Source organism: Melospiza georgiana, chromosome 26 (assembly GCF_028018845.1).
Source record: "Melospiza georgiana isolate bMelGeo1 chromosome 26, bMelGeo1.pri, whole genome shotgun sequence".
NCBI classification, from domain to species: Eukaryota; Metazoa; Chordata; class Aves; order Passeriformes; family Passerellidae; genus Melospiza; species Melospiza georgiana.
This window is the reverse complement of record NC_080455.1, coordinates 7,341,722-7,471,556: the sequence shown is the minus strand read 5'-3', so window position 1 is coordinate 7,471,556 and position 129,835 is coordinate 7,341,722. Positions and strand designations below refer to the sequence as shown.

General features: G+C 60.8%; 14 protein-coding genes across 24 annotated transcripts in view; 5 read left to right on the top strand and 9 right to left on the bottom strand.

The window, feature by feature from the left end:
- Positions 1-1,171, bottom strand: part of GTPBP3 (GTP binding protein 3, mitochondrial) — a 3,741-nt gene extending 2,570 nt beyond the window's left edge. For both annotated transcript variants that reach the window (XM_058040909.1, XM_058040910.1), the window contains exons 1-3: positions 1,128-1,171; positions 471-772; positions 194-280 (exon numbers count right to left, since the gene is read on the bottom strand). In XM_058040909.1, coding sequence (XP_057896892.1) covers positions 194-280; positions 471-772; positions 1,128-1,165 — 427 coding nt within the window. In that variant the 5' untranslated portion in view covers positions 1,166-1,171. The remainder of the gene's footprint in view (positions 1-193; positions 281-470; positions 773-1,127) is intronic.
- A 2,010-nt stretch (positions 1,172-3,181) lies between these two features.
- On the top strand, positions 3,182-14,873 carry ANO8 (anoctamin 8). 2 transcript variants are annotated; one of them, XM_058040805.1, is made up of 17 exons: positions 3,182-3,259; positions 6,058-6,168; positions 6,727-6,859; positions 6,934-7,072; positions 7,298-7,394; positions 7,798-7,914; positions 8,063-8,190; positions 8,556-8,717; positions 9,442-9,594; positions 9,741-9,867; positions 9,946-10,001; positions 10,512-10,586; positions 11,617-12,270; positions 12,506-12,697; positions 13,012-13,143; positions 13,590-13,700; positions 14,009-14,873. In XM_058040805.1, exons 2-17 carry the CDS (start codon positions 6,102-6,104, stop codon positions 14,669-14,671), a joined length of 3,006 nt encoding a protein of 1,001 aa, XP_057896788.1. In that variant the 5' UTR covers positions 3,182-3,259; positions 6,058-6,101; the 3' UTR covers positions 14,672-14,873. The 2 variants fall into 2 exon arrangements, with proteins under 2 accessions (XP_057896788.1, XP_057896787.1); XM_058040804.1 differs by lacking the exon at positions 3,182-3,259 and adding an exon at positions 3,818-3,884 and having other exon boundaries at positions 8,535-8,717.
- Positions 14,874-17,661: 2,788 nt separating this feature from the next.
- Positions 17,662-21,838, bottom strand: DDA1 (DET1 and DDB1 associated 1). The gene is made up of 5 exons (XM_058040835.1): positions 21,784-21,838; positions 20,971-21,051; positions 20,587-20,638; positions 20,187-20,248; positions 17,662-19,657 (listed from the first exon to the last, which is right to left on the bottom strand). The coding sequence occupies exons 1-5, from the start codon at positions 21,784-21,786 to the stop codon at positions 19,547-19,549; spliced, it is 309 nt and encodes a 102-aa protein (XP_057896818.1). The 5' UTR covers positions 21,787-21,838; the 3' UTR covers positions 17,662-19,546.
- A 512-nt stretch (positions 21,839-22,350) lies between these two features.
- On the bottom strand, positions 22,351-22,959 carry MRPL34 (mitochondrial ribosomal protein L34). Its single transcript, XM_058040926.1, has 2 exons — positions 22,883-22,959; positions 22,351-22,791 (listed from the first exon to the last, which is right to left on the bottom strand). Exons 1-2 carry the CDS (start codon positions 22,957-22,959, stop codon positions 22,521-22,523), a joined length of 348 nt encoding a protein of 115 aa, XP_057896909.1. The 3' UTR covers positions 22,351-22,520.
- Positions 22,960-23,892: 933 nt separating this feature from the next.
- Positions 23,893-29,432, top strand: ABHD8 (abhydrolase domain containing 8). Its single transcript, XM_058040821.1, has 5 exons — positions 23,893-24,364; positions 26,711-27,413; positions 28,037-28,207; positions 28,552-28,768; positions 29,174-29,432. Exons 2-5 carry the CDS (start codon positions 26,719-26,721, stop codon positions 29,321-29,323), a joined length of 1,233 nt encoding a protein of 410 aa, XP_057896804.1. The 5' UTR covers positions 23,893-24,364; positions 26,711-26,718; the 3' UTR covers positions 29,324-29,432.
- Positions 29,433-35,944: 6,512 nt separating this feature from the next.
- CILP2 (cartilage intermediate layer protein 2) lies at positions 35,945-42,220 on the bottom strand. Its single transcript, XM_058040930.1, has 9 exons — positions 42,115-42,220; positions 41,160-41,258; positions 40,472-40,744; positions 39,758-39,940; positions 39,258-39,416; positions 38,931-39,206; positions 38,737-38,845; positions 38,494-38,651; positions 35,945-38,413 (listed from the first exon to the last, which is right to left on the bottom strand). The coding sequence occupies exons 1-9, from the start codon at positions 42,218-42,220 to the stop codon at positions 36,021-36,023; spliced, it is 3,756 nt and encodes a 1,251-aa protein (XP_057896913.1). The 3' UTR covers positions 35,945-36,020.
- A 1,746-nt stretch (positions 42,221-43,966) lies between these two features.
- On the bottom strand, positions 43,967-50,360 carry YJEFN3 (YjeF N-terminal domain containing 3). Of its 2 annotated transcripts, none has more exons than XM_058040901.1 (6): positions 50,044-50,360; positions 48,136-48,244; positions 45,848-45,958; positions 45,647-45,760; positions 44,976-45,129; positions 43,967-44,314 (listed from the first exon to the last, which is right to left on the bottom strand). In XM_058040901.1, exons 1-6 carry the CDS (start codon positions 50,088-50,090, stop codon positions 44,112-44,114), a joined length of 738 nt encoding a protein of 245 aa, XP_057896884.1. In that variant the 5' UTR covers positions 50,091-50,360; the 3' UTR covers positions 43,967-44,111. The 2 variants fall into 2 exon arrangements, with proteins under 2 accessions (XP_057896884.1, XP_057896885.1); XM_058040902.1 differs by having other exon boundaries at positions 48,136-48,248; positions 50,044-50,089.
- A 600-nt stretch (positions 50,361-50,960) lies between these two features.
- Positions 50,961-52,757, bottom strand: NDUFA13 (NADH:ubiquinone oxidoreductase subunit A13). Its single transcript, XM_058040922.1, has 5 exons — positions 52,627-52,757; positions 52,439-52,517; positions 52,191-52,262; positions 51,818-51,887; positions 50,961-51,250 (listed from the first exon to the last, which is right to left on the bottom strand). The coding sequence occupies exons 1-5, from the start codon at positions 52,718-52,720 to the stop codon at positions 51,131-51,133; spliced, it is 435 nt and encodes a 144-aa protein (XP_057896905.1). The 5' UTR covers positions 52,721-52,757; the 3' UTR covers positions 50,961-51,130.
- A 1,834-nt stretch (positions 52,758-54,591) lies between these two features.
- On the bottom strand, positions 54,592-77,744 carry GATAD2A (GATA zinc finger domain containing 2A). 5 transcript variants are annotated; one of them, XM_058040945.1, is made up of 12 exons: positions 77,658-77,744; positions 68,892-68,942; positions 64,132-64,424; positions 63,194-63,323; positions 62,515-62,643; positions 61,871-61,963; positions 60,228-60,347; positions 59,714-59,881; positions 59,263-59,542; positions 58,219-58,508; positions 57,646-57,820; positions 54,592-57,257 (listed from the first exon to the last, which is right to left on the bottom strand). In XM_058040945.1, the coding sequence occupies exons 3-12, from the start codon at positions 64,413-64,415 to the stop codon at positions 57,127-57,129; spliced, it is 1,800 nt and encodes a 599-aa protein (XP_057896928.1). In that variant the 5' UTR covers positions 64,416-64,424; positions 68,892-68,942; positions 77,658-77,744; the 3' UTR covers positions 54,592-57,126. The 5 variants fall into 5 exon arrangements, with proteins under 5 accessions (XP_057896928.1, XP_057896926.1, XP_057896927.1 ...); XM_058040943.1 differs by having other exon boundaries at positions 58,219-58,503; XM_058040944.1 differs by lacking the exon at positions 77,658-77,744 and adding an exon at positions 71,907-71,991 and having other exon boundaries at positions 58,219-58,503.
- A 3,559-nt stretch (positions 77,745-81,303) lies between these two features.
- On the bottom strand, positions 81,304-92,402 carry MAU2 (MAU2 sister chromatid cohesion factor). Its single transcript, XM_058040970.1, has 19 exons — positions 91,983-92,402; positions 91,715-91,732; positions 91,436-91,501; positions 91,009-91,104; positions 89,925-90,019; positions 89,315-89,342; positions 88,704-88,859; positions 88,139-88,285; positions 87,285-87,375; positions 86,942-87,045; positions 86,029-86,106; positions 85,353-85,418; positions 85,043-85,126; positions 84,371-84,420; positions 84,112-84,189; positions 83,383-83,494; positions 82,736-82,826; positions 81,996-82,123; positions 81,304-81,386 (listed from the first exon to the last, which is right to left on the bottom strand). The coding sequence occupies exons 1-19, from the start codon at positions 92,400-92,402 to the stop codon at positions 81,312-81,314; spliced, it is 1,983 nt and encodes a 660-aa protein (XP_057896953.1). The 3' UTR covers positions 81,304-81,311.
- A 296-nt stretch (positions 92,403-92,698) lies between these two features.
- Positions 92,699-104,770, top strand: SUGP1 (SURP and G-patch domain containing 1). Of its 3 annotated transcripts, none has more exons than XM_058041007.1 (14): positions 92,699-92,754; positions 94,149-94,320; positions 94,556-94,659; positions 95,335-95,562; positions 96,454-96,565; positions 97,253-97,356; positions 98,451-98,574; positions 99,703-100,280; positions 100,542-100,648; positions 100,870-101,047; positions 101,533-101,639; positions 102,310-102,455; positions 103,155-103,284; positions 104,203-104,770. In XM_058041007.1, exons 1-14 carry the CDS (start codon positions 92,730-92,732, stop codon positions 104,227-104,229), a joined length of 2,142 nt encoding a protein of 713 aa, XP_057896990.1. In that variant the 5' UTR covers positions 92,699-92,729; the 3' UTR covers positions 104,230-104,770. The 3 variants fall into 3 exon arrangements, with proteins under 3 accessions (XP_057896990.1, XP_057896988.1, XP_057896987.1); XM_058041005.1 differs by having other exon boundaries at positions 96,442-96,565; positions 98,463-98,574; XM_058041004.1 differs by having other exon boundaries at positions 96,442-96,565.
- Positions 104,771-104,976: 206 nt separating this feature from the next.
- TM6SF2 (transmembrane 6 superfamily member 2) lies at positions 104,977-109,584 on the top strand. The gene is made up of 10 exons (XM_058040934.1): positions 104,977-105,065; positions 106,397-106,503; positions 106,967-107,064; positions 107,193-107,296; positions 107,453-107,535; positions 107,636-107,760; positions 107,847-107,948; positions 108,377-108,469; positions 108,552-108,671; positions 109,378-109,584. The coding sequence occupies exons 1-10, from the start codon at positions 104,977-104,979 to the stop codon at positions 109,582-109,584; spliced, it is 1,128 nt and encodes a 375-aa protein (XP_057896917.1).
- Positions 109,585-110,485: 901 nt separating this feature from the next.
- HAPLN4 (hyaluronan and proteoglycan link protein 4) lies at positions 110,486-115,122 on the top strand. Its single transcript, XM_058040903.1, has 5 exons — positions 110,486-110,630; positions 111,772-111,889; positions 112,554-112,916; positions 113,628-113,930; positions 114,705-115,122. Exons 2-5 carry the CDS (start codon positions 111,772-111,774, stop codon positions 115,034-115,036), a joined length of 1,116 nt encoding a protein of 371 aa, XP_057896886.1. The 5' UTR covers positions 110,486-110,630; the 3' UTR covers positions 115,037-115,122.
- A 1,050-nt stretch (positions 115,123-116,172) lies between these two features.
- Positions 116,173-129,056, bottom strand: NCAN (neurocan). 2 transcript variants are annotated; one of them, XM_058040957.1, is made up of 15 exons: positions 128,930-129,056; positions 124,564-124,643; positions 122,991-123,392; positions 122,350-122,524; positions 122,034-122,161; positions 121,255-121,548; positions 120,147-121,022; positions 119,007-120,068; positions 118,684-118,800; positions 118,461-118,574; positions 118,141-118,299; positions 117,970-118,052; positions 117,754-117,898; positions 117,038-117,220; positions 116,173-116,941 (listed from the first exon to the last, which is right to left on the bottom strand). In XM_058040957.1, the coding sequence occupies exons 2-15, from the start codon at positions 124,634-124,636 to the stop codon at positions 116,697-116,699; spliced, it is 4,056 nt and encodes a 1,351-aa protein (XP_057896940.1). In that variant the 5' UTR covers positions 124,637-124,643; positions 128,930-129,056; the 3' UTR covers positions 116,173-116,696. The 2 variants fall into 2 exon arrangements, with proteins under 2 accessions (XP_057896940.1, XP_057896942.1); XM_058040959.1 differs by having other exon boundaries at positions 116,708-116,945; positions 128,930-129,054.
- Positions 129,057-129,835: the final 779 nt, after the last annotated feature.

Below are 129,835 nucleotides of genomic sequence, written 5' to 3'. Positions count from 1 at the left end.
AGGGAGAAATGGGACACGGGATGATCGAGCCGAATCCTTGAGATCCCAGAGCGAAGGGGGAGGAGGGACGGGGAGGATCACCCGGCATCCAAAGGGGAAGAGGGAAAGCACCAGGAGGGCTGGGAAAGGGGCGGGAGAGATGGCATAGGATGGGGAAGGGCTGGAATAGGGTCAGGTTGGGATCAGGGCTCACCCAGGGCCCGCAGCACCCCGCTGACCACGGCGCGCCCCCCGTGCACGTGCAGCTCGGCGCAGTCCTCCCCGGTGAAGCTGTGCGGCCCTGCGGGCACACGGGGCTGGGTGGGCACCCCGGCTGCCAACCCCCGCCCCCAAAACCCCACCCCGTGTCCCCAAACCCCAGTTCATGCCCCCCGACCCCTACCCCGTGTCCCCAACCCCACATCTGTGTCCCCAAACCCCAATTCATACCCCCCGACCTCAGCCCCATGTCCCCAGACCTATGTCCCCACCTGGGAACCACACCACGAGCCCCCTGTCCAGGCTCTCGGCGGTCTGGGGGTCCCGGATGCGCCGCAGGGCCATGACCCGGGGCGGGGGCTCGGGGGTCCCGGTGAGGCTGCGCAGGGCGGCCCCGCTGCCCGGCCCGCTGGCCCGGATCACGGCCACGCCGCAGCGCCCCGGCGCCGAGGACAGCGCGAAGATGGTGTCACCTGTGCCCCGGGTGGCACCTGTGCCTCTGGTGTCACCTGTGCCCCGGGTGGCACCTGTGCCCGCCGCGGGTGGCACCGCCGAGCTCAGTGCCCGCGCACACCTGGGGGATGGGGGGGCATTATGGGCACCCCCGGTGGGCACGGAGGGGGCGCGACCCCCGTGTCCCCAGCCCCGTGGGGATGAGACCCCTCCCCAGGTGTGTGCTGACCTCAGGTGTTCCCTCCCCAGGTGAGACCCCTCCCCATGCACCCCCTTTTCCAGGTGAGACCCCTCCCCACCTGGGACCCTTCTGCACGTGTGCCCCCTCCCCAGGTACGCCCAAACCCCGGCTCACCCACTCCCGTACCCGCGCATCCCACAGGCACCAGCGGTGTCCTCCCTGTCCCCGTGTCCCCTCCGTGTCCCCCTCTGTCTCTCTATCCCCTCTGTCCCTCTGACCCCCCCTGTCCCCTCACCTGCCCCTCGCCGCCCTCATGGCCCCGCTCAGCGCCATCGCTGCCCTCCCCGCGCCCGCCTGGCCCCGCCCACCACCGCACGCCATTGGTCAAACCTACCGAGAGGGCTAGGTCATAACGGTAATTCTGCTTCTGATTGGCTAATAACTTGCAAAGCCGCCGCACCGGCCTCAGCGCCCCCGCCCATTAACGCGCGCTATTGGTCAAGACACGTTGAGGGGCGGGGCTAACGGTGAAACACGGTTTCTGATTGGTTAGTACGCGAAGATCACGGCACCCTGGTGAAGCCGCGCGAACCCCGCGGTTCCGCCTGGTCCCAGTGAGAAACATTATTTAAATTATTATAAGATTTGATATCTATTTATATTGAAAGAAAATCTAAAAATTTATAAATTTTATTAAGAGATAAAATCCGGCGCTGGGGTGCTTGGCTATTTGCTTGATATTTCTATTTTTATATTTTTAATTAATTAATTTTTATTTCTATTTATTGATATGAATTTGCAGGTACGCCCTGTAAAGGATCAGTCTGTAGAGAACATGTTTTAAGTTAAATTAACATAAATACAAATATAAATATAAATATAAATATAAATATAAATATAAATATAAATATAAATATAAATATAAATATAAATATAAATATATTGAATATATTGAATATATAGTTTTGTGCAAATAAATAATATGTATTTAATATATTCTATGTATATAAATAATATATAATTAATATAGTATAGTAGTGGTTTTGTATTAAATATATATAATTTTTATATAAATATAAAAATATATAAAATATATGTATATTTATTTAACTTAAACCGTATTTTCTATAGACTCCATTACAGAGGCTCATGCAGATTTATAAGAGTTTAGCTTAAAATATTTCTTTGCATTTAGACATTTTTTTGCTTGGTTTTAACCTTTGACTTGTCTTCTCGCCATCTTGTAGATTAAACCAATATATTTTACTTCTTCTTGTAGTTAAATAATGATAACGATAATGATAATGGTAATGATAATGATAATGGTAATGATAATAATAATTTAGATAGTGTATATTTTATTATTTATATTATTATTAATTAGATATTATTGTTACTGTTGTTAATTAGATATCATCATCATCACCATCATTATTATTATTATTATTATTATTATTAGTCCTGTCGCTGTTCCAATTCCCAAAATCTGGGCTTGTCTTCCAGGGGGGATACAGGCACGGATGGACTGGGATGGACTGGGATGGACTGGGATGGACTGGGACAGCCCGCACGGCCCCGGTGACCCCGTGTCCCCCCCGTGCCCCCCCAGTCCCGGGCCTGGCAGCGGCTCCCGCCCCCCCCGTGCCAGCCGAGGTGACAGCTCGGGGACATCTCCCGGTGGCACCGGGCAGCCGGGCTGGCACCGGGCCCAAGTCCCGCATCCCGGGGGGCTCCGAGCGGCCGGGCTGGGCGGGAGCCCCGGTTTGGAGTGGCTTTGGGGGGGCTCTGGGGGGCTTTGTGGGACTTTGGGGGGATCCCCCGCGCTGGGGCGGCCGCTCTGGGGGGGGGTTGGGGTCACCCCAAATGTCACCAGGCAGCGCTCGCCCCGCTCGAGTTACCGGGAGCCGCCTCACCGGGCGGGGGGGGCACTGATGGGGCACGGGGGGGCACCGGGGGCACGGGGCGGTGGCACCTGGGGACACCGCTGGGGACAGGCCGAGCACGGCGAGGGGGGCGATGTGGGGAGGTGACGGGGGGACACCTCGGGGCACACCGGGGACACCGCGGGGGCGCCACCGGTGCCACCCCCGTTCCGAGCCGCCCCCCGCGCTCCCCCCGGGACCCCCCCGCGGGGCGCGGCCGGACACGCGTGGCCGTGAGCCGCGGCCAACCGGAGCGTACCGGGAGCGGCGGCGGCTCCGCGCTCCGCTCCGCCGCGGCCGCCTTTGTCCCTCCTCCCGGCCGCAGCGGCGGCGGCAGCGGCGGCCCCGGCGGCCCCGGCGGCCCCATGCACCGGCCCCGCCGCCGCCGCCGAGCCCCGCACCATGCCCGAAGCGGCGGCGGCCGCGGCGCAGGACGGAGAGCGGCCCCGGCGGGGCCCGGCCGCGGAGGAGCGAGCGGAACCGGCGGCGCCCACCGGAGTGCTGGGTACGGGGAACCGGGGGCACGGGGGGGGGCCGGGATGCGGCTCGCTGCGGATGCGGGCCGGGAGGCGGTGGGGGGGTCGGGGCTGCCGGTACCGGAGCTCTGAGCATTCCCCCGGTACCGGCACGGCTCCGAGCCCCCCCGCCCGGGCGGGTCCCGCCTCATTGCGGGGGGGTTCTGTGTCTCTCGGAGGGTTTTTTGTCACCTTTCCCCCCATTCCGGACAGCCCCGAGCCCCCCCGGGATGGCGCTGGCAGCCGACGCCGTGTCCCCCCCCCTACCGGTGACACCCCCCGTGTCCCCCCCACCCCGGGAAGGCGTTTTGCCCCCGCCACCCCCCCTTGCCAGGCCCGTGCCCCCCCCAGCACGACAGGGGGGTGGCGCAGCTCGCAGCCTTTGTGTCGCTGTCCCCACGCCGGCCTTGGGGTCCCCTCCCCCGCGTGGCGCGGGGCCAGGTGACATCCCCGGATCGGGGTCCCCGCGGCGGGGGGGGAGCTGGCGGGGCCTGGTGGCAGCTGCGGCACCGAGCGGGGCTCCTGCCGGCGGTGGGTGACCCACTTCGTGCCCCCCGGGACACCGCTCGGTGCCCGCCACGCCGCAGCTCCGGTGACCTTAGCCCGGGAGCCAAGGTGAGCGGCACGGCCGGCGACAAACGGGGACAAGCGGGGGGACCCGGGGGGTGGCACACGGCGCGCCGGCCCCGCCGAGCCCTCGGGGCCACCTCGGTGGTGGCACCGCGTGTCGGGAGGGGCCGCGGGGACAGCGGGGTGAGGGTGGCGGTCACCCCCCAAGCTCAGCCTGCCTGGGGACCCCCCTTTTCCATGAGCTTGGGCACGGAGAGCCCCCCCGGCCTGGGTCTGTGCCCCCGGGGTGGGCACTGCCCCACGCGGGTGGCAGTGGCCCCGCAGCCGCCGCCCGCGCCGGGTGGCACCGCTGCGGGCAGGACATAAATAATGCAGGGTGGGTGAGCTCAGCCTGCCGGCGTCACCCGGCCGCCCGGCCAGGGTGGCACGGCCACCGCCGCCAGTGCCCCGTGCCCACCGGGCACACTGATAGCCCTGCAGCCAGATATCCCCATGGCCTGGCACCCTAAAACACGGGCACCCTAAAACACTGGCACCCTGAGAGTCTGGCACCCCAATACCCCAACACCCAGCTACCTCTGCACCGCACCACCATGCACCTGTACCCCAACACCCTGGTACCCCAACATCCCCAAAGCCTGACGCCCCAACACCCTGGTACCCCAATACCTCAGCCCCCCAGCACCCCTGCATCCTGATACCCCAACACCCAGGCACCCCAACACCCTGGCACCTTGGCATCCTGATACACCAACACCCTGGCACTCGGGCACCCCTGCACCCCAGCACCCTGACACCCTGGCATCCCATCCCTGTCACCCCAAGAGCCCTGCACTGTAACACCCTGGTACCCCTGCACCCAGAAACATCAACCGCCTGGCACCCCAACACCCAGACACCCCAACACCCAGACACCCCAACACCCGAACAGCCTGGCACCTCAAAAATCTGTCACCCCAACACCTCAGCACCCTGGCACCCAATAACTTGATACCCTGGCATCCCAACACCCCAACATCCCAGACCCCTAATACCCACAGCACCCCAATACCCCAACATCCCCACACCCGAGCACCCCAGCCCCCCAACGCCCTGGCACCCCAATACCCGAGCACCCCTAAACCTCAATCGCCCAGCAGCCTGACACCCCATTACCCCCAAACCCTGGCACCCCCTTACCCCCACAGCCTGGCACCCCCGCACCCCAGGGCAGGACACGGCCGTGCCCAGCCTGCCGGACCGGTGCCACAGCGGGGGTGGCATCCTGGCGCCGTCCTCAAGTGCCACCCTCGGCTCGGGGACAGCGGAGCCTTTCAGAGCCCGTCAGGGCGCAGAGTTTGGGGGGTCCCAGCAGAGGTTCCCGGGTTTGGGGGTCCCACAGAGGTGCCCGGGTTTGGGGAGGGGTCCCAGCAGAGATTCCCGGGTTTGGAGAGGTCCCACAGAGGCTCCGGGGTTTGGGGGTCCCACAGAGGTGCCCGGTTTTGGGGTGCCTTCCTGGCATCATCAGCTCTGGCATTTCCTGTTTTCCCGGGCGGTTTCCGGCACCCCGAGCCCTTCCCAGCCCCGGGGCGCCGCCACATCCCGGACCGAGGAGGGGACACTGAGGCGCGAGGGGACACAGGCAGGGAAGCGACAAGCGGGGTCCCCACCGTCTCCCTCCCTCCCTGCCACCGCCGGGTGGATTTTTGGGATCCCTCCCCGTCCCCACCCTCCCCGGGCGGCGCTTTGGGGACACCGGGCACGGGGACAGTGCGTCCCAGCGGCGCGGCCACCCCGGGGCGGGGCTGCGGCCGTGTCCCCTCGGTGCCACCGCACCCGGGGGTGCTTTGGGGACCGTCCCCACCGCAGCCCGGCGCGGCGGCGCGGTTTCCATGGAGACCGGCTGCTTTTCCCCATCCCCGTTTTTCCTGCGCTTTTCCGTGCCCGGGCTCCGGAAGGAGGTGAGAGCCCTTGGGGACGCTCCGAGGGGACGCCCCGCGACATTGGGCACGGCCGGGGGTGGCGGGGCGCGCTGGCGGCTCCTCCCCGCAGCTGTCGGGGCCGATTTGGGGAGCTGCCGCAGGAGAAACCCGATGCCAGGGCGGTGGCACCGCCGTGCCCCGTGCCGCGGCCGGGCTGGGGACAGGCGGGGACGCGTCCTGGTGCCAGCCCGGGGCTCCGGGGCGCTCTGGGATCCGCTGCCCGCGGGGGCTGATCCCTGCCCGGCCTCCCCCCGCAGATAAACTCTTCGGGAAGCGGCTGCTCCAGGCCGGGCGCTACATCATGTCCCACAAGGCCTGGATGAAAACGGTGCCCACGGAGAACTGCGACGTGCTGATGACATTCCCGGGTAGGAACGGGCCGGGAAACCGGGGAAACCGGGATAGGGGCGGGGTGGGACTGGGAAAACTGGGATCGGGATGTGGCCAGGAAAACCGGGATTGGGGCGGGGCCGGGAAAACCGGGATCGAGATGTGATCGGGAAAACCAGGATTGGGATGTGGCCAGGAAAACCGGGATAGCCGGGGCAGGAGCGGGTGGGGATGGTAGGAAGAGCCTGGGAGGGGGCAGAGGGGATGGGGAATTGGGGGATTGGGAGATTGGGGGTGTGGGATTGGGGTGGGACGTGGGATGGGGCAGTATTGGGGATGCAGGGAGGGGTGGGGACGTGGGAAGGGGTAGGGAATGTGTGGATGGATGGGGACCGGGACAGGGACACGTGACAGGATGGGGACAGGGATGAGGGACACCTGGAGGGATGAGGACTGGGATAGGGACACATGGCAGGATCAGGAGTGGGGTGAGGGACACAGGGATGGAGGGGCACCGGAACAGGGATGAGGGACACGTGGCAGGATGGGCACCGGGCCGGTGACACGGGGCAGGACACACAGCGCTGTCCCCGCAGACAGCACGGATGACCACACGCTGCTGTGGCTGCTGAACCACATCCGCCTGGGCATCCCCGAGCTGATCGTGCAGGTGCGGCACCACCGGCACACGCGCGTCTACGCCTTCTTCCTCACCGCCACCTACGAGAGGTGCGTGCCCGTCCCCAGCATGTCTCCAGCATGTCCCCAGCACTGTCCCAACACTGTCCCCACGCTGCCCCCAGCTTGCTGCGCGGGGCGGACGAGCTGGGGCTGCGCAAGCCGGTGAAGGCGGAGTTCGGGGGCGGCACCCGCGGCTTCTCCTGCGAGGAGGATTTCATCTACGAGAACATCGACAACGAGCTCGGCTTCTTCAGCTCCCAGGTGGGGACGGGGTGTGGGGAACGGGGTGTGGGGGTACGGGATGTGGGATAAGGGGATATGGGATACCCGGATGTGGGGCACAGGGATAGTGGGTACAGAACAACGGGAATCCAGGGATATGGGGATACAGGACATGGGGATCTGGGGAGGCTGGGTGAGGATACAGGCACCCCTGGCACTGGGGACAGGGACAGGCCAGGGCCAATGGCAGCGTGTCCCCCGCAGGAGAGGCAGAGCATCATCCGCTATTGGCTGGAGAACCTGCGGGCCAAGCAGGGCGAGTCCCTGCACAACATCCACTTCCTGGAGGGCCAGCCCATCAGTGAGTGTGGCACCTGGTGACACTGCCATGGCACCCGGTGACAGTGCCATGGCAGCCAGTGACGCTGCTGACACTGCCACGTGTGGCACCTGGTGGCACCTGGTGGCACTGGCCCTGTGGCACGGAGCTCCCACGTGCCACCGTCCCCATTGTCCCTGTGCCAGCCCCACCACCCCACACGGAGTGGCAGTGGGGATCCCGGGCCGTGTCCCCACTGTCCATGACCCCCTGTCCCCATTGTCCCCATCCCTGGGCGGGGTCTGTAGGATCCTGGTGGGCACAGAGCTGTCCCCACTGTCCCCATCCCTACTCCCTCCCCCCCAGGGCCCCTCGGGGCGGCAGTGGGGACCCCGGGCCGTGTCCCCGTGTCCCCGCTGTCGCTGACGCCGTGTCCCCGTGGCAGTCCCGGAGCTGGCCGCACGGGGGGTGATCCAGCAGCTGTTCCCGCTGCACGAGCAGAGGATCCTCAAGCGCCTGATGAAGTCCTGGGTGCAGGCGGTGTGCGAGGCGCAGCCCCTCGGTGAGACCGGGGGCGCTTTGTGGGGCTCGGAGGGTTTGGGGTCACCTCAGGAGGGTTTGTAGGGCCCTAGCCCTTCAGTGAGCTTTGGGGTGACTCCAGTGGAGTTTTGGGGTCCCGGCCCCACTGATGTCCCCTGTGTCCTGCCCAGATGACATCTGTGACTATTTTGGGGTGAAGATCGCCATGTACTTCGCCTGGCTGGGCTTCTACACCTCGGCCATGGTGTACCCGGCCGTGTTCGGCTCCATCCTCTACACCTTCACCGACAGCGACCAGGTGGAGCCTCTGGGGCCACTCTGGGGCCACTCTGGGGGCTTCCCAACCTTCCTGGGGGGTTTGCATCCCCACTTGGGGTTCCCATCCTTCTGTGAGGGTTTCCACACTCTTTTAAGGGTTTTCATCCCTCCTTGGGGTTTACCAACTCTTCTTGAGGGTTTCCATCCTTCCTTGAGGTTTTCCATCCCTCCTTGTGGGGTTTTGCCCCCATCCCTGATGGATTCCTTCCTCCTTTTCCCTCAATGCCCCACCCCATCCATTCCCTCGGGGCTGGGGGAACTCCCAACGCCCCAGGGCTGCATTTGGGGGCTGTGGGGGCGGGGAGGGGACCAACCCCGGTGCAGTTGGTGCCGTCTGTCCCCCAGACCAGCCAGGACATCTCCTGCGTGGTCTTTGCCATCTTCAACGTCATCTGGGCCACGCTGTTCCTGGAGGAGTGGAAGCGCCGCGGCGCCGAGTTCGCCTACAAGTGGGGGACGCTGGACACCCCCGCAGAGTCCCTGGAGGAGCCGCGGCCCCAGTTCCGGGTCAGACACCAGCACAGGGTCCCCTCCCTTCTGGGGCCCCATTCCTTGGGGTCCTGTCCCTTCTGGGGGTCCCATTCCTTGGGGGATCCCATCCCTTTTGGGGTATCCCATTCCTCAGGAAGGCCCCCAGATCCCATCCTGAGGGGGGCTCAGCCACCAGCCCCAGGGTCCCATCAGGGGTCTCTGGATCTGTGGGGTGCCAGGAGCTGTGGGGTGCCGGGATCTGTGGGGTCCCTGTCCCTGTGTGTGCCATGGGCTGTGGGTCCCTGGTGCTGTGGGGTCCCTGTCCCTGTGGGTGCCCAGGGGTTCCTGTCCCTGTCCTCGTGGGTGCCCCATGTCTCCCTGTTCCTGTCCCTGTTCCTGTCCCTGTCCCTGTGAGTGCCCCATGGGTCCCTGTCCCTGTCCCCATGGGTGCCCCATGTCTCCCTGTCCCTGTTCCTGTTCCTGTCCCTGTCCCTGTGAGTGCCCCATGGGTTCCTGTCCCTGTGCCCGTGGGTGCCCCATGTCTCCCTGTCCCTGTCCCTGTCCCTGTCCCTGTCCCTGTCCCTGTGGGTGCCCATGGGTTCCTGTCCCTGTCCCCATGGGTGCCCCATGTCTCCCTGTCCCTGTTCCTGTCCCTGTCCCTGTGAGTGCCCTGTGGGTCCCTGTCCCTGTCCCCGTGGGTGTGCCATGGCTCCGTGTCACTGTCCCTGTCCCCTGTGTGTGCCACGGGCCGTGCCCACAGGGCACCAAGCGGATCAGCCCGGTGACCAGCGCTGAGGAGTTCTATTACCCACCCTGGAAGCGCCTCCTGTTCCAGAGCCTCGTCAGCCTCCCCGTCTGCCTGGCCTGCCTCACCGTCGTCTTCCTCCTCATGCTCGGCTGCTTCCAGCTCCAGGTGTGGCACCGGCCCTGGGGACAGTGACAGTGGCACTGCTCCTGCTGCTGGTGCTGCTCCTGCTCCTGGTCCTGCTCCGGTCCTGATCCTGGCCCTGATTGTCTCCCTGTGCCATCCCTGTCCCCACCTTGTCCCTGTCCCCACAGGAGTTGGTGCTCAGCATCCAGGAGCTGCCGCGCGTCCTTCGCTTCCTGCCCAAAATCATCCTGGCTGTCATTGTCACCACCTGTGACGAGCTCTACAAGAAAGTGGCCTTGTGGCTCAATGACATGGGTGCGCTGGGGACCCTGGGGTGGCCCTGGGGTGGCCCTGGGACCCCCGGGCCCCCCTGACTCACCCTGTGCCCTGCAGAGAATTATCGGCTGCAGAGCGCCTACGAGAAACACCTCATCATCAAAATGGTCCTGGTGAGGGGACACGGGGACACAGGGACACTGGGGTGACACTGAGGGGAGACTGGGACACGGGGACATTGGGGACACTGGGGGACGTGGGAACATGAGGGAACATGGGAACATGGGGGGACATGGGGGCACGGGGACATTGGAGACATTGGGGACATGGGGGACATGGGGGCACACAGGGACATGGGGGCACGGAGGAGTCACCGGGGGACTGGAGGGGGCCAGGATCAGGGACACGGGGGAGTGGGAGGGACTGGAGAGGTCCTGGCAGCTCTTGCTGAGGGGACAGAGGGGACAGAGGGCACTGGGGGGTCCCAGTGGCTCTTGGTGAGGGACAGAGGGGACCAGAGAGGTCCAGGAGGGACAGAGGGGACCGGAGGGGTCCTGGCAGCGGCAGAGGTGACAGCTGGGGCTGGAGATGTCACAGAGGGGACACGGAGGGAAGCAAAAGGTCTCAGCCAGCGCTGAGGGGACACCGAGGTGACCGAGGTGCCACCCTGCTGTCACCGCCAGTTCCAGTTCGTCAATTCCTACCTGAGCCTTTTCTACATCGGATTCTACCTCAAGGACATGGAGCGCCTCAAGGAGGTGAGGGGACCCTGCCAGCGGGGCTGATGTCCCCACAGTGTCCCCAACACCCCTCCACCGCCTCTACCACCACCGCATCCCTCCGCTGTCCCCGCCTGTGTCCCCGCCCAGCGCGGCTCACGGCGTGTCTCTGTCCCTGTGTGGTGTCGCCGTGTTGTCCCTTTTGTGTCCCTTTTGTGTCCCTTCCGCAGCTCCTGCTCATCCTGTCCCTGTCGCAGAGCCTCGCGCGGCAGCTCCGGGAGGCTCTGCTCCCCTCCATCCTCCTCCACCTCCACCTGTCCCTCATCTTCCTCAGGCGCCTCCTGCGCTTTTGCTGGACCCTGGGAGTATCCAAAGTAGGAGCGCGGGGACACGCAGGGGACCCAGGGGACACCCAGGGCACACCCAGGGGACACCCAGGGGACACCCAGGGGACACTCAGGGGACACCCAGGGGACATCCAGGGGACACCCAGGGGACACCTAGGCGACACTCAGGGGACATCCAGGGGACATCCAGGGGACACTCAGGGGACATCCAGGGGACATCCAGGGGGCTCCCAGGGGACACCCAGGGGACACTCAGGGGACAGCCAGGGGGCTCCCAGGGGACACTCAGGGGACACAGGTGTCCCCAGCCCACTCAGGGTGGCGGTGGCACTGCTGCGGCCCCGCCCCATGGGGGTGTCAGCGGTGGGCGGGGGTCACAGCAGAGGGGACACTGTGGGGGGTGACACAGAGGGGTGGGGACACCACGGGGACAGCAGAGAGGATCAGGGACAGCGCGAGGAGACCGCAAGAAGAGCAGGGACACTGCGGGGACATCAGGAGCGGGGACAGCACAAGGGAAGCAGAGACACCACAAGGGGAGCAGGGACATTGTAGGGACAACAGGGAGGAGCAGGGACACCACAAGAAGAGCAGGGACACCGTGGGGACATCAGGAGCAGGGACAGCACAGGAGCGCCAGGAGCCCCGCGGGGCCAGGCCGTGGGGACATTCCCCGGCCATTGGCGTGGGGAGGTGACGCCGCGTCCCGCGTGTCCCCGCAGATGCTGGCCACGCTGCTGATCACGCGGCAGTTCCTGCAGAACGTGCGGGAGGTGTCGCAGCCGCACCTGTACCGGCGGCTCCGGCGCGGCGAGCTGAGCGTGCGGAGCCTGCGGGAGCTCGGGCGGGCCCTGCTCCGCCTGCTCGCCCCGCGGCCGCCCCCGCACGGCCCTGCGGAGCGCGGCGAGAAGAAATGCCTGAACGGCGGCTGCGGCGTGCCCGAGGAGGAGGAGGAGGAGGCGGCAGCGGAGGAAGAGCGGCGCGGCTCGGACTCGGAGGAGGAGAGCGCGCTGGACTGCGGGCTGAAGCTGAAGAAGGTGAGCTTCATCGAGCGCGCCGAGCGCCGCGCCGAGCCCGCCGGCACCGAGGACGAGCCCTTCCTGGAGGAGGGCAGCCCCACCATGGTGGAGAAGGGCATGGACCCCGCGGCCGTGTTCGAGCTCTGCGAGGAGGAGGAGGAGGCCGAAGCGCAGCCCGGCAGCCCCGGCAGGGCGGCGGAGCCGGCGGTGCTGGCGAGGAGGAGGAGGAGGGAGGAGGAGGAGGGCGAGGAGGAAGGGAGGAAGCGCAACCGCGCCTCGTGGATCGACCCCCCCGAGGAGGATTACTCCACGCAGCTGACCCAGGCTGAGGTGGAGAGCTGCATGAAGAAGTATGAGGTGGGTGGCTTCTGTCCCCTTTGTCCCCTTGTCCCTGGACCTCTTGGGTTCCCCAAGGTGTTCTGGGGCTCTCTGAGGTGTCCCTGCGGCCATCAGGATTCCCCAGGTGTCCCATGGGGCCCCTGAGGTGTCCTTGTGTCTGGTGGCCTCCCAGAGTGTCCGTTCCTGAGGTGTCCCACCAAGAGCCACCCTGGAGCCCCCGGTGACCTGTGCGGTGTCCCCGCTGTCCCCTCAGGACACCTTCCAGGACTACCAGGAGATGTTCATCCAGTTTGGCTACGTGGTGCTGTTCTCCTCGGCCTTCCCGCTGGCGGCCGCCTGTGCGCTGCTCAACAACGTCCTGGAGATCCGCAGCGACGCCTTCAAGCTCTGCACGGGCCTGCAGAGACCCTTCGGGCAGCGCGTGGCCAGCATCGGCCACTGGCAGGTGGGACGGGGGACAGCGGGGACATGGGGACATGGGGACAGCATCGGCCACTGGCAGGTGGGACGGGGGACAGAGGGGACATTGGGACATGGGGACAGCAAGGACAGCATCAGCCACTGGCAGGTGGGACAGGGGACATGGGGACATTGGAACATGGGGACATGGGGACAGCATTGGCTACTGGCAGGTGGGACAAGGGACACAGCGGGGACAGCAGGGACAGCATCAGCTCAGTGTGATTCCCATTAACCACCACACCAATTAACAAATTAACCAAAACCACCCTTAATTAATGCCTCAACCGTGTCCTGCAGAAGGTGATGGAGGCCATGGGCGTCCTGGCCATCATGGTTAACTGCTACCTGATCGCTCAGTGCGGGCAGCTGCAGCGCCTCTTCCCGGGGCTCAGCCCCCAGGCCGCCATCGTCTGCGTCGTGGTGCTCGAGGTACCGGGGGCAGCGGGGCTGGGGCACCCCGGGGTCACCCCAATGGGGGCTGGGGTCACCCCAATCGGGGCTGGGGTCACCCCAGGGTCACCTCAGTGGGGTTTGGGGTGCCCAGGCTGGGTCACGGCTCAGGGAGGTGATGGCCGAGGGTGGGGATGGCTGGGTGAGTGCTGGGCTGGATGAGCCAGAAATCCCTGGGTACTCAAATCCCTGGGTATTCAAATTCTGGGGTACTCACAGCCTTGGGTACTGACAGCCTTGGGTATTCAGATCCCTGGACAATTAATTAATTAATTCCCTGGACACTGGGCCAGATTTTGGGGTGGAAATTCCGAATTTTGGGATGGAAGGGGTGGATTTTGGGATGGAAGGATGGGATTTCAGGAGTGCCAGGAATACTGAGGTGTGTCCCCGTGTCCCCTGTCCCCCTGTCCCCGTGTCCCCAGCACTTCGCCCTGCTCCTCAAGTACGTGATCCAGGTGGCCATTCCCGACATTCCCGCCTGGGTGGCCGAGGAGATGGCCAAGCTGGAGTACCAGCGCCGTGAGGCCTTCAAGGTGGGTCCTGCTGGGGTGGCATCCCCAAGGTGTCCCCAAGGTGTCCCCAGCACCACTGGGCTCCCAGAGGTGTCCCCATGGCCGATGGCCTCCCCAAAATGCCCCTGTGACCTCCCTGAAGTGTCCCCAAGCCCAGCGTCCCCTGAATGTGCCCCTCAATGTGTCCCTGATGTCCCCTAGATGTGTCCCCTGTTGTGTTCCCATGTCTGGTGTCCTCCTCGATGTCCCCATGCCCAGCGTCCCCTCCATGTCCTGGTGCCCCCTCGCTGTGCCGGTGTCCCCTCGATGTCCCCTGTCGCTGTCCCCAGAAGCACGAGCGGCAGGCCCAGCACCATTTCCAGCAGCAGCAGCGCCGCAAGCGCGAGGAGGAGGAGCGGCAGCGCCACGCCGAGCTCCAGGCGCGCCGCGACCGCGACCCCGCCCGCGACGAGGCCGCCAAGGCCGGGGACACCGGGCAGGACCCGGCGCACGACAAGGGCCAGGCCAAGGGGAAAAGCTCCGGCGGCTCCTCCGCGCACGGCCCCGACAAACCCAAGCGGCCCAGCTCGCTGCTGGCCACCAACAACGTGATGAAGCTGAAGCAGATCATCCCCCTGCAGGGCAAGTTCCTGTCCGGGGGCACCGGCGCGGCCGGCACCGCCACCGCCAGGTCGCCGCAGTCGCCCACGGGCAGCGAGAACAAATTGCCGGGGTTCCTGAGCTTCAAATTCCTCAAATCGCCCGAGACTAAGCGGGACGCGGGCACCGAGAAGGTGCAGTCGCCCACCAAGCCCTTCAACCCCGGCAAGCTCTTTAATTTCGGCAAGTCCGAAGGGCTCGGTGCCAACGGGGGCGCGGCCGGAGCGTCCCCGCAGCCCCGCGCGGGGCCCTCGGCGGACGCGGGGCCCGGGAAGTCGCATCTCAACGAGGAAGGGGCGCGGGAGGAAGCGGAGAACCGGGCGGAGGAGGAGGGCAGCGGTGCCCGGCTCTGACCGGGGGCTCCGGGGGGTCGGGAGGAGCCGGGCGGGGGAGGAGAGCGGCGGTGCCCGGCTCTGAGCGGGGCTCCGAGCGCACGGGGAGCCGGAGAACCGGGCGGAGGAGCAGGAGGGCGGCGGTGCCCGGTTCTGAGCGGGGCTCCGGCGGTTCCGGCGGCTACGGGAGCCGCCCGGTCCCTGCTGCGCGCGGCCGTGGCCGTCGGGAGCCTCTCGCCGCCGCTCGCCCGCGGGGCCGGCCCGGGGGCCGCCAGCGCCGCGCTCCGCTCCGGTGCTCTGTGCTGCGTGTCCCCGCCGTGTCCCCCCGCTCCCCTGGGCTGTGTCCCCCCGTGTCCCCCCGGTCCCCCGGGCCGTGCCCCCCCGGGTCCCCCCGGCCCCGCCGCGCGGAGCCGCCGCCACCGCCCCGGGAGCCGCGGGGGGACGGCGGGGGAGGCCTGAGAGCGGCGGGGCGGCGAATCCCGGTACCGGGGGCACGGCGCGAGTTATCCCGGTGCGGCCGGAACATCCCGGTGCGGCTGGAGCATCCTGAAACTTCCTAGGCTCACCGGGAGCAGTTATCCCCGTTTCCACGGGAACCGGGGGCAGTTATCCCGGTTTTTGGAGCATCCCAAACTCTGCCACACTCCGTTTCCTCCAGAGACGCCGCGCTCCAGCCTTTGGATCCCCGGGAGCCACATCCCGCTCCTGGAATTCCCGGGATCCCCGGGACGAGCCCGATTCAGCCGTGCCTCAACCCTGCTCCGCCCGCTCCCCCCGCCTGGATCCCGGATCCCAATCGCGGATCCCAATCCCAAATCCCGGAGATCCTTCCCGGGAGTTTTCCAGCCGGGAATGGGGCGCATTTCCCGGGAATGCCGTGCATGGGCAGCGTTTCTTGCACTAAATCCCAACCCCGATCCCGCCGCCGGTGCCGCTTCTCCCAAATCCCAAACCCCAGCGGGACATTCCCGGCTCCAGCTCCGAATTCCCTGGAATTCTGTCGCAATAAAGGGCGGGACAAGGAGGGGACGCGGGGAGGGACAATGCGGGAGGGGGTGGGAGCCGCTTCGCTGCTGCCGCGGGAAGGAATTCCTGGATTTCCCAGATTCCCGGGATTCCCTGGATTCCAGCGGGATCCATGCTGGGAATGCGCTCCCTCCTTTCCCTGCTTCGCTTCGCGGGGTTGGTGGCACTTGAGGACATCCATTCCCAAAGGGAAAAATCTGGGAAAAGAGGGAAAAGCTGGGAAAAGGGGGGGAGGGGGGGAAGTGGTCCCAAGCCCCCTCCTGTTCCCTCTTCCCAAAAATCAGGTTGGAATTTTTTTCGGGTTTTTTCCCCCCCTCCTCTTTCGAAGAATCCATGGAATTTTGGGGTTTGGGGTTTTTTTTTGGGATCCCAAATCGAAGCCATTTTCCAGAGCAATAAGGGCAGGAAAATCCGGGATTCCCAAAGGGAAAAGCTCCGTGTTCCCACTCCGGGGTGGGAAAAATCCCGGTGGGATCAGGGATGGAGACTGGGAAAGAAAATTTGGGAATTGGGGATGGAAACTGGGATTAGGGATAGAGTTTGGGAATGGGGGTGGAGATTTGGGAATTGGAGATGGAATTTTGGATTGGGGATGGAGATTTGGGGTTGGGGATTTTGGGATCTGGGAACAGGGAAGGAGATTTGGGAATTTGGGAAGGAGATTTGGGAACGTGGATGCAGGAGGGTCCCAATCCCCCCACCTGCCCTGGCCTGGAATGTCCTGGAGAGATCCTGGGGCAAATCCCAGGAAAAGGGAGCCCTGGGAACGTTGGGAATTCCAGGAAAATGAGACCCCCGAATTCCAGGAGGCTCCGGCTCCTCCTCCCTCCCTCATCCCACGGGATTTTCCCAAAAATCCCCGGGAATGGCTTTGATCTCATTTCCCTCTGGAGTGGAGAATTCCCAGAGGAAAAAGCCCCAAATCTGGGGAATTTTCATCCCTTTCCCAAAAAACCAACAAAAAAACCTCTGGAATTTTGGAGGAGGGAAAAATTCGGGAATGGTTTTTCCTTTGATTTTTTTTCCTTGGAGTGCAAATTCCATGGGAATTCCAGGAAAGGAAGGAAAGGGAGGGGGGAGGGGGGGCTTAATTTATTTATTTTTAATTTATTTTTGTAAAATCCGCAATAAAAAAGAAATTTATTTCGACAGCTCATTTGCATCTCATTTGCATTTTTGAAAATTTGAATTAGGCTCCGGGATCTGGAGCAGCATTTCCAACCTCTGGAAAATGAGATCCAAATATTCCCAGGAGCCAGGAAATGAAAGGATGGAAAAATCCAATTAAATCCTTGAAATCCCATCAATTTCTTGTTGATAAAAATGTGGAATTTTTGGAAATTACTGGAAAAAGAATTCCGGTGGATATCTGGGATTTTAGCAGGAATTTTGGGAAAATCCAGGTTTTTCCAGCTCTGTAATCCCAGATTTTGGGTGGAAATGGAAGGATTTGAAGGGAAAATCCGGGAGCTGAGAATGACAGAACTTCCTAGGGTTTGGGAATGGACAAAATTGGGTGGAAAAATCCCAAAAAATTCAGGATTTGGCTCTGGGAATTCCAGGAATTCCAAGCCCTGGAGGTGTCCGGGGAGGGAATCCTGGGATTTGGGAGCTGCAGGACACAGAAAATCCTGGGATGAGGAGGAAGAGGTGGGAACTGGGCAAAAAATGGCAGAAAAATGGTGGAGTTTGGGAATTCCAGGTGTGAAGGCACCAGGAAGAGGCAGGAGGGGAATTTTCCAGAAGATTTCCTGAATGGGATCAAGGGAAGGGGGAGACAGAGCTGCAGGAATTCCAGGGCAAAGCTGGGAATGAGGTGGAGGAGAGAGGGAAGGGGGACCCCAAATCCCTGCGCAGATCCCAAACCCGCCCCGCTCTGGCCAATCCCGACCCTTCCCCCCAGAATTCCCCACCCATTTTTCCCGGGATAAATCCCCACTCCCCAGGCTCCCATCGCCCTTTCCCAGGGGGAAGAAAATCGGGAATTCCAGCAGGAAGTGCCAACTCTTTAATGGAACAACATTCCCGAGCCTCGGGAACCCCGGGATCCGCCCTCCTCTCCTGGAACCCCCGGAATTCCTCCTGGAGATTCCTCAAATCCGGCTCCTCCCAGAGTTCTCCAGCTGGAAATCCCAAACCAAACCAAAATCCCGGGAATTCCGCTTGTCCTTCCCCTCCCCCCACCCCCCAACACTGCATTCCAGGAATTCCAAAGTCGCTTCCATAAAAAAACCAACCAACCAAAACAAAACAAAACAAAACAAAACAAAAAAATTGGGAAAAATGGAGGCAGAGCCAAAGTTCTGGATTGAATTCCAGTCCCAAATTCCGACCGGAGCCGTGTCCTGCTCCTCCTGAGCTTCTGGAGGAGTTTTGGCCCTTCCCAGCCCGGAATTCCGAGGGTGGATCCGGGATTTTCCGGGAAAAGGGGCGGCAGGAACCCTCCCAGAGTCAGAGCTGGGAATTGATCCTGGAAATCTCCTGGAGAAATCCTGTGGGTTTCCCAGCAAGAGGAGGGAGAAAGGCCCCAAATTCCGGGATTCCTGTGGGAATCAGCTCCTCATGGAAAAGCAGCTGGAATTTTGGGATCATCCAGTCCTTTCCCGAAGTTCTCCATGGATCCTGAGCCTCTGGATGGTCCCGGAAAGGCGGCTGGGAATTGTCTCAATCCTGAGGATTTGGGCAGCATGGGATGGGCTCTGCATTCCCGGAATTCCAGCCTGGATTCTTCCATCCTGGATTCCTGAATTCCATCCTGGATTCTTCCAGCTCAGATCCTGAATTCCACCTTGGATTCCTGAATTCCAGCCCAGATCCCAAATTACATCCTGGATTCCTGGATTTCCTGCCTGGATTCTGGAATTCCAGCCTGGATTCCCAGAATTCCAGCCTGGATTCTTCCAACCCAGATCGCAAATTCCAGCCCAGATCCCAGATTCCATCCTGGATTCCTGGAATTCCAGCCAGGATTCTCCCAGATCTGGGGCCGCTCCCAGTCCTGGGAATTCCGAGTGATCCCTCGGACAGGATCCAGCAATTCCCGGGAGAAAAATCGGGATTTAAGGATCGACGCTCCCGGCTTTTCCAGAAGGTGGGGAAAAAAATTCCGCGGATCCAGCCCCAAAATAATCCCGGGGTTCCAAATTCCCAGGGATCGGCTCCAGCCATGATCGGAGCCTGGGAAGGGGTTGGGAATTTTCTGGAAAAATGGGAAAGGCCTCACAGTTGTGGTTGGGTTGGGAATATCCAAAGGATTCCTGGGAATTTCTCCAGGGGGACGTGAAGGGAAAAAAAATCCTGGAATTTTACAGGGAGGGGATGTGGAGAATCCTGGGAAAAGGGGATTTTTGGGAAGGGAGGAGAGCCCAGAAAAAGTGGGGTTTTGGGAATGAGGAATTCTGGGGTGTCACAGGGAATAGATCCCAAGAATCCCAAAAGAAGTGGAATTTTGGGGGTAAAAAAAAAGGGGGGGAGCTGTCCTGGAATTTCACAAGGAGCAGATCTGAGGAATCCCAGGAAAAAGGGAATTTTGGGAAGGGAATAAATCCCAGGAAAAGGGGATTTTTGGAAATGAGCTCACCTGGGAGATCTCAGGAGCAAATCCCAGGAATCTCAGGAAAAGGGGGAATTTTGGGGAATTAGGAATTCTGGGATACCCCAGAAAAACCAGGAATTTTGGGAATTAGGGCCCCTAAGGACGAACAATTCTCCCTCTCCATAAAAACCCCATAAATACAAACCAAAAACCAGGCACGAGGCAAATCCCAAATAAATAGGGCGGATCCTGGGAATTCCCAGCGGGTCAGGGGAGGGGTGCGGGAGGTGAGGAGAAGCGGGAAGAGCCTTGGGAACTCCCAGCTCCGGGGTGTTTTAAGTGTCCTCGGTCATGTCCTGGCTGCCGGTCCGGGCGATTTTGCGCGGCGGGGCCGAGTTCTCGCCCTCGAGCTCGCCCTGCTCCTGCTCGCGCTTCTTGGCCGCATTCTGCAACAGCGCCGGGCGTCAGCGGGCAATGCCGGGGGCAATGCCGGGGGCAATGCCGGGGGCAATGCCGGGGGCTCGGGGGGTTCCGGGGGGTTCCAAGGGATTTTAGGGGATTCCAGGGGTGTCCAGGGGGGTTCTGGGGAATTCTAGGGGGTTCCAGGGAATTCCAAGGCCAATTCCCAGGGAATTCCAGGGCAGACTCCCAGCATGGGGATCCCCAGTGTTCCCACATGCTGGGATTCCCAAATCCCCATATTCCCAAATGCCAACATTCCCACTCCCGAGTATTCCCATTCTCAACGTTCCCACACCCCAACCATTCCCAATCCCAAATTCCCAAACCCAACCACTCCCAAATTCCCAACCACAACCTCCCTCAATCCCAATTCCCCCTCATTTCCAGGGCCAGAACCACCCCAGGATTTCCTGCCTGGAATTCCCACATTCACCATTCCTACAGGAATGATTCCTGCAATGAATCCATCCCAAATTCCCAGAAAAATTGGGAAATTTGGATCCCAAATGTCACCTTTTTGTCCCACTGCTGGTGGAGGTAGCGCAGGAGGATGTTTGTCTTCTCTGTCACGATAACTGCAAATAATTCCAAGGAAAAACAGAGAAAAAAATGTCAGGTTTTAGGAGGATCTCAATGTGTAAGGAGGGAGGAAAAATTGGGAATTGTTGGAGGGGAAAAATGGGAATAAATAAAGGGGAAAAAAGGAGTAATTAAAGGGGGAATTGGGAATTAAAAGGGGGAATATTGGGAATAAATAAAGAGAAAACCGGGAATTAAAAGGGGGAAAATGGGAATTAAAAGGGGAATACTGGGAATTAAAAGAGGGAATATTGGGAATTAAGAGGGGGATCTGGGACTGTGGGATGTCCCTGGTGGAGCCGATAAACATCGGGATTTTCCCAGCAGGACTCACTCTGTTCCGAGGGGAATTCTCTGGTGGGCAAATACACCGAGGGCCGGCGGTTCTGGAACGGGAACGAGAGAGAGACTCAGGGACGGGATGGGAATGGGGGGGATCTGGGAATTCCGGGATTGGGGAACGCTGGGATGGGGAATTCCAGGATTTGGGAATTCAAGAATGGGAAATACCAGGACTGGGGAACTCTGGGATAGGGGAATTCTGGGATTGGAAAACTCTGGGATATGGGAATGCGGGGATTAGGGAATTCCAGGACCTGGGAATACTGGGCTGGGGAATTCCAGGATTTGGGAATTGTGTGACTGGGGAATTCCGGGATTGGGGAACTGCAGGATTAGGGAATTCCAGGATTAAGGAATGGGGCCCCGGAGCACTCACGGAAGCCTTGCAGACGGAATCCGCATGGAACCTGCTGAAGTTGCTCTTGTTGTACACCGGGAGCCCCTTCAGGAAATCTGCCTGGGGAGCCACAATTCCCAAAAATCCCTCAGGGAACGGGCAAGGACAGCCCAGGGAACCCCAGGGATTGGTATCTGTCCAACCCACCCCAAACTCCAGGGCCTGAGGGGAAATTCCCGGGATTTGGGCAGCTCCAAACTCTCCTTCCCCAGATAAAATTCCCAGGGTGATCCCAAGGCTGTGACGCCTAAGCCCCCCCCACAAAACAAATGGTTCAACCCAACTTTAGGGTGATCCCTAACCCCCCCGATGAAACAAATGGTTCTGCCCAACTTTAAGTTACCCCTCACCCAAAATAAATGGTTCGGCCCTCCCTTAGGGTGCCCCCCACCCATATTGGGGTGCTCCCACCTCACTCCCAGCCCAAATCCCACCCTAGGACTCCCCAAATCCTCCAAACCCCGCCCTGGGGTTCCCCTCACTCCAAACCCCGCCCTGGGGCTCCCCAAATCCCCCAAACCCCGCCCTGGCTCTACCCTCACCCCCAAATCCCCCGCACCCCGCCCGGGGCTCCCCTCAACGCCACCCCTGAGGGCGGGAACCCCTCACACCCCCTCAGCCCCGCCACCTCCGCCCAGGCCGCGGCGGGCGCGGGCCCTACAGGCCGGAAGCGGCGGCGCCGCCGCCGCTGCGGTACCGGGAAGGCCGCGGGCGGCGCGGCGGGGCCAGGGAGCCGCGGCCGGGCCGCCGAGGTCGGCGCGGGGCCGCCATTGCGGCGGGGGGCTCACGTACCATCTTCGCCGCCACCAGCCGGGAGGAGCCGCCCCGGCCCGCCTACTGTCATGGCCGGCCGCCTCGCGCGCGCCGATTGGCCCGCGCCCCGGAACACTGCGTTTCTATTGGGCGCCGCGACTGTCAATCATCGGCGGGAGGGTTGGGTCGAGGAAGGAAGTGCCCGCCCGGAAGGGCGGAGCGGATACAGTGCGGGAGGACCCGGATGGAGAGCGGCGCGGGGCGCGCCGGGAGGTGTAGTTTGAGCGGCGAGTCTGCTCTTCAATTAAGGGGCTGCTCATTAAGTGCCGGCTCATTAGCGGCGCTGGAAAAAGAGAATTCCTTCTCTATATCCTATCCCAGAGGTGATGCTGGAATCAGGAGCCCAGAGGATGGGGCAGAGGCGCTGCTAAGTGAAGAAAACCTGAATTCCACCCCTAATTCCGCACCCCTAACTTTCCCAAATATCTGCCCTGGTACGCGCCAGATTCCCCCTCCTCGTTAAATTCCCCACCATAATTAACGCAGAATTTCAGCACATTCCGCATTCTCACGTCTATAAACAAACAAAATTTTAAAAACTTGGAATAAACACACGCAAAACGTGAGGATAATTTAATAACGGAAGGAACAGCCGCGTCCCAAACCCCTCAGAGGCACGGTGTGACAGGGCCAGCAGGGCTGGACACCTCCTCTAGGGCCCGGCGGGGTCATCCCGAATTCCTGGAGAAGAATTCCCGGAGAATTCCGGGGTTCCCTCAGTGGCTCAGGGACTTCCTGCCCTTCAGCATCCGCCGCAGGATCACGGCGACCCCGCCGGGAGTGCTGATCCGTTTGATCCAGCCATGAGTCTTCTTCCGCTTCCAGTTGTTGGGCTGGTACTCGTTCCCCCGGGATTTTCCACGGATTTGTCGGAAATTCCATGCTGGGACCGGGACGCGGCAGAGAACGGCGGCGTTGGAAGTCCCGGGAAGAGGCTCCGGAGCGTTTGGGAGCAGCGGGAAAGGAAAACCTCGCAGCAGGGAAAAGCTTGGGGGAAATTAAAGCATAAAAAGGAGTGAGGAGAAGGAAATAAAGGATAAATTTAAAATTTTAAAGTTGAGATTTCCCCTCCCAGTACCTGCGGCCCCCTGCCCGCGCCCACACCGGGCCCAGCGCCGCCATTTTGCTCCGCCCGCCAATAACGCCGCTTCTCATTGGCTCCGTCCTCCCAGCCAATCACAGCCGGCGCTGCGCCGCAAGGGCTGATGGTGGTTGTAGTCGTCTCGGGGTCGTGAGGAGTTACCATGGCAACGGCGCCCCTGCGGCCTTGTCGCCTCGGGGGCGGTCGGTTGTCCCCCAGGATGTCGCGATAGGGCCACGAAGCCACTCCCAGTGCCTGGAAGAGCTCCATGAGAGCTGGAGAGGGGCCTGGGACAAGGGATGGAGGGACAGGAGCCAGGGAGTGGATTTGGGATGGAAAAAGGGAGATTTGGGGGATGGGGGGGGGGGGGGGGGGGGGATTTTGGGAAGGAATTCCCCGAGCAGCTGAGCTGCTCCAGCCCTGGAATGTCCAAGGAAAGGTGGAATCAGCCTGGGATGGTCCAAGATGGGATTGGGTGAGATTTCAGGTCCTTCCAAGCCAGATAATTTCAGGATTTTCTTTTTTGTGATCAATCCCAGCCCAAGAGCAGAAGCAGCTCCAGGATTTTTCCCTCCTCGTTTTTGTGGCCCAGTAGGAATGAGGGGATGTGGCTCAACCCTCCCCGAGCCCAAAATCTGGGAAAATAAACCCAAAACTTAGCCCTGGTTTGGTGTTTAGCCTCCTGGGGGTGGCTGATGGGTTTGAGACACTGCCATGTTCATGGCACTACCACACATGTGACACGTTGGTGGCACTGCCATGTTTGTGGCTCTGCCACCCTCATGGCACTGCCACACTCGCCCCCTTTGCCATCCCAAAAAGCACCACAGTGTCACCACCCCATCCCAAATGCCACCTCTGTCCCTGTCCCCTTCTGTCCCTGTGCCCATCCCCGTCCCCGTCCTGTCCCCTCTGTCCCCGTCCCTGTCCCTGTCCATCAGCCGCAGTCCCTGTCGCTGTCCGCATCCCTGTCTCCGCTGTCGCTGTCCCTGTCCCCATCCCAGCCGCTGTCCTCATCCCTGTCCCCATCCCTGTCGCTGTCCCCATCCCGCTCCCCTCTGTCGCTGTCCATCAGCCGCGGTCCCGCCCCTCCGGAGCTCTTCGGGCTTTGCCTTTTCCATGGCGACCGCTCCAAGGACGAGCCCGGAGCGCCCCCGGAGCGGGCACGGGCGGCACTCGGGGCCGTTTGGGCAATTTGGGGCGTTTTGGGGAATTTTCGGGGGGGGCTGAAGGAATTCACTCCCTCTCGCCCCCCCAAAAACGCCGGGAAAAAAAAAAAAAATCGGGATTTTCACCGCCCCGCTTCGCCTCCCCACCGGGAATTCTGCGGAATTCCAGGATTTGCACGGGGAACTCGGCGCAATTCCAAGATTTGCACGGGGAATTTTGCCGAATTCCAGGATTTGCAGCGGGAATCCTGCGCAATTCCAGGATTTTTCCCTCCTCCCGCATCCCCGGAGCCCCTGGGCCATCGATGAGGTGAGCGGCGCTTTTTTCCCCCCGCGGGGCTGCGGGAATGTCCTGGCGCCCGAGGTGCTGCTGGTGGAGGGGGGGGGATGACCCAAAAATGCGGGAATTTTTCCCGTCGGGAAAACCAAAATCTGGGATGCGAGGGGGGTTGGGATGTTGTGGGGCAGAGAGGAGCCAGGAAAAACCCGGATTTGTGCAGGTGCGCCAGGGAGCGGGGGAAGGAGGAAATTATCCTGGAAAACCAACTCGGGGAAAAGCTTCCTTCATTCCTTCCCTCCTTCCTTCATTCCTTCCTTCCTTCATTCCTTCCTTCCTTCATTCATTCCTTCATTCTTTCATTCCTTCTTTCCTCCCCTCGTGATGCAACGGCGGGGATGGATTGCTGGGGGGGAGGGGGGTCCGATCCCGCTGGAATTTCGGCTGGAATTTTGGGAAAACCTGCCCGAGGTGGAGGGAGAGGCTGGGCTGGTTCCAGTGCCTGATCCCAAACCCTGATTCCAGACCCTGATCCCAAATCCTGATCCTAAGCCCTGATCCCAAGCCCTGATCCCAAATCCTGATCCCAAAGGCTCCTGATTCCAAATCCTGATTCCAAATCCTGCTCCCGAGTCCCCCGTGCCATTCCTGTGTTCCCTGTGCCAGCCCCGGTGCCAGGATCCCAAGGCCAGATCCCGAGGCAGGATCCCAACAGCACAATCCCAGTGGCATGATCCCTTTGGCAGGATCCCAAGGATGGATTTCTCTTGCTCCAGGATCCCTCTGCCAGATCCTGCCATTCCTGCCTCATTTCCATTCCCAGTCTTACATAAGAGGCATTGAATTCCCAAAATCCTGAATTCCTGATATCCCAAATTCCCAGATTTTCAATTTCTCAAAATCCTGGATTCCCAATTTCTCAAAATCCTGGATTCCCAAAATCCTGAATTCCCTGATTCCTGATTTCCCAGATTCCAGATTTCCCAGATTCCCATGTCCCCGGATTCCCAGATTCCCACATTTCTGATTTCCCAGATTCCCAGATTCCCAGATTCCCAGATTCCCGGATTCCCAGATTTCCCAGATTCCCGATTTCCCAGATTCCCGGATTCCCACATTTCTGATTTCCCAGATTCCCGGGATCCCTCGGGCAGCCGGAGCGGGGCTGGGAAGGAGCCGGGTCGGGATAATCCCCCCCACCATCCCGTTTCCATGGCAACGGGCGCCATTCCCGCCTTCCTGCATCCATCGGGATCCTGTTCCAGCCTTTCCCCCCTGGATGCTCCGGGCACTGAGCGCGAGGGAGGTGGGAGACAGGAGACGGGGATCCGGGATCAGGGATCCTGGGATCTGCAGATCTGGGATATGGGGATCCAGGAATTTGGGAATCTGGGAATCCGGGAATCTGGGGATTCAGGAGTCTTGGAATGTAGGGAACTGGGATCCCACAGGAATGGGAACTGGGATCCCACTGGAACAGGATCCTGATCCTGCAAGAATGGGAACTGGGATCCTGCAGGAATGAGGTCTGGGATCCCGATCCCACAGGAATGGGAATTGGGATTCTGATCTCACAGGAATGGGAACTGGGATTGTGCAGGAATGGGATCAGGACCCCGCAGGAATGGGATCTGGGATCAGGACCCCGCAGGATCAGCGCTTGTATCCCACTTTCTCCTCCCGCTGCCATCAATAATTCACCGTGTTCATTTTCCCTCCGCCATAATTAACCCATTCCCAACCTCCGTGCCCCCATTCCCTGAATATTCAGCTTTTCCCTGAATATTCCCAAAATCCCAAGATTTCAACTCCAGCAGCAAGCTTTGGGAACAGCCTGGATAATCCCACATTCCTTAGTTTATTTTGTGGAGAGATTTTAATTAAATTTTAATTCCCACCTCGGATGCTGCTTCCGACCACAGCCGTGTTTATATTTAATGGGATAAATATTTCAATTTTATGGGATAAATATTTATCTTTGTGGGATAAATAATGAATTCCCAGGGCTGGAACTTCCCTGTGCTCCACATTTATTGGGAAAAGGGAATTTTCTCTTCCAAATAGGCTTTTTTTCCCCCAGGTTTTTTCTTTCAGCCTGAATAAATCCCTTTTCCAAGGGCTTGATGGGAACTTCAGGGCTTGGGGACAGGGATGTGACCCAGAAAAAAGCAGGATGGGGAATTGACCATGTTTCCATGTTTTTCCCTGGTTTTCCACATTTTTCCATTCTTTCCCATGGTCTTCCTTGTTTTCCCATGTTTTTCCACATTTGCCCAGGCATCACCATGCTGACCAGCATCACCGACGGCTTCCTCTGCTGGAATTAGGACTGAATCCCATTTTTCCCCCATTTTTCCCCAATTTCCCCCATTTTCCCAGGCATCACCATGCTGACCAGCATCACCGACGGCTTCCTCTGCTGCCTGCTGGGCAAGACCCCCAACGCCGTGGGGCCCCTGGACAGCGTTGAGTCCAGTGACGGCTTCACCTTCCTGGAGGTGAAGCCCGGCCGGATCCTGCGCATCCACCACAGCGCTCCCGAGCGCCCGGGACCCCCGGAATTCCCGGGCTCGTCCCCCGAGCGCGGCGCCGTGCGCTGCCAGCGCCGCATCACGCTCTACCGCAACGGGCAGCTGCTGATCGAGAACCTGGGCGAGGCCTCGCGCCCCGAGAGCGCCCGCAGCCCGCGGCGGTGCCCGCCGTGCCCGGTGCCCGAGGCCAACGGCGAGCCGGGAGCACCGGAGCCCGCCGGGGCGGCCGCCAAGCGCCGCAAGCGCAAGCCCAAGAGGGTGGTGACGGTGGACTGCAAGAAGCGCATCACCAGCTGCAAGGGCACGCACGGGGACGTGGTGCTGTTCTTCATCCACGGCGTCGGAGGCTCCTTGGACATCTGGAAGGAGCAGCTGGAGTTCTTCTCCAAGCTGGGCTACGAGGTGGTGGCGCCGGACTTGGCGGGGCACGGCTGCAGCTCGGCGCCGCCCGTGGCCGCCGCCTACACCTTCTATGCGCTGGCCGAGGACATGAGGGCCGTGTTCAAGCGCTACGCCAAGAAAAGGAACATCCTCATCGGGCACTCCTATGGGTAAGGGGCTGGGAGCATCCCGGAAAATGGGAATGGTCACAAACCCCAGGTTTTAGGGGTGTGGGGTTCCCATTTTGGGATTTTACTGGGATTTGGAATTGGGCTGTGTTCAAGTGCTACGCCAAGAAAAGGAACATCCTCATCAGGCACTCCTACGGGTAAGGGGCTGGGATCATCCTGGTAAATGGGAATGGACACAAACCCTGTGTTTTAGGAGTTTGGGGTTCCCATTCTTTTATCCCATTTTTATCCTGTTTAACCCATTTTTATCTCATTTTTATCCTGTTTCTCCTGGGATTCAGAGCTCCAGAGTGCCCTTGGGGCAGGCACCATCTTGGTGTCCAGCTAATCCCAAGAGGGAAGTGCAAGGGCAGGGGCTATAATTAGGATAAACCAGGATTAGGGCTCCTGATTAGGTGCAGACTAACGAAGGAGACAGAGCCCTGCCACGCTGGCACCCTGTCCCAATGTCCCCTCAGGGTGGCCTTCTGCATGTTCCTGGCACACAAGTACCCCGAGCTGGTGCACAAAGTGATCACAATCAATATAATCAATATAATTAGTATAATTAATAATTAAAATAGGGAAAGCCAACACTCTGTGGTTATTTTTAACCCTTTCAGGGTGTCCTTCTGCACGTTCCTGGCTCACGAGTACCCCGAGCTGGTGCACAAGGTGATCATGATCAACGGGGGCGGCCCCACAGCGCTGGAGCCCAGCCTGTGCTCCATCTTCAACCTGCCCCCGTGTGTGCTGCACTGCCTGTCCCCCTGCCTGGCCTGGAGCTTCCTCAAGTGAGTCACCGCTGCCACACACAGGGTCCTGTGCCACCCAGAGGGAGTCCTGTGCCACCCACGGGTCAGCCTGGCACTGCCACTGCTGAGGGAGGGGACACAGTGTGGCTTTTGGGGGTCTGGGGGCTTCTGTGCTGCTCAGGGGGCATCCTGGCACTGCCAATCTGAGAGAGGGGACAGGAGGTGGATTTGGGGGGGGCTGGAATCTCCTGTCACCTCTCAGGGGACTCACGCCAGCAGTGCCACTCTGAGGAAGGGGAGGGAGTGGCTTTTGGGGAGCTGGAGGGCTGGGGCTCACCCTGGCACTGCTGAATTTTGGTCTGAGCCCCCTCCCCCTGTGCCAGGGCCGGCTTTGCCCGCCAAGGTGCCAAGGAGAAGCAGCTGCTGAAGGAGGGCAATGCCTTCAACGTCTCGTCCTTCGTGCTGAGGGCCACCATGAGCGGGCAGTACTGGCCCGAGGGCGACGAGCTGTACCACGCCGAGCTGGCCGTGCCCGTGCTGCTGGTGCACGGCATGCACGACAAGTTCGTGCCCATCGAGGAGGACCAGAGGATGGCAGAGGTACGGGGTGGCACCTCTGAGATGGGTTTGGGGACTCTACCCCCCGAAATGGGGGGGAGGGGGTGGTGCTGTGGAGCCTTGGGGAGGGAGGGGGCAATCCTCTTGTGACCTGAGGGACATGGTCATGGTGGGACAGGGATGGGCAGGGTCAGCTTGGCATGGGCAGGGACATGGGTGGGACATGGGCAGGGACACTTTGTCATGGGTGGGGACACCTCTCACCGTCCCAAGGTGCTCCAAGCCCTGCCAGGGGCACTCCCTGGGAGGGGACAGAGTGGCTTTGGAGGGCTGGGGCAGGGCTGGGGCTCTTCCTGGCCCTGCCACTTGCCAGGGAGGGGACAGAGTCGCTTTTGGGGGCTCGTGCCACCTCGGGAGGGGCCTCACCGTGCCGCTGGCCACCCACAGATCCTGCTGATCGCCTTCCTGAAGGTGATCGACGAGGGCAGCCACATGGTGATGCTGGAGTGCCCCGACACGGTGAACACGCTGCTGCACGAGTTCGTCCTCTGGGAGCCCGACACGCCCGCGGCCCGCGGCGACGGCGACACCAAATGAGGGCCAGCGACACGCGGGGACAGCGGGCTGGCTGCTCCCGCGGCAGCGGCGGAGCGCGGAGCGGGCTCGGCCCAGCCGCCAGCCCGGGTTGTGCCCAGGGCCGAGCGAGGAGGAGCCCCGGGCTGCGATGGCAGCGCCGGGAGAGGAGCGCGGCGAGTGCCCAGGGCCGGGGACAGCGGGGACACGGCACAGCCTGCCCCAGCCCCGACAGGACAGCGGGGACACGGCACAGCCTGCCCCAGCCCCGACAGGACAGCGGGGACACGGCACAGCCTGCCCCAGCCCCGACAGGACAGCGGGGACACGGCTCGGCCGGTCCCCAGCCCCAGATAGGTCACAGTCGGTCCCCAAACCTCGGGGACACGGCACAGCTGGTCCCCGACTCCGGACACGCCACCCCCGGCACTGGAGCAGCTCCGTCCCGGTTTTTTTTGTCGCCGTCGTTGTCATTCCCGCGCACAGCGACACGGGGAGGACGTGGAGAGTCCCGGAGACACCGGGAGGACACGGAAGGACCCGGGGACACCGGGAGGACGTGGAGGGTTCCCGCAGGGACTTTTGGGGCAGTTTTCAGCAGAATCCAGAGGCTCCCCCACGTCGGGATTTGCCTGGATTTTGGGGGTTCCTTGTGGGGTTCGACGGCTCCTGCTGGCATGAGGAGGAGGATGATGCGGATGAAGATTCCCGGAGTGTCCCCAGTGGCACCAGGGCCACGTCCCCGCTGCCAGCAGCGCTTTTAGGGCAGAGCCCCTCGGGGCCAGCCCCGGGCCTTTCCCGCGGCTCCGTCCCCGGGATCCGCCCCTGGAGCAGCGGGGGACAGCGGGACCCCATTCCCGGAGATTCCCGGTGATGATTCCCGGGATTCCTGATAATTCCCGCCCGGTTCCCTGGGATCCCGGACCACCCGATCCCCGCAGATCCCGCCCCTCCTGTACAAACCCGCGACCCCCCCATTCCCGGGAGCCACCCGAGGATGCCCCCGGTGCCACCCGCAATGCCAGGAGCTGCCACCACTCACCACCCCCCCTCCAAAATTCCCGACATTTAAACCAAAGAAGGCGCCGACCCCACCGACACCTCGGCCCTGTCCCTTGTCCCAGCCTGTCCCCTGCCCCACACGGGGCTGGCACCGCACCGAGCGGCTCAGAGGACCCCGCGATGTCCCCGCTGATGTCCCCAGGGTGTCCCCCCTGTGCCAGCCCCGCCCGCTGCTGTCTCATAATGAGAATTTTACCCCAAACCCGCCAGCAACGCCCCCCAAATGCCACGCACCGGCTGTGGGGTCACAGCTCTGTCCCCTCCCCCCGGGAGCCACATTCCTGTCGCGCTGCCACCCCCGCTGCCACCGCCGCGTCCGTGCCAGGACCCAGTAAAGCCGTGCTAAATGCCAGCCGTGCCAGGACCCGTGTCAATCTGTGCTGAATGCCAGCCCGTGCCATGGCACCCAGTAAACCCGTGCTGAATGCCAGCCGTGCCAGGCCACTCAGTAAAGCTGTGCTGAATGCCAGCCGTGCCAGGCCACTCAGTAAAGCTGTGCTGAGTGCCAGCCCGTGCCATGGCACCCAGTAAAGTCGTGCTGAATGCCAGCCCGTGCCAGTGAAGCCGTGCTCCATGCCAGCCCGGCCGGGTCCATGCTGGGAGTGCTGGGGCAGGGACGGGATCCCAGAATTCCCGGGGAAGGATTCGCTGGGAAAATCAGAATGTTCCCCAAAAATGTCACACCCTGGGGTGCTCGGTGTCACCTTTGGGCACTTGGTGTCACCTTGGGGTGTTTGGTGTCACCCTGGGGCACTGAGGGTGTCCACAGACTGCTCATGGCACAGTGCAGGACAAGGACACCGAGGACACCCTGGTGCCACTCGGGCCCAGCCAGCGGCCACAGGCCTGGGGGTGGGCACGGGGACAAGGGTGGCACCCACCGGCATTGGGGACAGCCCCGGGACCCACTGGCTGTGCTGGGAGAGATGGGGGCTGTGGGATTGGGAATGAGGGATTGGGGCTGGGGATTTGGGATTGGAAATGGGGAGTTTGGGGTTGGGGCTGGGGATTTGGGGTTGGAAATGGGGAGTTTGGGGTTGGGGCTGGGGATTTGGGGTTGGAAATGGGGAGTTTGGGGTTGGGGCTGGGGATTTGGGGTTGGGGTGTGGGATTTAGGGTGACGCCAATCACGGCGGATGACGTCACACACAGGGGGCAGGGCCAAGACACTCAGCGCCCTCCAGTGGCCAGAACTGGCACTGCCCAGAGCCCCCAGTGCCACCTGGTGTACCCAAACTGTGGACACTGCCCAGTGACACCCAGTGCCATCAACTGGACCTCGATCCCCATGACCCGGAGGTGACACAGGCCCAGGAGAGGGGACACAGGGCCAGGAGAGACCCCAGCCCCACAAAGCCACCACGACACCACAAATCTGGTATGGGATCAAATCCTGGCTTTAATTCTGACCCAGATTTTCCACTTTTCTCCAAGGAAATATTTCCCCAAACGATTTGGGGAAATTCTCTCCCAGATTTGGCCTTCCAGGCCTGAAGTTTTGTGATTTCCTTGAACTTCATATTCCAACCAATATGGAATGAAGTGGGCGGGGTCACATAATGAATATGCATGAGTCTGTTAAGTGATCCTATTAATATGCAAATTTTGGGAATAAAATCCCCAAATCTGGGGAGAGGAGCTCTGAGAATTTCGCATATTTGGGAGGTTCAATAACCATTCCACTTTCTTTATTTAGTTTAATTTTTCTTTAATTCTTTAAAGAAAAAATTTCTTAAAGTTTAGTTTTTCTTTAATTCTTTAATTCTTTTCTTTCCGTGCCTCAGTTGCCCCCAAACCAGGTGGGACCCTTGGGCACCCCAAGCAGGCATGAAGCCCTGGCACCTTCCTCAAAATATCCCAAAAATATCCCCAAAACATCCCAAAAATATCCCAAAAAAACCTGCTCCACTTTTACGACTTCATGTGACAGAATTAAAAAAAAAAAAAAAAAGCCAAAAAAAAAGAAAAATAAAAAGAGAAAAACACCAAATATTTACCAAAATTTCCAGACCTGTCTTTTTTTTTTTTTTTTTTTTTTTTAAAAAGGGCCTTTTTTTTTCTCCCTTTTTTTATTATTTTGAGGCGGATTTTCGCCATCTGGAGAATGAAAAGGCTCTGGCAGGGCTGGTGAAGTGTCAGCGAAAAGGATTTAAAAATGTTGTTTTTATTATTATTTATGGGCTGGAACCCCAGAGAGGGAAAAGGAGCCAAAGAAATGTTCAAAAATAGATGGAAAAAGCAAAAAAAAAAAAAAATCGGGATGTTTTTTCCAGAGGTGGCTGAAAAATAAAATAAAATACCTTGGAAAAACACAAATAAACTGGGGGTTTTAGAGGTCGGGTTTTTGAGATTGGGAATTTTTGGGATCAGGGATTTTCGGGGTCTGGGATTTTTGGGGATTGTGGTTTCTGGGGATTGGGATTTTAGGATCGGGGATTTTTGGGATTTCTGGGATTGGGGATTTTTGGGATGGAGGTTTTTGGGATCAGGGCATTTTTGGGATCAGGGATTTTGATGATCGGGGGTTTTTGGGGTCTGGGATTTTTGGGATAGGGGGATTTTTGGGATTTCTGGGATTGGGGATTTTGGGATCAGGGCTTTTGGGGATCAGGGATTTTCCCAGCTCCCAGCAGAGGGAATGGTGGGAGCACAGCAGAGTCTCTTGGCTAGGCGGGCTGGAAATCCACAGCTGGAATTCCACAGCTGGATCAGCTGGAATGCTCTGGTTTGGGATTCCCGGGGATTCCAGTGTGGGGTCCCCAAGGATGCTCAGGTCCAGGATTCCCAGGGATTCCCTGATTTGGGGTTCCCTGGAATGCTCCAATTCGGAATTCCCAGGGATTTCTGGATTTGGGGTCCCCAAGGATGCTCCAGTTCAGAATTTTTGATTTGGGGTCCCTGGGAATGCTCTGGATACCTCGAGATGAGCTGGTTTGGGGTGCCCAGGGATCCCCAGAGATGCTCCAGTTTGGGGTCCCCAGAGATGCTTGGGTCCAGGATTCTCTGATTTGGGGTTTCTGAAATGTTCCAGTTCGGGATTCCCAGATTTGGGGTCCCCTGGGATGCTCAGTTTGGGATCCTCTGCTTTGGGGTCCCCGGGGATGCCCCATTTGGGGACAGGGCCTGGAAAGGGGATCCCAAATCCTTCCCTTCCCCTTTTCACCCCCTGTTCCCTCTCGTCCTGTTTTATTTTGGGGTGGATTTTTCTCTATTTAGGGCCTTTCCAGCTGCTTCCTTTTAATCCTTTTCATTCAGAGCCTGTCATTACATTTTCCATTCTTTCAAAGAAATAAAAAAACCAAAACAAAAGCGGCTTCCCAGGGGCCTTTCCAGCTCCTTATTCCCGGAGGTGAGGGGCAGAATATCCCAAAATATCCCCCAAAAATCCCAAAATATAAAAAATAAAATCCCAAATCCTTCCACTCCTGCTTCCCTGTGGAGTTTTTAGGTGTTTTTGGGATGCGTAGGAGGGGGGAATATCCCAAAAAAAGCCTCTCCGAGATCCTGACGTGCTGGCACATCCTTTCCCCGTCTCTTTTTGGGATCTGGCCATCCCAAATTGCTGGGGCGGGCCAGGAGCTGCCGGCTCTGGGCTCCCGTTCCCGCTTGGAATGGGGCCGGGAATGGGGAAAAGAAGCTTTTTCTGAGTTTTTCTCATCCCATTTTTCCTGTCTCCCGGGATATTCCCAGCCCTGCTCCTGCCTCCCGGACCCTCCAGGGTTAAATCCACCTCTGGGGCACCCCAAAATCCAAAATCCATTCCCCAGAATCTGAGGGGCCTTTCAGGGCATCATCCTCGCTCCATCCCCATCCCACATTCCATTAAAAAGTGGGAAAATTGAGGGATTTCAACCCAAAACCTGCAAAAATCCCCCTTGGATCCCCCATCCCACAGATTGGGGTCCCCAGGGTGTCCCTGGGATTGAGGTCACCCCTTCTGTCCCTCGTTTTTTTATTTTTGCCCTTCCCTCCCCCCTTTTTTCCTGGAACCCAGGGAAATCAGGATCCAGGGAAAAACAGGAAAATCCGGGATAAGACGAACCCAGGATAGGGAAAATCCAGGATAAGGAGAACCCAGGACAAGGAAAATCCAGGACAAGGAAAATCCAGGACAGGGAAAATCCAAGATAAGGAGAACCCAGGATAGGGAAAATCCAGGACAAGGAAAATCCAGGATGGGGGAAATCCAGGATAAAGAAAACCCAGGACAGGGAAAATCCAAGATAAGGAGAACCCAGGATAGGGAAAACCCAGGACAAGGAAAATCCAGGATGGGAGAAACCCAGGATAAAGAGAACCCAAGATAAGGAGAACCCAGGACAAGGAAAATCCAGGATGGGGGAAATCCAGGACAAGGAGAACCCAGGGAAAAACAACCCCGAGGACAGGGAGAACCCAGTTCGGGGAGCAGCCAGGTTTTGGGAAGGCGGGGTTGGACCGACACCTCGCCGTGGAATCTCAGCATTCCCGGTGCCTCCTCCCTCCGCCGCCCCCCCGCCGCGCCGGCATCCGCCCGCGCCGGGATCGCGGCCCGGCGGGACCGGGCCGGGACAGCGGGGCCGGGGTTTGGCCGCCGCTCGGGCCAAGGAGCCCCCCCGGGGCCCCCGCGCCCCCCTTTGATGCCGCTTCCAGCAAGAAGGGTGGAAAAAAGGGTGGAAAAATGCCGCGCCGGGGCCAGGGCGGCTTGGAGAAGGGAAATGTTGTCCCGGGTTTGGCCCCGTAAACGCCGCCTGTTCCATTACAGCATCCGCGCCTGGGCCGGCGGGAGGCGGCCAGGGGGGGACACCCAAAAATAACCGCGCTGGGGACACCCAGGTGGCAGCGGGACAGAGCCATCCCCCGCCACACCCTGCGGGGGTCACGGCGGGGGTGCCCGCGCGGTGCCTCGGCACGTCCCGGTGCCAGCGGGGGCTCCGGTGGGTGCCCCCGCCCCGGCTGCCACGTCCCGCTGGCACCGAGCGCCCCTCGCCGCCGCCAGCCCGGCCGAGCCCGGCCCAAGGCAAACAGGAGCGGCCGGGACGGTGCTACCGAGCGGGGGCAGGGGCTGGGGACAACGGGGACACGCGAGGGACACGAGGGGGACACGCGAGGGACACGCGGAGGACACGCGGGGCTGGCCCCCGTCCCGGAGAAGCCCAACAGCCAGACGGGTGTACAAGAATTGTATATTTTGTAATAAATAATGTACAAATCCGCCCGAATCCGGGCCGGCGCGGTGCCCGAGGTGCCGCGGGGGTGGCACGGCAGGGAGGGAGTCTTATCCGCGTTACCCTTGGGGTTTCCTCCCCAAAATATCCCCGTTTTCGGGGATGAAAGCAGCGCCCCCAGCTCCCGGCGCGGGCACACCGGGGCTGCGCCCGCGGCACCGGGCAAAGCACCGGGCGGGGACCCCCTTGCCATGCCCGCCCCTGCCCCGGTTTGCCCCCAGCCCCTCTTTTATTCCTTTTATCTCCATCCCGTCCGGGGGGCCGCCAGCGCGGGGCTGAGCACCAAGAGGAGGCAGCGACAGCACCGGGGGGTGGCGGGACCCCCTCCCCACGTCCCCGCCGTCCCCTGTCCCCCGTCCCCCCAGTCCTCCGGGCGTTATAAATGAGCGCGGCCAAAAGCGACGGGGAAAGGGGGCGACAAAGCAGAGCCGGGGAGGGGACACGGAGGGGCCTCAGGGCTGTCCCCGCGGCCGGCCCGGTCTCCGCTGGCTGCTGGGGGTCCGGCGGGTGCCCGCGGGCCCGGAGGGGGCTCCGGAGGCGAAGTCCATCACCTCGGGGGGAGCGCGGCGCAGCTCGGAGCTCCCCATCTCCCTGCGGATGTCGGCCAGCGCCTCGGCCGGGGAGCTCAGCAGCCGCTGGAAGAGGCTCTCCCTGCCCGCCGGCCGCTCCTGGCACTCGAAGGTGACGGCCGTGCCCTGGCCCGCCCGCATCTCCCTGGAGAAGCCGTCCGAGGTGCCCGCGAAGCAGCGGCCGATGGCGATCTCCTTGGCCAGCCGCGGGTTCTGGTCCGTGACGGTGTAGATGCCGTAGTTGTGGCCCAGCGGGTCCAGCGGGGCCAGCATGGAGAAGGCCCCGGTGTGGTTGTTGTCGGCCAGCGGCGGGTGGCGGCTCAGGTAGTCCCGCAGGAGCCCGTTGATGGCCGTGCGGCGGCAGCTGCCCTGCGGCACGATGGACACCAGGGTCCTGTCGGCCAGGCTCTGGTCGAAGAGCATCCCGCCGCACTTGAACTCCACGCAGGCGCCCGAGATGCCGTCCAGCAGCGGGTCCCGCACGCTCCGGCTGTCCCGCAGCCCGTAGAGCTGGCCCCGCGTGCGGGGGTGGCTGCCCCCGACGTTCCTGGACCTCACCATGTACTCCTGCGGCCCCTGCAGCTGCACCTTGATGTAGCACGCCCGGAACTCCTGCGGGTTGGGCCACCACGCCAGGTAGTCGCCGGTCCAGGAGGTGACGTCGCTCTCCTTGAAGGGCACCACGTTGTACTCGTACTTGTCCACCTCCACGCGGTAGAAGCGCAGGTGGTTGGCGCTGACCGGCGCCTCCTCGCACTCCCGCAGGCTCCGGTAGGAGTACACGGGGCCGTTGTTCTCGTCCACGTTGTTGGGGTCGGGTTTGGCCACGTTGATCTGGAACGCCGTCTTCTTGAGCGCCGGGTCCTCGTGGTCCGAGCGGCGGTAGCCCAGCTTGTTCAGGTAGGGCTGGGCCACCCCCACGGCATTGGGGTTCAGCTTGGGGCTGGAGGCCACGGCTTCCAGCTCCTCCCCGCCCAGCGTGGCCGTCACCAGGGCCGTGTAGGCGTCGGGGCGCCGGGTGTCGCAGAAGGCGGGCAGGCAGGCGCCGTTGGGGCCGGTGACGGCGCTGTCGAAGCGGCCCCAGGCCCGCGGGTTGCTGGGGAAGCCGGGCTGTGGCTCCAGGTTGATGAGGCTCACCACCACCCCTTCCAGCTGCTCGTAGGGGTTGAACTTCTCGTTGCTGTAGGCCCTGACCTTGACGAAGCAGCGGCGATCCTCGGGCACGTCCAGGTTGAAGAGGCGCCGCTCACGGATCTCCAGGTTGCCCACCAGGAATGTCCTCTCCTCCCTCCTCCTCCTCTGCCCGCCCCCGGCCGGCCGCAGCTCCGCCTCCTCCTCCCACAGGCCGCTCTCAGGGTTCAAGGACCACAGCTTCATCTTCTGCAGGTGCTCGGCCATCCACACCTGCCCCGCGTCCATCCTCACCTGCACGGGCCCAGCCTGCAGCGCCGTGCCGCTCTCGCCCTCGCGGAAATCCACTGCAAACATGCCATAGGTGCGCAGGGGCACGATCTCGCCCTCGGCGTTGGCGAAGCTTAGGTCGCTGGAGGCGGCGCTGGCCGTGCCCACGTCCCTGGGGTCCACAAAGGTGACGCTGGCCTTGACGGTGCCGTTGAAAACCTCCCCGGACGGGCGCAGGAAGGCTCCGGCCGGCAGCACCAGCTCCCCGACGGGCTCCCGGCCGCCGGCCTCGCCCAGGGGGATGGCGTTGTTCCGCCCTCCGTCCAGCTCCACCGGCTCCTTCTTGCGCAGCATCTTCACCTCCTGGTACACGGCTCCTCCCCGCGGGTCGAAGGGCAGCACCTTGACGGCGTCCACCAAGCGCTGCTGGCCATCCACGAAGCGAGTGACGAGGCGCTGCGTGTCGGGCGGCACCTCGATGGTGAAGGAGCCCTGGTAGCTGGTGAAGCCCACCTTCCTGCCCCCCAGGAAGATGTGGCCGAAGCGCAGCGGCTCCCCGGTGTCGGCCGCCGTCACCCGGCCCTGCACCAGCACCCGGGGCTGCGCGCAGGGCCCGCAGCCGCACTCGGCCACCACCTTGAGGGGCAGCACGGAGCCGGCGCACGGCACCTGCCGCAGCTCCATCCTGCGCACGCCGCAGCACAGCCCCGACTCTCCCCCGCAGCCCGAGGGCTCGGCGGGGCCGCCCGGGCACGGCGAGGCCGGGCAGCGCCCCACGTTGTAGTAGCGGGAGCCGCTGGCGTCCTGCGGGCACTCGCTGGGCAGCTCCACCAGGCTGGGCTCCGGCTCCGCCCTGCAGCTCTGCTGGCCCGGGGCTGGGGGCACGGAGGGGACGGGGATTAGAGGGGTCAGCGGGGGTCTCGCCACCCCGGAGGGGCCCCCCGTGCTCACTCACCCAGCACGGTGAGCTGCGCGGGCGCCGAGCGGATGGCGCCCGCCTCGGAGCTGGCTTTGCAGTGGTAGGTGCCAGCCTGCTCCGGTGCCAGCCCCCGCAGCGCCAGGCGGCCGCTGCTGCGCTCTGCTGTACCCTCCAGCAGCGTCCCGTTGTGGTACCTGCGGGGACAGGTGACAGGCGACAGGCTCAGTGGTGACACTGCCACCCCTGCCCGTGCCTGCTGTGCCCGCCGTGCCAGCTCACCAGTAGTATTTCTGGGGAGCGGGGGTGCCCGAGGCTTTGCAGCAGAAGGTCACGTCCTGCCCGGCCTCCCGCACCCTGGCCGCGGGCTGCAGCACCATGTGGGGCTTCTCTGCAAAGGGCGAGAGGGGCAGCGAGCCCATGGGCACCCCTGGCTCGCCCCCAGGGGTGCCCCAAAATCCCCCCCACCTTCTCACCGAGCCGGTGCAGCCTCAGGTGCGCCTCGGCCACGCCCGAGCCGTTGGTGACGGTGATGGGGGCCAGCCCCGGGGCGAAGCCGTCGCGGTGGGCGCTGATGTTGGCGGCTGGGCCCGGGCACAGCCCCGAGGCCGAGAAGCGCCCGCGGGCATCGCTGTGGGCCAGCAGCACGGGCGGGCGGCCCTCCAGGTACACGCGGGCACCCGGCAGTGCCACCCCGGCCGCTGTCGCCACCGTGCCCCACAGCGTGTGCCCGGGGCAGCCCGCGGGGGGCTCTGAGCCCGTGGGCAGCGGGGGCACCGCCGAGGGGACACCGGTGGCGTTACCTGGGCACGGGGGCGGGCGGCATTTCTGCACCTCGGTGGCACGGCCGGGACACGGCGGGTTCTTGGCCGTGCGGCAGCTCCGGCGCCGGACACGCGTCCCCGAGCGGCCGCAGCTGCGGGAACACGGACCCCAAGCGCCCCATTCCGTCCAGGTGGGCTCTGAGGGGACATTCCCGGTGGGAACGGTCACCGTGACCCGTGCGGTCACCCCCGGGTCACACCCGTGGCAGAGCAGCCTGAGGTGAGTGGCACCAGGTGGCACCAGGTGGCACCGGGTGGAATTTCACAGCTGCTCCTGCTGCGGGGGCTGAGAGGAGGATTCGGGTCCTTGGAGGGACCCCTGTCCTTGTCACACCCCGGTGCCACCTCCAGCACTCTGTGGCCGCCCCGTGTCCTCTCCCCACAGCACCTGAGGACAGGGAGGGCTCGGGTGGCAGTGCCACCCCGTGTCCCCTCCCGGCAGCCCCCGGGGACGGGCGGTGGCACCGCCAGGTCCGTACCTGGGCAGGGCCCGGCGCTGCAGGGCCGCCGCTCGGTGGCTTTGCCGCGGCACCGGAGCTCCCGGAGCGGGGCTGGGCTGCGGGCGCTGCCGCAGCGCCGGGAGCGGCTCTGCGTGCCCCGGGTGCCGCAGGCGCTGCGCGAGCAGGGGCTCCACGGGGACCAGTGCGACCAGTACACGTGATCTGCGGGATACTGGGCGTGACTGGGGCCCACGGGCTGGGGACGGCAGCCAAGGGGTTAAAGGGGGAAGGGACGCCCCCGCCCCACAGCCCAGGTGGGACACAGGTGAGATATGGGTGGGACACAGGGGAGACAAACATGAAATAGAGGTGGGATAGAGGTGAGGTGAAGGTGAGACGCAGGTGGGATGCAGGTGAGACAAAGGTGAGATACAAGTGGGACACTGGTGTGACACAGGTGGGATACAGGTGAGACAAAGGTGAGATACAGGTGTGCCCCAGATGTGACAGAGGTGGAATACAGGTGTGACAGGTGTGACAGAGGCGACACACAACTGTGTCAGCTACCCCCCAGGTGCCCCCCAGGTACCCCCAGCTCACCCAGCGGGCACAGGAAGCGCACGTGGTAGTTGGCACAGGTGGTGCCTGCGGGCTGCCCCCCAGGTACCCCAGGTGTGCCCCCCAGCTGCCCCCCAGGTACCCCAGGTGTGCCCCCAGCTGCCCCCAGGTACCCCAGGTGTACCCCCAGCTCACCCAGCGGGCACAGGAAGCGCACGTGGTAGTTGGCACAGGCGGTGCCCGCCGGCTGCTCGCGGTGCAGGCAGCGGAAGCCGCGCTCGGGACTGGCATGGACCACCTGTCCCAGGGCCTCAGGCAGGTGCCACTCGGTGCTGCGCGCCTGGATGGCCACGGGCCGGGCACACACGCGGTCCCCGTAGTAGAACCTGATGGCCGCCAGGCTCTCGTGGTCACCGTCACCGCCCGGGTGGTCGATGTTGAACCACGAGGTCCAGGCGGCGCCTTTGCCTGAGGGGGACGCGGGGACAGCTTGGGGACGGGCTGGGGACAATTGGGGACAGCTTGGGATGGTTTGGGACAGCTTGGGGATCATTGGGGATGGGTTGGGAACAGCTTGGGGACACAGAGGGTGTGGGGATGGAGGTCACCACTGAGGGGCTGCTGGGGTGGGGATGGCCAATGGGGCAGAGGGAGGGACACGGGGTGGGGACATGCAGAGGGGACAGGTGACCCCAGGGGACACAGCCCACCCTGTGGGGACACAGACAGGGGACACAGGTGACCCCAGGAGACACAGCAGGGTGGTCACCACCAAGGGTCATGTGGGGGGTGGCATGAGGTCCCCAGACCCATGGGAATGTCAGGGACGGGCAGTGCCCCAGGGGACACTGAGGGGACACGGTGGCCCTCAGGGTGGCCTCACCTGCCGTGCCCAGGTCCAGCTCCTCCAGGTCAAGTGTGGCTTTCCAGGGCTTCCCACCCGTGCCAGCCTTGCCCGGCTCCAACTCGTTCTCCAGCGGCTCTGGGGACACAGGGGTGACACTGCCACATTCTCGGGGTCCCAGGCCCACCCTGTCCCATCCCTGTCCCTGTTCCCATTCCTGTCCCTGTCCCATCCCCGTCCCTGTCCCTGTCCCTGTCCCTGTCCCTGTCCCATCCCTGTCCCTGTCCCTGTCCCTGTCCCTGTCCCTGTCCCATCCCTGTCCCTGTCCCTGTCCCATCCCTGTCCCTGTTCCCATTCCTGTCCCTGTCCCATCCCCGTCCCTGTCCCTGTCCCTGTCCCTGTCCCTGTCCCATCCCTGTCCCTGTCCCTGTCCCATCCCTGTCCCTGTTCCCATTCCTGTCCCTGTCCCATCCCCGTCCCTGTCCCTGTCCCTGTTCCCATTCCTGTCCCTGTCCCTGTCCCTGTTCCCATTCCTGTCTCTGTCCCTGTCCCATCCCCGTCCCTGTCCCTGTCCCTCTAGTGCCAGGATCCCGGGAAGGACACAATTCCCTTATCTCCATCCACCCCTCCCCTTTGGCAGATGCAGCACTCCCTTCCCACCCCTCACCCCCTGCCACCACCCTATGTCACTGTCCCGTGCCACCACCCTGTGCCACCAGCCCATCCCCACCCCTTCCCCCCTACATTCCCACTGGGAACCCCAAAACCCCGGTGGCACAAAAACCCCAAACCCCAACTCCCAAACTCCAAACCCCAGACCCGAAACTGCTGACCCCAAATCTCCAAACCCCAAACCCCCAACCCCAGCTGCCAAACCCAAACCTCAACACCCAAACCCCAGACCCCAGACCCCAACCCCAACTCCCAGCTCCCAAACCCCAGACCCGAAACTGCTGACCCAAATCCCGAAACCCCAAACCCAAACACCCCTTACCTGCCACCCTGGCAGCATACGAGGCTCCCAGCATCGCCAGCACCACCAGCAGCTGTGCCAACCGTGCCATCGGTGCCACGTGCGCCAGCTGTGCCATCCGTGCCATTTGTGCCAGCCGTGCCAGCTGTGCTGGCTGTGCCAGCTGTGCCAGCCGTTCCAACCGTGCCAGCTGTGCCGGCCGTGCCAGCCGTGCCAGCGGTGCCAGCCGTGCCAGCGGTGCCAGCCGTGCCAGGGCCGCTCCGGGCGCGAGTGCGGCCGCGGCGGGGCCGGCCCCGCTTTTATCGGGAGCGGAGCCCGCCCGGGGCAGCGCCGCCGCCGCTCGGGTCCAGCTGCGAAAATTGGCTGAGGGATGAGCCGGGAATGCGGCGGGAGGGAGGGGAGAGGAAACAAAAATACTCGGGAATAAAAAATAAAAACTGCGGGAAAAATAAAACACGGGAAAAATAAATATACGGGGGAAATAAAATACGGGAAAAAAATACGGGGGAAATTAAAATATAGGGGGAAATTAAAATACAGGAAAAATTAAAACTGAAAACTACAAGGAAAATAAAAATACAGGAAAAATAAAAACTAGAAGCTATGGGAAAAATAAAAACTAAGCAGAAAATAAAAATACAGGAAAAATAAAAAACTAGAAAACACAGGAAAAATAAAAACTAAAAAGTATGGGAAAAATATAAGTGCAGGACAAAATAAAAACTAAAAACAACGGGGAAAATAAAAATACGGGGAAAACAAAACTACGGGAAAAGGGAAAAGAAGGAGCCGGTGCCGCTCTGAGGGGTTGGAGGGGACTGGGAGGGCACTGGGAGGGCACTGGGATGGACTGGGAACACTGAGGGGCACAGGGAGGGCACTGGGGGGCATTGAGTGGACTGGGAGGGCACTGGGGGGCACCGGGAGGGCATTGGGTGCACTGGGGGCACTGGGAGGAACTTGGAACACCGGCTGCACTGAGGGGCACCGGGAGGGCACCGGGGGCACCGGGGGGTTTGGGATCAGCGGCCCCGGCAGGCGGAAATCCCGGCGCATTCCCGGCATTCTGGCGGCTCCGGGAGGGGGGCTCTGGGGGCTCTGGGGGCGCTGGGGGCGCTGGGGGCACTGGGGACAGTCAGAGGGGTGGCTCGTCACCCTCAGGGACATCCCCGTGCTCTGGGGGTGGTTCCCGTGTGCTTTTCCTGGGGTTTTTGTGGGTTTTTGGTGGCATTCTGGTGGCATTTTGGTGACATTTTGGTGACATTTTGTGGGATTTTGGTGACATTTTGGTGCCATTTCAGCCCTGTGTGATCCCAGCAAAGCCACTGTCCCCCTGGGTGGGTGGCAGGGGAGGTGACAGCTCTGTGCCCAGCAGCAGGGGTGGCACTGCCAGGGGTCAGGCCAGGCCTTGCAGTGCCAGGACAAGTCCCCAACCCAACCCAACCCAAGGCCACCAAGGTCCCCCTGTCCCCATCTCCGAACAGCCCCCAAACGGCTGAGGGACCCCAGCGCTGCATGTCGGGGTCTCAGGGCCACCCCCAGGGGTTTGGTTTGGGGTCCCAGGGTTTGGTTTGGGGTCCCAGGGCCACCAGCACTTTATTTTAGGAGCCACCACCACTTTATTTTTGAGGTCACAGGGCCACCAGCAGAGCTTTATTTGGGGTCACAGGAGTTAATTTGGGGTCCCAGGGCCCACCAGGGGTTTTTGGGGTCACAGGGCCACTGGCAGGGTTTTTTGGGGTCCCAGGGGGTTTTTGGGGTCTCAGGGGGTTTTTGGGGTCCTGGGGGTTTATTTGGGTTCCCAGAGGTTTATTTGGGGTCCCAGGGGCTTTTTGGGGTCACAGGGCCACCGCCAGGGGTTTTTGGGGTCCCAGGGATTCCTTTGGGGTCCCAGGGATTTCCTTGGGGTCACAGGGGTTTATCTGGGGTCCCAGGGGGTTTTGGGGGTCCCAGGGCCACACCAGAGGTTTCCTTGGGGTCCCAGGGGTTTCCTTGGGGTCACAGGGGTTTCCTTGGGGTCACAGGGCCACCACGCAGTCGCTGCCCGGGTACTCGGGGGGGCTGAGCCCGAATTTCCTGCGCAGCTCCTCGGGCACGAAGCGCCCGGCCAGGAAATGTCGCCGTCCCCGGAAGCGCCGCGCCACCTCCTTGGGGGCCGCCAGCGACACCAGCACGTCCGGGCTGATGTCACCGCTGCCACCCACCGGGCCGGGCAGCCAGCCTGCCCCGGGGAGGGGACAGCGGTCACCGGGACAGCGGGGACAGCCTGGGGACAGTGGGGAGGGGACACCCAGGGACACGGAGAGGGGACACGAGTGACCCCAGGGGACACGGAACGGTCGGTGGGGTCACGGACAGAGGACAGGTGTGACCCCAGGGGACACACGCCACCCTTGGGGACACACGGGGTGGCTCAGGGGTGGCCCGCTGCTGCTGTGGACGGTGACAGAGAGGGCACAGAGAGGGGTCAGGGATGGCAAGGGGGTGGCACGGGCGGAGTTCGTCCCCGCGGGTACCCACCCCGGGGAGGGTGACACGGCCAGGCCGGGGGGGGGACACGGGTGGTGACAATGCCAGGCCTGGCCAGCAGCACGCGGCTGTTCGGGAATGCCAGCTGGGAATGCCAGCGGCCAGTGATGTCATGTCTGGGCCGGGCACTTTGTTATTTCCTGTGGATGTCCCCAACCCTGCCAGGGCCACCGAGGGGGGTCCAGGGATGTCCCCAACCCTGCCAGGGCCCCCACGGGGGCTCCCGGGGTGACACTGCCACGGGTGCGGTGACAGCAGTGCGGGAGGGACCTGGGGGACATGGGGAGCACCTGGGGGGACACGGGGGATACCCAAAGGGACACGAGGGACACCCGAGGGGACACGGGCAGCACCTGAGGGGACATCCAGGCTGACGATGGGGATGCGGACGTGCCTGAGGGTGGCCAGGATAGCCGCGCACGGCTCTGTCCCCTCTGTCCCCTGTGTCCCCTCGGCTCCCAGCACCGCGTCCACCACGGCGTTGTAGGCGTCGTTGATGAGCTGCACCTGCAGGGGACAGCGACAGCGACATCTGCGGTGTCCCCGTGTCACCTCTGACAGCACAAACCCCCGGCCGTGCCAGAAAAATAAAAAATAAAAAAATTCCCCCCCAAGTGGAGCAGCGAGGGAGGGGCCGCGCAGCCGAGACAGCGAATTTTGGGTCAAATTCCTCCGTTCCCAGCGCTGCGAGGTTCCAAAAATAACAGAGCCGGTGGCTGCGGGCAGCGGCTGCTGGATTTTCTGGATTTTCTGGATTTTCTGGCATTCCCGGGATCCCAGCAGCGCCGGGATGGGGAGGGAGAGGGGGAAAAGGATGGGGAAAGAGGGAGAAAAGGAGAGCTGAGGGTTTGGGGGGATTTGGGGTTCGGGGAGGGGAAAGAGAAGGAGAAGAGGGGGATCAGCAGGGGGATTTCAAGGGAAGGATAAAGGGAAGGAGAAGGGGACAACCAGGGGGATTTGGGGTCTCACAGGGGGAACAGGGGAGGAGAAGGGGCCAATCAGGGGGATCTGGGGCTGGCGTCACCTCGGTGGGCAGGTAGGACAGGAAGGGGATGTCCATCTTCTCGCACTGCGTGGTGAAGTCGCGGTGCAGCGGGTCCGGGGAGCGCTTGGGGTAGAAGATGGTGGGCTCGTAATCCTGGGGGAGAAACGGAGCCCTGGAGCCGGGGCACTTGGGAGGAAGGCCGGCAGGAGGAGGAGGAGGGCGGGGGGCTGAGGTACCCACGAAGCTGCGCAGGTGGCGGGCGCACACCAACCCCACGGCCCCGTTCTGCGCCGGCCCGCACGCCACCAACAGCGTGGGCTGCCTGCGCCGCAGAGAGCGCAGCGGGAACGCCTGCGGGGACAGCCGGGGGGACAGCGTCACAGGGGGGGACAGGGACAGCGTCACAGGGGGGGACAGGGACAGTGGGGACAGCGGGGACAGCAGGGACAGTGTCACATGGGGGGACAGGGACAGTGTCACACTGAGGGACAGGGACAGCGGGGACACCGGGGACAGTGTCACAGGGGGGGACAGGGACAGTGTCACACTGAGGGACAGGGACAGCGGGGACAGCAGGGACAGCAGGGACAGCGTCACATGGGGGGACAGGGACAGTGTCACACCGAGGGAAAGGGACAGCGGGGACAGCCGGGGGGACAGCGTCACAAGGGGGGACAGGGACAGTGTCACACCGAGGGACAGGGACAGCGGGGACACCGGGGACAGTGTCACATGGGGGGGACAGGGACAGTGTCACACCGAGGGACAGGGACAGCGGGGACAGTTGGGACAGCGTCACATGGGGGCAGTGGGGACACTGTCACACAGGGACAGGGACAGCGAGGTGGCACTGGCACGTGGCAGGGACAGGGGGACACAGCAGGGACAGGGGGACATGGTGGGGTGGCACTGGCACACAGCACCCAGCATGGGATGGAGGTGGCACAAGGAGCAGGACAGGGATGGGATCCATAGCACGGGATGGATTGGCATGGTCTGGCATGGCACGGTATGGCATGGCAGGGCATGGCTTGGTATCCACAGCAGGACTTGGGTAACACTCGGAGTGAGATGGAACACAGACCGTACTGGGATGAGGATGGTGCCCGTGGTGGGATGAAGATGATGCCCCAGGTGGGATGAGGACAGTGCCTGTGGTGGAATTCCAAGGTGGCCTCAGGGAGATGTCCAGGGTGGGATGGGGAAGGTGTCCCGGGTGGGACCAGGATTGTGCCCCGGGTGGGATCAAGGCAATGCCCATGGCCGGACCAGGGTGATGCCTGTGGTACCCTCAGGATGCTGCCCAGGGTGGGACGAGGATGATGCCCCAGGTGGGATGAGGATGATGCCCCAGGTGGGATGAGGATGATGCCCACGGTGGGACGAGGATGATGCCCCAGGTGGGATGAGGATGATGCCCCAGGTGGGACGAGGATGATGCCCCAGGTGGGACGAGGATGATGCCCCAGGTGGGATGAGGATTTTGCCTCTGCAGGGCCGCGCCCGCAGCCCCCCCGTCCCCATCCCCGTCCTGCCCGCTGCACATTCCAGGATGGCTCGGGCAGGGAGGGACGGAGGGAGGGACGGAGCCTCTGTTTATCCACTGACGGATTTTTTCCTGCTCACGGATCCTGGCTCCGGGACCCGTCCCCAGTGCCCGGAGCGGGACACGGCCCCGGTAGCCTGGGCTGGCCCCGGCCCAGCGCCGGCCACGCCACCGGCGCCTCCTGGCACGGGGGACAGCGCGGGGACACCCTGGGGACAGCGCGGGGACACCCCGGCGGGCTGGGGGAGCCGGAGCTGGGGCGGCCCCGAGGAAGAGGAGGATGCCGAGCGCCAGGTGAGGTCAGGGATGCTGCAACAGCTCCGGCAGCAAAACATTTCTGCTCCTCATCAGCGCTCGGAGCAGGGAAGGGCCGATGGAAAAGCTGAGGCGCCCGGGCCCGGGGCACAAAGCTGCCTGCTCCTCCTGCTCCTCCTGCTCCTCCTCCTCCTCCTCCTGCTCCTCACATCTCGCACGAACCCCGGGCGATCCCCCCAGCAGCGACATCGCCGGGGCTCGGGGACACCCGGGCACCTTTGGGGACCTCCATGGCCCCCGCCCCGATCCCCGGTGGGGACTCCAGCCCCTCTATGTGTCCCCAGCCCCCCTATGTGTCCCCAGCCCCTCTGGGTGTCCCAGCCCCTCTATGTGTCCCCAGCCCCTCGGGGTGTCCCCAGCCCCTCTGGGTGTCCCCAGCCCCTCTGGGTGTCCCCAGCCCCTCTATGTGTTCCCAGCCCCTCTATGTGTCCCCAGCCCCTCGGGGTGTCCCCAGCCCCTCTGGGTGTCCCCAGCCCCTCTGGGTGTCCCCAGCCCCCCTATGTGTTCCCAGCCCCTCTATGTGTCCCCAGCCCCCCTATGTGTCCCAGCCCCTCTGGGTGTCCCAGCCCCTCTGGGTGTCCCCAGCCCCCCTATGTGTCCCCAGCCCCTCTGAGTGTCCCCAGCCCCCCTATGTGTCCCCAGCCCCTCGGGGTGTCCCCAGGCTCACCTTGGTGACAGCCACGGCACAGGCGTGTCCCCAGATCTCGATCAGCTGCTGCCGCCCGAAGCGATAATCCTCCAGCAGCTCCTTCTCCATGGCCTCCGCCTCGGCCTGGCTGCCTTGGGGACAGTCCCCGCTCGGGACAGGGGGACAGAACTGTCCCCACCCCCAGAGGACCCGGGACCCCGCTCCACCCCCGGGACGGGATTCTGGGACACGGGGCGAGCGCGCCGGGGGCTCGGGGTGGGCACCGCGGTGGGGACGGGCACGGAGGTCACAGGGATGTCACATGGGTGTCACACGGATGTCACACGGATGTCGCACCAAGGGGACCGTGCCCGCACGGGCCGCGGCGGGAGCGGCGCTCGGCAGAGCTGGCGGCGGCCCCGGTTCCCCGGTTACATAAAAGCGAACAAAGCCGCGGTTGTTCCGCCGCCGCCGAGCCCGGAGCTGGCAGCGCCCAGCGCGACAGTAATTGCTCACATCTGTTGGCTTCACCTGCGCGGGCGGAGCGGCCTGGGCCGCCTCCAGCGCCCGCCGGGAGGGAACGCGAGCCCCGCCGGGCCGGGATCCCGGCGGTACCGGGGGAACCGAGGGGAGCCGGGGGATCCAGACCCGGCGGTACCGCCGGGATGGAACCTGAGCAGGACGGGATCCAGACCCCGCCGTACCCCGGGCTGGGGGGGAACCGCTCAGAGCCAGCCCCGAGAGGGGACCCGGCAGTGCCGGGGGCAGCTGAGGGGGCCCGGGTTGGGGGCCCGGGTTGGGGTCCTGGCTTGGGGGCCCGGGTTGGGGCCGCAGGCTGCAGGGCCCTCCCACCCCATCCAGGCTGTCCCCACGGACGAACCGTGTTCTGGCAGAACCCCAAAAATCCCTTTTCATTCCAGCAGGGCCCCAGCAAGCTTCGGTTCTCCCATTCCCACATCCCAGTCCTTGGCTGTCCTGATAAAACTGCCAGGAAAACTTCATCCCGTCCCACATTCCCGTCCCACATTCCCATCCCATCCCATCCCATCCCATCCCGGTCCCCGATCCTTTGGTGCCCTCTAGTGAGCCCCAGCCCTGTCCCAGCCCTGTCCCAGCCCCACACGGGGGCTCTGGGGAGAGAACCGGGGCGGAAGGGGCGGGAAGGGAGCGAGCGGTGCCCGGAGCGGCGCCCGGAGCGCTCCCGTGCCGAGCGGGGGTGGCGGGGGTGGCCGGGCCCAGCTGTGTTGTCCCTCGAGCCACGTGTCCGCAGCAATTCCCGGGAACATTGTCCCTAATCGCTGCTGGCAGGGACACCGCGGGCTGGCAGGGACACCCCGGGCTGGCACCGGCCCCGGGCGGGGACACGGCCGGGGCTCCCCGCGAGCTGCGGGCCCGCCCCCGAGCCCATCCCGGTCCCGCGTCCCGGTCCCGCGTCCCCGATCCATATCCCAGCTCCACATCCCGACTCTTTATCCCGGCTGTGTCCCCTCTCTGCGCCCCCGATCCCAGCTTCACACCCCAGTCCCACATCCCGGTCCATTCCCCGTTCCCGTTCCGTTGCTCCCTCCCGGTACAGCCCGTCCCCGCAGCGTGTCCCCGGTGTTCCCGATGTCCCCGGTGCCCCCGGTGCCCCATCCCTGCCCATCCCGGGCCCGCGCTCCGCTCCCGCCGCCTCCCGGAGCATCCCCGCCGCCGCCATGGAGACCCGGGATGCTGCGGTTGCTCCGGCAACGGCGGCTCCGCGGGTACCGATCCCCCCTCCCCGGGCGCAGGGACACCCGTGGGGACCGGGACCCGCTCGGTGTGGCGCGCGGGGCTGGCACCCAGCGGGGGCGGCTCCCGGGACACCGGGGATCTCCCGTCCCACCCCGCGGGGTCCCGGGGCAGCCCCGGCTGAGCGGCACCGCCCGGAGCTGCCGGGGGCTCCTCGGGGTACCCCGGACTCACCTGAGGTACCGGGGCGGCTCCCGGGACGGGCTGGGCGCGGAGCTCATGGCGGGGAGCGGGACCGGAGCGGCGGCGGAGCCGAACCCCGGCGGGAGCGGAGCCTCCGTCCGCGGCTGGAGCGGAGCCGCTGCAATCTCCGCGGAGCCGCCGGTTGGAGGGGAGCCCGCGGGAATGCCGAGGATGCTCCGGTCCCACCGGGAGTGCCGGGGATGCTCCGGTCGGAGCGGTTCCCCCGGGAATGCCGAGGATGCTCCGGTCCCACCGGGAATGCCGAGGATGCTCCGGTCCCACCGGGAGTGTCGGGGATGCTCCGGTCGGAGCGGGGCGCGCTCGGCGGTGCCGCCCGGGGGGAGGCGGCTCCGGTGCCCCCGCCCCGCTCCCGCCCGGCCCCGCTCCGGGAATGCCGCCCGTTGTTCCCACCCGGGAATTTTGGGGTTAAACCTCCCCAGATCGGGGTTTCTCCAGCGGGATCTGCAGCCCCGGGAGCGGGGGGCACGCGGGGAGGGGACGAGGACACGGCCCCTCCATCCATCCCGAATTCCCAGCCCGAAATGCCGGGAAAATCCCCCGGGAGCCGCCGAATTCCAGGGAGAGAGAGAGGGACAGGGAGTGCGGGCTGTGTCCGGGAGCCGCGGGGCTCCCCATCCCAAAGAGGGGCGACCCCAACCCCAAAGGGAGGATCCCAACCCCAAAGGGGGATCCCAACCCCAAAGGGGGATCCCAACCCCAAAGGGGGGATCCCAACCCCAAAGGGGGATCCCAACCCCAAAGGGGGATCCCAACCCCAAAGGGGGATCCCAACCCCAAAGGGGGATCCCAATCCCAAAGGGGGGAAGATCTAAAAGAAGGGGATCCCAATTTCCGGGAGAGGGGGTTTCCCAATTCCCAGGGGCAGTTCCAATCCCCAAAGGACTGACTGATTTATTTATTCGTTATTTACTTATTAATTATTAATGAACAGGCGTCAGAAGAAGCTCGGGATGGGGGGATCAGCCTGGAGAGGGACAGGAAAGGGGAGGAAAGTTCCGGAAGGAGCCGGGAGAGGCGGGGTCCGGGTTTGGGGTGAGCTTTGGGGGGTTTTGGGGTGTCAGACGTAGTTCTGCAGCCCGAACTTCTCCCGGTCCAGCTCGGCCGGGGGCCGCAGGTAGTAGAGCTCCTCCAGGGTGGGGGGCACCCAGCGATCCGTGTGGAACCGGGACTCGCCCACCTGCAACAGCGGGAATGGGCTGGGAATCACCGGGAATTGTGTTGGGAATTGGGCTGGGAATCACCGGGAATCGCCGGGAATTGTGTCGGGAATCACCGGGAATTGGGCTGGGAATTGTCCAGAATTGTGTTGGGAATCACCAGGAATTGTGTTGGGAATTGGGCTGGAATTGTCCAGAATTGTGTCAGGAATCACCAGGAATTGTGTTGCGAATTGTCAAGAATTGTGCTGGGAATCACCGGGAATTCCCGGGATTCTCCACCCCAGGCAGGGCCTGGCAGCCAGGGGTGAGCCCGAGTGCCAGAGGATCCCAAATCCATGGAGATTGAGTTAAATCCCAGGGGATCCCAAATCGTGGGAGGGACCCAAATCCCGTGGGATCCCAAATCCCGTGGGACCCCACAGAGCCAAATCCCCTGGGCTGGCTGCGTCCCATGGGATCCCAGAGGAGCCCCCCTGTTCCGCCCCTTCCCCCCCGGGAATCCCAAACCTTCCTGCCCGGGGTAACCTCAAATCCCACGGGGTCCCAGAGGGGCAGCCCCCCTCATTCCCCCCAGAATCCCGAACCTTCCAGCCCGGCACGTCCCGCATGATCTTGGCCTCCTCCTCCAGGTTCTCCCGTAGCAACCGCAGAGTCCTGGGGGACACAGGGCACGGGAAGGGACCCCGATCCCAAAGGGAGATCCCCATCCCGTACAGGGGACCCGGATCCCATACAAGGAATCCTCATCCCAAAGGGAAGTTCCCAGTCCCAGCGGGGGCATCCCAATCCCACAGAGGGATCACAGTCCCATAAAGGGGGACACCAATCCCATAAATGGAAGTTCCCAGTCCCAAAAGGGGGAGTTCCCAGCGCAAAGGGAAGTTGCCAGTCCCATAAAGGAAGTTCCCAATCCCAAAAAGAAATTCCCAATCCCAAAGAGATTTCCCAGCCCCGTACCTGCGGTCGGACTCCGCCTGCAGCAGCGGCATCAGCGCGATCCGAGCCTCCAGCTCCTCGATCAGCAACCGCCTGCAGGGACAGAACGGGGGAACGGGGAATTGGGGGCACTGGGAGCACGGGGAATGGGGCACTGGGGGTGCCGGGGTGTACCGGGATCCGGGTGTGAACAGCCCATCCCGGGGCTCGCAGCGCAGGGAGGAGCCCCGGGACAGGGCCGGGGTGCCGCGGGGGGCTCGCAGCGTCACCTGCGCTCACGGTTCCACTTGACGAGGCTGTAGTATCCGAGCAGGAGGCTCCCGATGCCGAGCGCGAACAGGCTGTACCCTGAGGGCCGTGAGGAGAGCGGGGCGCGCTCAGCGCGGAGCGGCCGCACGGCCCCGCTCCTGCCCCCGCCGCCCCCCGGCGGCGCCCCCGCGGCCGCCCCCGGGCTCACCTGAGAAGCCGCGGCGCGGGAGGTGCCGCTTGTAGTCGATGGGGCCGTACCCGCCCGGCGGGGCCATGTCCTGCTTCACCTTCGGCGCCGCCATCGCGGCGCGGATCGGTGACGTCACTGCCCCGCGCCGCCGGCCCGCCCAGCTCCCGCGCGCGGGAAACGCACGTGGTGCAGCCACGTGACCGTAGGGACCCCACTTAAAGGGGCAACGCGCGCTTAAAAGGGCAATGGCACATCAATTCCTTGGGATCATCTCCCACCCAATTCCACGGGAATTTGGGACAATCCCATGGGAATTCCCACATGGCCGTGAATTGGGGGAGAAATCCCTCTGGGAATGTCCCTGGCCCGCTCTCCTTCCAGAGGGAAACATCCATGGGCTCCGTGGGCTTTCCTGGAATGTTCAGGTGAGATCCAAGGGTGCTGGAGCAGGAATTCCAGCTGGGAATGGAGAAGGCTCTGGATTTATGGATTTGCTCCATCCATGAAATTCCACAGGAAATCCACAAAAATCCCGGATTTTTGCCACCTCCTTTTCCCCTTCTCCCGATTATTCCCCATTTTTTTTGGGAACAATCCTCAGGGGAGGAAGGAGCAGATCTGGCTCTGTCTGGGTGATCCACGAGATCCATCTCAACCCCCAAAATCCTGGGAATGTGAGGCAGATCCAGGAGCTCCTCTGTTTATTGTCATTCCAATTCCAACCCCCCCAATTAATTATTGATTAATTAACGATTCTGGATCCTTCCACTGGCGGGATTAGTGAGAATTATTAAATTTTTGGGATTTACTCTGGAATATTTTGAGTCCCAACAAATCCAAGGGAAAAAAACCCTGCCCTGTTCTCCTTCCTTCCCAAAGGAGAGGGAATAAGGAGCCAAATTTGAGGTTTTCCCCCCAAATCTCCTGTAATTTCCTCCATTTCACCCCTTCCTGCAGCCTAAATTCCCAGTTTTCCATCTGGGATTCAACTTTGGGAATTCCATTCCAATTCTTCCCCAAAAACAAAGGGGATAACTGGCTGGGAGAATCCAGAGGTACAGGAAGAATTCCCAAAATGAGGATAAAAATAAACACGGAATAAACCCCAATCCCGAATCTGCTGGAATTTTGGGTTTTCTTCAGGAATGGCAGGCGCAGGAATCCCCGGGATATAAAAAATTCGGGAATTCACCTTTTTCCCAAGCTGGGAACGCTGAGGAAGAAGAGCCCAGGACAGAAAAAAAATAATTCCAACCCTTTCTTTTAGCGAAATTCCAAATCCCAACTGTCACGAGGGAAATCCGAGAAGAACCACACGGCTGCCCCGGCTCCACCGCGGGAATCGTCCCATGAAAATCCGGGATCTCTTTATTTCACAAGTCGCTAAAATCTAAATTACAATGGCGCTTCCTCGCTCCCCGCGGTGTCCCAGGAAACCCCAAAACCCCGGCGGGAATCCCGAATTCCCAGCGGGAATTTTATGGCTTTAGGGAGAAGGGATCCAGGATCCCGAGGGAGCGGTGGGAGTGGGAGGGTTGGGTGGGCTTCCCACGGATCCAGGAGATCTCTGGGGTCTGGGAACCCCAAAAGGGATCCAAGAGACCTCTGGGATTCCAGAATTCCAAAAGCCTCAGGGGTCTGGGAATGCCAAAGATCTCGGCATTCAGGAGCCCCAAGGGATCCAAGGGCCTCGGGGAATCGAGAAATCCAAAAACCCTCGGGGGTTTGGGAATCCCCAAATGGATCCAACAGATCTCAGGGATTCTGGAATCCCAAAGGGGATTCAGTCAGAGAATCCCAAATCCCAAAGGGGATCAATAAACTCAGGATTTGTTCCCAAATTCCCCCCTCCTCCACCATTCCCAAACTTTTCCCTTCCAGGGCAGAATTCCACAATGGGAATTTTCTGTTTCTTTATTTTTTTTTTTCCCCCATTTTTCCCATTTTTTGTGGGGCTTTTTCCTGGAAAAAGGAGACTGGGAAGAGGTTTGGAAAATCTGTATTGAAGAGCTGGAACAACTTTGAACCTGAACCATCCCGATCCCAAAAAACCCCCACGGGAACAGGGAACTGGGACTGCGAAGGAAAATCCACCCCGGCCTTCCAACACGGAATCTCCTCCCAGACTGATCCCAAATGTGGCAGGAACGTGGATGGAATCAAACAAACCCTCCAAATTCCCAGCAGCATTCCAAGAACGTTCCGGAAAAAACCACGTCAGAACCAGGCTGGATCCCAGGAGTCGCCTTCCAGGTGGGAATTTGAGTTTCAGCCCCATCCCGTGAAATATTTTGGTTTTCCAGCCTCAATCCGTGCTGGATTTTCCCTTCCAAACAAATGTCCCCCCCATCTCCCAAATAATTTTTCTTTGGGATTTATCCTGAATTATCCATCCAAATAAAATCAGGATGGAATATTTGCAAGTCTGGATGCAGAGACTTGTTTGGATTTTTAATTCCAAATCCTTCAATTCCAACATCCCTGATTATTTTAATGAAACAAAACTGGCTGAAATTCCAATTTCCAAGGGAATTCTGCTGGGATCCAGAAAGTTTTGACATTGTTTTTATCCCATTAAATCCTTCTGTGACTCTTCCATTCCCTGGGGTTTTTTTTTTTCAGGAATCATCCAAACTCTGGGAATAAATGAACCAGGTTTTCCCCCCACCCCAAAAAAAAAAAAAAAAAAATTTAATTGGAGGAATTTTGTTGGGATTTTTTTTTGGGGAATAAATGAACTTTTTCCAAACGTTGGCATCCATGAGGAAAAAAAACAGGAGAGGAAAATTCCCCTGAACCAACCCCAAAAAATTCCATGTGGGAAAGGAACGGCAACTTTTCCATAAAATCCAATGGAACTGAAGGAATTCCACGCTGGTGGCATCTCCCAGCCCAAGCTTGGAATGAAAACAAAACTCCAAATTCCAAAATTCCAACCCAATTCCCACATCTGAGCTCTTCACATCCCTATGGAAAACACCCCAAAATCCACGTCCAGCTGGGAATTCCGGGGGTTTTAATCCAACAAATCCCAGTTTGGAAAACAAGGCTGTTGTTTTTTTTTTTTCCTAAACTAAATCCCTAAACATGGAAACACCAGGAAAAGTGGGAAAAGGGAGGAGGGGGTTTGTCCCTCGGATACGAGGGGTTGATCCCAAAGGAATTCTTGGCTTCAGCGATTCCTAAGAAAATAAATCCCGATTTTCCTGAATTTCCCCCCCCTACACACACTTTTTTTTAAATATATATAGATCTCTAAATTATATATATTTATAATTTCCCCAAGAAAATTGCCCAAATTTCCCGAAGAATTCTCCTCACTGGAATAAGGCCTGGAATTCTGCCCCTTGGATTTGTCTGGAATTCAGGAAGAAGCCCAAGGAAAAAGAGGATGAGAAACCAAAAATTAAACCAAACTGGCCCCCGGATGGAATTTGGGTTGAACCTCTGGAATTCCCAAAAAAACAATGGAAAACTCCATCCCAAATGGATACAGGAGCATGCTTGGGATGCCTGGAAGAACTCGAACCACGGAGGGAAGGATTGGGAATGGCTCCCAACCCTCCCTGCCTGCATCAGCTTCTGGAATTCCTGTAAATTTCGGAACAATATCCCTCAAAACAACAACAGAAAAGGAAGGAAAAAAAACCCAAAGAAACAAAACCAACCCAACCAACCCTCCCAAAGGAAAAAAAATTCCCAAAAAGTTTCGCTTTGGAGTCTCTGGGAACGTCGGGAAGGCCCAAAATTCGCGGGATGAGAAAGAACCAAGGTGGATTTTGTCTCTCAGTAACTGCAAAGTTTGGAAACTACCAACGGTTCCAAAGTCTGATTCCAACCAGAATCCAAGGAAAAAAGTGGGAATTTCCCGCAGCAATTCCCACCTCCCAGCCAAGGTTTGGGCGGCAGCCAATCCCTAAGGGAGAAAACCAAACCAAACTCAACCGGAACCAGAGATTTGCACTTTCCTCCTTCTTCTTCTTGGGATCGTTGGAATTTTGGGAATCTGGGGATGTGCCGCCTGCTTTCCCGGCTGGAGGAGGAGCAGGGATCAGGAGCAGCCATGAACTCGGCTCACTAAACGCAGGATGGGGCTGGAATTCCTCTCTCCACGCCCCAAAATTCCGGAATTCCGGAGTGTTCCCAGCAAAAAGTTCGGCGTCGGCGAAGGCAGAGAGGAGTCGCTGAGTCCTTTCATGGTTCGTTGTTTTTTTTTCTTTTTGTGCTGGTGCCAAAAAAATTTCAAAACTAAATACGGAAAAAAAGCCAAAAAAAAAAAAAAAATTAAGGAATTCTTCCCCCTTTCCCTGCCAGCTTCCATGAAAAATCTGGGAGCCAACGGAGCCGGGCTTCGGCCACCCCGACGCGGTCACTTCTCCCGGCAGGGACGGATGAGGAGTGGTGGTGCTGCATCCTAGAAAGCCTCGGGGCGTTATCCAGCTGGGATTAAAGCAGATTCCACGGAATTGTGGTAGAAAAGAAAGGATGGCAGAGCCTGGAAAAGTCCTCCCTCGGGAATTATTTCCACGTGGCCGACTGTGGGATGGAGCGGGGCGGGATCATGTCCAGGAGATACTCGCGCTGCCGCTCCACGGCCGAGGCCGACTTGTGCACGGCCAGCGCGGGGCTGACGAAGGGCAGGGCCCCGCCTGCAGGAAAAGGGAAATTTGGGTCACGGAATAGCTTGGGAATTAGGGAAAATAATGAAAAATTGCATAGAAAATGCAGCGCAATTATCCCAGTGCAATCTGGCGCCTTCAGGTTCCAAACTCATCCCAAGAAACGCAGAGGTTTTGGATCAAGAATAAGGATTTGAGCCCTCTGGAATTACGGAGTCATGGAATGGCTCAGGAATGAGGGAAAAATAATGAAAATCCACATGGAAAAGTAATTCCCACCCCAATATTGGGAATTTTGGGCAGCGATGACACCAACTTTCACCTCAAACCCTCAGCACCACCCCTCAACAGCTCGCCCCCAAAACCTGGGAATTTTGGCAGCGATCCCAAGGCAGTGTGGGCTCCCGGGGCGCCGCACCTGTGCTGATGGGGTTCTTCTTCCAGGCGGCGCCGCCCTTGCTGCCGGCCCTGTCGGCGTGCTTGCCGGGCCGGGCGCCCAGCGCGGCGCTGCCCGAGGAGCTCTGCAGCTTGGGCGAGGAGCTGAAGGGGTGCAGCACGCCCCGCGAGGCGCCCCGCGACAGCTGGCTGGAGCTCTGCAGGGAGCAAGGACAACGTCACCCGGGCTGCTGCTGGACCGCAGGGTCGTGGGGCTGGATGCTCTTTGGGGCTGGATGGTCTTTGGGACTGGAATTTTTGGGATTGGATGATCTCTGGGAATGGATGCTCTCTGGGCCTGGATGACCTTTGGGACTGGATGATTTTAGGGACTGGATGATCTCCAGGAATAGATCATCTCCTGGAATGGATGATCTCTGGGCCTGGATGATTTCTGGGATTAGATGCTCTCTGGGCCTGGATAATCTTTACAGCCTGGCACAACACCCACCCCCCCCCACCCCAGACCCAACCCGAGGCCCAAACCCCCAGGCCGCCCCCCAGCCCCGGGACCCTTTTCCCTCAGGCAATGGCGGCTCTGGGGCCGCTCCCTCACCTGCTTGAGCGCGTGGTGCTGCCCCACGGGCTCGGCCTTGGGCTGCCCGGGCGGGGCCGTTTGCTGCAGGATCCTCTGCTCGATCTCCTGCTCCTGCTGCAGGGCCTTGACGAAGGCGGCCTTGAGCCGGTTCGTGTGCTCGGCCTTCAGGGCCTTCTTCTGGTTGGAGGCCATGCAGGTCTCGCACATGATGGTGCCGTTCTTCTCCTCCCGCCAGCGGCACGTGAAGTCCGTGTGGCACTGGGCACACAGGTAGGGCTCCCGGCAGGACACGGCCACCGCCACCTTCCCTGGGGGACAAACGTGGCGGGTCAGCACTGCTGCCACCTTCCCTGAGGGACAAACACCAGGGATTGGCCACTGCTACCTTCCCTGAGGGACAAACATGGCGCGTCAGCCCCAGGGTCACCTTCCCTGAGGGACAAACACCTGGGATTGGCCACCGCCACCTTCCCTGAGGGACAAACATGGTGGGTCAGCCCCAGGGTCACCTTCCCTGAGGGACAAACACCAGGGATTGGCCACTGCTACCTTCCCAGAGGGACAAACGTGGCGAGTTAGCCCCAGTGTGGCCCTCCATGAGGGACAAACACCTGGGATTGGCCACCGCCACCTTCCCTGAGGGACAAACATGGTGGGTCAGCCCCAGGGTCACCTTCCCTGAGGGACAAACACCAGGGATTGGCCACTGCTACCTTCCCAGAGGGACAAACGTGGCGAGTTAGCCCCAGTGTGGCCCTCCATGAGGGACAAACACCAGGGATTGGCCACCGCCACCTTCCCTGAGGGACAAACATGGCGGGTCAGCCCCAGGGTCACCTTCCCTGAGGGACAAACATGGCGGGTCAGCTCCAGTGTGGTTTCAGTGACGTTTAAATGATTTCTGGGAGGTTTAAATTATTGAACCACATTTTAACCTTGCATTTCTGGAGATTTAACTGATCACAGCCAGGTTTAACCGATCGCTGTCAGGTTTAAGTGACCCCAGCCAGGTTAAACTGACCCCAGGTGGGTTTGAGCTGGGCTCTGCCCCTCCGGGCTCACCTTGGCTCTCCAGCAGGTTCTGCACCACCTCCTCCAGCCCCACCAGGTAGATGAACTCGTTGTTGGCGGCGCTGGGCAGGAAGTTCATCTCGGGCGCGGGCGGTTTGGGCGGGGGGATCTCCAGCAGGGTCTTCTCCAGCTGCTTGCGCAGCGCCAGCTTGGCCGCGGCCTGGCGGCTGCCCGGGGCCTCGCCCGTGCCCCCCAGCGCCGTGCCACCCGCGGGGGCCGCGCCCGCCTGGCCCGAGGGCACCGCCGAGCCCTTCAGGGACGTGGGGGATGCCTGTGGAGAGAACGGGATCCATGGGATCACTGGGGTCATCGGCAATCAGGGGAGTCCCCAGCGCCACCCACGGGGGCCGTGCCAGTCTGGGGGACATTGACCAGCAGGCTGGCATTGCTCAGTCCCACCATTCCCACGCCATTCCCAGCAGGAATTCCCAGGAACCCTCACCTGGGGGATGTTGACCAGCAGGCTGGCGTTGGGCACGTTGGCCACGCGGATCAGGCCCTGCTGGATGATCCTCTGGCCCTGGATCTGCACCGAGGGCACCGAGGCGCGCGGCGCCAGCAGCAGCGGCGGCGGGCCCGTGCTCGAGTGCTGCCGGATGGTGTGGATTTGCTGGGAAAACACGGAAAACGGGTTGGGAAAATATGGAAAAGGGGTTGGGAAAATGTGGAAAAAGGGGTGAGAAAACACGGAAAAGGGGGTGGGAAAACATGGAAAAGGGGGTTGGGAATCCATGGAATTGGTGAGATAGAAAGGATAATTAGAAGGAAAACCATGGAAAAGCAGAAACTGCCTCCCACCTCCTCTCCCAAAAACCCCCCAGAAGCCAGAACACCCTGAATTAACCCCAAAAATCCCGTTTTTATTGGGAGCACACCCCATGGGATGTTCAAATCAACCAGAGGGGGGAAATCCTGAATTCTTGCATGGAATGGGAAGGGGAGGAGGGGGAGCTCACCTGGGCCCCTCGGACCAGGGGGGGCATCACAATCTGGGGGCTCTGCTTGGAGGCGGCCGCTTGGCCCCCCCGGAGCAGCGGGGGCGGGAGCCCCGAGCCCGGAACGCGGCTGGAGGAGGGCTGGAAAAATGGGAAAGAAACGGGAAAAACCGGTCAGAGCAGGGCTGGGAAATGGGGGGGACATGGGGGAAATAATGGGGGAAAAAAGGGTTGGGAAAGATGGAAATGGGGGAAAAATGGAGGGGGAGTGTTGGGAATTGTGGGAATGGGTTAAAAATGGGGGGGGGGGAAGTGTTGCAAATTGTGGGAATGGGAATACTGGGATTTGTGGGAACGAAGTGCTGGGATTTGTAGGAATGTGGAATGGAAACGCTGGGATTTGTGGAGGGAAGGAAAACCTTGGGAAAAATCAGGTAAGGAGGAAAGGAAGGCAGGAAAAAATGGGGGAAAAAAAGTGTTGGGATTTGTGGGAATGGAGAATGGAAGTGTTGGGATCTATGGAGGGAAAGGAAAAGCAGGGGAAAAAAGGGAGGAAGGAAGAAAAACATTGGGAAAAATCCTGGGAGAGGAATCAGGAGAAAGGAAAAGCTCCAGGAGAAATCATGGAAGAAGAAAAGGAATCACAGAAAGGAAAAGATCTGGGAAAAAGTCCTGGGAGAGGGAAAAGAAAAGCAGGAAAAGAAAAGGAGGAGGGAAGAAAAAGTTCTGGAAAAATCATGGAGGAGAAAAAGGAATGAGGAGAGAGGAGTTTGGAAAAGCTGCTGCCTGAGGATTCTTGGGACTCGAATCCTCAAAATCCCTCCTGGTGCTGGGCTGGGATATTCCCAAAATTCCAAACTTCCCTCTGCATCCCAGTCCTGGCATTTCCTCCTTCTTCCCAGCCCCTGGGATCAGGGATCTCCCCCTTCCCCAGGACGTGGGAATTCCATTCCCAGGGAATCCCTCCCTCTGGAATTCCTGGACACTCCAGCAAAACCCATCCCAGGTTAAATCACCCAAAATTCCAGAGGAATTGTTGGGATAAACTGGATTATTTGGATTAACTCCAAGATTCCCTGAAGGTTTTCCAGTTCCTCTGGAAGTGACTCCAAGGTAAAGATTCCCACACCTCTGAATTTGGGAATGGCTCCTAAAGGAGAGCAAATCCCTCCCTTTCCTGGAATTCTGTGGGTTTTCCAAGGAAAATCCCTCGTGCTGGAGCACTTTGGGAATTTGGTCCCATTATCCCAGGAAAAAACAAAAAAAAAAAAGCAGGAATGTTCTAATCCCAAAGGACTTCAGGGGTGAGTGACAGCTGTCCCTGGATTCCTGGAACTTCCTTCCCTCGGGATTCCAAGGATTTAATTCAGTCTGGAATGGGATTTTTTCCAACCCCAAATCTTGGGATTGCCTCCCAGAAAATCCCGGGATTCCCTCAGCAATTCCAGAGAGAATCACCGGATTCCCTCGGCAATTCCAGAGCGAATTCCCCGTTCCCCACAGGAATTCCCTGGCTCAGCAAGGGGTCCCGCTGCAGACCCCACCCCACCTTTCCCCCGTCCCGTTATCCCTAACCCCGTGGGAGCTGGGCGGTGCTGGCAGCTTTTCCCGGGCGTTCCCGGCTCTTCCCGGGACTGTCCCGGCTTCTCCCGGCTCCCACTGACCTGGAGGGAAGTTTTCCCAGCGGGAACAGCCTGAGGGCCCCGCACCAAGGGCGGGGGCGTGGCCGCAGCGCTTCCAGAGGGGCCCGAGGAAAGCTGGAAAAGGAAAAAGCGGAAAGAGAGCAGCGGGAAAAGGCGGGAAAGCGGGAATGCAGAGAGCAGGGAGCGCACGGCGAGAGCCCGGAGCGTCTGGGGGGAAAATCCTTGGGAATTCACAGGAAAATCCTTGGGAGTGGCACCCACTCCTCCTGCTCCGCTCCAGGGGAAAGAGTTTGGGAATTGGTGGGAAAATCCTTGGGAATTGGCAGGAGAATCGGTGGGAATTAGTGGGAAAATCCTTGGGAACTGGCAGGAGAATCCTTGGGAGTTCACAGGAAAATCCTTGGGCATTGCCCGGAAAGTCCTTGAGGATTGGCAGGAAAAACCCCGGAAAGGGGAGACACCAGGGAGTTAAAAATCCTGGGAAAAAGCTAAAAATGCCAGAAAAAGGTTTAAAAAAATCCAGGAAAAGAGCTTCCAAAAATCCAGGAAAAAGGCCACAGCAGGGGGTTAAAAACACTGGGAAAAGATCTGGGAATTCCTGGGAAAAGAGCTGGGAACTCCTAGGAAAAGGGCTGGGAATTCCTGGGAAAGCAGGATTTTCCTACCTTGGGCGCTGGTGTCTCCTTCTGGCTCTGGCTCTGCCGGAGCTTCTTGAGCAGCACCAGCTTGGCCTCCTCCAGCCTCAGCTCCTCCTGCAGCTGCTTGATCAGGCGCTCCCGCTGCTCCGGGCTCCGCTGGAATGCCAGGAAATCCAGGGAAATCCCAGAGAAAATCCCAGGGAAAATCCCAGGGAAAGGGGGAGAACCCCGGGGGAAGACAGAGACACAGGCACGGTGATAATTCCCAAAATTCCCAACTGGGACTGGGGAGTGGGAGAAGTGAGGGGAGGGAGTTCCAAGGTGAAAATCTGGGATTTTTCCATGAAAAAATTCATGGCAAAGAGTAAATGAGGAGGATTCCCAGCTGGAATTGGTTCCTGGCTTTTGGGATCGTGAATTAATGGGAATGGATGGAGCTTGGAGGGGAAAATGTGGCTGATCCTGGGTTTTTCTGACCCTAGCCCGGTTAAACCTGACCCAATCCCGGTGAATCCTGACCCAATCCCAGTTACCCCAGACCCAATCCCAGTTACCCCAGACCCAATCCCAGTTACCCCAGACCCAATCCCAGCTACCCCAGGCCCAATCCCAGCTACCCCAGGCCCAATCCCAGTTCCTCCCAGTTCATCCTGACCCAATCCCAGTTATTCCCGACCCAATCCCAGCTCCTCCCAGCAGCACTCACCAGCAGGGCCTCGGTGCCGGGCTCGGGCAGGGCCAGCCGGGCCAGCCCGTTGACGCGGGGGCTCGAGGGCTCGTTGTCCGACAGCACGATCACGTCCGGGGAGGGAACGCGCCGCTCCCGCCGGCACTCCCTGGAGCCACGGACGGGAAACAACCCGGGAACGGGTCAGGATTCCCAGGAAATGGGGAGCAAATCCCAGGGGAAATGGGGTCAGTGCAGGGGGAGCAAATCCTGAGAACAGGGTCACTCCAGGAGCAGCCTTTCCAACACTTTTCCAGCCCTTCCCAACCCTTTTCCAGTGCTCTTCCAATCTTTTTCCAATCCTTTCCCAACTCTTTTCTAGCCCCTTTCCCATTCCTTCTCCAGGGTTTCTCCAGTCCTTTCCCAGCCGTTTTTCCAAGGCTTTTGCAGCCCCCCAGGGCTCGGAAAAGGGCCCAGGCTGGGAATTTGAGGAATGGGAGAATTCCAAAGGGTCTGGAACGCCCTCTAGAGGGCACAGCGAGCCCGGGAATCCCCAAATCCAGGGAATCCCCAAATCCAGGCATTTCCCTCTGGAAGTGGCACGGGTGGAGCATTCTCAGCTTTTCCCTGGAGCTGGAAAACTGGGATTGACTGGGTTGGGATAAAGGCTGGGAATGAGAAATTCCCAACTCCCAAACTCCTTTTCCTGCTGGAATTCCAGGAATTCCATTGGCAGCTCCAAGGAAATGGGGCTGGGATGGGGGTCTGGATCAGCAGGAATTGCCCCTGGAATGGGCTGGGATTCTCTTCCCAACTTTTCCACCATTCCAAAGGAAAAACCAGGAATGTGGCACCAGAACCTCCCAAAAACTGAACTCCAACCCCACCCCAGCCACATCCCAATAAAAACCAGAGTGAGAAGGGACCCAAACCCTTCCCCAAGCCCAAGAATTCCCGGAATTCCAAGGCATCCTCACCCTTTGGATGTGCTCATGTCCACGGGCTCATCCCCCGCTGCTGCTGCTGCTGCTGCTGCTGCTGCTGCCGGCAGCTCCACTTTGATGGTGGCTTTGACTTCCCCGCTTTTCAGCGTTCCCGGGACCTTCCCGGCTCCGGGATCCGCTTTGATCTTCATGTCCCCCTCGGAGCCAAGCTCGGACCCCAGAACTCCTTTGTCCATCCTGAGTTTTTTACTGTCGGGCTCCGAGTCCCGCTCCAGGGCGCGCTTCTGGCTCCGGGTGCGGCATGAGTCCTCACTCATGGTGAGGGGCTGCGGGGAAACGGCCAGGAAAGGGTTAAACACGGCGGGAATGGCGGGGGAGAAAAACATCCCGGGAAAGGGTTAAAAACATTGGGAATGGCGGGAAAAATAATGGGGAAAATACCCCGGGAAAGGGTTAAAAACACCGGGAAAAAAAATCCCCGGGGAAGGCGGAGGAAAGATACCCCAGGAAAGGGTTAAAAATAGTGGGAACAGCAGGGGGGAAATACCCCAGGAAAGGGTTAAAAACACCAGGGAAAAAAACCCGGGAAAAACGTAAAAACACCAGGGAACGGCGGGAAAAATCATGAGGAAAATACTCCAGGACTCCAGGAAAGGGTTAAAAACAGCAGGGGAGGAAAAATCCCGGGAAAGGGTTAAAAACACCGGGCACGGGTGTGTGGGGAAATACCCCGGGAAAGGGTCAAAAACATCGGGAATGGTGGGAAAAATCATGGGGAAAGGGTGGGGGGGGAATCCCAGGAAAAGAGAGACATCAAGGGGTTAAAATTCCCAGGAAAAGGGGAAAAATAATCCCAGGAAAAGGGAGGCATAAAAAATCCTGAGAAAGGAGGGGGGAAAACCCTGGAAAAAGGGAGGAAAATATCTCGGGAAAAGGGGAGAGAATGGGGAGTTGAAAGTCCCGGGAAATGTAAAAATTCCCGGGAAAAGATTCCGGGAGGTGAGAGACAACAAGGAGGGGAAAATCTGGGAAAGGCGCTGGAAAATCCCGGGGGAAGGGAGACACGAAGGGGTTATAAATCCCGGGATTTTGGGATGGAATTCCTGCATTTCCAACCAGGACGAAGTCTGGGAAGAGCAACCCAGGAAGGGCTGGGAAAGGGAGGGAAAAACCCTGGAAAATGGGCTGGAAACACCCAGGAAAAGGGAGGGGAAAAGCCTGGAAAAGGGAGGGGAAAAGGGGCTGGAAAATCCCTGGAAATGGGCCTGGGAAAGGGATGGGAAACCCCTGGAAAAGTGAAGGGACAGCCCTGGAAAAGGGAATTCCCGGTGTTTTTCCTGCTGGAAATCTCTCCCAGGAGAATTCCAGCCCATCCCAGTGCCCAGGGCAGGAAAAGGGAGAAATAAAGGAAAAAATTCCACCAAAATCCCAGGGAAATCTTGGAAAAGGAGGATTTGAAGGATTTTTCAGGAATGGGAACAGGGTTGGATTTGGAGGGCAATTCCCAAATAAAATCCTGATGAAAATTCCAATAAAATTCCAAAGAAGGAAAAGGAGAAACTTGGATTGAAAATTCCATCTTTTTCCCACATCCTGGAATTCCTCTCCTCAACAGCCAAAGTTTCGGGAACAGAAAATTCCCAGAGGTGGAAAAGTGGGATTCCAACACTTCCAAATGTTTTCCTTGGATTTGCTGCTCCCGAGGATTCCCAGGAGGAATTCCTGGATACCTCAGCCTTGGATCATCCCAAAATTCCTGAGAATTCCCTTTCCTGGGAATATTTTCCCGAGATTTCCCAGGAAAATCTATGGGAATTCCGGGCTGAACGATTGATGCCAATCCTTGGATGCGGCAACGCCAGGGGAAATTCCCAAACTTTTCTGTGGGGATTCAGCGCCAATCCCACATTTTCCACCCCAAACTTTGGGATCCCAACAGGTGGAAAAGGGGGATCTGTGCCCCGGGAAAGCCCCGCTCCCGCTTTTCCCGGGGTTTTGGGGTGGGGATTCCCGGGAAAGGAGAGGGGCAGGGGAACCCCCGGATCCCGCCGGGATTCCCGAGCCGGCATTCCAAGGGTTAAGCGCTGCCATTTCCGCGCCATTCCCGAGAAATCTCCGGGAACAAAATGGCAGCGCTTAACCCTTGGGATGCCGGCGGGGACCGGGAATTCCCGCCGGGAATCCCGGGCTGGCCCCGCTCCCCGCCGTTCCCCGCGGGAATTCCCGCCCCGATCCCGCCGGGGTTTTTCCCGGTTTTCCCAAACTTCCCGGGAGTCATTCTCGGGCTGGGAATTCCCTGAAATTCCCGGGATTCCCCGCCCTGGGATCCCTCCGATTGCCGGGATTCCCAGCGGGATTTCTCCCGGTTTCCCCAAATTTCCCAGGAGTTATTCCCAGGCTGGGAATTCCCTGGAATTCCCGGGATTCCCTTCATTCCTGCCAGGATTTCTCCTGATTTCCCCAGACTTCCCGGGAGTCTTTCCCGGGCTGGGGATTCCCTGAAATTCCCGGGATTCCCTGCCCTGGGATCGCTTTGATCCCCGGCAATTCCCGGGATTCCCACCGGGATTTATCCCGATTTTCCCACCCTCCCCGCCAGGTCATTCCCAGATTATCCGGCACCGGGAATTCCCGGAGTTTGTCCCAAATCCCTCAGGAATTATCCCGAGGTTCCTCCAGAGCTGGGAAAAAGTTAGGATCCAACCCCTCGAGCAGCTCCAGGAATTTCAGCCGGGGTATTCCGGAGCCTCCCAGATGGAATTTTTATCCAAGGGAATGGAAATCTTTGGGGAAATCTGGGAAATTTTCTGGAATTCCCACACGAATTTGGGGAAAATCACCCTTCAAACTCCTGCTCCTGGAAGTTTGGAGCTCCAAAGGCTCAGGAAAAGCAGGAGAGGAGAATCCCAAAATTCCACTGGAGTGGGAAAATGGGGAATAGAGGCTGCCCAGAAAAAATCCAGAGGGAATTCCTGGAATTTCTGTGGATTTCCTGGAATTTCTGTCAAATTCCGGGTGAATTTTCCCTGGGGGGGAGCTGGAATTCCAGGAGGAATTTGCGGGATTTTATGGGAATTCTGGGAATTCTCTGGTTTCGTTGGATCAAAGCCAGGAAAATTCCTGGAAAATTCTTCTTTTCCCACGGGAATTATTCCCAAATTGTTGCCAGCTACAATATTCAGGACACAAGGACTGAGATTCCCTGGCTGAGATTATTTGGGAATGCAGAGAGGAAATCCAGGAGCAGAATTCCCAACTTCTTCTGGGATTATCCAAGCAAATCCTCCCATTATTAATTAATCATTAATTAATCATTCATTAGTTATTTCTCCATTGTTGACTTTCCATTCCAAATTCCTCCTTTAAGGGGAAATAATTCCAAGATTCATTTGTTGGGAAGTGACTGAAATATTCCTGAGTCAATTTAAATATTCATAAGATTGTTCATATATTCATGAGTTAATTTAAATATTCCTGAATATATTTGAATATTAATGAGGAATTGCAATCTGATCTTTCCCAATTAATTCCTCATTAAGGAGGGAATTTCCATCCTTAAATGTTCCCGTTTTCCAGCCAGGAATGGGGACATTGAGGCTGGGAATTCCTTGGAATTGGGATCCCAGAGATTCCTGCTGGGAATTCCCTCCCTAGCGGGATCATCCCAGAGAAACGTGGGAAAAGCAGCAGGAGAATTGGAATTCCCAAGACGTTTTCTTATTCATCCACCAAAATTCCTCAGTTTTTTAAAAAAATAATTTCCCAGGAATTTTGGAGCCAAAGGATCCCGGGACAATCCCGGCCCTTTCCCAGGACAGTCCCTTCCCTATCCCGGGAATTCCAGAGCCACAGGATCCGGGACAATCCCATTCCTATCCCGGGACAATCCCGGCCCGTTCCCTGTCCCGGGAACTCCGGAGCCACAGGATCCCAGACCCCAGGACAATCCCATTCCCATCCTGGGATTCCCCTTCCCTTTCCCGGGAATTCCAGCCCCGCAGGATTCCCAGGATTCCAGGTGGGATCAGGGCGGATCCACCCCAGGAGAAATCCCGGAATTCCTGCGGGGACAGGGGAGAGAGAGGGAAGCCTGAACAGGTGAGATGGCACAGGACAGGGGAGAGGGGGCCACGCACGGGAGCCCCCTCAGGTGAGACCTGCCCAGGGCACGTGGGACCCGCACAGGTGAGATGGGACAGGTGAGACCCACACAGGTGACAGGTGAGACCCACACAGGTGACATCTCCACCGGGCAGGTGAGAACCCAACAGGTGAGACCTCAGCAGGTGAGACCCTCCCCAGGCAAACAGCTCTGGGGGTAGGGGCGAGAAGCTGCACAGGTGAGCCCAGGACAGGTGAGACCTGCACGGGACAGGTGAGACCTGCACAGGTGGGACCTACTCTGGGGAATCGCTGCCCAGGTGAGCCCAGCCCAGGTGAGAGCTCAGCCACGGCTCCCCTCTGAGCACACCCAGCCCCAAATCCCAAATCCCAAATGCCAAAATCCCCAATCCCATCCCCACTCCAGGCCTGCCCAGTCCTGCAGGACAATCCCGGCAGGAATTCCAGGAGCTCTGGATCCTCTGGAACTCCCCAGTCCCTTGGAAAATCCGGGAGGTTTCCTCAGGAATTGGCTCAAATCCCTCAGGAATTTGGGAATTCCCGGGGATTTTGGGGAAAGCTCCTCTTGGAGCTCCTCTCTGGCTGTTCCCAAAGACAATTCCAGGCCCATGCACAGCAGAGGGTCCCCATCCCATCAAACCCCAGGAATCCCAGGAACTGCCAGCTCCTACCTGTCAGGGAAGGTCATGGGGTCCCGCTGGGGTGAGCCAGAGCCGAGGATCCTGCGGGAACAGAGAGGGGTGAGAACAACGGGAATGCCGGGATTCCCACATTCCCGAGGGAGGCACCCGGGGTTTGCAATGCTGGCATTTGGGAATGCTGCTGGCACAGAGCTGGGCATTGGGAATCTCAGAATGACGGCTCCATTACGAAAATCAGAAATATCAGCACGGCGCAGCCCCGGGATTTGGGAATCCCAAAGTACAACACAGTCCTGGGAACTGGGAGTCCCAAACTGCGACACAATCCTGGCAATCAGGACTTGGGAATTCTGATTCATCCTGCGAATTTTCCAGGCACTGAAATCCATGGAATTCCCAGATTTCCCTTCACTCCCAGTTTCCATCCATGGCATTCCCTGATTTCCCTTCACTCCCAGTGTCCATCCATGGCATTCCCAGATTTCCCTTCACTCCCAGTTTCCATCCATGGCATTCCCTGATTTCCCTTCATTCCCGGTGTCCATCCATGGCATTCCCAAGTTTCCATCCATTCCCAGTCTTTCTGGGCCGGGAGCAGCTCCCGGGGCCTTTGGCCATTCCCGGGTTTCTCCGGCTGCTCTGGCCCCGTGATCCTGGGAATTCCAGGGGGAATTAGCAGAGCTCACTCGGGGCTGTTGGTGGTTAAGAGGATCTGGGAAAATCCCAGGAAATCCTTTGGAATTCGGAGCTGCCCCGGCCGCTTTTCCCAGAGTTTGGGAAGCTCCAAGGATCCAGGAGAGCTGGAAATCCTTGGATTTCTCTGGGAATTCCTGGAATTTTGGAATTCCAGCTGTGCTAAGGCTTGGGATTCGAAGGAAGGAGCCCCCAGTTGGATCAGGAGTGGGAAAATCCTGGAAGAGTTTGGGATTTATGGGAAAAACCTGAAAATGTCCCTGCCTGATCCCCGAGCTCCTTCCCACCCCAAAGCATCCCAGAATTCCACGAATCCATGGGAAAAGAGGGATTTATTCCCTTTCAGGATTCATCTCTGGCTTTGGAATCTCATCAACAACATCCCTGGTTTGGATCAGAATTTTGGGATTTGAAACATTCCCGGAACACCCCAATTTCCATCATTCCCAACTTCCAGCCCCTTTCCCACTGATCCAAGATCACTTCCAACCTCATTCCCAAAATCCCAGGCAGATCCCAGCCCCTCTCCCAAAATCCACAGCTTTCCCAGCAATCCCAGCCCCTTTCCCAAATTCCCAGGCACATTCCAGCCCCTTTCCTGCTCATCCCAAGCAGCTTCCAGCCCCTTTCTCAAAATCCAAGGGATTTTGACACTTCCCTCTCCTCTCCCAAAATCCCTGGCAGATTCCAGCCCCTCTCCTGCTGATCACAGGATGATCCCAGCCCTTTTCCCAAAATCCACAGCAGATCCTACTGCTTTTCCCGCTGATCCCAGGCCAATCCCAGCCCTTTCCTGGTGATCCCAGGTTGATCCCAATCCCTTTTCCAGGATCCCAGGTCGATCCCAGCCCAATGCCAGGCTGATCCAGCCCTTTCCCACTGATCCCAAGCTGATCCCAGTCCCGTCCCGCTGCTCCCAGCCCGATCCCGGCGCTGCCATCCCGGATTCCCCCAGGCCTCCCTCCCTCCGTCTCTCGCTGTCACTTCCTGTGCCTCTCCCAGCTCCGGTTCCCGGCAGCACGGAGCGGTCCCGGAGCCCAGAGCTGGGATTGGAGCATTCCCGGGATTTGGGACAGCTCGGGAATGCCAACCCGAGCAAGGCACCAAATCCCGGGCAAGTCCAAGGAAAACCCAGCAGCGGGCTGGGAAAATCCTGGAAAACCAGCCAGGAAACACTTGGGAAAAGCCGGGATGTGAATCCCAGTTCTGATCCCGGGTGAGGCATTCCCGGCTGGAATTCTCGTGCGGGGCCACTCCCGGGAAAAGTGAGGAGATGCTCGGGAAAAGCTGGGATGTGGATCCCGACCCCGCATCCCGGCAGGATCCAGCCCTGGCAGGATCCCATCCCGGCCCGGGAGCCGCTCCCGGCTGCAATTCCCGGCTGCAATTCTGCAATTCCCTCTGCCCACCGTGTGCTGCGCGGGGCCAGGATCGTCCCGCATCCCGCCGGGATTCCCGAGATCCCCCTTGGGCAGCGCATCGCGGTGCCAATCCCGGTGCCGATGCCCATCCCGGTGTGGATCCCGGTGCGGATCCCGGTGCCGGTGCCGATGCCCATCCCGAGCCCGGGCAGCGCATCCCGGCGCGGATGCCGATCCCGGTGCCGGTGCCATTCCCGGTGCCCCGGGCGCAGGAAGGGCGGCCGGGGACTCTTATTGTGACACGGCCCCGGCCCGGCCCGGCCGCACGGCCCGGCCGCGGCCACCGCGGGGCTCCGGCCCCGGGGGCACCGGGGGGCACCGGCCGCGGGGACAGCGGGGGCATCGCGGCTGCGGACAGCGGGGATTGACCCCCGGGGACACCGGGAGGGTCGCGGTGACCGGGGGGTGCCCGGGGGGGTGGGCGGGGGGTGCCCACGGAGTGACCGGGGGGGTTCCGGGGGGTCCCCGTGTCCCTCCGTGTCCGTCCGTGTCCCCCCCGTGTTCCCGGTGCGGAGCGCGGGGGCGAGCGGGCACGGAGCGCTCAGGGCGGCGGCGGAGGAGGAAGAGGAGGAGGAGGAGAAGGAGGAGGAAGAGGAGGAAGAGGAAGCAGCCCGGCGGAAAGCCCGCAGCAACTTTCCCAAACAAAAGCCGGCGGCGCCCCGGGGCGCTGGGCGGGCGGCGGAGTCGGGGCTCCCGGGGGGACGAGCCCCGGGATCCCGGAGCGGCCCCGGTGCCGCGGGCTCGGGGCTCAGGGGCGGCCGGGGCCGGAGCCGCGGCCAGCGGGACTTTGCACTTTCCGGGCTGCCCGCACGGCCAGGAAATGCCGCAACTTCCCCGGCAGCTCTCCCGCACCCCGGCCTCCGTTCTCCCAAAATCCCGGCGGTGCCGTCGCTCCGGTACCGGAGCCAATAAACGCCGGCAGAACTTTTACCGGGAGAACTCGCAGGGCGCCGCTCCGGTCGCTCCGCGCCGCATCCGCAGCGAGCCCGCCCCGCGCTCCCGGCTCCGCTCCGCTCTCCCCGCGCCGGCGCCGCCGCTCTCCCGCTTGTTGCTGCGCTTTCCCGGGGCTCCCGTGGCCGCCGCGGCTCCCGGTGCCGATAATGCGCTCCTCACACATGGAGTCGCGGCGGCACCGGCAGAGCATGCGCGGGGCGGGGCGGCCGAGCGGCGGGGCCGGCGGAGGGGACGGCGTGGGGACAGCGGTGAGACAGCGTGGGGACAGCGGGGGATAGCGGAGGGGCCGGCAGGGGACGGCGCGGGACGGCGGGGACAGCACCGGGGCCGCACCGGGACAGCACCGGGGCCGCGCCGGGCCGGGCCCCTCACGGCGCTGCGGCCGCCGCCGCTTCCGGGCGCGGGGCGGGGGGAGCCGCGGCTGTGTCGCGGGCCGCCATTGGCCGCGGGGGTCGCGCGGATGATGAGAGGAGGGCCCTGATTGGCTGGAGCGGCGGGCGGGGGGCGCGCGGGCAGCGCCGCGCTGGGAGAGGCCACGTGGAGAGAGGGGACAGCGAGGGGAGACACAGGGGACAGTGGGGACAGAGAGAGGGGACAGTGGGGACAGAGAGAGGGGATAGCGAGGGGACAGTGGGGACAGAGAGAGGGGACAGTGGGGACAGAGAGGGGAGACACAGGGGACAGTGGGGACAGAGAGAGGGGACAGCGAGGGGAGACACAGGGGACAGTGGGGACAGAGAGAGGGGACAGCGAGGGGACAGTGGGGACAGAGAGGGGAGACACAGGGGACAGTGGGGACAGAGAGAGGGGACAGCGAGGGGACAGTGGGGACAGAGAGGGGAGACACAGGGGACAGTGGGGACAGAGAGAGGGGACAGAGAGAGAGGGGACAGTGGGGACAGAGAGAGGGGACAGCGAGGGGAGACACAGGGGACAGTGGGGACAGAGAGAGGGGACAGCGAGGGGAGACACAGGGGACAGTGGGGACAGAGAGAGGGGACAGCGAGGGGAGACACAGGGGACAGTGGGGACAGAGAGAGGGGACAGCGAGGGGAGACACAGGGGACAGTGGGGACAGAGAGAGAGGACAGTGGGGACAGAGAGAGGGGATAGCGAGGGGAGACACAGGGGACAGTGGGGACAGAGAGAGAGGGGACAGTGGGGACAGAGAGGGGAGACACAGGGGACAGTGGGGACAGAGAGAGGGGACAGCGAGGGGAGACACAGGGGACAGTGGGGACAGTGAGAGGGGACAGCGAGGGGAGACACAGGGGACAGTGGGGACAGAGAGAGGGGACAGCGAGGGGAGACACAGGGGACAGTGGGGACAGAGAGAGGGGACAGCGAGGGGACAGAGGGGACAGTGGGGACAGCGAGGGGAGACACAGGGGACAGTGGGGACAGAGAGAGAGGGGACAGTGGGGACAGAGAGGGGAGACACAGGGGACAGTGGGGACAGAGAGAGGGGACAGTGGGGACAGAGAGGGGAGACACAGGGGACAGTGGGGACAGAGAGAGGGGACAGTGGGGACAGAGAGGGGAGACACAGGGGACAGTGGGGACAGTGAGAGGGGACAGCGAGGGGAGACACAGGGGACAGTGGGGACAGAGAGAGGGGACAGCGAGGGGAGACACAGGGGACAGTGGGGACAGAGAGAGGGGACAGCGAGGGGACAGAGGGGACAGTGGGGACAGCGAGGGGAGACACAGGGGACAGTGGGGACAGAGAGAGAGGGGACAGTGGGGACAGAGAGGGGAGACACAGGGGACAGTGGGGACAGAGAGAGGGGACAGCGAGGGGAGACACAGGGGACAGTGGGGACAGAGAGAGGGGACAGCGAGGGGAGACACAGGGGACAGTGGGGACAGAGAGAGGGGACAGCGAGGGGAGACACAGGGGACAGTGGGGACAGAGAGAGGGGACAGCGAGGGGAGACACAGGGGACAGTGGGGACAGAGAGAGGGGACAGCGAGGGGACAGTGGGGACAGCGAGGGGAGACACAGGGGACAGTGGGGACAGAGAGAGGGGACAGTGAGGGGAGACACAGGGGACAGAGACAGAGGGGACAGCGAGGGGAGAGAGGGGGCCAGAGAGAGGAGACATGGGGGACAGTGGGGACAGAGAGGAGACAGAGATAGAGGGGACAGTGGGGACAGCGAGGGACAGCAAGGGGGGAGAGAGAGGGGACAGTGAGGAGACAGGGAGAGAGGACAGGGAGAGGACAGAGGGGACACAGCGAGGGGACAGAGAGGGGAGAGACAGGGGACAGAGAGAGGGGGGACAGCAGTGACAGCGAGGGGACAGCGGCGGTGGCCGATGGGGCAGAGCCTTTGGGGGCACCAGGACAGGGTCAGGGCCCGGCTCCAATCCCAAATTCCCGATCCCACAAAAGCTCTGCAGCCCCGGGACGGCCCAAGGAGAACCCCCAAAACCCTCCCGGAGAATTCCCCAAATCCCAGGAAATTCCCTGAGAGTCTCCGAGCTCCCCAAATCCCAGCAGATCCCCCCAAACCCCAGGAGATTCCCCAGATCAGTGCCCAGCATCTCCAGGGTTTTGGGCAAAGACTTTTCCAGGGCAGTTTGGCTGAAGCCAAATCCAAAATCCCAAGTTTCAATTATTTCCCACCAAATTAAGGAATTGGGAGCTGTGGGATTATGATTATTAATTATTGATTCTTATTCTCAGATCCCTGTCGTGCTTTTCCAGCTCATTACCATTTTTCTCTCACCCTCCTGTTGCTCCAATCCAAAAAGAAATCCCTAAAAGCCCCAAATTCCCAGAGTTTGGAAGGATTTGGGAAGGTGAAATCCAGGCAGGATCAGGAATCCCAAATATTCCTGCAGGGGGGAACATGGGGATGATCCCAGAGAAAATCACCCCAAAACCTGGAAAATCCTATGGATGCCACCCTAAAAGTGGGAAAATTCCATGGATATCACCCCAAAACCTGGAAAAATCCAATGGATGCCATCCCAAAGGTGGAAAATCCAATGGATCTCACCAAAAACTTGGACAAATCCAATGGACAATGTCCAAAACCTGGAAAGTTCCAGGGATATCACCCAAATTCTGGGAAAACTCCATGGATTCCATCCCAAAACTTGGAAAAATCCAATGGATGTCAACCAAAACTTGGAAAATTCCATGGATGCCATCCCAGAACTGGGAACATCCTATGGATAACACCCCAAAGCTGGAAAATCCAGTGGATATCAACTGGAAAAATCCAATGGATGCCACTCCAAACTGGACAAATTCCATGGAAATCAACCAAAACTTGGGAAATCCCATGGATGCCATCCCAAAATGGGAAAATCACCCCAAACTGGGAAAATTCCACCCCAAAGCTGGAAAAATTCCATGGACGTCACCCCAAACACCCCAGGGCACAGGGAATGGATCTGGGATTTGGGATGGGAATCCCAGGGCACGGGTAATGGATTTAAGAGAAAGGGGAATCTGGGTGGGAGTTTGGGCAGGAGTTCCCGGCTGGAATGGGCTGGAATTCCCAGAGAAGCTGTTGGGATCCACCGCAGAACCCCAGGATTTGGGATGGATCCCTGAGATTCACCACAGAGCCCCAGAATTTGGGATGGACCCTTGGGATCCACCGCAGAATCCCAGGATTTGGGATGGATCCCTGGATTTCACCCAGATCCCTGGGATCCACCGGAGACCCCAGATTTTCCCACAGGCTCTCAGCTTTCCCCGCAGGTTTTGGGGAAAAGCCCCGGATTTGGGCACTTTGGGAGAATCCCTCGGGTTTTCCAGCGAATCCCAGAGTTCTCCAGGGGATCCCTGGATTTTGGGGCAGGCCCTCGGAGTGCTGAGGAACACGCTCCCAAGTCTTCCAGCAGATTACCCCACAAATCCTCGGGATTCACTCAGAGCCCGGGGTTTTCCAGGAGAATTCCAGGATTTGGGGCAAACCCTCAGGATTTCCTGCAGAGCCTCGAGTTTTGGCACAAATCCCTGGATTTTGGGACAGCCCCTCAGGTTTTAAAGCAGAGCCCCAGCTTTTCTGACAAACCCTCAAGTTTTGGGACAGACCCTCAGATTCTGGGACAAGCCCTCAAATTTTGGGACAAAACCCCAGATTTTCCAGTAGAAAATCCCTCGAGTTTTCCAACAGATCCCCAGATTTTGCAGCAGAGCTCCGAATTTCCCTGCCACCCCTGAGGTTTTCCAGTGCATCCCCAGCTCTCCCTTCAGCCCCTCAGATTTTGGGACAAACCCTCCAATTTTAGGCCAAGCCCTCAGATTTTGCCGCAGAGCCTCGAGTTTTCCAGCAGCCCCTGGGATTTCCCAGCAGATCCTCAGCTTTCCCCCAGCCCCTCAGTTCTCCCAAAACCCCTCAGCTTTTCCTGCATCCCAGCTTTTCCCTTCAACCCCTCAACTTTTCCTGTACCACTCAGTTCTCTCCAAACCCCTCAGCATTTTCTCACCCCTGCTTTTCCCCCAAACCCCTCAGTATTTCCTACACCCTTCAGTTTCCCCCAAACTCTTCAGTTTTCCCCAAGTCCCTCAGCTTTTCCTGCATCCCTGTTTTTCCCTTCATCTCTTTTCCGGCATCCCTGTTTTTCCCTTCAACCCTTCAACTTTTCCCCAAACCCCTCAACTTTTCCTGTACCACTCAATTCTCTCCAAACCCCTCAGCTTTTTCTCACCCGTTTTCCCCCCAAATCCCTCAGCTTTTCCTGCATCCGTTTTTCCTCTCAACCCTTCAACTTTTCCTGTACCACTCAGTTCTCCCCAAGCCCCTCAGCATTTCCTCACTCCTCTTTTCCCCCAAACCTCTCAGCTTTTCCTGCATCCCTGTTTTTCCCTTCAACCCTTCAACTTTTCCCCAAACCCCTTAACTTTTCCTGTACCACTCCGTTCTCCCCAAATCCTTCAGTGCTCGCCGAATTCCTCAGTTTCCCCCAAACCCCTCAGCATCCCCCGCACATCCCTGTTCCTTTCCCCTTTCCTCTCCCCGCACATCCCCGCTCATCCTCGTTCCTCTCCCCGCACATCCCCGCTCATTTCCCCGCGTTTCCCCGCCCCGTGCCCAAAACTTTCTCCGTGTTTCCGGAGTGCGGCTGCGGGCCCGCCGCGCACCGGGGGACACCCGGGGGCTCCCTCGGGGCTGCCCGCGCTGCCCGGGCCGTGGCCCGGTGGCCCCGGTGGCCCCGGTGGTGGCCCGTCCCCTCCCCCACTCCCCTCCCCCGCCTTCCCAAGGCTCTGGCACCAATAATCCGCCTTTGCTGACATGCTCTGGTGGCTGTGCCTATCGGGCAACTCCCAGGATGCACTCCCGCTCCTCCCTGGCACCCCCTCACCCGTGCCCACCCTCCCCTCGGACTTACCAACCTTTTCTTTCTGCCTTTTTTTTTTTTTTTAAGCTTTTTTTTTTTTATTATTATCTCCACACCCCCCGCTCCCCCCCACACACACCCGGCCGCACTTTCATCCCCCGTGAACCCCCCTGGCGCTCCGGCGCTCTGCCTCAGCCCGGCTCCCCGCGTCCCTCACGGGGTCCCCCCTCGCCACGGGCGCCTTTTGGCCGCTCCCTTCTCCCCTCACGGCCGTGCCCCTCACAAACCGCCGCGGATCTCCGTGCCCGGCGCTCCCCCCGCGCTGCCCCGCGCCCCGAGCCGCCCTCAGGGGGAAGGGGGTGTGTGTGAGGGGGTGTCCCCGGCTCCCGTCCCCCCGGGGGGGCCGCTGGGGCGCGGGTGTCACTCACTGTCCGGAGCCCCCTCGGAGCCGCCTCCTCCTCCTCCTCAGCGGGGCCCGGCCCGGACTGGGGCCGTGGGGGGAGGGGAGGCGGCTCCCTCAGGTGGCCACTGACAGGAGGGGGGGGCGGGGGGGGGCTGCGCGCGCAGGGGGACCCGCCCCCCCCACTCTCCGTCCCCCCCCCATCCTCCCGCCCCTCTCCCCCCTCCCCCCTCCGTGCCCGCCCCTCTCCCCCCCCTCCGCTCCCCTGTGCCCCCCCCCTCCCCTCGCGCCCCCCCCCGCGGGACCCCCCCCGTTGCCAGGCAGATTTGGGACACCCTCGCGCCCGGCCACGCCCCCTGCCCAGGCCTGGGGCGCTGCGTTGGGTGGGGTTTTTTTAATCTTTAAACTAATGATTGACAGCCGCGCCGGCAAATAGAAAGGTGGGTTGCCTGCCCTGCAGCCAATCGGCGCGAAGAGTCGGTAGTGGCCCCGCCCCCGTAGTAGAGCGGTGTGGAAAGGGCGCGGTTTGTTTTTGACTGACGGGTATATTGTCCAACCAGCGGCGCGACCCCGTGATGCGCGCCGCGCCCCTGCTGTGAGGGAGGAAAGAGGCGTGGTCTGTATTTGATTGATAGCTGAAATACCCAATAGAAGACAGTTCACCCAAGAGCAGCCAATGGGCGCGCGGCCCGCGGGGAGGGGGCGGCGCGGCGGGCCGGGCCCGGCGGCTCGCGGCGGTTCCCCCGGGGCCGGGCCGCGCTGGCTCCTCCCGGGGCCGGCTGAGGTGATGGCGGCGCGGGGAGGGGCCGGCCCCGCCGCCCTTATCCGCCCGCGCAGGCCGCGCTGGGGCCGCAGATAGGGGGGGCCGGCGGCAGGAAGCGGGGGAGGCCCCGGGGCCGGCGGAGCCGGTTCTGCGGGAGGGAGGGAGGGCGGGGTGGCGGCCGGGCCGGCTGAGGGCCGGGACTCGCGGCGGGGACAGGGCCGGGACAGGGCCCGCGCCGGGAATGAGGAGGCGCCGGCTCCGCTCGGTGACTCCGGGGCTGATCTGGGTCAGAGCGGCACGGTCCGGTCCAGTCCGGCTGCTCCCCGGGATCAGGCCCGGTCAATCCCACGGGGATCACTGCCGGTGGGATTCAACCCTGGGATCGTTCCAGATGGAATCTGGGATCATTCTAGATGGAATATTGGAACATTCCCGGTGGGATTTGGGGTCATTCCTGCACGGATTTAATCCTGGGATTTGGGGTCGTTCCCATTGGGCTCTAACCCTTGGGATCATTCCTGGTGGGATTTGGGATCATTCCCGCAGGGATCTGGGATCATTCCTGGTTGGATTTGGAATTTAACCCTTGGGACCATTCCCATTGTGATTTTGGATCATTCCCATTGTGATTTTGGATCAATCCCATTGGGATTTGGGATCATTCCCACAGGGATTTGGGATCGTTCCCGCAGGGATTCAATCCCACAGCTTTGGTTTCCCTTTTTCCTCTTTCCCTCCAAAATTCCAAGGAATTTCAGCTCCTCCTCCCCAGCTCTGCTCCATAAAAAAAAAAAAAATAAAGGAAAAACTGCCACGAAAAGCTATTAAATAATTTAATATACAATGGTAAAAAGCTCTGTACATTGGAATTTCCGCCGGGAATTTGGGGATTTGGGAATTCCGGCGGCAGGAGGAGCCCCCGGGAGCTGGGATCAGCTCAGAGCTCCCACCCCAGCCCCCCCCCGAGAATTCCCACTGGATTTTCCGGCTGTTTCACCGATTTTGATGGATTTTCACGGGAGATTGGAGGCGGAAAATTGGGAATTTTGGGGATTTTTTGGGAATTCTGCTCCTTCCTCGGCATCTCCGGGGGGTGGGAAAGGCTCTTTTCCCACCTGGGGAATTCCCAAAGCTCAGCCCCAACCACAGCTCTCCGGAATTGGGATGTTCCCCAATTTTTCCCCACTTTTTTCCAGGTTTTTCCCAAAGTTTTTGGGATTTGGCCGCCCTGGAAGTGCTCAAATGCAGGCGGGAGCAGCCTGGAATAGTGGAAGTGTCCCTGCCCTGGGATTGGGATCATCCCGAGGCTTTTCCAGCCCAAAATTTGGGAACTTGAGCCCAAAATTGCAAGCTGGATCTGAGTTGGGCCTGAAATTCCAGAATATTCTGGAACGTTACGGAGTTAGAAAGGAAAATTTGGATTTCCTGGCTGGGATTTGGGAATTTCCCAAGCCAGGGAAATTCCAAGGAAAAAGATTCCAAGGAACTGTTGCACCCCAGAGGAAATAAAAACTGGGAATGTGCTTCCCAGAAAAATCAAAAACTGGGAAAACTCCCCCAGTTCCTGATGAAAATCCCCAGATCCCAAAATTCCTGGCATGGTTCTATCTCAGTGGGATTCCAAATATCCCAAAAAAAAAAAAACCCTGGGAGCCTCTGGAATTTCCCATGGGAATTCCCAGCCCTGGATTCAGGCTGGAAAATCCCTGGATTTGGGAATTTTTGGGGATTTTTTTCCTTGCTTTTGAGTTCCAATGGCACCAAGGATTTTCCTTAATCCCCACAAAAATCCAGAATAAAAACTCTCAATCCTCAATCCCCAAAATTTCCAGGGATTTCCAGGTCCTTTGCAGGCCTAGGACCAGGATTTCCGTAGAAAAAAAAACCCTGGAAAATGCAATTTTCTGGGAATGGGACCAAAAAACCTCATCCCTGGAATGAATTCCAGAGGGAAAAATGGAGGAATTTGAGTGGAAAAAATTCCTTGCTCTGGAAAAAGATGGGATTTGGGAAAGAAAATGATGGGAATGAAGGAATTTTAAAGGGACTTAAAGGGAATTTTAAGGTTCCTTCTCACCCAGGTGGGATTAAAAATTCCCAAAAATCTCTGGCAGTTCCAGGGCTTTGGCTTTCCTCTCCAAGAATTCCAGAGTTCTTTTCCTTCCTCCTTTCCCAGAAATCTGGAGAAATTCCAACTGGGAAAAACAACTCAGTTCCAGCCCAGGCACTGCTGGGAGCCCGGAAAAACTTCCAGCTCTTTTCTGGGATTCAGCATTCCCAGATTTCTGGGAAATCCACAATAAACTGGGCTAAAACCAGGGAATTTAACCTGGAAAAGGGAATTTTGTGCCGAGGGCAAGGCTGGAATTCCACCCCAAACCCCTGGACTGGGATTTATTCCCAGGATTTGGGAATCCTTAAGGCACAGGTGGTGCCTTCAGCCTGGAAAAAATTGGGATCAGCAGGAAAACTCCAGATTTTCCCCCATCCCAGCGGCGTGGGGAGAGCTGTGGCTGTGGGAGGGACATCCCAGGAAACCCTGGAATTCCTCCTTCCCAAAAAAATGGGAATTTCCCCTGGGGGAATTCCAGCTGGGAATCCAATCCATGATTTCCTCATCCCCTTATCCCCGAGGATTCCCAGCCCTTCCTGGCAATTCCCTGCAGGATCCAACCTTGGCATTCACCTGGGCATTCCCACCTGGAAAAGCAGCTCCGGAGGCTCTGGGAATCCCTGGAAAATTCCTGGGTTTTTCTCACTACCAGAGGGAATTCGGAAGCTTTTCCATGGATTTTTTTTTTGTTTCTTTTCCCAAGTTTTTGACGCTTTGTTTTTCCCCCCCTCACGGGATGTTGTTGGTGGATATCCTGGAGTTTTCCTGGAGTTTTTCCAGGAGTTTTCCTGGAGTTTTGCTGGAATTCACAGCAGACTGGCCAGGCTGGTGGTGGGGCCGTTCTGGGCCTGGAACTGGACTGGGGGGGGTCCATCCGTCCACTGCAAGGGAAAAACGGGATCAGAATCCCGGGAAAAACTCTCAGGAAATTCCCTCGGCATCACAGGATTCCCAGGAAAACCCTCCCTGCCCCGGGGATCCCAAATTCCAACCCCTCATCCTGCTGGGATTTGGTTTTCCAGGGGTTTATTTGGGATTTCAAAGCCAAAACCCCAGGGAAAAATTCCCTCAGAATCACAGAATTCCCAGGGAATCCCAAATTCCACCAGGGAGCCCTGCTGGGATTTGGTTTTCCTGGGTTTATTTGGGATTTTAAAGCCAAAATCCCACTGGGAAGAATTTGGATGATCCAGAGGGAAGAAAATCTCAACTTCTGATGCGACAGCACTAAAAAACCCTTCAAAAATCTCATTCCCACCCTCATCCTGATTTCCTTTGGGATATTTTGGAGGGATTTCTTTCTGGGAATGCAAACTGCAAGATTCCAAGGATTGGGGAGGGATTTGGATGATCCAGAGAGAGGAAAATCCCAACTTTGGACACAACAGCACTAAAAAACATTTTAAAAAGTATAAAAATGACCTCAAGGGTCCTTTTTGCCACGGGCAAAGTGGGAATTTTGGGGATTTTGGGAATTGCTGGGCTCTGACCGTGATCAGGTTGTGCTCGGGGAGGCTGCAGGCCTCGATGTGGTCCTGGAGCAGCTGCTGGGAGAAGTTCTGGTGCATCTGGGCGGCCTCGTGGGCATCCATGGCATTGCCACACGCCTTGTTCAGGTCTGGGAAAGGCAGAGAAATCCTGGGATTCACCCCATTCCCGCCTCTGAGCTCCCCTCATCCCAAAAATCCTCCCTGGGTTTGGGGTCTGCACCAAAATCCCATGGATTCCCTGGGATTGCATGGAATAAGATCCCGAAATTGCCTCAATTTGAGGCAAAATCTGCCCCAAAAGTTCCACCAAGAATCTTTCCCTTTTCCAAAGGAATTCTTGGGATCCCAGCCCATTCCCTCCCCACCCTCCCGGCAAGAATTCCTTCCCAAAATCCCCATTCCCACCCCAAACCCACTCCCCGTGTCCCATCCCTCCATGCCCTCTCCCAAACCTTCTCCAGCTCTCCTGGAGCCCCTTCCCCTCTGGGATCAGCTCCTGGAGCTGCACATTCCCAGCCCTGGGACCAGCTCCTCGCTCTCCTTGGCATTCCCACCCTCCCTGAGGCTCCATCCCATTCTTCCAGGACAATCCCAGATCCTGAATCGCCCCTGGAGCTGCCCATTCCCACTCCCAAACCCTTGGGATGATCCCCACCCTGCCCAGGCCATTTCCCGGTTCCCAGGCTGCTCCCAGAGCCCGGATTGATCCCAGATTTATCCCAGGTTTATCCCGGATTTACCCCGGAGCAGGGCGGAGGACCAGAGCTGCACGGACATGTCTGGGATCTTGCTGGCCAGCTGCATGGCTGGCACCACCATGTTGTTGCTTTCCTAGGAAAATCAGGAAGGGAAAGGGGAAAATTGGAATTTTGGGAATATTTCCTGCGCTTTCCAGCACGGATTGAGTGGAAAAGATGGAACATTCCCTGTGGGAAACTGGATTTTTGGATGGAAGGCAGGAAAATGCTCAAGATTGCCAAGGATTGCTTGGGATCGAAGGGAATAAAATCCCAAAATTCCCAGGGATTCCCTGTGGTGGAAAGGAATCAGATCCCAAGGATTGGCTGGGACTGAAAGGAATAAAATCCCAAGATTGCTAAAGGTTCCCAGGGATTGTAGGGCAATGGATTCCCAAGGATTCCCCGATTTCAGTTGGGATTTTTTGGGGGAATTTGTTCTGGGAATGCCAATTCCAGGATTCCACGGACTGGGAGGGATTTGGATGATCCAGAGGGAAGAAAATCCTGATTTTTGATGCGACAGCACTAAAAAACCCTTTAAAAATCCCATTTTTCCCAGCCGTGTCCCGATTTCCTTGGGGACTTTTTGGGGATTGTTCCTGGGAATGCCCCGGGCAGGGTCCCGGGCGGGAGGGCTCTGCAGTCACCCTGTGGTTGCCCAGCACGTAGAAGATGTGGCCCAGCAGCACCAGCGAGCACGCCGTCAGGCGGTTCAGGTCCTCGGCGTTCGACATCTTCAGCGTCTCCCGCAAAAAGCGCCTGGAAAAACAACGGGGAAAAATGGGAAAAACGGGATTGGGGCCCCCCGAGCAGCCTGGGGTGACCCTGCAGGGATGGAGGGGCAGCAGCTGGGGTAAAGGAGCTCGGAGAAAGGGAATTCCTGGGTTTTCCCTTGGATTGGGCCCTTGGAAGGTGCAGATCCCTGGGATGGAAAGGGATGAGAGGAACGAGATTCCCAGGAGTTCCTTGGGATTAAAATCCCAAAATTCCCAAGGATTCCAGGGAATAACAGTCCCAAGATTCCAGGGAATAAGGGTCCCAAAATTCCCAAGGATTCTTGGGGATTGCAGGGAATGAGATCCCAAGGATTCCCTGGAATTGAAACGGAATAGAGTGCCGAAAATTCCCAGGTATTCCAGGGAATAAAAGTCCCATTTTATCAAGGATTCCCAAGGATTGCAGGGAATGATTCCCAAGGATTCCCAAGGAAAGAGCTCAACCCCCACCACATCCCTGCTCTTCTCCCCCGGCCAATCCAGGAGAAATCCGTGGGAATGGGATGGACACAAAGCCTGGCTATTCCCACTCCCATCCCAAAAAAGCCAGGGTCACTTTCCCCACATTTTCCCCACATTTTTCCCAGGACTTGGACTCACTTGGCCTCGTTGTATCTTCCCTGGAAAAAGGAGAAGAGCCCTCGGATGTAGAACGCTGCAGCCCGCAGACAGTGGGAACTATGGAAATAAAAACCATGGATACCTCAGGATCCCACCCAAATTCCCAAGAATTCCACCCCAAAATCCTCCCGAGTTTCCCCTTAGAATTAAGTTGGATTTTTCCCCCTAATTTGTTGAAAATCCTGCTGCAAATCCGCCATTCCCAGCCCGGAACGTTGGGATTTGTGGGAATTCTCACCTCACTGGGAAGTTGTGGTCGGGATTTATCCTTTCCAATAAACTGTAGAGCTGGAAAGTGGGAGAGGAAAAGGAAAAATCAATTTTCCAAGGAAAAATCAACACCAAAACAGTGAAATTCCACCCAAACCGTCCCACGTTTATCCCAATATTGGGAATTTTAGGCTTGTTTTGATCCCAAAAATCCAAGTTTTATCCCAAATCTCTTCCAATTCCATGGCATTTCCTGGATAATTGCATTCCCACGGAAAACTTGGAGCTGGTGGATCTGATAATGAATTTGATACTGGATTTGATTTGATACTGGATTTGATTAATGAGAACCAGAATTTAACTAAAGAATTCACAAACTTTAAGGATATTTTTTGCTCCCCCCACGAAGGAGCTGCTGCCAGCAAGGCCCCGATGGCAAAAACACCCAGAAAAAGGCAAATCCCAGGGGTTTTCTCCCCAGAAAACTGGGATTTCTCAATCCCCGGTGAATGAGATTCTGCCAGCAAGGCCCTGACAGAAAAAATGCACTGGAAAAGCAGAATTTCAGGAATTTTCTCCACAGAAAGTTGGGATTTCTCACTCCCCCCACAAATGAGATTATGCCTGCAAAAACACCCAGAAAAAGGCAACTCCCAGGGTTTTTCTCCCCAGAAAAGCAGGATTTGAGAGCCCAGCTCACCTCCTGGTGCCGATTGCCCTCGCGGATGTAGACGCTGGCCAGGTTGGTGACAATGAACGCCCACAGCTCCTGGTGGGTTGTGAGCTGGAAAGGAGAGAATTCACAAATACTTCAACTTTTCCTCACGATTTGTTCACTCCCATTAAAAAAAATCCTGGCTAAAAAATCACACATTGGTATTTTAATGCTAAAAATCCCCCCAGATCCAAGGAAAATCGTTAATGAATAAGGGAATTAAGGAAGGTTTCCCTTCCAAATTCAAACTGCCATCCTTAAGTTTCCGGGAGAAAATTTGGGAATAAAATCTCACCCTCAGTGCTGTAGTGAATTGTGCTTCTGCATTATCCATGCAGTTGACAGAGATGCAGTACAGACCCTGGAAAAGAAAGGATAATTTTGGGAATGCAGCCCTAAACATTCCCAAATCCATCAAAATATTGGGATAACAGCAGGAAAAAGGGAGCAACGAGTCTCAGGTGTGGGGAAAATAAGGCATTTCCCCAAAATGTCCTTTAAAATAATTTTTTCATGGGGAAAAAAAGCTTAATTTAGCTAAAAAAATCTTTATTAAAATCGTGGATAATTCAGTATTCCCTACAAAAACCTTTTTCTTTCTATAATTCCCACATAAAGCCATCTCCTGTGGGCACAGCTGAAATCCCTGGATTTCCCCTTTTCCAGCTGATTCCTCCCCAGTTCCCCCTCCCTTCATGAAGAAACTGCTGCCAGACAAGGCCTGGATGTCCAAAACACCCAGGAAAAGCCAAATCCCAGGAATTTTCTCCACAGAAAAGTGGGATTTCCTCTCCAGGAATTGCTGGAGCAACTTGGGACAGTGGGAAGCGCCCCTGCCTGCCCCAGCCATCCTGGAGCTCTGTTTCCAAAGGGTTTCCAGGTGGGGACGGTGCAGCTCTGCAGTTCCCAGGGTATCTCCTCTCCGGCATCCCGGGCAGGTGCAGAACCCCCCGGTTTCACCCCAAACTCACCAGGAGCGTGTGCAGCTGGGCAGCGTGGTTGGAGAAGAGCCTGGGCGACTGCTGGCACAGCTGGCACACCTGGGAGATCTGGGCGAGAACACAAGTCCCCGTTTTTGGCGCTTTTCCCTCGGTTTCACGCTCCAGTCCCGCCCCTCGCACCCCTCAGGGACGCAGGGATCTCATCCAGGATCCCAGGGGAGGCTCCTGTGCTGCCCGCGCAGGAAAAGGGATTTCCTCACATCCCTCCCACGTTCAGCTGCTTTGGAACGCTTTCCTCCACCCCCTGGGATTCACAGCCATGGATCCCTTCAGCTCTTCCAGGAAAGGTGGGATAAAACCTCCCAAAATCCGGGATTGGGATGAGTTTCAGGAAGCTGAATCCCTCCCCATTCCCAGCACAGTACTCCCAGTAAAGCTGACAGCAGGGATTGGATGATCCAGGCCCAGGATGGATTCCTAGGATTTTAAAATTATTGGAAAAATGAGAAAGAAAAAAGTGCAGTTTCCTCTGGAACAACCCAAATGAACCAGGAAACAGGAGGAAAAGCAGGAATGTGAAAAACTGGGAAACACCTGGACAAGTCAGGAACCTGAAGAGCAAGGAGCCACTCTGGAATGGATGGAATGGGCAAAACCCACTGGAGTCAGCCTGGAATTGCCACCAGGAAGGTGCCAATCCAACCAGTTATTGATTATCCCATGATCCATTCCAAAGTGCCCTTAAATGAACACTTAAGAGGAGCCAATCCCACATTTCCCAGGTCCTGAGCCCCACCACGGCTGGCTGTACCCACGAATAACCCAGCAGGAATTCCCTCCTGAGCCCAACACTGCAATTCCCACGGTTTAGAGGCTGCTCCTGCAGAATATTCCCATTTTCTGGGAGCTTTCCCAGGCAGGAAACGCTGGAATTCCCACGTACCTCCTGCAGGGCTGTGGCTTTGTGTCCTGTGACCAGCCTGCACATGATGATGTGCTCCAACAGAATCACTTGGAATGAGGACAGGATGGGGCTGCAGTCCAGCACTGCCAAAGGAGCAGGAGCAATTCCATCAGGCATTTATGGAGCGATTCAAATCCCACCCAAAAAAACCCCAAAAAGTTGATTTTTGTACTCCAAATCAACCACCCAGCCTTAAAATCAGGGGTTTAGTCTTAGTTTTAGTTTTAGGCTGACCCAGCAGCTCAGCAGGGCTGTGGGATGGGTTTAAACGAAGAATAAATAACGGGATTTTCCAGCTGAATTCCAAGCCCTTTTTCCTTACTTTTGAGCTTCTCCAGCTGCATGAGGGCTTTGTCCGTGTACTTCTGAGCCTTCTCCAGGTAGCCTGCCTGCATGGAATGCATCACTGTCACCTGCAGGGAAGCACAGCAAGGATTATCCCCTCAGGAATTCTCCTGGGATGCAATCCCACAGCAAAAATCCCTGCAAAAATCCCTGGAGCACCCCAGGACAGTGGGAGGTGAGACTGAGAGGGTGGGAATGGATGACTTTAAAGCTCCTTTCCACCCCAGCTATTCCATGACTCCCAAAATTTATCTGTGCACAGAGGGAAGGGCTGGGAATTCACAGAATTACTCAAATCCCAGATTTTTTACCAAGGACTGGAATAATCTCCAAGAAATGGAACAAAATCCTTCAGCAATTCCAAGTCCAACTCTCCTCATGTTGGTAAAATTAAGGCAAAGTGGCCTGATTTGTACAAATACCTCCATTTTTACTTGACTGGGGTATCGATTAATCATGTAATTAATTACTTATTAATTAATTCCCATTTCCAGGCTGGAATCTCCACACACACTGAGCAGCCCCCTCAGCATCACCCCACGGACATTGAGGGGAAAAAAAAAGCACAAAGAGTTGATAAGATTAAGCCAAAGTGGCTCTGATTTGCACAAATAACTCCATTTCCATTTGAGTCTGGTACCAATTAATACATTACTTAATAATTAATTAAGTAATTCCCATTTCCAGCCTGCAAGCTCCTCACACACTGAGCAGCCCCCTCAGCATCACCCCAGGGTCTCTGAGGGAAATCAGCCCAAAGCAGCCCCAAACCCCATCCCTGCCAGCTCCAAACCCCTCGTTAGCCCTCATTAATTAACGAGGAGCTCTCACCAGGTAGACCAGCACACACATGTGCTCCTTGGGCAGCCAGTGGAAGAGGTCGGCGGGGTTGCTGGGCAGGATCTCGTCGTCGTGCAGGGTGGAGATGGTCTGGATGCACTGCTGCAGCTGCTTCAGGCACGGCTTCACGCTCTTCACCTGCCAGGAATTCACACAATCCCCAGGGGATTCCTCACATCCACTGCCGGAGTGCTCGGGGAGAGGGGAAACCTCCCAGCAGAGTGGTAATTCCCATATTCAGGGCGTTGATTTAGGACTGATGACACTCAGTGCTTCACGGCGGTGAACGGCACCAAGGGATGCTCAAAATATTCCCAAAATCCCCCCAAAATTCCTTTATTTCCTCCAACACACCAGGAAAGCAACAGAGACCACCATGGATACAAAAATATCATGGACAACATTTCCAAATTACCATAATTTCCTCACTGTCCATACAATTTGGGAACAACACTAACAGGAGTTTGCTTCCATTACAATAAACCCAAAAATCCCCTCAGGGCTGATTTTTTAGGAATATCCCATCCCAAACTCCCAGCTGGAGCGTGGCACGTACCTGGCCGGCATCCAGGTAATGCGTGACCTGCAGGACCAGGAAGAAGACCCTGAGGGATTCCTTCTGGATGGGGTTGCCCTGCCAGTTCTCCACGATCTGCCCGCACAGCGTCAGCAGCGGGTGAACCTCCTGCAGCTTCCTCTCCATCAGCAGCAGCTGCAATTCCCCAGGGAAAAACCAGGAAAACTTGTCAGGATAAACCCTCAGGGAGTGACAGTTCCCCGTGGAAAACGGGGCTGCCTCAAGGCTGGAATTGCCCAAAGCCAGGCTGGAGCTGCCTGGGATGGTGGAAGATGTCCCTGGTGCTCCCAAGCCAAACAATTCCAGGATTCTCCAATTCCATGGATTCCCCAATTCCAGGGATTAGGATCAGAATACTCACCTGATTCGCAAAGCCCTTCCACCCCACCAGCTCTTCCATCCCTCATTACAAAAGCTCCAGTGAAAATTTGCAACAATCCTTTTATTTTTCCCAGAAGAAATGAGGGGAAAAAGCTGGATTTATCCTCAAGAACCCTGCTTATCCCTTCCCCACTCAAAAAAAAAAAAAAATCCTCTGGAATTTACAATTAAACAATAAATAATTTATTTTTAAAAGAATTCCAACTCACCATCCCCTTGCTGAGCAGAAAGAGAGCTCTGCAATGAAAGAAAAAAAGTTAAATTCCAAAAGAAATTACTCCATCCACAAAGAGAAAAACACCAAGAAAAAATATCCGCCTTTTTCTCCCTCTAAAAACGGGGAAAAAGAGGTTTAAGAGAATTGGGGAAGGAGATCCCAGGAAATTGAGGCAGGGAATCCCAGGGAAATTGGGCAGGGAATCCCATGGAATCCAGGCAGGGAATCCCAGGAATTCAGGGAAGGAATCCCATGGAATACAGGCAGGGAATGCCAGGGAATTCAGGGATGGAACCCCAGGAAGCCAGGCAGGGAATCCCAGGAATTCAGGGATGAAAGCCCATGGGATCCAGGCAGGGAATCCCAGGGAATTCAGGGATGAAACCCCATGGAACCCAGGCAGGGAATCCAGGGATGAAAGCCCAGGAATCCAGGCAGGGAATCCCAGGGAATTCAGGGATGAAACCCCATGGAATCCAGGCAGGGAATCCCAGGGAATTCAGGGATGAAAGCCCAGGAATCCAGGCAGGGAATCCCAGGAATTCAGGGATGAAACCCCATGGAACCCAGGCAGGGATCCCCGAGGAAGGCAGCGCTGTCACCTGGTGTACTCGGAGCCCACCACGCGCGCGTACTCAGCCCCCACGCCCAGCAGGTCACAGGCCGACACCAAATCCTTCTCCAGCGTGTGCAGTTGCTGAAAAACGGGAATAAAAAACGCCGTGAGAATCCAGGATTTGCTTCACAATTCCCAAAGAAACACCATTATCCCTGCATTTACAAATTCCTGCTCCTTAAAGGGGTTTTAGACTCGCTTTCCAAAGAAATCTGTGGCGCTTCCAAGGATTTGTATGAGCCCAGAAGGATTTTTTATCTTCAAATTCCTAATTAATGAGGAATTGGTTAAAAATTGGAGGCAGATCCTGCAAAGGGTGAAAATCCAGTGCCGATCTGATTCCAGGGATTGTCACACTGGGTCAAGAGTTTTCCCAGCAAGAGGAGCCCCCAAGGTGTGCTCCCAAATGTTATCCCTTTCCCAAACCCAGGTGGGAATTCAGGAAGAGAACAGGCTCCAAGGAAATGGGAATCAGGGAAAAATGGGAAGCTCCAGGGAGAGGAGAAGCTTCAGAATCCTCAGGATGAACTCCTGGAAAACTAAATATTTCTCAATTTCTGGAAGACTAAATATTTCTTAATCAATAGGAAAGGAATGTTCTTTTTCCATAAATACGCTTCAGTGTGTCTTTATTCTCACTGATATTTTTTTATTTATAAATATTCTGGAGCGTATTCCAGAGCAGGAACAAAAATTTTCCTTGGATTCTTTCCCTTGCTCCTTTCCCTCCTTCCCCCATCCCTCATTAAACATAAAACAATCAACACTTCCAAGCCCAGCAGGATAAACCCCAAAATGGATTTTTTCCCACCATCATTGGAATCCCAGGTCCCTAATTCCCACAGAGTGATCCTGGCTGATTCCTTGATCCAATCCAACACGGATTCCCACCCTGGATTTACCTTTTCCCTCTCCATTAACAAATTTTTAGGGTATAAAAGGATAAAATCCACCCATTAACAGCAATTTTTTAGGGAATAACAGAACGCAAGGCTTCCAGGCTGTTTGGAATGAGGATGCAGGATTTTTGCAGGATTTTTTCCCAAGGAATTGCTGCTCCAAGGACTCACAGCCAGCTGGAAGAGCAGCCTGCAGTGCCAGTAGGGAGTCTGCTGGGAGATCTGGATGGCTTTGCGCAGCAGGGGCTTGGCCGTGTCCACGGAATTCTGCAACACAGACACCCCCCGTAACCAATAAACCCGTATGCTGGGACCCCACAGCCCTGGAATTCCCTGCAAAACCACGCTGAACCCTCCAGGGAGGGCTGGGAGAGAGGGATCAGAGTGTTGGAAGCAATAAAAATAAAACGGGGAAAGTTTGGGGCTGCTGCGGCCTTGGAATGTCCAAGGTAGGGTTGGATGGGATTGGAGAAATCTGGGATTTGGGGAGGACTGGAGCAATCTGGGATTTCGGCAGGACTGGTGGAATCCGGGATTTGGGAGGACCGGGGAAACCCAAATTCGAGGGGCACAGAGGAGTTTTGGGGGTTTCTCTCACCTCCTGGCAGTAGAGCTCTGACAGCAAACTGGCTGCCTCAAACTTCACATCTTCAAACTGGGGGATCTGGCAGCAGGGGTTAAGGGAACCACAAAGTCTGGGTGGGAAACAGCAGCAAAGCCTCCAAACCCCTCATGAAAACGGGGATGAGATTTAAGGTCCTTTCCAACCCAAAACACCCATTCCATGCTCCCACCCCCAGGCCCTTGAGGTGTTTCTGGAGTTTCCTTGGAGCTGTTTGGAGCTGGGAGCCCTTCCTGGATCCCGGGAAAAGGATACCTGCTGGGATATCAGCCACTGCAAGAGAACACAGCGGGTTACGCTGGCACCAACACCCTTCCCCTCCGTGCCAGGAGCCTCCCACCGCCCCCGGCCCTGCTCCTCATCTTTTCCAGCTGCCAGCACCCCTCAGCCGCCCCTCCCGCTACTCTTTACCTTCTCCAAGTGCCCAGATCCGCGTCCCCACCACCCCCAACCCTTCCTCCATGCAGCGGCACCCCCGCTCCGCCCTTCCCGTGCCCCCCAAGGCCATCCCAGCCCCGCTCACCGCCTTCTCCAGGTGCCCGCGGGCCTGGTCGCCGTTGCGGGTGTGGTGGTAGAGGACGGAGCCGAGCTGGAGGTGCGTGCGGGCCTCCATGCGGGCCGGGGGCTTGCGGGGCAGCACGGCCTGCAAGCAGTGCACGCACAGCCGCACCTTGGGCGGGCTGGACGTGCGGAAATGCTCGGCCAGGCCCAGCAGCGCCAGGTACCACGACTCGCCCGCGGCCGCGCCGCCGCCCGACCCCGAGCCCGGCGCAGGCCCGGCTGCGCCGCCGCCGCCTCCGGCACCTCCGCCGCCGCCTCCGGCACCACCCGCGGCTCCCGCCGCCTCCCCGGAACCACTCCCGCCGCCTCCCGCCGGCTGCGGCGGCTGCTGAGGCGGCGGCGGCTGCTGAGGGGCCGCCGCGCCCGCCGCCACCGCCGCCATCTTGGGGCCGCCGACAACACCGCCGCGAGGCGCGGGGCACGACGGGACTTGGAGTCCGAGCGCCCCAGGCGCGGAGAGGATGTGGGAGTTGTAGTCTGCCCTTTCGCTCCGATCGGAAGCGGGGCGAACCGGGGAATGACCGTAGCGGCGGAGCCGCCAAAGCGGGGAGGTTCGGCCGCCCCGTGAGCGGGGCTCGGTGCGGCGGGAGGAGCGGGGAGAGCGGCGGGAGGGCCCCTTGAGGGACTACATCTCCCAGGGGTGCTTGCAGCGGCGCGGCCCCCGGCGCGGCGCGCCCGGCGCGGGGCATGTTGGGACGGGGGCTCCAAAATGGACAACCACAGGGATGCGCCAGGTACGGCCCGGCCCGGGCGACTCCCGCCGCTCCCGGCTCTGCCCGGCCCTCCCGGGGCTCTGCTCCGGCTCTCCCGCCTCGGTGCCATCCCCCGGCTCGGCCCCACCGCCCCCGGGGCTCCGGGAGCCGAGGGTGGGGGTGTGCGCCCGGGGCGGGGGTGTGCCGGCACAGTCGGGGGCTGGGGGAAGCCCCCCCGTTAAATTCGCTCCTTTTTTTCCCGCAGCGGACCCAAGCCGGGAGTTCGGGATGGTTCCCCGCGTTCGTTTCCGGCTCGTTTTCCCCTAGGGAAGCCGGGCTGCTGGTTTGGGATGGCTCCTCTGTTAATTTCCCCCCGTTGTCCCACAGGAAAACCGAGCCTGGGATCCGGGATGGTCTCCCTGTTATTTTTCCTCCTCTTTTCCAACAGGGAAACAGAGCCGGTAGTTCGGGGAGGCTTCACTGATGATTTTTCCTCTCCTTTTCCCACTGGAAATCCAATCATTTATTCCCTCTCTTTTCCCGCCGGAAAGCTGAGCTGGTGGTTCGTGGAGACCCCACTGTTGATTTTTTCTTCTTTTTTTTCTATTGGGAAGCTGAATTTGGGATGATCGCACAGTTTAATCCTTCCTTTTTCCCACAGGGAGGGCAAGCTTTGTTTCGGGATGATGCCCGTGTTAATCTCCCCTCTTTTCCCGTAGGAAATACGAGCCTTGATTCGGGATGGTTTCCCCGTTAATTCCCCCTCTTCTTCCCACAGAGAATGCGGCCCTCGGTTCAGGATGACTCCTGTTAAATCCCACCTTTTTCCTTCAGGAGAGGCGCCCCTTGATTCGGGATGGTCCCTGATCATTCCCCCTTTTTTCCATAGGGAAGACCAGCCTTGGTTTGGGATGGTCTCCCTATGAATTCCCTCTTTTTTCCTCAGGGAACGCGTCCCTGATTCTGGACAATTCCCGAGTTAATTCCCGCCTTTTCCCTCAGAGGAAAGGGCCCCTGATTCCGGACAGTTCCCCGTGCTAATTCCCACCTTTTCCATCAGAGAATGCGCCCCTCATTCTGGACAATTCCCAGACTTATTCCAACCTTTTTCCTCAGGGAATGCGCTCCTAATTCCTGGACAATTCCCGAGTTAATTCCCCGCCTTTTCCCTCAGAGGGAAGGGCCCCTGATTCCGGACAGTTCCCGCCTTTTCCCTCAGGGAATGCGCCCCTGATTCCACACAATTCCCAGGCTAATTCCCGCCCTTTTCCCTCAGTAAATGTGCCCCTCATTGCAGGTAATTCCCGAGTTAATTCCCACCCTTTTCCCTCAGAGGGAAAGGCCCCTGATTCCACACAATTCCCCTGCTAATTCGCGCCCTTTTCCCTCAGGGAAGGCGAACAATTCCCATGCTAATTCCCGCCCTTTTCCCTCAGGGAAGGCCAGCCGGTGGTTCGGCGTGTCGCAGTCCAAGTCGGCCAAGACGAGCGTGAACATCCTGCAGCAGGAGGAGCTGATTGCCCAGAAGAAACGGGAGATCGAGGCGCGGCTGGAGCAGCAGGCGCGGCAGAACTCCCTCAGCATCCCGCAGCTCCCGCTGCTCGGAGAGTACGTGCGCATCCGTCCCGGCAATCTGCCCGCCAGACATGGAGGGGCGGGAGGGGAGCTGAGGGAGGAAAATCCTAATTTTAATGGAGGAGGAAGGCGATTTGGGGTTCTTTTGGGAATTCAGTGGTAGATGAGGAAAATGAGCAGTTCCGGGAGTTTTTCCTGTCCCCAGTCCCACATGGGAAGGGCAGGGAAGCTCCCAGATTCCAGCTCCTGTTTTCCTGTCCCTGTTCAGCGATGATGGCTCCGAGAGCGAGGCCTCTGTGTCCAACAAGTTTGTGAACGATGGGAGCTTCCTGCAGCAATTCCTGAAGCTCCAGAGGGAAAAATCCAATGCTGGTAGGTCCTTCCTTTCCTAGTCCAAACCTGGGATTCCCAGGAGCTCTGTCGCCTTCATTCTCCCCTCAGAAACTGCCCCAAATCCCCCCAATAATTCTGGGAATGCCCCAGCTCCCAACGTGGGGGAGAAGCAGCCAGGGCAGACCTGGAGCTTCTCCCAACCCAAACCCAGGATTCCCAGGAGGAATTTCCCTTCCTTCTCTCCTCAGAAAACACCTGAAATCCCCCTAACAATTCCAGGAATACCCCAGCCCAAACCCTAGGATTCCCAGGAATAATTTCCTTTCATTTTCTCCACAGAAAAATCCCCCAGCAACTCCAGGAGTGCCCCAGCCCCAAACCCCAGAAAGAGACTGCCGAAGCAGGCCTTGAGCCAAATGATCCAGGCTTGGAGCCTTCCCCACTCCAAACCCAGAATTCCCAAGAGTAATTTCCTTTTGTTTCCTCCACAGAAAGTGCCCCCAATGCCCCGAACAGCGCCGGGAATGCCCCAGCCCCAAACCCAATAATAACTCCCTTTGTTTTCCCCACAGACAGTGCCCCAACAAGCCCGGGAATGCCCCGGCCCCACAGCCCGGGAAGAGGCCCCCAGGGCTGCTGGGGAAGCGGCCGGGGCAGGCCCGGAGCCTTTCCCACCCCAAACCCACTGACAATTTCCCTTTGTTTTCCCCACAGAGAGTGCCCCCAACACCCCGAGCAATGCCGGGAGCGCCCCGGCCCCGCAGCCCGGGAAGAAGCCGCCAGGGCTGCTGGGGAAGCGGCCGGGGCAGGCGCTGAGCCGCATGCTGCAGGCCCGCAGCCTCGCCCAGCCCAGGGCCAGCCCCGTGCTCAGCCGCCTCAGCGTCTTCCAGGGCCCCGACGAGGACGACGAGGAGGATTACGAGCAGTGGCTGGAGATCAAAGGTCAGCGGCAGCTCCTGCTCGGGGCTGGAGATGGGAGTGCCCGTCCCGGGATGGGGTGCAGTGGGGACAGGATTCCCTCAGGCCCAGCGGGGAGTGGCGTGGGGTTCAGATCCTGAGACGGGGATCGGTTTGGGGTTCCCTCAGGGATTAAAGCCAGATTCTAGTGGGGAATGGGGTGGGATTCAGTGGGAGCCAGCTCTGCCACAGTTAAAGCTGGGATGAGCTGGGTGCAACTGAAACCTCCAAACTGGGATGGACTGGTGGGACAGGGCGTAGGGAATGGACTTGGGATTTGGGATGGGAATTCCAGGACACAGGGAATGGATTTAAACTGAGAAAGGGGAATTTGGGTGGGATTTTGGGAAGGAATTCCTGGCCGGAATGAGCTGGAATTCCCAGAGAAGCTGTGGCTGCCCCTGGGAAAGCTTGGAGAAGGGAAATTCTATGGAGACCTCAGAGCCTAAAAGGTTCCAGGAGAGCTGCAGAGAATTTGGGATAAGGGCTGGAATTCCAGGACCCAGGGAATGACTTCAAACTGGGTTTAGGTGGGATTTTGGGAAGGAATTCCTGGCTGGAATGGGCTGGAATTCCCAGAAAAGCTGTGAAAGTGTCCAAGGCACTCTTAGGATAGCAGAATAAGCGGGAATGGGATGAGCTTTAACCCCCCTCGCCCCAAAGTTTAGATTCTCCCCGTAGGATCCCCCGGGGCAGCTCAGGAAATGAGGAATTTTGCTGTGAACGCCTCTCTACAACTGCGTGCCCCGTTTCATCCTTTCTCTCCCCATCTTGCCGTGTGTCTGCGCCGTGGCTCCCGGCAGTAATTCCCTGTTTCCCGTTGTGGGGGCAGTTGAACCCCAAGTACTGACAGCCTCCTTAAAGTTTTGCCCCCAGAGGACGCGGAGACGCGGCAGGTGGTGGAAAAGCTGGCCAGGTTCGTGGCTGAGGGCGGCCCCGAGCTCGAGAAGGTCGCCATGGAGGACTACAAGGACAACCCTGCTTTCTCGTGAGTCTGGGGAGGGTTCTGTCCTCAGGAAATGCTGAATCTGGGGTGGGGAAAGGACAGGAAAGGGGACTACAAGGACAACCCTGCTTTCTCGTGAGTCTGGGGAGGGTTTATCCCCCAGGGAATGCTGAATCTGGGGGGAAAAGGACAGGAAAGGGGGCTACAAGGACAACCCTGCTTTCTCGTGAGTCTGGGAAGGGGTTTGTCCCCTGGGAATGCTCAATCTGGGGGGAAAAGGGCAGCAAGGGGGCTGGGGGTTGTTCCCTGTAGAAGTTTGGGTTTGGTGATCTTCCTTGAGGGGGAGAATTTGGGATTTGAGGGGAGAAAATGTTTGGATTTGAGGGGGAAAAATTTTGGATTCGTTGTTCTTCCCTGAGGGGAGAAAGTGTTTGGAATTTGAGAGGAGAAAATGTTTGGATTTGAAGGGTGGGAATGTTTGGATTTGATGGGTGGAAGAGTTTTCTAGTCCCAGCACTGGTGGGCAGAAGATTCCTCCTTAATTTCCTTTCAATCAACAAAAATTGGGATGCAAATCCTTGGATTAAAACTCCAGAATCTAATTCCATGTTTTACGTTCATTCTGAGTAATTTCTCCGTTTTTCCAGGTGGGATTCAGAGTTGTTTCTATCCCAGAATGTCAATATTTGGGTAATAATTACTCTTTTTTTTTTTTTCCGTTTTTCCCAGGTTTTTGCATGATAAGAACAGCAGAGAATTCCTTTACTACAGGAAGAAAGTGGCAGAAATTAGGAAAGAAAATCAAAATTCCCAGGCAGCCTCTTCCCAAAAAGGTAATTCCCACTAAAATCTGGGGAATGGCAACAGCAGGAGGGAAATTTGGGATTGATTTGGGACTGGGTGGAAATTTGGCTGCCTGCGAAGAAAATTCCCAGCTGGAAGGAGAATCAAATCCTTGTGCCAAAAATGTGGATTCCCAAAAGATTCCTGGGATTTTGAATGGGATTTTCTTTTCTTTGCTGTTGTCAAAAATATTCCAAAGTAATTCTCCAACACTGAAAATTTAGGAAAAGGGGATTTTTTTTTTTTTTTTTTTTTTTTTTTTTTTTTTTTTGTTGGATTTTATTGGAGTATCCACCCTTTTCCAGGTGAGATTTGGGATTTTCCATAGGGAGTTTCTCCTGAAACAGCCTCCAGGGGGTGCAGTGAGAGGGGGGTTAAGTGGATTTATAGGGAATTTGGAATTTTCCAAAGGATTTCCTTTTGTTCCTGGGTAATTCAGGGACAAAACCTTGAAATATGGATAATCCTGGGTGGTGTAATCCTGTGGAGAAATGCCTGGCACAAGGGAAAAATCCGAAATTTTTAATTAGGGATAATTCCAGGTGCTGTAATCCTATGGAAAAGTGCCTGATAGAGGGAAAAATTACAAAGCCTTTAATTAGGTTTAATCCTAAGCGTTTTAATCCTACAGAAAAGTGCCTGGCACAGGGAAAATTTGGGATTTGGGCGCCCTAAGCTGCCTTACCTCTCATCTCTCCCATCCCTGCTCCCCAAAGCCAGGCCTAAGCTGGAGCTTTTGTGCTTTCATTGTACCAATTTTCCCACTTCAAACCTGGCTTTTGGCATAACTGTGCTCTTGGGATCCCAAGGTTCTGTCCCTGCTCCCAAACTTGGGTTTAAACTGAAGTTTTTGTGCCACTTTGTCCCAATTCTCCCCCTTTAAACCCGGCTTTAGGCCTCACTGGGATCCCTATTCCCCACCCCTGCACCCAAACTCGGATTTAAACTGATGTTTTACACTTTTTAACTGTTCCTTTGTACCGATTCTCCCCCTTTAAACCCGACTCTAGGCCTCTCTGGGGTGCTTAGGCCGGGTTAGGCTGGGCTGGGGTGAGCTGGGCCCAGGACTAATCCCTGCCTAAAGTTTCCCCCCCAGCCGACCAGGAGACGCGCAACTCGGCCGAGAAGCTGGCGCAGTTCGTGGCTGCAGGGGGGCCCGAGGTGGAGGCCATTGCCCTGCAGAACAACAGGGAGAACCCTGCCTTCAGGTACAGGGAGTTCCTGATTTTTGGGGCTTTTTTCCAGGGAATTCTTAGGAAATTCCATGGGGAAACTCCTGGGAATTCTTAGGTTGAAGTTTTGGAGCAGCGAGACTTGAGGCGCTCAAGTTTGGGGGGGCTGAGGGAACTTTGCCCTGCAGAACAACAGGGAGAACCCTGCCTTCAGATGTGGAGATATGGAAATCCCTGATTTTGGGGGCTTTTTCCCACGGAATTCCAAGGGAAAGTCCCGGGAATCCTGAGTTTTGGAGGACATTGGGGTTTTAGAGAAGTGGGACTTGAGGTGCTCAAGTTTGGGCGGCTGAGGTGGGAACTTTGCCCTGCAGAACAACAGGGACATCCTTGCCTTCAGATATGAAAATTCATGATTTGTGGGGGCTGTTTTCCAGGGAATTCCAAGGGAAAATGCTGGGAATTTTTAGGTTGGGGTCTTGGAGCAGTGAGAATTGAGGTGCTCAGGTCTGGGGTGCAGGGGAATCAGCACATTCCTGATTTTTGGGGCTGTTTCTCCTTTACGGGATTGTGTTCCCTGATGCCAAGTGGAGGCTGCACTGGCTGCAGGAATGCACGGGATGGTGCTGGAGAGCTCTGGGAATTGCAGGAGGGAAATATTCAGTGCTGGATCCCAGCCCTGGAGAGCTGGGAATGCTCTGGGCATTGCAGGAAGGAAAATTCCTGAGGAAACTCTGCTGGATCCCAGCCTAGGAGAGGTGGGAATGTTCTGGGCACTCCAGGCAGGAAAATTCCACTGCTGGATCCCAGCCCTGGAGAGCTGGGAATGATCTAGGAAAGTTCTGGGCATTCCAGGCAGGAAATCAACGGCTGGATTGCAGCTCTGAATGTGGCTGTAGAGCTGGGAATGCTGTTCTGGGAATGTTCTGGGTGTGCTTTGGGCATCCCAGGCAGGAATTCCATGGCTGGATCCCTGCTCTAAGGAGAGCCGGGAATGCCCAGGGAATGCTGTGATCATTCCAGGCGGGAATTTTACGGCTGGATCCGTGCTCTGAGCGGAGCTGCAGAGCCGGGAATGCTGTTGTGGGAACGCTCTGGGAACGCCTCAGGGGTGCTGTGATGGTTCCAGCAGGAATTCCCAGCTGGTGCCGCTGTTGTTTGCAGGTTCCTGTACGAGCCCCACAGCAAAGGGCACCGCTACTACCGCCAGAAGCTGGAGGAGTTCCGCAGGGCCCGGGCTGCCCCCGGGGGCTCCCCTTTTCCCGGGAACTCCCAGGAATCCGGCCTCAAACGGAAAAGCAGTCCCGAGGCCTCTCCCTCCCCCGTGTGCTTCGCCCCTCTCCCCGTTCCCTCCCCTCTCCCTCTCCCCGTTCCCATCCCGCCGCCTCTGCCTCTCCCCATTCCCTCTCCCCTTGTTCCCGCTGCTCTGCCCATTCCTTCGGCCTCTCCTGCCCCCTCCTCATCCTCCACCTCCCCTCCGGATCAGCTGGCCCCAAATCCAGCTCCGATCCCAAATTCTGCCCCAGTCCCGAATCCAGCCATGGCCCCAAACCCAGCCGTGACCCCAAACCCAGCTGCAATCCCAAATCTTGCCACGACCCCAAATCCATCCGTGGCCCCAAATCCTGCTCCGGGCAGCACCAAAAAGAAGAGGAAGAGCCGGTGGGGGCCGGAGGAGGAAAAGGTGGAATTGCCCCTGCCCCAGCTGGTGCAGCAGCTGGATTCTCCCTCTCCCCTCTCAGGTGAGCGAGGTTGGGTTTTCCTGGGAATTTCCTGGCTCCAGAGTCATTTTTTATTTCCTGAGGTGGACATGGATCAAGTTTTCTGCTGTCAATCCCATTTTTTCCCTGTGGTTTTATTTTCCCTTTCGCTCTGTGGGAATTACAAACAGAATTCCTTTTTTCTTTTCTTTTCCCTCCCTTTTATTCCCTTTCATTCCCCCTCTGAGATTTTTCCAATCTCCCAGGTTTTTCCAGAGGTTTTTCCCTGTTTTTTCCCTGCAGTTCAGGACCTGAAGGGTCTGGGGTACGAGAAGGGCAAACCCGTGGGACTGGTGGGAGTCACGGAGCTCTCAGAGGCCCAGAAGAAGCAGCTGAAGGAGCAGCAGGAGGTGAATCCCAAAAATCCTCCCTGAGTCCCCTCCCGTGGGAATAACAAAGGTTTTCCAATTATGGAATCCCTGGGAGCAGCGTGGGGCTGGAATCAGCAGGAATACCAGAGGGTTTGGGATTGAGGGCTTTTCCAGCCCTAAAATCCCAGATCCCAGCGGAGCTTTTCTGGGGCTGAATCCCATTTTTCCTGTGGCTAAATCCCATTTTTCCCTGTTCCCAGATGCAGCAGATGTACGACATGATCATGAAGCACAAGCAGGCGATGCAGGAGATGCAGCTGCTGTGGGAGCGGGCGCTGCAGCAGCACCAGCACGGCTACGACAGCGACGAGGAGGTGGACAGCGAGCTGGGCACGTGGGAGCACCGCCTGCGCCGCATGGAGATGGACAAGACCAGGGGTGGGTGGGAATTCCAGAGGGAATTCCATCCTTGAGGGGTATTAGAGTGGGTGGGACTGGGAATGCCAGAGGAGAATTCCATCCCTGGGGAGCGCTGGAGTGGGTGGGATTGGGATTTCCCTCCCATCCTCATGGATTGGGAGCTTCTCCACAAATCCCAAGGGATGCTCCGTGGTTTTCCAGAGATCTCGCTGTGCATTCCTGGGAGGTTTTGTGCTCCAGAATCCTCCCGGAATCCAAATGTCCCTGAAATCCCAAGGGATTCTCCATGAGGGTTGTCCTCTCCATGGTTTTCCAGAGTGGGGTTCTCACTGTGCATTCCTGGGAGGTTTTGTGTGCCAGAATTCCCCTGAAATCCCTGGGATGCTGCACAAATCCCAAGGGATTCTCCACGGATTCTCAGCCTGGGGGTGTCCCGCATCCCTGGGATGCTCCAGGAGTCCCAGGGGATTTTCCATGAGCTCGGTGTTGTCCTGCCTTTGCAGAGTGGGCGGAGCAGCTGACCCAGATGGGCCGAGGGAAACATTTCATCGGGGATTTCCTCCCGCCCGATGAGCTGGAAAAGTTCATGGAGACCTTCAAAGCACTCAAGGTGAGGGTTCCTGGGATTCTGGGAATGCTCCAGACCCATCCCACAGCTGGGAGTTCCTCCAGCTCTCCTTGCTCCAGCCATTCCTGCAGGGAAAATCAGGGATCAGATTCCCACTGTTAGCACAGAAAAGGGGCAGTATTTGGGGTGGAATTCCCAAAGGATCCGTGGCTGCTCCATCCCTGGAAGTGTCCAAGGAACGTTGGGAGCATCCTGGGATCATGGGAAGTGTCCCTGCCCACAGAACTGGATGGGCTTTAAGGTCCCTTTCCACTCTGGAATTCCACAATTTGGGATTTTTTTCTGGAATTCCAGACACTTCCCACTTGGTTCCTCTTTGGATCACTGGGTACCAAGCTGGGAAGAAAATGGGAATTTTGGGAATGGTGCAACTCCAGCACCTTCCAGTCCTTCCCAAGCCCTGGAATTCCTGGAAGCTGCCTCATCCCTGTATTCCAGCACGGGGCCTGACATTCCCTGGGATTCAGGCTTGGGAAAGAACTGGATCTGAGGCTGGATCCAGGGAACAGCCTGGAATTCTGGAGCTGTTGTTGGAATCCCGGGAGATCCTGGCAGTTCTTTCCCAAAATCCCAGTTTGGAGGGGGGTAGAGCTGCTTTTCCCATGATCCATGGATTAAGAAATCCCCTTTTCCCTGCTTTTTCCCGCTGCAGGAGGGCCGGGAGCCGGATTATTCCGAGTACAAGGAATTCAAGCTGACGGTGGAAAACATCGGATACCAAATGCTGATGAAAATGGGATGGAAGGAAGGAGAAGGATTGGGATCTGATGGGCAGGGAATTAAGAACCCTGTCAGCAAGTGAGTGTCCCTATGGATTATTCCTTCCTTTTTTTCTGGGAATTCCTGCTGGAATCGCAGCCCAGCCAGGATTTCTCACCTGAGCTTGGAAAACTCAGCCCGGGAAAAAATTCCTGATTTTTTTTGGGAGGATTTTCTCCTGGTTTTCTTGCTGTAGCTGGAATTGGCTGGGCCCCCGAATCCTGAATTTCCGACCCAAATTTCCATCGGGAAGTGCAGCTCTAAGAATTCCTGTATGCACCTCCCCTCTCCCAGGATTAAATCCTTAAAATCAGAAATTCCTGGGAATATTTGCTCTCCTTGGAGTCATAAATCACGGAAATATTTTAAAAAAAAACAGTGGGAAGCACATCCAGCAGAGGATATTCCAGCCGGGATCAGAACTTGGTGTGATCCCACGAGTCTTGGTTTCATTCCATGCCCAGAAATGTTGGGATTTGATCCCACTCTGGGTATTCCAAAGGTTTTCTTCGGGTGGATCAGCTTCTGTCCAAATTCCCAGGGATTTGGGATAGGAAACCAATACCTGCTTCCATACAAACCCTGGGAATTTGGGATGGGAAACCAGTCCCTGCTCCCATCCAGCGCCAGACCCTGGGGATCTGGGAGCAGATCCAGGAGGGTCCCGGGGCACAGTTCCCGTGGGAATTCCCGGGGACGGAGGGGTGTCTGAGCCGCGCCATTCCCGGTGCTCCGCAGGGGCACCACGACCATGGACGGGGCCGGATTCGGCATCGAGCGCCCGGCAGAGCTGACCAAGGAGGACGACGAGTACGAGGCCTTCCGCAAGCGCATGATGCTGGCCTACCGCTTCCGGCCCAACCCGTTGGTACGGGACAACAGTGGGATAACGGGAATGGGATAACGGGAATGGGATTGGGATAACGGGAATGGGATTGGGATAGGATCAATGCTGGCCTACCGCTTCCGGCCCAACCCGCTGGTACGGGATAACAGCGGGATAACGGGAATGGGATAACGGGAATGGGATAACGGGAATGGGAATGGGATAGGATCAATGCTGGCCTACCGCTTCCGGCCCAACCCGTTGGTACGGGATAACGGGAATGGGATAACGGGAATGGGATAACGGGAATGGGAATGGGATAGGATCAATGCTGGCATACCACTTCTGGCCCAACCCATTGGTACGGGATTTAATTGGGATCACGGGAATTGAGATAGGGTGGGATGGGATGAAGTGGGGCTGGGAGTGGGAATGGGATGGAGCCAGTGATGAGGGAGAGTCCCAGGAACGGGGCAGGGACAGATCCATTGGAATCCGTTAGGAGAGTCCCAAACCCGGGCAGGCACAGGGACAAATCCCTCTGGGAGTGTTGGCAGCTGGGAAATTCCTCTGGGATGGAATTCCTCTCCTCATCCTGCACCAAATCGTCCTCCCCGTATTCCCTGGCTGCAGAATTCTTCTTCCCATTCTTTTTCCATTCAAATCTTTTTCCATTCAAATCCCAGTTTTATTTCCAGCTTTATCCCAGTTAAACCCCTGCCAAGGGAAGCTTCTCCACGAATCCCATTATTCCTTTGGAATTACCATTTTCCAGGGGGCAAAACCAAGCTTGGAGTTTCCCTTTTCCCTTTCCAGCCAAAAGCTGCCTTTAATTTTGGGGAAAAAAAAAATGGAAAATGTCAATTCTAGTGGCTTTCCCAGAGAATCCTGGTGATGATTTTTGGGATAAAATCCCTGATCCTGATGATTTTTCCATTGTTTGTTTTTTATTCACTACAGAACAACCCACGGCGACCTTACTACTGAGGAGGGCTTTTCCCAACAGATTTCCTGGGAATTCTTATCCCAAACTTCATTATCCATCTCTTTTCTCCTGATGTTATCTGGCTTTTTTTGGAATCACGTCTCCTCCTTCCCCCATGGAAAAGCTTTCCCGGCTTTTTCTGGGGACACGGGGAGGGTTTGGAGCAGCCCCAAAAATCCCCCAGGGGACTCCAATTCCGAGGAGTTTGGGATTTTTGGGAATGGCTGCTCCAGGAGGGGGTGGGGATTTTATTCCCTGATTTTATCTTGGAATCCCAAATCCGAGAGATTTTGGGGAATTTGGGGAACCGGTGCCTCCAGTTTTGCCTCTGGATGGGCGGATCTGGCCTGGATCCGTTGGGAATTCCAGGATTTGATGGATCCAGGGGGGATTTATTCCCTTCCCAGGGATTTTGCCAACACCTCCTGTGCTTTGGGATGACAAAGACCCAAAATTCCAGCACCACACTTTGGAAAAATCCAGTTGGATTTTGTTGTCCTAAAAACGGGAAAAAAAAAACCCTCTGGAAATACAAATTTTGTTCATGGGGTCTGTAAATAAAATCAAACTTGTTTGTTCCTTACGTTTAATCCCCTCAGTTTTTTGGGAAGAGAGGGGTTTTTTCTGTCTGTCCGTCTGTCTGTCCCGCCGTGTCGCGGCGCCTCCGGGCGGCTCTGTGGCTTTAAGGGCGCTGCCCGGGCCGGGGCCGGGGCCGAAGTCCGCGGGCCCGGTGCTGCGGCGGGGCCGGGATGCAGCTCCCGGCGGGCCCGGCCGCCCTGGCCGCCCCCCTGCTCGCCCTCCCGGTGGCCCTTGGGCTCAGCGCCGTCAGCGCCCTGGAGTGAGTGGGGACCGGGGGGGACCCCGGGAGCGGGAGAGACCCCCGGGAATGGGGAACGGGAATGGGAGAGACCCCCGGGATTGGGGAACGGGGACCGGGAGGGACCCCGGGAGCGGGAGAGACCCCCGGGAATGGGGAACGGGGACCGGGGGGGACCCCGGGAATGGGGAAAGACCCTGGGAATGGGGAACGGGGACCGGGGGGGACCCTGGGAATGGGGAAAGACCCCCGGGAATGGAGAACGGGAATGGGAGAGACCCCCGGGAATGGGGAACGGGGACCGGAGGGGACCCCCGGGAGCGGGAGTGACCCTGGGAATGGGGAACGGGAATGGGAGAGACCCCCGGGAATGGGGAACGGGGACCGGGAGAGACCCTGGGAATGGGGGAGACCCCGGGAATGGGGAACAGGGAATGGGGACCAGGAGGGACTGCCGGGAATGGGAGAGAGCCCGGGAGTGGGGAACAGGGAACGGGAATAGGGAAGGGTAAATGGAAAAGGGAACGGGGAATGAAAAAGGGGAATGGGGAATGGGGTCCTGCCCGGGGAAGGGGGGATTGGGTCTCTCCTGGATCTGGGAATCCAGCCCGGGACAGGGGCTGGGTCTGTCCCGGGTCAGAGGATCCAGCCCGGGTCAGGCACCTCGATCCAGGTGTTCCATGGGAAGGCGGCTGCAGGTGGGGTTTCCCTGCTGGTTTTCAATCCCCTCGGAAAGTTCAGACCCCGCAGCGCCTCTCCCGGAGGGCCCAAACGCGGGAATTGGGGTGATCCCGGCCTGGGGCCCAAATCCCGGGAACTCGGGTGATCCCGGCCCCTCCCGGAGTGTCCCCGCTGTCCCCGCCGTCGCTGACGTGTCCCCGCCGCTGTCACCGCTGTCACCGGGCGCCGCTTTCGCTTTGCCCGCCCGCAGTTCCCGATGCGGGCCTGCGGGAGCGGCTCCGGGCTCACACAGCGGGGCTCGGGGCTTCTCCGAACGCACAGCCTGCAGAGGGACAGGGGGACACACCGGGGCTGCTCCGGCCCCATTCCTGTTCCTAATCCCTGCTGGGATCACACTCACCCTTCTTTGGGGATTTTATCCATTCCCAATCCCTGCTGAGATCCCTTCCTTTTGGGATTCACCCCCTGGGATTCGCCCCCTTTGGGAATTTTCCCCCTTTGGGCTTTCCCTCTGGGGTCATTCCCAGATCCAGATCTCCCCCCTCAGAGGACGGGCACTGCCCTGCCCTGTTCTGGGCTGTGGGGTCTGATCCCGATGCCAAAGCTCAGCGGGATCGGGGCTGTCTGGGGGATGTGGGGCCGTGCTGAGCTCAGCGGCCCCGATCCCACAGCAGCCCCCCGGCGCTGGCCCTGGCCGCGGCCCTGCTGCTCCTCGGCCTCGGCGCCCTCCTCATCCTCACCGGCGGCGTCGGCCTCGTCCACGACCCCCTGTTCTGCGGTGAGACCCCGGGGTGGGATTGGGGCTGGGGGCTGGGGTTGTGGGACCCCATGGAGCAGGGATTTGGCATCTGAGGGGAATCAGTGGGACTCACACAGAGCAGAGGTTTGGGATCTGGGATTTGGGATTTGGGGGGAGCTGTGGGACCCACCAGGGAGCAGGAATGTGGGATTCGGTGTTTTGGGGGACCCTGCAGGAGCAGGAATGTGGGATTCGGGATTTTGGGGGACCCTGCTCGGCGCAGAAAAGTGGGATGTGGGATTTTGGGGGGCCCTGCAGGGAGCAGGAATGTGGAATTCGGGGTTTTGGGGACCCTGCAGGAGCAGGAATGTGGGATGTGGGATTTTGGGGACCCTGCTCGGCGCAGGAATGTGGGATTCGGGGTTTTAGGGGATCCACGGGGAGCAGGAATGTGGGATTCGGGGTTTTGGGGACCCCGCACGGAGCCCCCCGCTCCCCGCAGTGCTCGTGGTGTTCTCCTTCATATCGGCCGTGGATCTGCTGATCGCGCTGGAGGAGGACGGGCTCATCTCGGGCTTCATGGAGCTCTACGTGCGGGAGGTGCCGCCCTGCCCCGCACTCCCCGCGCACCCCGCTCGGGGCTCCGGCACCCCCGGACCCCCGCGCGACCCTCCCGGTGTGCCCAGCCCCGGTGTGACCCCCCGGCGTCCCCTCCGGTGTCCCCGCAGGGCGATCCCCACCTGCGCACGGCTCACGGGCTCCTCACCTGCTACTGGGACGGCACCGTGCACTACGGGCTGTGCCTGGCCATGGCCGCGGCCGCGGGGCGCAGGTGGGCGGGGGGCGAGAACCCCGAATTTCCTGGGGAGGGGGCTCAGGGGGGCGGGAGAATCCCGAATTTTGAGGAGGGGGCTCGGGGGTGATCCAGGGGGAAGGGGAGGGTGGAAAATGCCGAACTTTGAGGAGGGGGCTCCCGCTGTCCCCGCAGGAAGAACTACCGGGGGCTGGGTCTCTTCTGGCTGGGCTCGCTGCTGATGAGCGCCGTGGTTTTCCTGCTGGGCAACCTGATCGGTACGGCCGTGGGGAGGGGGCTCGGGCCGGGCCCGACCCCCGGGAGGGGGAGGAGGAGGGGGAGGAAGGCTCCGAGCCCACCCCGCGCTCTCTCCCGCAGGGAAATACAGCCCCGAGCTGAGCCCGTCCTTCCTCCTCAACCTGCCCTACCTCCTCCTCCTCACCTGGGCCGGCCTCCGGCTGTTCCGGCAGCCCCGGGCGCGGCCGAGCCTCAGCCCCGAGCAGGTGAGGCTGGAGCCGGGGCGGTCTGGGGGCTCCCAGGGCTGGGCCGGGGGCTGCGGACCCCAAAAACCCCGAAATTCCTCTGGCAGATCGCAGAGGAGCAGCGCAAACCCCTCTACCAGCGACCCCAGGACCTGCTCCTCATCCTCATCCTCATCCTCACCGCAGCCTTCACCTTCTTCAGGGGGATGGTGAGGGCTGGGGGGGTCCTGGAGGGGCCCGGGGGGTCCTGAGGGGGTCAGGGGGTCCTGGGGGCTCTCAAGTGTCCTCGGGAGGATATCCGGGGTCCCAGGGACGGTTTTGGGGGTCCCTGGGAGGATCTCGGGGATCCCTGGGGAGGGTTTGGGGGTCCTAGGGAGGGTCTCGGAGGTCCCGAGGAGGATCTTGGGGGTTCCGGGGAGGGTTTTGGGGATCCCGGGGAGGGTTTGGGGGTCCCGGGGAGGGTTTGGGGGTCCCGGGGAGGATTTTGGGGATCCCGGGGAGGGTTTTGGGGTCCTAGGGAGGATCTCGGAGGTCCCGAGGAGGATCTTGGGGGTTCCGGGGAGGATTTTGGGGATCCCGGGGAGGGTTTTGGGGTCCCAGGGAGGGTCCCCTGCCCTCGCCCCCCTGTGCCCCCCAGGTGGTGCTGGACTGCCCGGCCGATTCCTGCTTTGACTACACGTACCTGCACGAGCCCTACCTGCGCGACCCCGTGGGTTACCCCAAAGTGCAGGTGAGGGGGGGGGGGGGGACAGCACGGGACCCCCTCCAGGTGCCCCCGGAGCCACCCGGGGTGACAACTGGGTGTCCCCCAGATGCTGATCTACCTGTTCTACCTGCTGCCCTTCCTCATCCTCGCCATCTACGGGCTGGCCGTGCCCGGCTGCTCCTGGCTGCCCGACTGGAGCCTGGTGTTCGCGGGAGCCGTGGCGCAGGTGGGCGGCCCCAAAACCCCGGCATCTGGGGGAAAAAATCCCCAAAAGGGTGGCCCCAAAATCTCGGGATTTGGGGGAAAACATCCCAGCCAGGAAAAGGGTAAAGGGTTGGGGCTCGGTTTTGGGGTGGTAAATCCCAGGTTTGGGTGGTAAATCCGGGATTTGGGGGGCACATCCCAGGTTTGGGGGGCAGATCCTGGTTTTGGGGGGCAGATCCCGATTTTGTGGGGCAGATTCCGGGTTTGGGGGGGCAGATCCCGGGTTTGGGGGGCAGAGCACAGCTGCAGCTGCAAGTGGAGCAGCTTGCTTGACTGGCTGATAATTGCCTCGGCCTCGGTGGATTTGGACAGAACCCGGGATTAGTGGGACAGAAATAGGATGGAGAGAGACGCAGGGCTATAGATAGGACGGGCTGGAGCCAAAAACCCCTCCGAGTTTGGGGCTTTGCACCTTTTAGGGGCGGAACTTTGCACTCTTTGTGATCGGGGATTTACGCCTTTTAGGTCCAAGGGTCTGCGCCCTTTGGGGCCGGGAATTTTGCACATTTTGGGGCCGGGATTCTGCCCGTTTTAGGGACGGGGTTGCACTCTTTGAGCCTGGGGGTCGCACCTTTTGGGGCCGGGGCTTTGCACCCTTTGGGGCGGGGGGCTCGCACCTTTTGGGGCCGCTGCCCCGTCACTGTCCCGCCCCACCGCGGTGTCCGCAGGCTCAGTTCGCCCACCTGGGCTCCTCGCTGCACTCCCGCACGCCGTTCCCGTACCAGACCCCCGAGGAGGTGCTCTGGAGTTTCCTGCTCTCCAACGCCCTGTACGCGCTGGGCCCGCAGCTCCTGGCGCTGCGCTGCCTGCGCGCCCCGGCCTTCTTCGCGCCCCCGGCCGGCCCGGGCCTGGCCCGCGCCAAAAAGTGCCAGTGACGGGGCCGGCTGGTGCCCCGGGGCTGCTGGCACCACCCTGGGACTGCTGCCACCTCTCTGGGTCTGCCGGCACCTCCCTGAGGCTGCGGTCACACGCTGTGTCCCCACCCCGGGGATCCCGCCCGGCGCCTCTCGCCCCGCTCTGAGCTGGCAGCGGAGATGTCCCCAGAGATGTCCCCAAGGTTGTCCCTAGGGGTGTCCCCAGGGTGTCCCCAGGGTGTCCCCAAAGGTGTCCCCAGAGATGTCCCCAAAGGTGTCCCCGGGAGCGTCCCCAGGGATGCTCCGGTCCCCCAAAAGCTGTGGGGGGACCTCGGGACGCTCGGCGGGGACATGGCTGCAGTCACAGCCCCGCCCGTGTGGGGCTGGCGGGGCCGCGCTCCCTCCCGGTGGGTCCCAATCCCGTCCCGGTCCTGTCCCGGTGGGTCCCGGTCCTGTCCCGGTCCCGTCCCGGTGCCCCGGCTCGGGCTGGGAGGGTTCGGGGGTGGCGACAGCGCCGGGGCGACGTTGGTGGCAAAATAAAGGAGCCAAAGTTCGCTCCGAGCCCGTGTGCCCGCTGTGCCCAGGGAGCGCCGGGGCTGGGCCGGGTCCCTGCGGCGCCAGGGTGGGCTCAGGGTGGGATTTTGGGGGTGGTACCGGGGGTTTTGGGGGGTGGGCACAGGGCGGGCGGGGGTGGTACCGGGTTTTTGGGGGTGGCACCGCCGCGTGGGTGCCCGGGCTGGGGCGGGGTGGGCACAGCCGCCCTTGCGGCGCCCGCGGCGGGGATTTACCGGCTCCGGTTCCCGTGCCCGCAGCCCGGCCGGGGGTCCCGGCGGTGCCCGCGGCTCCGGGGCGCACCGGGCGGGCCGGTGACCTTGGCGAGCGGCCGGTCCTGCGCAGCGCCGGCACCGGGGCAGGGCCGGGCCGAGCTCCCGGTGTCGCAGCGGCGGCACCGGCGGAGCTACCGGAGGAGGCACCGGAGGAGGCACCGGGGGAGGCACCGGGGGAGGCAGCGGAGGAGTTACCGGCAGCACCGGCGGCCCCTCCCGCGGGCCGGCACCGGGCACACGGTGAGTGCGGGGCTGCGGCCGCCGCTCCCTCGCTGCGGGGCGGGCGCGGGGCACCGGGACGGGACCCCCGGCTCCGGGAGGGGCGCGGCGGGCGGGGGTCGCTCTCTGCGGGGCGGCGGCGGCGGGAACGGGGCTCCCCCCGCGCTGCGCTGTCCCCGCCCGGGCACCGGAGTCCCGCAGCCCCGGGGCCGCCGCCGCAGTGTCCCGCACTGCAACACCGCACCGGGCCCGAGCGCCGCCGCCGCCGCAGCCGCTGCCCCGAGCGCCGCCGCCGCCGCAGCCGCTGCCCCGAGCGGCGCCGGGACCCGGGGGCTGCCCCGCTCCTGCTGCCCCCGCGGCGGCCACCGGAGAGCCCGGGGGGGTTCGCGCTCCCCCAGCCCCCGGACCGGGCACCGGGACCCCCGGGGGTGGGTGGGGGGTGCCCGCTCCGTCTGCCCGGGCACCGGGGCTGCCCTGCTCGTCCCCAGCCCGGGCTGGGCACCGGGACCGCCGGAGGGGCTGCCCCTCTCCCCCTGCCCCCGATCGGGCACCGGGACCCCCGGGGGCTGCCCCGCTTTTCGGGCCCCCCGAGCGGACCCCGAGCCCCGGCAGCGGCTGCCCCGCTCCCTTTGCGCTCCCTCTGCCCCCGGACACGGAGCGGGGACCGCCGGGGGTCTGTCCGTGCCCCTGCCCCCGATGGGACCCCCGGGGGGCACCCCCAGAGCCAGGCGGGCATTTGGGGCGCCCCCAGAGCGCGGGGCTCCGCACCGCAGCCCCCCGAGCAGGGGGAGGCTCCCCCCGGCCCCTCCGCGCTGTCCTTGGGGAGGGGGCGCTGCCGGGGGTCTCGGGGGGCGCCGCTGCCCGCTCCGTGCCCATTGGTTCCCGTTTAGAGGTGCCATAAATAACCCGGGAGATCCGGCCCGCTGCGGGATCCTCACCCCGCCTGGGAGCCCCGGGGCGCCCCGAGCTCAGAGCCGGGACCGGGGGGTCCCTGCGGGGCTGGGGGGCTCCGGGGGGCGCAGCGACCGCCCCAGCCCCGCCCGGCCCCGCCTGGGCACGGGGCGGTGGCAGCGGGTGCGGGCACCCCTCGGGTGGGCATTCCCGGGGGGCCCCTCAGGCTCGGGGGGTCTGGGGGCGCTCAGGGCGCTGCTGTCCCCCCCAGATGCGTCCCCAAAGCCCCTGGGCCGCCGGGCCCGCGGCGCTGCTGCTCCTCGCCGCCCTGGCGGCCCCCGAGGCGCTGCCCAACGCCCGCGGCAGGAAGAAGGTGGTTCATGTCATGGGTGAGTGGGGTCTGCGCTGGGGCTGGGGCGGGTCTGGGGTCGGGGAAGCGCCCGCAGCCTTTGGGGTGCTGGGTTTAATGGCATCAAAGCGGGGCAGGGCTCTGATGTGGCCCCTCAGTCCTGCGGGAGCCGCACTGGGGTTATCCCGATCTCTCCTTAGGGCTGGCGAAAAAGGGGAATTGCCCCCAAAGTGTGTCCCCATAGCCCCATCCCGCTTTGCCCCTAAAAAGAGGAACTCAACCCAAGAGATGCTCCCACATCTCTATCCTACTTTGCCCCCAAAAGAGAGGAATTACCCCAAATGTGACCTCACAGCCCCATCCTGCTTTGCCCCATAAAAAGGGGAACTCAACCCAAGAGATGCTCCCACATCTCCATCCTTCCTTGCCCCTAAAAGCAGAGAATTTTCCCCAAAGTTCATCCCCCCATCCTCCTTTACCCCATAAAAAGGGGAACTCAACCTAAAAGATGCTCCCATATCTCGATCCTACTTTGCCACCAAAAGAGGGGAATTGCCCCTAACATGTGACCCCACATCCTCATCTTTCCTGCCCCTGAAAGAGGAGAATTCACCCAAAACACACTCTTATCCCTCTTCGCCGTGCCGTCCCTGCTGCGCCGTCTCGGCACGGTGGCGGTGCCCTGAGCCGTGCCCGTCCCGCAGAGGGTGACAGCGGCGCCGTGGTGGTGCAGACAGCCCCGGGCAAGGTGGTGACGCACCGCGGCGGCACCATCATCCTGCCCTGCCGCTACCACTACGACGTGAGCGCGCACGACCCGGCCGAGATCCGCCTCAAGTGGACCAAAGTGACGGAGCCCATGGCGTTCGTGGACGTGTTCGTGGCGCTGGGCAAGGCCCGCCGGGCGTTCGGGCCCTACCGCGGCCGCACGGCCCTGCAGGAGGACGGCGTGGGCGACGCGTCGCTCATCATCCGCAACGTGACCCTGCAGGACTACGGGCGCTACGAGTGCGAGGTGACCAACGAGCTCGAGGACGACACCGGCGTGGTCAAACTGGACCTGGAAGGTGGCTTGGGGGGTTCTCGGGGGGCATTCCCGGGATTTTCAGGGGCCGTGGGGTTGCTGTGGGGTTTTGGTGGTGGGGAGAATTTGGAGCGGTGGCTCATGGAGGTCGCGGGGTGACGGCTCAGAAAGCACCGGGGGACAGGGGGTGGCACAGGGAAAATGCTGCTTTAGGGGTTCAGGAGGTGGCAGAGGGGGTAAACGATTTTTTAGTGGTTCAGAGGGCGCAGATTGGGGGTGCCAGGGCTTGGCTGGACCCTGTGCAGGCACCACCGATGCTCCCAAAGGGCAGAGCAGAATCTCCTGGAATCTGGGCTTCCCGGAGCTCCCAAAACCCGGATTCCCAGAACTCCTTGCAGAGGGACGATGAGCGAGATTTTCCAGGCGATTCTCCCAACCAGAATTCCCATTTTCCCAATCCCCAGAGCAGAATCTCCTGGAATGTGGGGTTCCTGGAACTGCCAGAACTCCTTGCAGAGGGACAAGGAGAGAGATTTTCCAGGCGATTCTCCCAACCAGAATTCCCATTTCCCCAAGCCCCAGAGCAGAATCTCCTGGAGTTTGGGGCTCCCTGCAGCCCCAAAACCCAGAACGCCCAAAACGCAATGCACAGGGACAACGAGCGGGATTTTCCAGGCGATTCTGCCCCGCTCCAAAGCCTCACCCCGACCCAAACCCACCCCAAACCAACCCCAACGCCGCCCCTCGTTCTCAGGGGTGATTTTCCCGTACCACCCTCGCCTGGGGCGCTACACGCTCAACTTCCACGAGGCGCAGCAGGCGTGCCTGGAGCAGGACGGGATCCTGGCCTCGCACGACCAGCTGCACCAGGCGTGGCTGGAGGGCATGGACTGGTGCAACGCGGGCTGGCTGCAGGACGGCTCCGTGCAGTACCCGATCTCCCGGCCCCGCGAGCAGTGCGGCCGCAAGGACACGCCCGTGGGCGTCCGCAACTACGGCTACCGCCACAAGGAGAGCGAGCACTACGACGCCTTCTGCTTCACCTCCAACCTCAACGGTGAGGGAAACTGAGGCACGGAGGCTGCCCGTGCTGGGACGGGGAGGATGGAGTGGTGGGGTTGGAACACTGAGTTTAAGAAAAAAAAAAAAATTAAGCCAAAATATCTTTTTTTTAAAGCCAAGATCTCCTCTTTCTTATCCAAGACCTCTTTTTTTTTTCTGAAATCCAAGCCTTCTTTTTTAAATCCAAAGTCTCTTCTTTCTTAGCCAAAACCTCTTTTTTTAACTCCAAATCCTCTTGTTTTTAGCCAAAACCTATTTCTTTTTAATCCAAACCCTCTTCTTTTTAACACAAAATCTTTCTTAGCCAAACCCGCTTTTTTTTTTTTTTTTTTTAACCCAAGACCTCTTGGTTTTAGCCATAATCTCTTCTTTTTCATCCAAAAGAAAAGAAATCCATAATCCCTTCTTTTTCATAGTTTTTTGTTGTTGGTGGTGGCGGTTTTTTTTGCAAAAACATGTTGTGTGGTGTGGTTTTTTTTGTTTGTTTGTTTTTTGGGGTTTTTTTGTTTTTTAACTAAAACCTCTTTTGTTTAAGGCAATGTTTTGGATGCTCCACAGAGCTTCCATCACCTCCAGCCCCCAAAACCGTGTTGGAGGCCCCACAGTGCTGATATCCCTCACCTTCCCCAACCTCCCCAAAACTTTTTGGGGGCTCCACAGGGCTTCCATCCATTCCCAAAAAACGCCTCGGGGGCGTCTCCAGAGCGGGGGCTCCCCCACCCCGCGGCACCGAGGACGCTCCATCCCCTTCATCCCCCCCTTTTTCCAGGCAAAGTTTATTTCCTGAAGACCTTCCGCAAGCTGAGCTACCCGGAGGCCGTGCAGGCGTGCAAGAGCAACGGCGCGGCCGTGGCCAAGGTGGGCCAGCTGTACGCGGCCTGGAAGCTGCAGCTGCTGGACCGCTGCGAGGCGGGCTGGCTGGAGGACGGCAGCATCCGCTACCCCATCGTGAACCCCCGCGCCCGCTGCGGCGGCCGCGAGCCCGGCGTGCGCAACCTCGGCTTCCCCGACAAGAAGTACAAGCTCTTCGGCGTGTACTGCTTCAAAAAGGCCGGGGACGCGCCGCCCGTGGTGGCCGCGGGCTTCCCCAAGCGCGTGTGAGGGTTCGGGGCGCTCGGGCAGCGCGCCCGGGTTTGCGATTTGGGGTTCGGGGCTTGGGCCGGGCCCCGCGCGGCGCGGGGAGCTGCGGGCAGCCCCCGCCGGGACCGAGAGGCGGCGGTGGCGCGGGCTGGCGGCCCCGGGGGCGCTTGGGGGCCCCGGGGCGGCGGGAGGGCCCGGGCTCGGTGAGCCCCGCCGGGAGCCCGCGCCCCGGCCCGGAGCGGCTCCCGCGCCCGCTGCTCTCGCTTCTCGGCGCGCCTGTTGCATGCGCTAAAGCGCCGCAGAGCCCCCGCCCTCCTCATCCTCATCCTCATCCTCATCCTCATCCTCATCCTCATCCTCATCCTCATCCCGTCCCCGCGCTGACCGAGCCCGAAATCCCCCCGTGGCGCTGGGCGAGGATTGGGGGCGCCGGGTTTGGCTCCGTTCGGGGTCCCGCAGCCCCCGGGGCAGCTCCCACTTGGCTTGGCCGGAGCGGGGAGGGCCGGGGGGCAGCGGGCGCTGTGCCCACCCGGCCGGGCACCGCCGCAGGCTTTGGCAGCCCTGGACGTAGATGAAATAAAAGCTTCGGCCGCTTTGGAGAGCTGAGCGCGGCTCCGCCGTGTCCTTGGGCAGCCCGGGGCGCTCCGGGCCCGCTCCCCGCTCGCCCGGGGCTTCCTTGGATCGGTCGGGGCTGGATCCAAGGAGCGGCAGCAGCAGCGGAGCCGCCCGCGGGGTCACAGAGCTGGCAGGGGGCACCGCGAGGGTGGCACGGGGGGGGACCCCCGGTCCGGAGGGGCTCGGGACGCGCTCCAGCTGGGCACAGCCCGTAAATCACCTTTAACGACGGGAAATAAATGTCCGGGAGGGGACAGTGGGGCCGTGGGTGACAGGGTCCGGGGGAACCTCGGGGGCGGGTGATGGAGGGTGTTTTGGGCAGGAATCACCCCAAAAAATCCATTGGCGTCTCTCTATCCCGAGGGGGACACAGGTGACGGCCACCACCGCGAGCAGGTGGCGGATGTGACACGGGGGGCCAGTTTGGGACAATTCGGAATTGATGGGGGCGGTGAGAGGAGGCAGCTGGGGAGCGGCGCCAGGCGGGGGACGCGCCCCGGGGTCCCCAGGAAAGGGCGGGGGTCGCTCAACTGTTAAAAAAATTTATTAAAATGTCCAGCAGTACAGAAAGGCAGAGTCAGAAATGGGGAGGGGGCGCCAGGAGGGGGGCGGGGAGGGGACACGGCAGTCACGTCGCAAACAGCAGAGATCGGAAAGCGCCGCACGCACACACACACACGCCAACTCCAACGGGGACCCGAAACGAGCGGAGAGGGGACAGAACCAAACCGAGCACCCCCAGAGCGGGACGGGGGTGACCCCGCAGCCGCCGTGTCCCCCCCGGCCCAGCCGTGCCGGCCGCGGGGACGCCCCGGGGAGCTGGGGCGGGGAAATGGGGGGGGGGCTGCTAAAAAACCAGAGCCGCCCCGGGGGGGACAGGGGGGCTGCCTGATGGAGCCCCGGTCTGGGGACAGGGACAGAGCCCAGCCTGGGGGGGTCCCCGTGCGGGGCTGGGGGCCCAGCCCGGGCCGGGGGCTGAGCGCGGGACATGCAGGGAGGGCTGGGGGCGCACACGCAGCCGCCCCCTCCGGATCCTATTCCCTACGGGGCCGGGCATCCTACGGAGCTAAAGCCAAAAGGGGGCTAAAAAAGGGGGGCGGGAGGGGTGGGACGGGGCCGGGGGGCGCCACCACCCCCCCCGGGGACCCCGCTGTGCTCGCCCGGCGCTAGAAGTAGTGGCCCTCCTCCATCCAGTCCAGCCGGAGGCGCTGGCGGCGTTTTCGCCGCTCCTTGCGCGGGTTGCGGCGGTGGTGCTGGTGGTGCGGGTGGCTGTGCCGGTGCCGCCGGTGCCGCCGCGCTCGGTGCGACCGCCTGGCTAACGGGGGCAAGGCGGGGCACGCGGGGGGGTCAGCCCCGGGCTCGGGACCCCTCCCACGGGCATCAGCCCCTCCCGGGTGCCCCACTAACGTTTTGTGCAGAGGATTTTGGGCCGGTCCCACTTGCCGCTGCTGTGGCACCTGATGGTGGGCACGTGGCGCTGGGTGAAGCCCTCGCGGCACTGGTAGCGCACGCTGGAGTGGATGTTGTACCGCTCCCTCCTCTTCCCCACCGGGAAAGCGTTCGGCACCTCCGGGGGGGGCCCGCACAGCACTGGGAACGGGGGGCACGGAGCTCCGTCACCCCCGTTACTGGGAGGGGACAAGGGACAGCGGTCCGGGACACCCAGGAGCCCCCCGGCCACCCCTGGGGACACCGCTGGTGGCTTCGGGACAGGCTCGTCCGTCAGGGTGGCAGCGAGCTGTCTGTCCCCAGGGTTTAATTGGCTAATTAATGGCCTTATTGGGGCGTCATTAGTGCGCGGGGTGGGGAGGAGCAGCTGGAGGTTAATGGAACTTCCCGAGGTAAGGAATGGGAATTTAATGGGTTCGATGGGAGCAAATTAAACAAACCCGAGCCCTGAGGGAGGGATTGAGCGCGGGGAAAGAGGAAAAATGGAGATTTAGGGGAGAACTGCGGGAGTTGGCCTGGGAGAGGGGCTGGGGATGGGGAAAGGGCTGGGGATGGGTCTGGGGGCTGCGGGGTGGGGACAGGGACACCGGCACTGCGGGATGGGGACATGGGGACCTGTGGGATGGGAACACCAGGGGCTGCGGGACGGGGAGACCTGCGGGATGGGGCGCTACCTGTGCCCTTCTTGCAGATGTAGGGCAGGTTGTAGTTGCAGGGCACGTCGTTCCACTTGCCGATCTCGTGGGACACGAGCACCACGCAGTCCTCGCCGCCCGCGAAGAAGTTGTCGGGCTGGTTCTCCCGCCAGTTCTCGTATTGCTGCGGGGCCACCGGAGCGGGTGACGCCCCCCGCACCCCCTCCCCGCACCCCGAGCCCCCCGAGCCCTCACCAAGGCGGTGTTGTCGGTCCACTGGAAGTCCTGCTCCACGATGCGGTCGTTGAGGCCGATCCAGGTGTTCTCGTGGCCGAAGCCTGCGGGGAGAGGCACCCGCGGCTCGCACGGAGGGGGCGCGCAGAGCCCGGGGAGGGGGGATTGGGGGATTGGGGACCCCCGGCGCACCGTTGATGAAGGCGTGCTCCTCCTGCGAGTGGATGCTGGTGAGGTGCCCGGCCCGGCGCCGGCAGTCGCGCTCCGCGTCCTCCCAGGAGCGCCGGCGGGCGAAGTAGCGGTAGCAGTGGCCCTGGAACTTGTGCCAGTTGTGGTCACAGCCCTCCGTGTCTGGGGGACAGCGCGACAGTGGCGGCACAGCCAGGGAGCGACCCCAGCCCCGCCTGGCGGGATCCGTGTCCCCTTCCGCGGGGTCCAGCGGTGACACAGCCGGGCCGGGGACACCGGGGGGACACCGGGGGGACACCGGGGGACACCGGGGCTGTCCACACCTTTCTCGCAGCGGCTGCCGCCGTAGCTGGGCAGGCAGAGGCACACGAAGGAATTGACCTCGTCGATGCAGGTGCCGCCGTTCTGGCACGGGCTGGACAGGCAGTCATCGATGTCTGCGGGGACAGCGGCAGCTGCGGGCGCGGCGACGCCAGCGAGCGGGGAGGGGGCACCGCGCAGCGCCCGGAGCCGCGGGGCCGCCCACGCCCGGTGCCCGGCGCTCACCGATCTCGCAGTTCTCGCCGGTGAAGCCCGGGGCGCAGCTGCAGCCGCACACGGTGCCGTTGGCGCGGCTCGTCCCGCCGTGCAGGCACGGGTTGCTCTGGCACGGGTCCGGCGGCGCTGCGGGACGGCACCGGCGCCCTGAGCCAGCCTGGGGGGCGCGGTGCCACCCCCGCTCCCGCCCCATCGGCTCCGAGCGAGGAAATTCGGATAAAAGGAGCGACACCGCCCAAACCTCCGCCTCAAAGCCTCCCACAGCCCCGGTGCCCGCGGCTCACCGTGCCCGCGGCTCACCGTGCCCGCCGCTCACCGTGCCCGCCGCTCACCGTGCCCGCTGGCGTTGCCGGTGCCCGCCCAGGCCAGCAGCTCCCGCTCGTCCAGCGCCGGCTCCTCCCCGCTGCCGCTGTCGGTGTCCAGCAGCGGGGACCCCCCCGGGCCCCCGAGCTCGGGCTCCGCCGAGGGCTCCGGGAGCAGCCCCGAGCTCGGGGACCCGGCGGGCTCCGTTCCCCCGGCCTGGGGGGCACCGGGGGGCGGCCAGGGCCCGCGGGTGGCGGAGCCGAGGGGCGCGGGGGGCTCCTCCCGCCTGGCCTCGCCGGACGCGTCCTCCTCGCCGGGGGCCGGTGGGGTCGGGGCCCCGGGGGTGGCGCGGGGGGGCAGGAGGAGCTGCTCGGCCGCCCCCGGCCCCGGCTCGGAGCGCTGGGTGGGCTGCGGGTCTGCGGGAGCGAAGCCTGCGGAGCCCTCCTCGGCCCCCGGCTCCAGCAGCGCCGGCTCCTCCGGCCGCTCCGTGCCGGCCCACGGCAGCGCCTCGGTGCCCGCGGGGGACGGGGACGCTGAGGGGACACCCCAGGCCGGGGGGGACGCGGCTGTTTCGGTGCTGGGCTCGGCTGCGCCATTCCCGACACCCCTGGATTCCTCCGGCTGCTCCCGGCCGGGCTCGGCCGCCCCGTCGGGAGCCGGGGGACCGGAGCGGCCCCGGGGCGCGGGAGGAGCCCCCTCGGTGTGGCCGGGGGCGGCAGGGTGTCCCTCGGAGGGACCCTCCGGCTCCAGGAACGTCACCGCCTTCCTCTGCCGCTCCAGCGCGCCGTCCCCCGCGGCCCCGCTGCCGTCGCTGCCGTCCCCGCGGGGCTGCGGGGGCAGCTCGGGACCCTCGGCCACCAGCGGGGCCGGGGGCAGCGGCGGCAGCGGGGGCGCGGAGCCCTCCCGGGACGGGCCGTCCCCGGAGAAGTCCTCGGTGCCGTCCGCGGGTGGCCTCGGGGAGTCCCCGCGGGCGCTGGCCGTGTCGCGGTGTCCCCGAGCGTCGCGGGGAGCGGCGGGGGACGGCGGCGGCACGGGCGGGGTCCCCGCGGGGGTCCCCGGATCCGCCGGGGCGGTGGCGGTGGCCACGAACCCTGCAAGAGACGGCACGGCCACGGTGTCACCGAGCGGCGACCGCGCCGGGAGCCGCGGCCGTGTCCGGGGTCACTCACCGGGGCTGGGGTCCTCCTGCGGCGCGTTGGGGGACGCCTGGGGACCCTCCCGCCAGGGACCCTCGCTGCCGCCTCGGGGCGGGCTCCGCAGCTCCACGGCACTGGCTGCGGCTCCCCGCACCTCCTGCGCCAGCGCGGGAGCCTGGGTGACGATCCCCGCTGCCACCGCGGGGTCCCCAGAGGCGACAATTCCCGCTGCCACCGCGGGGTCCCCAGAGGTGACAATTCCCGCTGCCACCGCGGGGTCCCCAGCTGTCACCGCGGGGTCCCGGTGCCGCTGGAGCTGGAAGTAGCGCCCGTTGAGGCCGGGGTAGCTCCGCCTCGGGGCGCTGGAGCTGCCCGGGGTGGTGCCGGGGGGCTCCGGGGCCGCCCTGGGGACCGTGCCCAGCCCAGGCGGTGCCAAGGACGGGCCGGCGCTGCGCTCCGGGGCTGGGCCGTGGGGATGGGCCGGGAGGGTGCCCGGGGGTCCCGCGGGGTCTCCTCGGGCCGGGCTGGCGCTCGGAGGGTCCCGCCGGGCGCTCTCGGCATCCACCGCGTTCAGAGGCTCCTCCTCGAGGGGCCAGGCCGGCGCGGTGGCCGCGGTGGGCGGCGGGGACGCGGCACGGCCCGCGGGCAGCCCCGGAGCCGCCGGTGCCGGTGCCGGTGCCGGTGCCGGTGGCGGGGCCGTGCCAGGGCGGTCACCGCGCAGCTGCTCGTCCTCATCGCCGCCCGGCGCCGCGGGCCCCGGCGGGGACAGGAGCTCGCGGGGGATGTCGCGGGTGTCCCCCGACGCGCCCGGGTCCTCGCCGTGCTCCACCAGCACGTTGTCGCTGCCCGGCGGGTCGGGCGTGGGCGGCACCGGCAGCACCGGCGGCTCCGTGTCACCGGGACCCGCGGCTGTGGGGACAGCACGGGGGTCAGCGGTGCCACCGAGGGGGTCCCGCAGCTCCCTCAGCACCGAGCACGGCATCCCCCGCCCCGCAGCCGGGCGGAGCTGAGCTCCCTCCCAGCGCCGCCCCCTCATTTATCTCATTAATTCCCCAATTAAATATTAATCCGCAACAATTTTCCCCGCGGGAAGGAGGGAGCGGCGGGGGGCTCCGGGGGGCGGCTCGGGGGTCCCGCTCACCTTTGTAGCAGTAAGCGTCGAACCGGGAGGCGGCGGGGGGGAAGCCGGTGCGGTTGGGGAACTGGTAGAGGGTGCGCACGCCCGGGGCCTCGCCCCCGCACCTGGGGCGCGCCTGGCGGATGGGGTAGCGCACGCTGCCGTCCGCCAGCCAGCCCGGGTCGCACTGGTCCAGGCCCTGTCGCCAGGCCAGGTAGAGCTGGCCCGTGGTGGCCAGCGCTGCCCCGCGGCTGCGGCAGTGCCGGCGGGCGCCCTGCCAGGTGAAGCGCCCCGGAGCCGTGGCGTAGAACACGGTCCCTGCGGAGAGGGGGCTCTTGGGGACACCGCCACACGAGGGCGATGGCGCTTTTGGGGTGGCCCCGTGGCCTGAGCGCTGTGGCAACGCTCGGTGGCGGTGCCAAGGATGGCACGGAGCGCTGGCACCCACACGGACCCGCTGGGCAGGGACGCCCGGAGGGGTGGCCGTGGAGGGACATCGTGGGGACACCATGGCCGGGAATGGACACCCTGGGCACCCAGCCGTGCCATGGCCACAAAGGGACATCCCTGGGCACCCAGCTGTGCCATGGACACAGAGGGACATCCCTGGGCACCCAGCCAGCCACACTGTGACCGCGGAGGGACAACGCGGGCACCCAGCCACACCATGGCCAGGGGAAGGACAGGGACACCCCTGGGCACCCAGCCGTGCTCGTGGCCAGGCCGTGGGCACGCAGAGACCCCCTGGGCACGCAGGGACCCCCCCGGGACCCCCGGGCACCCTCCCGGCGCGCAGCCCTTGCCTCGCAGCTCCCGGGAGTAGCAGTACACATCGTAGCGCTCCTCGGGCTCCCTGCGGCCGTAGCTGCGCACGCCGGGGAGGCTCTCGCGGTCTCCGTAGCAGCCGGGCCGGGACAGGGTGATGGGGTACCTGCCGGAGGGGCACGGTGGGCGCGGGGCTCCGCCAGGAGGGCGGCCCGGGGTGCCCGGGGGTGCCCGGGGGTTCCTGGGGGTTCCCAGAGCCGCCAGGCCATGGCCCGGGGGTGCCCGGAGTGGGCAGGGGTGGTTTGGGGGTGGTCTGGGGGGTGGTCTGGAGGCTGGCCCGCCCCGCACTCTCACCGCACGCTCTGGTCGCTCAGCCAGCCCGCGTCGCAGTTGTCGTAGCCGTCCTCGAAGGCGGCCTGGAGGTGCTGGGGGGAGGCGATGACGGCGGAGTTGTCGCGACAGGCGCGGCGGGCGGCGGGGAAGCTCAGCGCGTAGCGCTCGCCCGCGGGCCGGTAGTGGAACACAACGCCTGGGGACAGCGAGAGGGGACATGGGGCAGCAGGACACGGCTGCGGGGATGCGGGGCTGGCACGGGGTGCGGGGCTGGCACGGGGTGCGGGGCTGGCACGGGGTGCAGGATTGGCACGGGGTGCAGAACTGGGACGGGGTTTCGGGTTCATGGGATGCCCAACTGCCATGGGGCACTTGGGACACGGCTTGTAGGGTGTAGGGGGTGCATGGAGGGGAGAGCTGCCATGGGGTACGGGGAGAAAATAGGGTGCAGGGAATAAATTGTGTGAAGGGAATAAATGGGGCTCACAGTTCTCATGGGGTGCAGGGAACAGATGGGGTGCCCGGTTCTCATGGGGTGCCCAGCTCTCATGGGGTGCCCAGCTCACCCTGAACGCCCATCCCACCCACCCTCCCTCAGCGCCAGGGGCTGCACGACCGCCCCAGCGCCGCCCTGGCCGTGCCCCACGGCCGTGCCCGCTCACCCGTCACCTCCAGCGGCAGCAGGTCCTGCTCATCGTCGATGCCCGCCACCACCTCGCAGCGGTAGAGCCCCGCGTCGCTGGCGCGGGCCGCCCGCAGCTGCAGCGAGGCGTTGGAGCGGTCGCGGCCGTAGCCGGGCAGCGCCACCCGGCCCTCGTAGGCCCGCACCACCTTCACGGCGCTCTCCTTGGCCACCAGGACGGGCGCGTCCTCCCGCTGGCCGCCGGCCGAGCGCACCTTGCTCCATTTGACGCGCGGCGGCTCCGGGCGCTCGTTGGGGCCCAGCGAGGCCGGGGGGTGCAGCAGGAAGAGGCAGGGCAGGGTGGCGGGCTCGCCCAGCCCCACGCGCACCGCCCGGTGCTGCACCCGGGTGATGTGGATCACCTTCCCCTCGTCCTGCGCGCCTGCGGGGACAGCGGCGCGGCTGCCCCGGGGTTTGGGCACGGCACGGAGGGTTGGGGGCATGGCGGGGTGTGGGGGGCTCCGCTGAGCGCCCCAGGAGGGGCAGGAACGGGAGGATGGGGTGGGATAAAGCGCGGCCGCCCCATGGAGGGGCTGCAGCCCGGCCGTGACCCCACTGGGGCTGAACCCCCACTCGGAGGGGTCCGCGCCCCTCCCCGGGGCGCTGCCCGGCCCCTCGGGGTGTCCCCAGGGTGAGGGCGCTGCTCTGCACCCATGGGCGCCACTCGGCTCCCGGGGGACACCAGCGCGCCTGGCCCTGCCACCACAGGGGGATGGCTCGCCAAGGACGCCCCCGAGCCCGGCGGCACCGGGGAAAAGCCCCCCCGTGCTGGGATAAAGCGCGGCAGGACCGTGACCGCCCTCTCCTCCTCCTCCTCCTCCTCCTCCTCCTCCTCCCGCGCTAATCCCGTCCCAGCCTGTGCAGGCTCCCAGCGCCGCCGCAAATCCCCCGCGTCTCGGGCCCCCCTGGACCCCCAGTGGGGTCAGGGACCAGCGGGGGGCCGGGGGCAGCCACTAATCCCCCCCCTCTCCCACGGGGCCTTCCTCCCCCCCGGGGCCTTCCTCCCCCTCCCTCTCAGCCCTCGGCTCATCGGGGCACAGGGAGCGCTCCGGGCTGGGCGACCCCAAATCCCCCCGACCCCAAAGCCCCCGACCCCAAAGCCCCACCCGATCCCAAAGCCCCCCGACCCCAAATCCCCCCGACCCCAAAGCCCCCGACCCCAAATCCCCCGGATCCCAAAGCCCCCGGATCCCAAACCCCCCCATCCCAACCCCCCCTATCTCAAAGGCCCCCTATCTCAACGCCCCCCGATCCCCAAAGCCCCGGTCCCAAAGCCCCCCGAGCTGCGGTGTCCCCGAAGCCGGGGGGACAGGGGGGGACACGGCTCCGAGCCGCGGCAAATCCCCGGGGGGCTCAGCCGGGCCTGGGGAGGGGGATTTAAGGATTTGCGGTCTCGCCTGCAGCGATCCCAGCGCAGGGAGGGGCCTGGGGGCTTCTCCCTCCCTAATCCCGCCGCAGCCCCAGCCCTGCCCGGGATTTATTGATGAGCTGGCCCCGAGCTCATCAGTAATTGCCGTTCGCTCCCTAACGAGCCCCGGCCGCCGAGCACTCACCCAGGACGGCGATGGGGAGCAGGGAGAGCCCGAGCAGGACCCAGCAGGCGGCATCCCCCATCACAGGGACCATCCTGGACCTGCGGGGACAGCGGGGCTGCCAGGCCGTGCCAGGCCGTGCCATGCTGGACCTGCCAGGCCGTGCCACGGCCGTGCCACCCCTGACCTGCCAGGCCGTGCCATCCTGGACACCCAGAGCCTGTCACCATCACCCAGGGGCTGCCACCATCACCCAGTGCCCGTCACCATCACCCTGTGCCCACCATCACCACCCAGTTCCATCAAACAACTCCCACCACAACCATCGCCTGGCACAGCCATCACCCAGTGCCCACCACAGCCATATTCCAGTGCCCACCTCCATCGCCCAGCTCCCACCAGCACCATCCCTCAGCCCTGGGGTGCCCAGCCAGCCGGGCAGAGGCACCGCGGGCACCCCCAGCGCCCCCCAAACCAACCCCAAAGTGCCACCACGTGCCCACGAGCCCGAGCCAAACCCCGAGTCCCCCCCAGATCCACGCTGGAATTCGCTGCTCCTGCTTTGTCCCATCCCTGCCCTGTGCCAGGCACGGATCTGGGGAGCACCGGGAGCCCCAAACCGAGTGTGCCTCAGCCCCCGTCCCCGATGCTCCATTTCTCATCCCTCGGTGCCTCCCCCCGTCCCTTCTGTGCTTTTATGGGACGAAAATAGAAAGAAAGAGAGAAATGGCGAGAAGAAAGGAGACCCCCGGTCCTTTTCGGGGATGCAGAACCGCGTTTAATCTGATTTCTCTTCGAGAAAAAGGCCTTGGCAGCCCCTTCCCCTCCGCGGGGCGCTCTGTCCCCAGAGCCACGAGCCGGGAGGGGACAGGGAGGTGACCTGGGACATTCCGGGCTCCGGAATGGGCGGCGGAGGCGCCTTTGGCCGGGTGAATCCCCCCGGGGCTGGAAAAGCCCAAAGCAGCCCCGGGGCAGCGCCAGCGGCTCCTGCAGCCCCGCTCGGGAGCTCCGGGAAGGGAATTCCGCCGGGTCAGCGCCAGACTCTGCCCATTCCTCCCACTCCAGGGGGGACATAGAAATTCCTTGGCAAAAAATATAAATTCATTGGCCGAGTCGTGCCTTCCCTGCCATCAGCGCTCCTGCGGGATTTGCTTTCGCAGCAGGAGAAGCGGGCAAGGCCGGGCCGGCAGCACCTGGGAGAGCTCAGCTGTCCCCAGCGTGTCCCCGCGGCAGGGACGGGACACAGCTCCGCTCCTCTGGGACACGCGGCTGTCCCCGCCGCCCTCGGCACACGCAGGGGACACATTGCCATGGCTGTGCCCTGTCCGTGCCCGCGCCCCGGCAAGGTGCTGAGCCAGCAAACAGTTTATCCCGGGCCAGGACAAGGGACACGGGACGCGCCAGCCCTGCCGGGCCAGGGCCACCACTCGCGGTGTCCCCGCGGGCGGGCAGTGTCACCGGGGCGGAATCGCTCCCTGCTCGTCGCCATCCGTGAATGCACGGGGTGGCACCGCCGGGGTTGGGGCAGCCCGGGGTGGCACCGCCACATTCCTGCGGTGGCACCGCCACATCCCTGAGGTGGCACCGCCACATTCCTGCGGTGGCACCGCCACATTCCTGCGGTGGCCCCGGAACCGGCCCGGGATGGATCGCGCGTCCCCGGCAGGATCCAGCCGGGATTCCCGGGGAAAGCAGCGCGGGCTGGGCCGTGCGGGTGTCCCCAGGCAGTGCCCGGTGGTGGCAGCGAGGCCCGGGGGTGGCACAGGGGGCACAGCGCTGCCGAGGGACGGAGGTGGCCTCGGCCACCCAAGCCCGAATGTCACAGCGGGGTCTGTCCCCGCAGTCAGGGCGGTGTCACAATGACGTCCCCAAGGCCACGTGTCCCTGCCCCCGCGGGGACCAGGAGCGGGTCCCTGTCCCTGTCCCTGTCCCTGTCCCTGTCCCTGTCCCTGTCCCTGTCCCTGTCCCCTCGGTGTCCCCTCGGTGTCCCGGCCCAACCGAGAGGAATCCAAAATAACGCCGGTGCAAAACGCCCCCCCAAATCCCCCCAAAGCCGGGCGAACATTTTCACATCTGTCACTCGCTGTCACCTCATGAATAATTCATCCTACTCATGAATATGCAAAGTCGGGGCTGGTGATTATCTTGAGCTGAAACCGAGCTTAATTCCACACAGGCCGCCGGGACCACCCGGTCAGTGCGGGGGTCTCCTGTGCCCCGAGCCCGGGCTGGGCCGGGGGCGGATCCGGGACCCCGCCGGGACATTGGGGACAGCGCTGGGGACACGGGAGGGGTGGCCGGACAGAGGGGCACTGCCCGCCCAGCCGGGATGCAGCGGGACATTGGTGTCCCCACCCTGCGGACCCCCAGCCCCGGCGGTGCCACCGGCTGTCCCCAAGCCCACCGGCTGTCCCCAAGCCCACCGCAGCCCCCCTGACCTGCGATACCCCCGCGGGTCACTCCGGCCCGGGGTGCCACCAACGCACGGGCGACATCGCTGTGCCCACCCCCCAGCGTGTCCCCCCCTCCCCGCTGCCACCCCGGGGCCGCTCCTGCACCCCCAACCCGAGCCCCCCGGACCCTCCCCGGCACCCACCTCCCTCCCGGCGCCGCGGGGTCCCGGGGGCCCCGGGCTGTCCTGCCGGTGTCCCGGGGGCCCCGGGCTGTCCTGCCGGTGTCCCCGGGGCCGCGGCGGGAGCCCGGCGGCGGGGCCGGCTCCGCGTCCCCTCCTCTCTGCCCACAACAAAGGAATTCTGCAAACCTCGCTGCCGTCACATCTCACAGGCAACGTGATGCTCCCCGCTCCCCCCAGCCTGCCGGAATAAATTAGCACCTCGGGAAGCTGTGATCCCGGCCAATATGGGCCCTTTGCCGGTGCGATTTTTATTAGGCAGACAGTCTGCAGCCTTTATTTTAGAATTTGCTCCTCTTTTAAATTTTTTTTTATAGATTTATTTATTCTTGTTGCCCCGCTTTCTGCCTCTCCCTGCAAAGCTCCGGAGCCGGCGCAGCATCGCTGCGAGCCCCGGGCTCCATCCCAGCCCTGCCGGGGCTCGGCCACACGCCGGGAGCGACTCCCGACACCGCGCCCGTGACAGAACCGGGGGGACACCCCGGGCCGGTGGGCCTGGCTCGGATCCAGGCACCGCTGTCCCACCGATTGTGGGGCTGCCGAGCCCCGCGCCCCACATCCATCCATCCATCCATCCCTGCTGTGTCCCCGTGCTGGGGACATCCCGGCCATGGCTCTGCCACCCCGGGACAGGGACATTCCCGGCTCCGGACCCGCCAGGGAGCCACCAGCGTCACCAGCAAGGAACCGGGCGGCCCAGGCTGTGGCACCCAGGGGGTGACACTCGGGTGGCCCTGTCCTGCCTCCCCTCTGCTTGCCCTCTGTGTCGCTGCCAGCTCCTGGGGGCTCAGGGCACGGTGTGCCTGTCCCGTGTCCCCAGTGTCCCGTGTCCCCTCAGTGTCCCCAGCCCATGAGAGCTCGGGTGCTCCCCGTATCCCCCTGTCCCGGTGTCCCCCTGTCCCGGTGTCCCCACAACGGCGCTGGCCACGCCCCCATTGTCCCGGTGTCCCAGTGCCCCGATCCCGCAGTGTCCCCTCCGGCCCCGCTGTCCCCAACCCTGCACCCCATCCCCGACAGGGTCCCCTCAGTGTCCCCAGCATCTCCCCCGCGCCAGGGCCACCCTCCGTCACCCCGGCCCCCACAGTGTCACCCCCAGTGTCCCCCGTCCCTCTGCGTCCCCAGCCCGGATCCGTCCCGCTCCTGCCACATCCCCGCCGGTGTCACCGTCCCCATCCCCATCCCCATCCCTGCCGGTGTCACCGGCCCCATCCTGCCACATCCCCGCCGGTGTCACCGTCCCCATCCCCATCCCCATCCCTGCCGGTGTCACCGGCCCCATCCTGCCCCATCCCTGCCGGTGTCACCGTCTCCATCCCCATCCCCATCCCCGCCGGTGTCACCGTCCCCGTCCCCGCCGCGGGCCCCCCCACCCCCGCATTCCCCACCCGGCTCCATCCCGCTCCTGCCGTGGTGGCGCCGGTGTCGCTGCCGGTGTCACCGCCCCCATCCCCGTCCCCGCAGCGCTGCCGGTGTCACCGTCCCCACCGCCGCCACCGGGCCCCGCATTCCTGCAGCCCCCGCAGCCCCGCCGCGTCCCCAGCCCGGATCCGGCTCGGATCCCGCCGTGGCGCTGCCGGTGCCGGTGTCGGTGTCGCTGCCGGTACCGGTGTCAGTGTCGCTGTCACCGTCCCCATCCCCGCCCCCAGCGCGGATCCGTCCCGCTCCTGCCGTAGCCGTGCCGGTGTCACCGTGCCCACGGCCGGCCCGCAGCGGGGGCGGTGCCGGTGCCGGTGCCGGTGCCGGTGCCGCACGTACCTGCTCCGTGCTCAGGGCGCGCCGGGACTCATCGCCGCCGGTGGAGCCGAGCAGCCCCGCCGGCACCGGGGGTTAAAAGCGGCGCTCGGAGCGGGGGGCAGCGGGCCGGGCCCCCCCCGGAGGGGGCCGAGCCGGGCCGGGCCGGGCCAATCGCGGCTGGCGGCGGGCCGGGCCCTCCCCGCCGGTGCCGCCGGTGCCGCCGCCCGCACCTGCCCGCAGCGGCGGAGAACCCGCGCCCGCTCCGCGCTGCCCGGCGCAGGGCGAGGGGCGGCCGCGCATGCGCCGCCCCCCCAAACCCGGGCCGGCCCCCCCAAACCGGGGCCGCCCCCTCCCCATGGAGCGGGGCCGCCCCCTGCGCCCGCACAGCGCGGAAGGGGCCGGGGGTCCCTGCAGTGAGGGGGGGCTCTAAGAGCGCGCTGAGAGAGATGGGGGGCTCTGATGGGGGTGGGGTCCCGAAGGGGGTGGGGGGTCCCTGTAATAAGAGCAGGAAGGGCGGGCGGGGGGACCCAGCCTTGATTTTTTGGGGGTGTTTCCAAAGAGGGGAGCGTCTTCCAGCCCCTCCACACCCCAAAATTCCCGTTAAGCCATACAGGGCACAACCCCAGCCCCCCGCACCCCCGTGTCGGGCCGGAATGGGGTGCGGGGGGGCTGGGAGATGCTGTGGGTGCATAAAAACTTCAAAAAGCCCCAAGCCCCCCCAAAATGGCCGAGACTCTCTGAAGAGCTGCGCTACCAGAAACGACCCCCAAAAAGGGGGAAGGAAACCATCACTCAGCTTTGGGGGGGTTTTTTGGGGGGGTGGGTAGGGGGTCACCTTCCCGCCGGTGACCGAAGAATGCCAGCCTGTCTCCCACGACTTGGCACCAAGAGCAGAGAATCCCCCCTCCCCATTTCGCCCATAGGATG

What these genes read in the sequence shown, in the direction of transcription:
- ANO8 (XM_058040804.1), top strand. Translation starts at nt 6,102, where the DNA reads ATGTCCCACAAGGCCTGGATGAAAACGGTGCCCACGGAGAACTGCGAC. An exon ending in GTGCGAGGCGCAGCCCCTCG is followed by an intron (nt 7,915 to 8,062) that starts GTGAGACCGGGG and finishes TGTCCTGCCCAG; the next exon opens with ATGACATCTGTGACTATTTT. An exon ending in ACATGGAGCGCCTCAAGGAG is followed by an intron (nt 10,587 to 11,616) that starts GTGAGGGGACCC and finishes GTGTCCCCGCAG; the next exon opens with ATGCTGGCCACGCTGCTGAT.
- DDA1 (XM_058040835.1), bottom strand. An exon ending in ATTCCGTCTGCAAGGCTTCC is followed by an intron (nt 20,639 to 20,970) that starts GTGAGTGCTCCG and finishes TTCCCGTTCCAG; the next exon opens with AACCGCCGGCCCTCGGTGTA. An exon ending in ACCAGCAGTGGGACAAAAAG is followed by an intron (nt 19,658 to 20,186) that starts GTGACATTTGGG and finishes GCGCTGTTGCAG; the next exon opens with AATGCGGCCAAGAAGCGCGA.
- MRPL34 (XM_058040926.1), bottom strand. Translation starts at nt 22,959, where the DNA reads ATGAGAAGCGGCGTTATTGGCGGGCGGAGCAAAATGGCGGCGCTGGGC. An exon ending in GCGCGGGCAGGGGGCCGCAG is followed by an intron (nt 22,792 to 22,882) that starts GTACTGGGAGGG and finishes ATTTCCCCCAAG; the next exon opens with CTTTTCCCTGCTGCGAGGTT.
- ABHD8 (XM_058040821.1), top strand. Translation starts at nt 26,719, where the DNA reads ATGCTGACCAGCATCACCGACGGCTTCCTCTGCTGCCTGCTGGGCAAG. An exon ending in CTCATCGGGCACTCCTATGG is followed by an intron (nt 27,414 to 28,036) that starts GTAAGGGGCTGG and finishes TAACCCTTTCAG; the next exon opens with GGTGTCCTTCTGCACGTTCC. An exon ending in CTGGCCTGGAGCTTCCTCAA is followed by an intron (nt 28,208 to 28,551) that starts GTGAGTCACCGC and finishes CCCCTGTGCCAG; the next exon opens with GGCCGGCTTTGCCCGCCAAG.
- CILP2 (XM_058040930.1), bottom strand. Translation starts at nt 42,220, where the DNA reads ATGGCACGGATGGCACAGCTGGCGCACGTGGCACCGATGGCACGGTTG. An exon ending in CAGCGCCGGGCCCTGCCCAG is followed by an intron (nt 39,417 to 39,757) that starts GTACGGACCTGG and finishes ATGTCCCCTCAG; the next exon opens with AGCCCACCTGGACGGAATGG. An exon ending in CGCGCAGCTCACCGTGCTGG is followed by an intron (nt 38,414 to 38,493) that starts GTGAGTGAGCAC and finishes CCGTGCCCCCAG; the next exon opens with CCCCGGGCCAGCAGAGCTGC.
- YJEFN3 (XM_058040901.1), bottom strand. Translation starts at nt 50,090, where the DNA reads ATGAGCTCCGCGCCCAGCCCGTCCCGGGAGCCGCCCCGGTACCTCAG. An exon ending in GAGCCGCCCCGGTACCTCAG is followed by an intron (nt 48,245 to 50,043) that starts GTGAGTCCGGGG and finishes TCCCCAAGGCAG; the next exon opens with CCAGGCCGAGGCGGAGGCCA. An exon ending in GTGCCGTGGCTGTCACCAAG is followed by an intron (nt 45,959 to 48,135) that starts GTGAGCCTGGGG and finishes CTGTCCCCGCAG; the next exon opens with GCGTTCCCGCTGCGCTCTCT.
- NDUFA13 (XM_058040922.1), bottom strand. Translation starts at nt 52,720, where the DNA reads ATGGCGGCGCCGAAGGTGAAGCAGGACATGGCCCCGCCGGGCGGGTAC. An exon ending in AAGTGGAACCGTGAGCGCAG is followed by an intron (nt 52,263 to 52,438) that starts GTGACGCTGCGA and finishes CTGTCCCTGCAG; the next exon opens with GCGGTTGCTGATCGAGGAGC. An exon ending in GGGACGTGCCGGGCTGGAAG is followed by an intron (nt 51,251 to 51,817) that starts GTTCGGGATTCT and finishes CCGCTGTTGCAG; the next exon opens with GTGGGCGAGTCCCGGTTCCA.
- GATAD2A (XM_058040943.1), bottom strand. Translation starts at nt 64,415, where the DNA reads ATGAGTGAGGACTCATGCCGCACCCGGAGCCAGAAGCGCGCCCTGGAG. An exon ending in CCCTGGTCCGAGGGGCCCAG is followed by an intron (nt 59,882 to 60,227) that starts GTGAGCTCCCCC and finishes GTGTTTTCCCAG; the next exon opens with CAAATCCACACCATCCGGCA. An exon ending in GAAGAACCCCATCAGCACAG is followed by an intron (nt 57,258 to 57,645) that starts GTGCGGCGCCCC and finishes CTTTTCCTGCAG; the next exon opens with GCGGGGCCCTGCCCTTCGTC.
- MAU2 (XM_058040970.1), bottom strand. Translation starts at nt 92,402, where the DNA reads ATGGCGGCGGTGGCGGCGGGCGCGGCGGCCCCTCAGCAGCCGCCGCCG. An exon ending in AAGCCACAGCCCTGCAGGAG is followed by an intron (nt 86,107 to 86,941) that starts GTACGTGGGAAT and finishes GTTCTCGCCCAG; the next exon opens with ATCTCCCAGGTGTGCCAGCT. An exon ending in GGAAGATACAACGAGGCCAA is followed by an intron (nt 83,495 to 84,111) that starts GTGAGTCCAAGT and finishes TTGTTTTTCCAG; the next exon opens with GCGCTTTTTGCGGGAGACGC.
- SUGP1 (XM_058041004.1), top strand. Translation starts at nt 92,730, where the DNA reads ATGGACAACCACAGGGATGCGCCAG. An exon ending in GGCAGCCTCTTCCCAAAAAG is followed by an intron (nt 97,357 to 98,450) that starts GTAATTCCCACT and finishes CCCTGCCTAAAG; the next exon opens with TTTCCCCCCCAGCCGACCAG. An exon ending in TTCTCCCTCTCCCCTCTCAG is followed by an intron (nt 100,281 to 100,541) that starts GTGAGCGAGGTT and finishes TTTTCCCTGCAG; the next exon opens with TTCAGGACCTGAAGGGTCTG.
- TM6SF2 (XM_058040934.1), top strand. Translation starts at nt 104,977, where the DNA reads ATGCAGCTCCCGGCGGGCCCGGCCGCCCTGGCCGCCCCCCTGCTCGCC. An exon ending in CCACGACCCCCTGTTCTGCG is followed by an intron (nt 106,504 to 106,966) that starts GTGAGACCCCGG and finishes CGCTCCCCGCAG; the next exon opens with TGCTCGTGGTGTTCTCCTTC. An exon ending in TCACCTTCTTCAGGGGGATG is followed by an intron (nt 107,949 to 108,376) that starts GTGAGGGCTGGG and finishes TGTGCCCCCCAG; the next exon opens with GTGGTGCTGGACTGCCCGGC.
- HAPLN4 (XM_058040903.1), top strand. Translation starts at nt 111,772, where the DNA reads ATGCGTCCCCAAAGCCCCTGGGCCGCCGGGCCCGCGGCGCTGCTGCTC. An exon ending in GGTCAAACTGGACCTGGAAG is followed by an intron (nt 112,917 to 113,627) that starts GTGGCTTGGGGG and finishes CCTCGTTCTCAG; the next exon opens with GGGTGATTTTCCCGTACCAC. An exon ending in CTTCACCTCCAACCTCAACG is followed by an intron (nt 113,931 to 114,704) that starts GTGAGGGAAACT and finishes CCCTTTTTCCAG; the next exon opens with GCAAAGTTTATTTCCTGAAG.
- NCAN (XM_058040957.1), bottom strand. Translation starts at nt 124,636, where the DNA reads ATGGTCCCTGTGATGGGGGATGCCGCCTGCTGGGTCCTGCTCGGGCTC. An exon ending in CTACTCCCGGGAGCTGCGAG is followed by an intron (nt 121,549 to 122,033) that starts GCAAGGGCTGCG and finishes CCCTCTCCGCAG; the next exon opens with GGACCGTGTTCTACGCCACG. An exon ending in GGAGCACGCCTTCATCAACG is followed by an intron (nt 118,053 to 118,140) that starts GTGCGCCGGGGG and finishes CTCTCCCCGCAG; the next exon opens with GCTTCGGCCACGAGAACACC.